The following is a 120,555-nucleotide window of genomic DNA, read 5'->3' on the forward strand; positions in this document are numbered from 1 at the left end:
AAGCATTTCCATATATAGTTTGTTGACTTTAAGTCAATAAAAGGTTTTAACTGTTTAAGCCTAAACCTTTCCTATTGAACTCATTTCTTCTTCTCTTTCTTTGTTTTTAATATTTAATATCAAACTCAAAAACTTAAAAAAATAAAAAATAAAAAATAAAAAGAAGAAAAGGGTAGAAACAAGCATCGGAATGTGAACTGAAGCTCAGTCAAAGGTCGCTGTCAACTTCCATTTACCAAAGTTGCACAATTTCTTGGACCCACCCATGGTGCAAGTCCTACTCATGTTCATTCTTTTCTTTTTCTTTTATTAAGATTAAATAATATTTCTATAAAGTTACGTAGATGTTAATAATGAAATTAAATTTTTTTAATATAATTGAAAATATTTTAGCCCAAAAGTATTTTTTTTGTTTAATTTATTAAATAAAGTGTACACTTTATTGTTAGTATAGTAACACCAAAAGGCCAAGGGAAGTGGACCGCACTCCGCGTGGTAGAGAAAACGCTGCTGCATTTTATTTTTATTTTTTTTATCGTTTATCGCCAAATTTAAGAAAAATAAAGATAAAGGAAAAGTCAGCAGGAAAAAAAAAAAAGGGCGAAGGAGCGGAAAAAGAAGCAGCACTACAAACAGACCGGGCACAATTCCCCATACGTGCCCTTGACTCTCTCTCTCTCTCTCTCTGTTTCACACCCTTTCTCTCTTCCTTGTTCCGTCGTGACCATCGCCTTCGCTTTCCCCTTCCCTGCCTCTCTAACCGCCGTCGAAAGTTTCGACGCCGTTCAAATCTCTGTTCTTCAGGTCCATGACTCCCTAAATATTGAATCTGTGAGTCTCTTCTTCTTCTTTCTTTTTTTTTTTTTTTTTAAATAAGAGTATTATTTTTGCTTGTGTTTTTTGTGTGGATGCTATTTTTAGGCTTTGGAAACTTGAAAATCAGTGCAGAGAGTGGGGTACGAAACGAAACCGTTTTGAGAGCTATTTGAAGCTCTCTCTCTCTCTTCTGATTTCGTTAACTTTTGAGCCATTTTTCGTACAAGTGTAAATCTTCCGAAACGGTGATTCTTTGTTTGTTATAAAAGTAAGATGAAATTATGCTCTCGAGTAGTTGAAGACTTTCACTTGTGGAAATATTCCTGACTTAAATGTTTTTTTTGCATTTAATTTTATTCTAAAGTTGGAGAAAGCCAGGTTTATGCTTAAATAATTGAGGAAGATGGTTTCTAGGTAGAATTTTTGCTATTATTGTTTTAATTTCAGCTTAACTCTGCTATTTTGCGGCTACCATGTTAATTTTTACTTTTATTTATTTATTTGTTGATAAATAAAGAATGCATAATACTCCCAAGGAATTTTCCTTAATTTTAATTGCATTTTTATTTTTTTAAAATCAATCTTCTTGGGCTTTCCTTTTTTGTTTAATTTTTTTCTTTAGCTGCAATATTTTCCCTGATTACTCTATTTAGCCTAGTTTGGATCTGGGGAATAATGAAGGAAATGAAATAAAATAATTGCTCTTAGAAGATGAAACTTAGCAAGTAAACTGTGGTTAGCTTAGTTTGAAGTGTCTGTCCTTTGGGTTTGTTTAGTTGGTTTCAGTTGTTTGTTCAATCCATTATCTTTGCAATTTTTAAGTGTGAATTCTAAAATTTGCGCTGTGTTTTTTTTTCCGGGAATTTCGCTGTTTATCCTCTATGCGGTACTTCGCCTTGAGGTTCGCATAGCTTGAATCAACGGTGCCAATTCGTTAAAAAATTTTTTTGGGGGGTATATGAGTGATCATGGGGTCCGCTTGTTGTGTTGCTGCAAAAGAGAGAACCCTTCCAAACAGAACTCGGAGTGAAACTTTGCATAGGAATGTGACGTGTTCACCATCATGGAGCTTCCGCTGGGATAACCGAAGGCGTGTGGCTGGTGAAACTGAAGATCCTTCTTATCAGGTGTCTAATGGAGCTAGCAGAAACATTAGCATGGAAATAAAAGGGACATTAGGCTCTGATAGAGGTAATCTTTCTGATCAAGGAAGTGTGCTTGAGATTGAGAACTATGGAACACCCACTTCTCAAAAATCACCAGTCCATGCCCCTTCAGGTAAATTCTTGCTATTTGAAATAACATATCTTCATACCTTTTCCCATCATCATCTTGGCAACACATAGGGGTTTTCAGGGAATTTTTGCCTGAATTAATGTTCTATTTTTATTCTTTGGAGATTATGTAATTTATATAAGTCTGTCCATGAATTTGTATGTGAAAGACCCTAACAGTCTTCTAATCCCAACTACTGCAAAAGGCTACGTACTAGGTGGCTCATAATACCTAACCTTTATTATGCAGGGTAGCGGGGTACTGACTGACTGAGTACTTGTACTCAATACCACATGTCTCATAAGAATGAACATATAACAGATGTGGTTTATGTAGTTACAAGTTACAAGCATGCATATTTCCAGTATTGTCTACTTTTATTCTTCTATTCTTCCCATGCAGTTTGAGTAATATCTACTCCATGTCCCCTTTTTTTGTCACTTGTTTGTATTGTGTTTGATTTTATTTAATGTTTTTGGTGCAGACGTATCAAGGGCAAGCAATTATTCCATTGAGGTAAGTTTGAATTACTTGAAATTGACTTTAGTTGAATAAGCTTTTTATTCAAATGTGTTTTTTCTTTTACTTTTCTTTATCTTTTGGTGATGCTGTAGCCTTTTCTATCCCTTTTGATGGGCTAACATGCCCTTCTGATCATCTTTCAGGTGAAGAATTTGGCAGAATCACCAGATATTGTGGATTCATCTGCACCAAAGCTTTCATTTTCTATCCCTTCATCCTTCTCACCACCAATTACAGATACTTTGTCTAGCCATGCTCATTTACTTCCTCCCAACTCAACCCCATCCAGACGGGCTCGTCGTTCACCTGGACATCGGCTATTAAGGCAGGTGTCTGATAGTCGAATCCTGGGATTGAAATCACCAAATAATTATTCAATGTCTGAAGGAAGGTCATCGTTTGTGCTCTCCACGTGTAGCAATGACTTAACAGCTGGATCTCATGGTGGCTCTTCTGATGGCTGGTCCATGCGCACTTTTTCTGAGCTTGTGGCCTCCTCTCAAAGAGAAAGGTGGTCTTTTGACAGTGAGCACTTAGGTTCTGGTTATGGCAAGATTAGTGGATGTAGCAGCAGGTTCTCTTCTTCTCCATCCATAGATTTGCAGACTTGTGGGGCTTGCTCAAAGCTTTTAGCTGAGAGATCTTTGTGGAGCAGCACTGAAATTTCAGTGGTTGCCATACTTGTCTGTGGGCATGTTTACCATGCTGAATGCTTGGAGATGATGACACCAGAGGCTGACAGATATGACCCAGCCTGCCCAATATGTATGGTTGGAGAAAAGCAGGTCTCAAAGATGTCCCAAAAAGCTTTGAAAGCAGAAGCAGAGTTGAAGGCAAAGCAGCTTAAGTTATTCAAGAATAGAGTTATAGATAGTTTTGTTGATGGTGGTTGTGATGATTTTGACCACCAACAAAATGCCAAATGGGAAGGAAAAGCTCCAAAATTGGAACCCAGTTCAAGCCGGAAAAGTTCCTCGGCTAAGCCTTTTTTGAAACGCCACTTCTCAATTGGGTCTAAGTGGGGCAGATCACTATCAGAGAATGATTCTGCCAGGAAGAAGGGGTTTTGGGCAAGATATCGAAAAGATTGAGTTCCTCCTCTACTGGCAGGAGGTGAGGAGCCTGCCCATTTCATCGTAAAAGATTATCATTGTCAGTAAATATGCTTTTGTTTCCCTTACTTAGAAGGGTTTAAGATAGAAGATAACTGTATGATCACCAAGTCAGGCTTCCAAGTTCCAATGCCATCGAATCTCAGCTTCTTGAGTTAGAGATTCTCCTGCCCTTAATCTTATACTATCAATAGGCATAGCCATAGAAGATTTCCCACATTGACCCACCTTATAACTTGAGCCCTTAGTGTTTTTTGTTGCCCATAGGCTTGGGCTGGGTAGGGCATGAGTGTGACCAACTTGGAATTGGATCAGATTATAAATGTGTAGTTTTGGAATTTTATAGGTAATAAGATATCTTACGGTGGTGGGGTTTTGAGAGTTTAAACTTCTAGGGAATGAAGTTATTTTCTTGATTCTAGATCGCAAGTAAGCATTTTCTTTGCAGGTTTCATGCTTAGATGTAATTGAATGTTGCCTACTCTCAATATCTACATGGCATTGTGGATGACTCTGATCTGAAAGGAACTTACATTTCAGCTGCTGACAGATCAACTCAATGAAAGCATTGAATTGATTGGGAAAGTGACTAGTAAGAATTTTACTATCCTTTGCCTTTTCAATTCTACTTTGCTGTATTTTATGACATAATGTCTTCTGTTAACGGCACAAAATCCCTGTGCTCTTGTTGTTTCTTGGTCCGGAGCTATGGACAATGGACAATGGACAATGTGTTAAAGCTCAATTTCCGCAGTCACTTAGCATAATCAGGAAAATAAACAAGCAAGATTCAGTCATACGTCCAATAAGGTTTGAAACCTTACATTAAAACAACAATATCAATACAGCTTTATACTTTGCATATATGCAAACTTTTGGTTTTGTTGAAAGCGTAAAAGAAAGCTGCATTTTCATGAAATGCCATTAATTTGGGGATAGGTGCCTAAATGTTGTTCGATCGTTAGTAAGAACCTAAAGCCATTCCCGCAACAAAAAAGCAGAAACAGTTTTTGGAGGATAGGTATTTGTGTGAAATCTGCCATCTATGGATGAAGTTCCTCAGAACCGAATGGTTTGCTTTGCCAAAATGGGTTTGCTGAAATGGTTTCTACATTTGGTCAATTATGCTCTGCAATCCAGATTCATAACTCGGATGAAGAAGCTTGATTGCTAGTTCCTTCTTCATACGTGCATTCGAAACTCGTTTCTCACCTCTCGAAGTTGCCTTATGAATGAATGGGTCGGCTCCCCAAGGAGGAGACGCAATATCCTTGATCAGGGCAGGCCACTTTTTCTCAACCAAATCCAATGCATACGCAAACACCTCTTTACGGGGTGCTGGGTCATCATCTACAACATTGTAAATTCTCCTGAAAAAGCAAAATTCAAAGGAGCTAATCAAAGTCATCATTTTTCTTCAGCTATGCTAGTAGCCGTCTGCCAGAATCGATTGTCCATTCTGGAAGCTAACTAAAAGCTTCGAGAATCTTGAATTTGCTTCTGTTGGATAGGGGCCTTTGAATTAGGAACTGGGATTCAGTCCCTTCTTCAATCGAGTGGAATCTGTCCGATGTCCTGATTAAATATCCTCCTTCTATTGATATAATGAAGATGATAACTATAGCATACCTCGAGGATGGCATATGAATACTGGCCTTAAGTGCTTGATAAATGTCTGCGACATGAACCCTGGATGTGAATTGTTTGGTCACTCTCAGTTTCTGAGATTCTGATAACGGTTCCTGCTTAATTATTGTGTCAACAGCACTGCAAAGGAAAGCAGCATATCAATTACTTACTCATAAGCCTCAACAAATTTGGATTGGACAGCAACAGCATAACAATAAGCTAAACTGAACACTTCTCAGGCCCAAAAGCTCAAAGAAAATGCACTAATGACTAATCAATCATGACATTAACCTCGTATTACATACAGCAACCTCGCTGAAAGCATTAACATTTGAAGGTTGAGCTAATTTCTATATTTTACTCTTCATAAATGAACTACAAAGGCCAAAATTTAGATTTAGGATAGTACTTCTACTAGTTCTCTCTCTCGCTCCTTCCTCAATCCCCCATCTCTAATTGGCCTTCACAAGGTAGGCCAATGGGCTGCAGCAGAGGAGAGAATTTGGAAGTGAATATCATTGGCTTCATATGAATATACTAGAATCTAACATGTGAATTCTTTACTACTAACTATGGATTCCATAACATCATTGCAAACAACTGGTTTATCAATCACAACCTTCTACCAGGGCCATAGATACCTCCAAGTCGAAATATGTGTGCTGCGATCCCAATATCGTGGGCTAGATTCAACCATCCTTGTTCAGCAGCTAACCTCAACTTTGCCAACTCATTTACAGGGTTTGTGGGGTAACTGTCATGAGATAATGCACGAAATTAGTGACTCTGACTAGCAGTAATTTACAATACATTGGTGCACAAAGAAATGTTCTTTACTCCTCATCCACACAAGCACCACCACAATCTCCATATACACCTGTCAGACCACAGCAGATTATCATGTCAGATATTAGTTCTTGGAAACAAAAGAGCTTGTTAGACACAGTATCAAAGGAGTAATGATGCAAGGATTTACTTCATTGTCACTCCTCCTTCACAGGCAAGAAGGACTTCCAAAATACACAAGGAAGCTCTTCCACAGACACTAGAATGCCCAACTATTGACAAGTTAAGTAGAAGAATAATGTATGCATAAGATAATTTCTAGATTTTCTTTCAAGGCTGAAACATTAAACAGACAAAGACTAACATAGATTTTCTTCAAGGCTGAAATAATGCATGGATGCATGCACAACCACCGATTCCTATATTCATACAAACAGGAGGTATAATGAAAGACATACTAGTTGAGGACAAATAACAGAGCCGCTGAAGATTGCCCTCCATCAGCACACTTCTTAGAATTTCTCCATGTTGAAGCATCTACAAAATCAACAAGGAAAAATGTGCCATATTAGAGAACCTCACAGAATTTGTACTGTAACCAGGAAAAACCAGGAAAGATTCTCAGCATACCGGATCACCAATCCCCACAACAGGAGGAATTGAGACAAGGAGATGGGTGTAGCATTTCAATGTGTTCATGGTGCTCATCCTACAGAACATAAAACAGGAAGTAAGCCCAAAATGGCCATTTAATTTCCAAGAACATTTTTTCAGCAATCCATAATCCATAAAACTAAAAATTACTGTGGCTGATTTGCGTCAAAAAGGTGGACATCAAGTCCTTTTTTCTCAAGTTCCGTTCTCTTCTTGATGCTTGTGCAAGTCCCAGAGACAATCCTACAAATAAGAGCATACAAACGATGATGGATGCTTAACAGTTCTATCTCAGAAACCATAGACAATTAGGCATTCTTACCAGCCTTCATTCAGGAGCTCCTGAGCAAAGAACTGTCCGACAAAACCCATGCCTAGAATGAACATCCGATTACGAGATTCTCGGTCTGGTTCATCCGTTTGGGAACAGCTAGACCCATTTGCATAGATTAAAAACTTCGGGGTTGTAGCTACTTTTCTAAAACGATGGTTAAATTGAAGGGGACTGGCCGAGAAAAATCGTCCCGACAGTTGACATACCTCCATCTCTTGGCAGTCTTGCTTCTGCAACGTTACTTGTTTTAGCCTTTTTCTTTTCTTTTCTTTTTTAAATGAACGAATTACTGCTTAGCTAGGAGAGACCATGGCAGTGAAAGCAGGAAGAACACTTGCAGAAAGGCCTAGTTTGGGCTTGGTAATGTGGGCTCAGCCCAAAATTTGCAAAAATTTTGTGCTGGAATCCAGAAATGGGCTCAACATCTCGATCATGTCCATGACTAGTTTGGGCCTACACCATTGGACGACAGCTCAAAAGGCACAGCTGATACAAACAATGGACCTCACAAATACTTACAGCATTAATTTATATGAATTTTGCTTCGCCAAGTTAACCCAAAATTCCTTACTTTTAATATTTAAAACCTCTATTTATTGTTGTTGTTATATAGTCATTTCATTAATACAAAAGATTAATATTTGATGCACTTACAGCGTATAAAATTAAAAATGTTAAGATTTGATGACTTGATAATGTATGAAAACTATATATTGTCAGTACCTCAAATATTTTCTCTAATACAAATATCTTTTTTCCATAATACTGTACAATTTAACGAGTACCATTGAAGTTTTCCTCTCTGCTTAACTGCCCACATTCATTATGTGTAGTTAGCAGCAGGAAGATAAAACGAAGCACAGCCCCCTCATTCATACTTTGTGGAGAAGTTTAGTTAGGATGTTTGTATTTGTTATTTATTAACATTTAGATAAATTTTATCTTGATTGCCATGGCCGTGATCCAAAAAAGGCATTCAATTCGAACAAGAAATTTTAGTATTTAGTCAATTCTATTAAATAGAATTGGGTTTGGAAAGTTTGGCCATCAACCTACCCTGGCCAATGAGGGCATGAACTATCTGAAACAGTAAATGGTCGATCATTTGGAAACTGCTTGGCAGATGAGTCCGATGACTTAGCTTTTGGTAAATTATTTCCATATATATTCTCAATTTATGGCTCACAATCTATTGGAAAATAAATCTGTATAAACCCAAGTTTCCTTTCAGCTTTCCTGTTTAGAAGACAGGAATAGGCCAAATTCTTTCCTTTTTTCTTTTGGTTTTAGCGGCATTTATCTGGATTTGTTTGGGGGTACTTTCACTGGGAGCTTGGAAGAAAGGAGAACAAACATGGAAGACGACATTGTGAATTTGATTGGGTTGGGAGTACTCTCATGGACGACAGCTTTTCTATTAATCAGAAAAACTTTCTCCAAACGCTCCTTTGATTTCTGCAACCGCATTGTTTCTACCATCCATGCAACTTTAGCTGTAATCTTAGCCTCCCGCTCTGTTGAAGATTGGGGTTGCCCAGTTTGTCCTTTGGCTTCAAAACCTTCTCTTAAGCAGGTATTTAACAGCCAGGCTCTTGCTATCTTGGAGTTTGGAGAGATCTTTTAGAAATTCTTAATCTATTTATGGTGGATTTCTGAATTCTGACTTTCGGGCAGAGGCAAACTTTGGCTGTGACAATTGCTTATCTTCTCTATGACCTGATATGCTGCCTCTTTGACGAGCGAGTCAGTCTTGACAATACAGTTCACCACTTGGTCAGCATCGTTGGTATTGGAGCAGGCCTTGCCTATCAAAAGGTCTTCACTTTACACTTGGCTGTTTGTTTTCTGTCAAAAAACTTTCTGGAAATTTTGATTCGGCTTAGAAGAGTCAATCCTTCATTTATTTAACTCTTTTTGTGGAACAATATTAGAGGTTTGGGTTCTGTTTGCTTCTTCATTTCATGAGTCAGTCCATGTATCCATGCTTTCTACGTACCCTCCAGCAAAACCCAAACTCATGCATTCGGATTTTTTTTTTTTTTTTTGTGCAGTGTGGATCAGAGCTGGTTGCCGCGTTATTCATATCAGAGATCTCAAGTCCTTTCCTCCATGCCAGGGAGCTGCTTAAAGAACTCCGTTACAGGGACACTGACCTCAATTTAGCAGCCGATGTCAGTTGTCAAACTCTTCAAACTCCCATTCCTTTGTTATCACTTTCTGGCTTTAGATCAACATTTCCATCTAACTTGAATGGCAACAATTTCGGTCATCTACTTTTTATTTGTTTAGATGGCCCCCTCTCTCAAGTTTTCAAGCAGTATTAAATTCCATGTGTGGTCTTTTTCATAGTCCTAAAAGCTCATGGCGGGTTGGTTTTGAACAGATCACATTTGCTGTAATATTCTCACTAGCAAGGATGGTGGGTGGTCCTTATGTCACTTTCGTGACTCTGTCTGTTAATAATCCTATACTTATCAAGGTAATTACTTGCACCATACCCACCTTTGGCTTGTTCATGATTCAATCAATGAATTAACATATGAAAATAACTGGCAAAACGCCCATCTCTTATGTTATTCAGGCAATGGCCCTGGGACTGCAGTTAGTCAGTGCTTTCTGGTTCTACAAGATTGTAAAGATGGTGAAATACAAGCTTACCAGAGGAAAGAAGAAGGTGGTTTCTAGTCCTCTGCATTCAGGAAAATTGAACTAAAGCCAGTGTTACAAGTTCACTAGGATTGACGACTGATTGTGTTGAAAGATGTTGCATGAAGGTGAGCACTTGATGTGCTAAATTTAGCTCATAAAATCCCATTATTTAAAATTTGTGGTGTTGTTTAGATGCTCAATTGACGTGGAATTCATGATTCTGCTTTAAAATTGTAATACTCGACATACATACTAACTAACATCGTGTAGGTGATCTGATCATCATCTACCGTTGAATTTACAAAAGTTCGTAAAATCATATCCATGTAATTGGACTTCAATCATCATTACCATTAAAAGGCTAAAATCCGTTCGGTACTCAGCAACCAATAAAACACAAGAAGGCTTTGATGTTACTTGTTGCCGTCCAAAGTGTTTTTCTTGTCAATTGCCAGCCAGACATAAGCACCTTACTGTGGCTGATTCGCATCAAAAAGGTGACCACCAAATCCTCTTTTCTCAAGCTCCGTTCTCTTCTTGCTGCTTGTGCAAGTCCCAGAGACAATCCTACAAATAGGAGCATTTAAACAATGATTGCATGCTTTATAATTCCATCTCAGAAGCCATAGACAATTAGGCATTCTTACCAGCCTTCATTCAGGAGCTCCTGAGCAAAGAACTGTCCGACATAACCCATGTCTAGAATGAGCATCCGATTCCCAGATTCTCAGTCTGGTTCATCCGTTTGGGAACAGCTAGCCCAAAATTTGAAAGGATCTTGGGCTGGAATCCAGAAATGGGCTCAGCATCTTGACCATTTTCATGAATATTTTGGGCTTTTGCTATTGCACTGGAACCCAAAAAGGACATCCTCTTTATAATCCAAGAAGTATCCATTAACATCCAAGTTATAAGCTCCACGGAGCAATCATTGGAGCATGTTTAAGTAGTAATGTTTTTTATTAATAAAAAAAGAGTATTTTAAAAAATAATTTTTATAGATAAGATATTTTTAAAAATAATTTCTTTTTAATTTTAATTATTTTTAATCAAATTAAACAAAATTACTCTTAATAAAATTATACGTCATGTACAAAAACATGTTATACGTCATGGTTAGGTTGTTACATGTTATGTACAAAAACATGTGACACGTCATGGTTAGGTTTTTACACGTTATGTGCAAAAATATGTGACACGCCATAATTAGATTATTGCATGTCATATTGAAAAAAAAGATATTGTTATTACATGCCATTTTGAAAAAATATTATTGTTACACTTTAATACTTAAAATGTTGTTGTTACTTATGAACAAAAACTTTAAATCTTCTCAACTCTCTTCATTTTTTTTTGACAATTTAACACCGATTAAAGTGTTTCTAACATGTTTTCATAAATCAAAATACAAATTTTTTTATCTAAAATACTTATTTCGACTAAAAATCGAAAAAAATTTATTTTGAAAACATAGATTTATAAATTTCAAAATTTTGAGTTTATTGGTGTCTAGGTCCTGAATTGATCCAATTAAAAGTTATTTCAAACATTTATGATCATTTTTACCATTTTAATTTTATCCAAAATACTTAAAAATCAAAATTTTCAAACAGTCATCCACCCAAACACATCAAAACCATCGTCTGGTGTCTTAAGAGCGTAAGAAAGAGAAATCTGAAACGCGGGAGAGAGAAATCGGAGCATAGCAAGTGAATGTCGAAGAGAGAAATGGATAAAATTAAAGAGAGTGGGATGGTGAGAGAGAGAAATCGAAAGCACAAATTGAGAGAAATTATGATGAAGGTTTAATTTATTTGAAATATTTTTAAGAGTTTTTTTGTCAAGTCATAGTTAAATATGACTAAAAATAACTAAATTTATTTTAATAATTATTTTTAAAATACCTTTATCAAGAAAGGTTATTTTTCATAATTGCCTCCTTTTTTATTTTGGGTGAAAGTAGGCAGTAGGCTTTTTACTTAGCTTCAAGGGACGTTGTATTTCGTTAAATGTGAACAAGACTAATAACTAGAGCATTAATTATATGAATTTTGCTTTTCCAAGCTAACCCAAAATTCATTCCTTGTAATATTTAAACCTCTTATTTATTGTTGTTGTTATATAGTCACTTTCATTAATATAAATACCCATTTTGGCATTACAATTTAATTTCCTTAATACAATGAGTGCAATTAAAGTTGTAACGTAATGTATTCTTCTCTAGCTGACTAGACCATGCCAACTACCCACATTCATTATATTTAGTTAGCAACAGAAAGATGAAAACGAAGTACACCCCCCTTCATTTATACTTTGTCGACAACTTCTAGCAGCCCCTTAAATTCTGTGCATTAAAAATTGGCTGAAAATAGGCAAAGAAATAAGTATTTAAATCTAGAGTTTTCCCTTTTGTCTTTAATGAAAGAACCCTCCGGTCAAAATGGGCTTTACCGTTAGTAATTATCAATACTTAGATTAATTTTATCTTGATATTCATGGCCATAATCGAACAACATTAAAATCTCAAAAGGGCACTCAGTTTGAACAAAAGTTACTGTGTTTGATCACTTTAGAAGCTATTAAATGGAATTGGGTTCGGAAGAAAGAGTTTGGCCACCAACCTACCCTGACCCTGACGGCATGAACTATCTGAAAAAGTAAATGGTCATCCGGAAACTGCTTGGCAGATGAGTTTGATGACTTAGCTTTTGGCAAATCAGTTCCATATACATATATATTCACAGTTTATGGCATTGAAGGAGAAAAAGGGTGGTCATTGTTTGTGTTCATATGCTTACAATCTGTAGGTAAAAATCTGTATAAACCCAAGTTTCCTTTCTGCTTTCCTGTTTAGAAGACAGGAATAGGCCGAATTCTTTCCTCTTTTTTTGTTTCCTTCTGGTTTTAGCGCTTTTGAAAGCTTTTATCTGGAATTGTTTGGGGGTACTTTCACTGGTAGCTTGGAAGGAAGGGAAACAAACATGGAAGACGACATTGCCAACTTGATTGTGTTGGGAGTACTCTCATGGACGACGGCTTTTCTATTAATCAGAAAAAATTTATCTAAACGCTCCTTTGATTTCTGCAACCGCATTGTTTCTACCATCCATGCAACCTTAGCTGTAATCTTAGCCTCCCGTTCTGTTGAAGATTGGAGTTGCCCAGTCTGTCCTTTGGCTTCAAAATCTTCTCTTAAGCAGGTATTTAACAACCAAGGCTCTTGCCATCTTGGACTTTGGGAGAGATGTTTTAGAAATTCTTAATCTATCTATGGTGGATTTCTGAATTCTGACTTTCGGGCAGAGGCAAACTTTGGCTGTGACCGTTGCTTATCTCATCTATGACCTGATATGCGGCCTCTTTGAAGAGCGAGTCAGTCTTGATAATACAGTTCACCACTTGGTCAGCATCGTTGGTATTGGAGCAGGTCTTGCCTATCAAAAGGTTTTCACCTTTATACTTGGGTGCTTGTTTTCTGCCTAAAAAACTTTTTGCAAATGTTGATTCAGCTTAGTTTTAACTCTTTTTTCCGAAGTTAATTTGATGAAATCAAAATCCCAAGTCTGTGGATCAATATTTAGAGGTTTGGGTTCTGTTTGCTTCTTCATTTCATGAGTTAGTCCATGTATCCATGCTTTCTACTTGACTCTCCAGCAAAACCCAAGCACATGCATTCGGTTTTCTTTTGCAGTGTGGATCAGAGCAGGTTGCTGCGTTATTCATAACAGAGATCTCAAGTCCTTTCCTCCATGCCAGGGAGCTGCTTAAAGAACTCGGTTATAGGGACACTGACCTCAATTTAGCAGCCGATGTGAGTTCCCAAACTCTTCAAACTCCCATTTCTTTGTTTTCACTTTTTGGCTTTAGATCAGCATATCCATTTACCTTGAATGGCAACAATTCCAGTCATTTTTTAATTGTTTAGAGGGCTGTCTCTCTCAAGTTCTCATGGCGGGTTGGTTTTGAACAGATCACATTTGCTGTAATATTCTCACTAGCAAGGATGGTGGGTGGTCCTTATCTCACTTTCGTGACTCTGTCTGCTAATAACCCAATACTTATCAAGGTAATTACTTGTACCATACCCACTTTTGACTTATTCATGATTCAAATCAAGGAATTAACATATGAAAATAACTGGCAAAACGCCCATCTCTTATGCTATTCAGGCAATGGGCCTGGGACTGCAGTTAGTCAGTACTTTCTGGTTCTACAAGATTGTAAAGATGGTGATATACAAGCTCACGAAAAAACAGAAGAAGGTGGTTTCTAGTCCTCTGCATTCAGGAAAATTGAACTAAAGCCAGTATTACAAGTTTACTAGGATTGATGAATGATTGTGTTGAAAGATGTTGCATGAATATCTGCATCTTCATGTGTTAAATTTAAACTTGTAAAATCCCCATTATATAAGAATTGTGATGTGGTTTAGTGATATTTTACCATCATACAAAAGATGCCTCACAGGTTATGATATGAACATTTAAATACCTTTTTAATGTGGAATTCACCATAATCTGATCATCATCTACCGTTGAATTTACAAAAGTTTGTAAAATCATATCCATATAATTGGACTTCAATCATCATTACCATTAAAAGGCAAAAATTGGTTATGTACTTATGCCTAGCAACCAATATAACACAAGGCGGCTTTGATGTTACTTGTTACCTCCCAAAATGTTTCTTCTCAATTGCCAGCCGACGTACCAGAGAAGGAAAAACCCCTGAAATGTGGAATAAAACAAGCAGAAAAAAACAGCCCAAGTACTCATAAATTGAACGAGGAGTAGTATTCAGTAGAGTTTGGTCAGCTCTTAATGTAAGCATAGTGTATCAATTTAGCCATCCATGGTGCTAACCTTGGTGCGCCACTGTCAGCTGATGGAGACAGGAAAGCCTCTGTTCAGATCTTACTAACTCGCCCTGTAACGTTATTTATGGGAAGGTACCCCAGCTATCAAAGTTAAAAGAGTCAAGTGCATAAGAAAATCATCACAGTTGAATGACAAGTGCATAAGCTACAACAATAAGTTCCAAATAAAGACCAGTTGACCAAAAGCGGTGGGTGAAAATTTGAAATGAATTAATAAAACAACCCAAACTAAAGCTAGAATCAATCCATAACCTGGTGAAATGATTCAATTTCCTATAACATGAAACGGGTTCGTGATACAATTGTCTCATGGGTTTAACCAGCTGTAATTATGCCAACATTGTGCCAACCCTTTTGTCATGAAAGCTGTAATATTTAAAATACATTCTGAATTTCTCGAACATGTTGATGAAGAAGCGAACAGCTGTGATTTAAGCAAATTAGCAACATCGGGAAATAAAATGCACTGCCCAATACTCCATGGCTTCAACGAGAACAGAAAAGCTCTATTCTTTCCCAAAATCGGCACTGTAGTGTGCACTAGATTCCAGTTTCTTGGCTTCGTTCAATTTTCTTACAGCCTGCAATTAGATCAGAAGTGAGCAAATCATCACACGTTCTCCAACTTTCTTTTTCCCAATAGTTATACCAAAACAAAAAAAAAAAAATCCTTCATTCGAAAAAGTTCTAATTCACATAAGCCAAATCCAAAAGACATTCTTTCAAGTTTCAAGGTCCTACCTTCATGAAATCTTCATGGATGACATAATCACGTTCTGCACGAATTGCTGACATTCCAGCCTCCGTACACACATTTCGTAGATCAGCACCGTTAAAGCCCTAAAGCAACAGTGACAAAGCCTATATTAGTAATGAGTGTTACAGGCATGAAACTGAAAAAAGCCACCTTTGACTAACCTCAGCAAGTTTAACAACAGCCTCATAGTCAATATCACCATGCTTGGCTATGCCGGCAGCATGAATTTTGAGGATTTCCATTCTTGATTGCTCATTTGGTAATGGAATCTCTATCTTTCTGTCTAACCGCCCAGGACGAAGAAGTGCAGGGTCAAGCACATCAGGTCTGTTTGTAGCCATGATCATTTTAACCTACACAAAACAATTTAAATGATAATAATTTTGCCACGCTTAGGAGAAAGTAAAAGAAAACCTGTGTCACGGGCAGCAGTGAAAGACGCATTGAGAGTAATTTAAGTACCAGACCATGGAAATGCAATAAATCTAAATACACATAATTAAGCCATGGGCCATGCACTTCAAGATATTAACAAATAGGCCTCTTTTCCAAGGACCATACCAAGAGGTGTTATGATGCTTCAATAGTCAAGTGAAATGGGCTCTAACTGGACAAAGTTTTGACTAAAGGTACTTAGAAGTTTACAATAGGTCAATAAGCTCCCAGAATTCCCCATTCTTCACCCGCTTTGCGAGAAAAACCATAAAAAAAAACATAAACCACAAAATGTGTAGCATGTAGGGATGTGTTTAAAAGTGCAAGGAATGCCTGCTTTAAATCAAAATCTTGAACTATGTTCATGACTAAAAATTGTACCTTTCCAAGCTGATCAAATCCATCAAGCTGATTAAGTAACTCCATCAGTGTTCTCTGTATTTCACGGTCAGCACTTGTTCCCTCACTGAAACGTCGTCCACCAATGGCATCAATCTCATCCATAAAGATGATACAAGGCTGAATAAAAAGAAACAAACATAAGAGTGATATTAATGGATATAAAGATGCACAACAGCAAACAATTCATAACTCTAGAGTCTCACTTGGTGATCACGTGCATATCCAAACATTTCTCGTATCAGCCTTGCACTTTCTCCAATGTATTTGTCAATTATTGCACTCGAAACAACCTGAACCCAGATGAGGGGAAGATAAAATGCATTCATTCAAGGGCAGGATAACATGCTATAGAAAACCACAAAGGCAATGCACATGGTACAAAAAAACCAACCTTTAAGAAGTTAGCATCAATATTACTAGCTATTGCTCTGGCTAACAATGTCTTGCCTGTACCAGGAGGGCCATAAAGAAGGACACCCTGCAATGAAAACAAGAAATTTCAGATGATTATCAAACAAACATCACTCAACCACAGTGTGCTTCACCCATCAACTATACACACAAGCACACCCTCTGAAACTCAGGAAGAGGAGGGGGGGGGGGAGGGACAGGAAGTGGTAATCACCTTTGGAGGTTTAATCCCAACTCTAAGGAAAAGCTCAGGATTCATGAGAGGGAGCTCAATAGATTCCCTCAGTTCTCGAATTTGATCAGATAAACCACCAACAGCCGAGTAGCTAACATTGCCAGGATCTTCATGCAACATGTTGTAAACAACTGGATCAACCTGTCATCCAAAGTTGTACCATGATATCAGACATTATGCAAAGAAAACATACTTTTATATCATAAATACAGTTGAACTAAATATGGATGCAAATTCTTACTTCACGTGGAAGTGCCCGCATGATTGTAAGTGTTGTCATATCAAGAACCACTCTGGTTCCTGAAGTCAGTTTCTCCTTATCAACTTTGCTGCGGCAACCAACCACATAGCGAGGGCCACTGCTTGCTTTAACAATCACTGAAACATCCAATTTTAAAAGTTATTATCCATTCTCAAGAATAAATAAATAAACAAGTAGCGTAAAATTCAAATGCAACTATTCAGACACAAAGTATGCAATTTTACTAAAAATAACACATAAATGAAGTGCATAAGTTTGAAATGCAGGTATGGAATTGGAAGATGCTTATCCACTAGGACTAACGTACAAGCATCAACATTAATAAAAGGGGAAGGAGGAGTAGTTACAGCGTTCATTATCAAGAGGCCTGAGAACTTCTCCAATTATCTGTCCAACACTCTGCAGAGACTTCAAATCATCTTCTGTTTTGTTGAACTCCTTCTTAGCAGCTCTCAGATTCTCCCTACCTGAACATTCATTAACATAAATATGTTAAAAACCATCTCACATGCACCATATTAATCAGAAAGATAAAGATTTGGTCTTCAAACAGCAACTTCACAAAGCGATAGGCATGGCTACAAGCATTCTTTTCTTTTGTTTCTTCTGCCTCGTTTGTTTTCTCAGACGTTGATACATTTAATTTCATCACGAACAACACCATAACTAAAAGCCAATTATAAGCCCAAGTCCAAGAAATCAAAGTGCATAATTTGAGTAGAAAACTAAGTTATTATCTATCGCACCAATCAAAGCTTAAAGGTTTTCTCTCCAAATTTTACCTACTCAAGCTATCTCTACAAAAAAGAAAAAAAGAAAAAAAATCATTTTCAAAAGGCAGCAAATTATAAATCACTTAAGCAAAACAAAGCAGCCGATAGAACGGACAGAGGAATCAAAATCGACCAAAGCAAAACCCTAATTCCTAAATCGGCAAACGACGAAACAGTAATTTGACTGTAAAATGAAAACGCGGATCCAGAAAAAAAAAAAAGAATAGAGAAATGCGCCCCCAGATTAGGGTTAGATAATAGGGTTTAGGGGATCAGATAGGAAGGAGACCTGCTCGAACCCTGGATTCGTACTCCTTGTGTTGAAGGAGTTTCTTCCGATACTCCGCCATCGCATTACGGCGTCGCACAGCGTCTTCTCCGTCGCTCATTGTCACAAATCTCTGATCAGATATCCAAATCGTTCAAGTTGAAAAATGCTTTTTCTTGGAAGTCCTTTTCTGAGGTTTCTTGAGTGAGGGGTTGTGCGAGTTGGAACTGCTCTATTTATGCATTTTTATTTTTGGAAGCCGCCTGTTCTAAAAACTCCCTTTTCCTTTTATTTAAATTTTTAAAAAATAAAAATATTGCCCTTTTCATTTCATTTCATATATATATATATATATACATTTCATATATATATATATATATGTATATATATATATGTATATATGTATATGTATATATGTATATTTAATGTACCGATTTAATTTTTTATCAATTTTTAACTTTAAAATGATAATTTATTAAAATTTTTTAATCATGTAACTTTCAAATGTAAATTTTTAAAAATTTAATTTGATAAAATATTTATAATATTTGAGTCAAAGTTAAAAAATTTATGATCAAAATCAGATATTAAATACGAGACCAAACTACTATTATATACCAAAAAGTGAAAGGAAAATTATTCTAATTAATTAATCATTCTTTAAACTAAAAAATAATATAATAAAATCCACAAATTACTAATTCATGAACTCTTTTTGTCCACGAGTAAAGAAAAGGCTTAGGCGACTGATGAATGCATTTAAACTAGATTTTAAATTTGGCTATGCTAACGTTAATTACAACTCTTAATTCCATCTAATTCTACCCATTTCAAAAGAAAAAAAAAGGGATTATGCATATCATACCATTAGAAATTTAGAATTACTAATAACATTTGATTTGAAATTTTGGACCGACGTAAAATTTACAAGATTATTTATTTTTTTTGGCTCGGAAAAAAATATAACGTGTGATAAATTCTTCACGCTATTTTAAATTACAAATTTAGTGCTAAAAAGAATGGAAAAATTCCACTATGACATGAATATATCTACGGTATTTTCTGCTACATGATATACAAATATAGATCTTTGAGATGGAGGTGATTCATCTTAATGACATTCGTGCTTAATCTAAGGTACTGCTGCGGATTTCGAACTTTTTTAAGAATGAGAGTGGCGCTTTGCCTTGTGCAGCACTTCCTTTAGAACCAAAGCGATTCTTTCGGACATGTGATGCTCTAAAAACCTCTCTTTCACCCTCTCATATCCTTTCTTTCCCATGGTCAGCCTCCTTTCTACGTTTCTAGCCAGTTGCACGATGTTGTTTGCAAGGGGCGACACGCCTTCCTTGCCGACAGGATGCAACAAGCCTGTCGTCCCGTTTACGACTATCTCCATGGTGCCACCAGCTGCAGTGCCCTGTATAAATAGTAGTCAATGATTGGAAGAATTGATCACATTGCTCGGTAAGAATGGAAAAAGTGAAAATTGATAGATTGAGGACAGTAATTTCTACTGAAAAACCACAGAGCTTACCAGTATAGGAAGCCGAAAGGCCATAGCTTCTATTGTTATTCTTCCAAAACACTCTCCCCGGGCCTAAATGTGACAACAACTTGTAAGCTTTGGCAGCAAGGCAAAAGCGGAAGAAAATGCACTTCTTTTTTGGTACATAAGAGTACAACAATAATTATTTCTTGCTACACAGATAAACAACATAGTAATTTAGAGAATACCTGAGAGTTTTGAACAAGAACATCAATAGAAGCCAGATACGGAGCTACAGTCAGGGTTTTATTAACAAAGTGCACACGATCCTGAATATTCTTCTCTGATACAAAGTTACGCAGTTCTGTTTCAAACTTTGTCTGAGCATTCATGTCACTTCCCACTATCACTGCGTGAATTGATGGCACCTGTAATTTTCTCTCCCGGATCAGTTGCAAACCTTCATTAAATGAACGAAGAAATAGATCCTGACCCTTCCCACGGGAAACACCTGCAACAGTACAGTGCTTGGTGATCAGAAGATGTTCAACAGTATTGAAGCATAACAGAGGAACATAAACTATAATAGAAACTGGCGGGTGGCAACATTCTGTAATAACTGAATTGTGAACACAAACAAAAACAACAGGTAATATGCTACCACAGAAAATGAAGTAGGAAGAGATTGGCAATTGATCAGAGGCTTTAAAACATAAACAGCAACCAATGGTGAGTTATCCTCTAATCCAATGAAGAATAGTCTTATTTATGCTAAAATGTCTGTAGAGATCCTCATCGTGAATTATAAAATTCCTAGACCTAGGATGCAAACTGAATGATGGAATGATTAATAGGCTATGGACTCACCATGGGAGAAAGTTGCTAGCAGTTTTAGTGGGGAGAAGATCATATGATACTAAAATCAAAATCCACAGAAACAATTCTCTGCTAGACAAGAATTACTACATTGAACAACAAAAACAAACTAGCATCTCAAATGGGATTGGGAGCAGGCTCATTCACTAGTTATCTACTACGGAATCACTATAGCATATCATTTATTCACTATGCATCCAAGGAGCACATACTGTTTATAAGAGCAAAGACTAGATCTTCATTGCGCACTCCAAGAGATTCACGAACATGCTCACGGAGAACCCTCTTGGCTACACGATTTTCAGCCACTTCCATTAGTTCCTCGCTATTTCCTAAGTGCACGACATATGTTTCAGGCATTTTAATCCTGTAAAGAAAAACATAAAATTAGGTAAACAACCAAAAGCAGCTGAAACTAAAGTGAAGCATAGATTTAGATTATACTAAACAGGTGTCAAAAAGTGTATGTAAATCCTACAATCCATATATGATATAACATCCACCGGCATTGTAACTTTAGCTAAGCCAATTAGCCAAGTAATGAATCTTCATATATATTAGCATCTGCATAAAAGTTATAGATATAAAAAGTATTACCCTAATCGTTCATGGGTCCTGTTTTTCCAGTAATTTGCTGTGGTATGTGAATCAATCATGGCACCTGCAACAAAAGGGAGGTGCTTAACATACTCTAGTTTGAAATAATGTCCTCGCATTTCATGAATCCACCAGAGAACCTTTGGAAGAACTTGAGCAACATTTTCCTTAAGAACAGCATCCAGCCACTTTCCAGCGACAGCAGTATTCAAAATTACCAAATCAGCCTTGAGAGCAGTATTCAGAGCTTCCTGACCTTTGGCAGAGTAAACCTGACACAGTAGGAAAATGAAAATCCAACAATTAGAACATCAATTGCATTTAAGAAAGAAGAAAAATTAAGAAAGCAAAATTAAAAAATAAAACCTGAACTCCTCGATCCAACATCTTATGTTCCAGACTGTGAATGACGTTATCAGCTTCGATTGGTTTCTGGTTAGTTACCCAGACAACCTCGGCGCCAACCCCTCTTAACAGAAACGCCAGTTCCATTAACAATAAAGGTCCACCGGAAAGGGTAAGTTCGTGAGAGACTAAGAGAACGAGTCTTGACTTCATGAAATCGAGAGGATTTGGACTCGGTGCTCGAGCGTTGCGGTTAAGTCGATCGTCGGTGCTCCCTCCTCCTCCTTCTCCGTCTTTCTTTTCTCGGGCGAAATGGCTGACATTGTTACTAGAACTAATGGTGCAAGAATCGAAGGTGGATCTAATGAGGAACGCCACGGCTGTTGATAGAGAGAGGAGTATCAGAATCATCAATGGCCATCTCCTTTTCTGCTTGATAGCAATCCACGCGCTCGATTGCTTTCCCATTCTTCCAAATGCCAGTCCTGCTATGGATTTCGATCTGTGATTGTCCGTCGTGAATTATCCGAACTCTTTGAGACTTTGCAGTGGTATTCGAATATCTTACTAGCTTATTTGGTTTGCTTCACTGGCTGATGGCGATGTTGACAGACGACGAGCGCCCGCTCTACGTGAAATGTGTGGGCTTTGAGCTTTTATAGCACGCAGTTTATTGGGTAATTAGACGAACCTCTTGGGCTTGTCTAGGTATCCACCTCCTGGTGGGCTGGACACTTCCCATCCAGTTGGGGGTCCATATAATAATTATATTAACGATAACAATAATAATAATAATAATAATTTAATTTTAAAATTGAATTTTATTTTAAAAATTAAATTATAAATAAATAAACCTTGGGAAATAGTATAATTGGTTTCATATTTATCTTAATTAATATAATATAAATCATTGTCAATATTTTAAAATTTATTACATTTAATGTGATTATGAACGTTTATTATTCTTATCATTTTTTATTTAATTATTTATTAACGATTAAATTAATTTCTTTTAATTTTATAGAAAGGAAAAGTTACCAAATATTGTTGAATGAGTGAATAATTCCTACTCCTATAATTAAACAGTGGAGATAATAAATAATAATAAAAAACTTTGATTAATTCTTTAAAACATTACAAAGCTTACAGCCTCACTGACTTAGAAATGAAGAAGAGCATAGTTAACTCACTCTCAAACATAAATAATCAGATACCATAATTCAACTTTCCTAATTAACAAAGCGACAATTCTTCCTAACTTCACCGTTAAATCCAGTTAGAGGACTAATGTTCCCCATCTTAATCATTGACTTAGCAAATTGTTCAAAGAAGAGATTCTCATCCTCTGCATAAGCCTTAACCAATTCCATGGTGTTGCCACCATTCCCTGTCAGAAGAACTTCATCCGAATTGAGCAGTCCTTTGCCCCACAGGATGAGCTTGAAGTAGAGGTTGTCAAATTTTACAGGGGACCCGAAATCCAAAGGTGAAATGTTGTTGTCACCGCCAGATTTGGGACAGACAGATTTCAAGCCATAGTAGTAGGTTTTTTCTAGTGTCTCGTCCGGCAGGTTGTTTCCGTTTTGGTTGTACAGCCTCTGCTTGAAAGTCACACACCTTGCCACCCCGATGGTATGTCCTCCTGAAACATTACATAGTCAAAAAGATGAAAAAAAGCCATTAAGGGTGAGACAGTTTTTGTGTCTGAAAATGTCGACAATGATTGACCTGAGAGCGCCACGAGGTCTACTTCATCGAGACCTTGACGCTGGAAAAGCGTAATCAGGTTCTGAAGAGTGGAATTTGGTGGTGGGATGTTGTTGTTTGAGGTGCTGAGACTAGCCGTCTTTGAGTCCCTCCTTCCAAGTGGGAGCTCCCAGGATGGTCCACCGCTCTGTTTTCGCCATGGCCAGTAATCCTAGTTAGCAACAGAATAGTAAAACAAGTAATGCTGAATCAATCTTACCAGTTACCGTTTACCCTGGAGCTTTTTTTTTTGCATGCTTACCAATACAGTGGAGCCACGAGCAGCCATGGCAAGAACGTCAGCGCAGGAAACAGTTTGAGGACATGCTTCTTCTAGCTTTGCCTTTATCTCATCAATCACTTCGAATCCTCTAATGGAGTTCTTGTTTGGTAATGAATTCTTTTCACTAACTATAGTCGCACTGTCGTCCAGCAATACTGATGCATCGCAGCCCTTTAAGACGAAAAGTAAAGAAAGATCATCTTCATTTGGGAAAAGAATATTAAATGTCCATTTCGAAAACATATACATAGATTTCTCTGTATATATATGATAGATTCTAAGCAAGTTACCTGCACAAAACAGTCGTGGAAATGAAGCCTTAGCAAGGAGGCAGCCATCCTAGGTTCTTCTGCAATGGCCTTCTCCAGCACCGACATGACAATATCATCAGCTTGAGGGCATGAAAACTGATAGAACTGTGGGAAAAGGCCGTATGAGGGTGCACCAAATTGGCCGCCCGGGACCCCACCGCCCCAGCCAAAACCCAAACCAGGGTTTGCCAGGGAGAGTGTGGCTGAGAGGAAAGCTGTCACTAGGAAACCGAAAGCAACTCTTGAGAATGCCATTGATGATTTGAACAATTCTTTAGCAATGCACAGTTATTGGTTGGCCATGGAATTTATATTGGTTGTAGTGATTAAAATCAACTGCTCTCCTCACCAAATCCTCTCGAAGAAACACCTAATGTAGACAGCCACGACCGCGTCAACTTGTCTTGACGCTTCTTTTTGGCACCTGAATTGTAAGCGACAGAAAGTGGAGTGGGGGCAGTGCTTCTGGCTTTTTTACCTGCTCCAAGAACAAACTATGATGGATCTGCCTTCACCTTCATAGCTTATAGTGAGGATTCAATCAATTCCCACTAGCAGCCCTTGAAAGTAACAAGGAGATAAAGATGACGTTGGAGTGGTTAACCTGCTACCATGAGACCGTTTCTCCATTGGATTACAATGATTAATTACGTTTCATAATCACTTTTCTACTTTGTAGCCTTTTAGATAAAATGATAATCTTCTTAGCTCGTTAGCCTTTTAGATTCATCTACTTCATCACATACCTTCTGAGACAACATCAATCATCGATGAATGCTAGCTCTTGGTTTCCTTCTACTAGACTTGCTGTTTCATTTAAAGGCTAGTAATCTGGCATCTCAAATTTACACATGAAGTTGAAATTGTATTCTGGAAGAGAATTAGAATTCCTTTCATTGCTGTCAAGATCTGTTACATCGTTTAAGGATACAATTGTACAAAGTTTGGTTTTCTATACACACTGGTCTCCTGAACAATCACTGTTCTGTCTCCCTATTCCCCTTTCTCTCTCCTTACTCTTTTTTTTTTCCCTCTCCTTACAAATCCATTGAGGGTAATTGCTTTTTGTCAACACATGATATATTTTATGATGACACGAAGTGTTAAAAGGTCACGACACATTCGAGAAAGTTGAAGTTATAATTTACACAGCTGCCTCACTGGGGTAAGCAGCCTGGCAAAACGAAGGGGGACAAAAGCCTTGACCAATGTACCATTCTCAGTATATTCCTGCAAAAATCAGGAATTACAGAACAACAGCAGAATTAGTTCTCCTTATGAATGAATGAAAATTAGATTCGCTTAATATTTAGGTAACACTTACAGTTTTCTCCACCATTCCAACCTGATGTATGGTATTGAGAAGCTCTCCTTTGTCAAACGGGACTAAGGCTTCCACTGGAACCATTGAATCCTATTCCAAAGAACATTTCCTCACTAAGTAAAACAGAGTTCAAATTCAGGATTGAACAGACTCAACTATCTTCAAGTTTCAAGGACATTTAACCATTGATATCAAATTAGTACCTTCAACTTTTCTTGCACCGCATTGCAGAATTCCTGTAAGCCATCACCAGTCAAAGCGGATGCACAAACAACATCTTCACTTCTCTCTGCTTCCAACTTGATTCTTTGTGGATCACTAACCCTATCAACCTGGCATAAGCAGCAGCATTTAGAGATTTTCAACCTTAAGTTCATGTTACAAAAAGGAAAACTTAAGAAAAATGCACAAACGAAAAAATATTATATCATCAACATCACAGATAAGCTCAATGCCTCCAATAATTAGGAATTCAAGCATAAATATATCAAGTCAGATTATACAGATCACAAGTACACAGAGGGAAATAGGTCAAATTGTTTCATTTTTCATGTTTTAATTCTTAATAACTCAGAGATAGAGAATATCTCCATTACCTTGTTCCAGACCATTAACCTTGGAATTGCAGAGACATCTAGTTCTGAAAGAACTTTTTCCACAGCATCTATCTGCTGCTCTGCTAGGGGATGGCTGAACTTCATAGAGAGCATTGTAAGTTGATAAATTTGAGAGAGAGAGAGGGAGGAATAAAAAAGAAAAAGCAAAACTAGAGATAGCCCACAGCTTGAAAATATTACCTGATGTCCACCACATGCACTAGAAGAGAAGACTCTGATATCTCCTCCAATGTTGCTCTGAAGGCAGCAACCTGTATGAAGCAATCATTAGACAGAAATGGCATGAGTTTTTGGGCTCCACTCAATTTAGAATTTGGTATTAAGTATACAATAGAAACATCTTTCACAGTGAATTAATTGCACATAAAGTACTTAAAATCAGCAGGCACTCTCCTCCATACATACCATGAAAGGAGCTCCTCCTAACATACTCATTTCCAAAAGTGAGGGGCCTTACCAGGGTAGTTGGCAACTTTTGGATGAAACCAACAGTGTCTGTAAGAAGAAATTCGCTTCCATTTTTCATCTGGACACCACACAACAGAAACAAGATTATCATGTTACTGATGATGATCGATAACAAAACTGCACATACTCAATTCAATGTCAGATATTTATAAACTGATTTCGTTCGGGAAGCATGTATTTGACACAGGTGTATAAAGCTAAAGTTGGTATACGTAAATCATGCTACATAACTTCTTCAATCTCTCAGTTCTTTTCTAGCAATACATAGTTGCCTTCTGCTCTAGATAGTGAAAAAAAAAATGCACATAGTAATGGTATGGATTTAGATAGAGAAAACTTCTAGCTATTGCCTGGACAACTTTATTTTATTTAAATCTCCTTCTCTAACTACTCAATTACATAAAAAGAACAGACTAGCTTGAAAGCAAGCTGTACAATAGGTTTTCCGAACATATTTGACTGACCTGAACCCTTCTTGTTGTTGGATCAAGGGTTGCAAAGAGCCGGTCTTCAGATAGAACATTAGCACCAGTCAATTGATTTAAAAGTGTACTCTTGCCAGCATTAGTGTATCCAACCTACAATGTTTTCAATCGGCTTATGAGTCCAGAAACAGAACAGCAACAAAAGAAACTGGCCTTGTATTAAAAATTAAAAAATCAAGCTATCTACTCACCAAAGATACTACAGGAACAGGTACAGAAAACCGGCGGTTTCTGTATTGTTTTCGATGTTTTCGAACAGATTCAAGCTCTTTTTTGAGAACCCCAATCTAGCAAAGCAAATAAGTTAAGTCATGGGAACAACAGCTTTGCAGTTAAAAAGTATTAGAGAAGGTCGCCAGTTTGCACTAGGTATCTATACAAGTTTGAGTTTCTAGAGCAGCAGATATTTATCTGTAAAAAATTGGAAAAACAATCGTTGCTTACTTGAGTACGTAAGATACGCTTGTCCACTTCAATTTGTTTCTCACCCATGCCCTTCACCTTTCCTCCCGCTTGACGCTCAAGGTGAGTCCACATTCTAGTAAGACGCGGCAATTGGTATTCCATTTGAGCCAATGCAACCTAGAAAGCCCCATAACTTGAGTAACAAATATAAAGATTATTTCTTCTTTTGCTTATTTTCATTTTCAGTACACAAAGATTTTACCAACTTCAATCTAATATCAGCTATGACCTCTCTCTTTTCATTTATAGAAGGAATAGAAGCACAATCTGAACTTGCCTGTAAAGCTGCTTCATGTGTTGCTGCTCTCTGGTTAAAGATATCCAGGATAAGAGCAGTTCGATCACAAACTCTGACATCCCCACCGAAAGCCTTTTCCAAATTGCGCAATTGCCTGAAATTTGATAACAGACTCAGATGAGAGATTGTATTAAATTATGAAGGTTTCATGTCAATTTCATAAGGTCCAAATAACTAACCTCCCAAATAATATTTTACCCCATTAGAACACTCTAAGCAAGAAACGATGAAAACTAAGAAAATTATTACAAACCTTACCCCGGTGAGAGCTCATCATCAAAAATTACAGTCTCAACCCCAAAAGCATGAGTTGCGCTCTTAATTTCTGCAACCTTTCCTGATCCTATGTATGTCCTCGGGCTGGGAGAAGATAATCTGCATGGTAAAATACCATAAATAAGACAACTTTAAGCTTAGAAAATAAAATGCAATTTGATTTTGTGACCAAACATTTGAAAAGAAACTCTTACTTCTGATAAGTTGAACCAACGACCATGAGCCCAGCAGTGTCGGCCAGCTGAGCCAGCTCCTTAAGCGACTCCTCGATGCCAAACGAATCCAAAGTCTCGCCTTTTCTCTCCACGCCCACTAAATAAGCTTTCTCTTCAAAAACCTTCAAAATAAATAATTTAAAAAATTTCCAAGTTTTTCCCCAAAATTTGAACTGATAAATCCAAAAAAAAAAAATTACCTCCTTCCCATTTCGTAGCTTGAATCTATCCTCAAAGCTCTCATCATCATTATCATCATCACCAGCTCTCTTCTTCCTAACTCTCACTGGTTTCGGTTCATGTTCCACCAATTCAGCGCCGGCGGCTCCAGTACCGAGTTCACGAATCACTTCCTTTTCTTCCTCGGCCTCGATTGTCGGACTCGGCAAAGAAATGTTATTGACTTCGAGTCCATGTTGAACAACTCGCGCAACGAGATTCCTGCTATTGCCGTGTACAGAAAAACTGATAGGGTAAGTTGAGCGGTTGAGATTCAAATTCCATGGAAAATTGGAGTCGTAAATCAAAGGCGAAGAACGAATCAGAGAACAGAAACATAAGCTCATGATAGAGTATTCTTTTGCCAGATTTCAGTGCTGGAATCTTCAATTTTCAAATACCGTTTATCCCTTTTTTTTTTTTTTTGTGTGGTTTATCCAGGTTTCACTTAACGCCCCCGATTTTTTGTTTTGCTTCGACGTCGTTTTATTTGAACTTAGCGGGCTCTATGGTTAGCCCAACCTGAACACTTCTTTAGGGGTCACGGGCTAGTCTTCATTGCAGGCCTGGGCTAATTTTATCAGGCCCATATCCAGCCCATTTTGGTTGGTATTATTCTGTTTTTCCTCCCATATTGCCAAATATTCCAATTTCCAAGCTTCCAAGTTGTAAGTATTTTTTTTATTTTATTCTTTTGCTAATTGCATCAAATAGAATCTTCAACCTAAGCAATAAGAAAAAATATGCTCTTTCTAAGGATTATATCCAATAATTGTGTGGAATTTTTCCGAATAATCCCATATCCTTTATTCCCCGAAATTGAAAAATAGTAAGTTTGGTCTTTGTCAGAAAACCATAGACTAAAAATATACATATCCCCATTTAAGTTAGAATCCAATGAAAAGAAAAAAAAAAGCAAAAGGGTACATGAAACATGAGCAACACATTGTATGTGCCTAATATTCTATTCCTTTTGTTAACCCAACCACATCCCCCCCCCCCCCCCCCCCCTTCCTTTTTGTAAAGCAATTGCATGAATTATATGGAATTTCAAGTTATATATATATATATTCAATACATTGTATAATCTTTATTGGTTATTTAATTTCACTTTGAAAAGTTTTGTTCATTGATTGTGAAGAGGAGAACATTTTCCCTTATTTTTTAAGCAAAATTTATTTATTTGTCATATAAAACATAAACAAAGGAGAAGAGTTTGGGTTTTCCTTTCTTTTTACTTTTAAAAGGCAACAAACATTTCATACACTAAATTATTTATAATTATTTAATACATCAAATATACACATATTCATATTTATATACTAATTGTTGGTAATTTACATATTTTTTTCCTTTTGAGAAGCAATAATTTTCAGCTTTTAAAAGGTGGGTCGAGAATTAGATAGAATCCCATGATTCATGTTGTTAAAGTGACACATAAACACTCAAATCACCCACCAAAAATTATATAAAACAAAGAAGAAAAATTGGTTTAGTTAGCCGTTAGCCGCTAGCGTATGGAAGCATACGCGTGGAAATAACGTGTAAGTTTGTCACTCTCACCAACTGCAAAGTACAGCTAACTCTCTTCCCTCTCCTCTTCCCCCTAAACATTAGTCTATCAATCACATTCTCAATTTCTTTTATTTTTTTTTATAATTTTGTTATTTTTTAGAAGAAAAACCCAACTATGAATCGACCAATGGGATAGCTTTAGATGCTTCCTACACCTTAGAAAAGCAAGAGAAAGAGAGAGAGAGAAGTGAGAAGGGAAAGACACCATTTTTATGCGTTAAAAGGAGGCTTAAGGGCGGGTAATAGGTCTACCAACTGGTAGTTAGCTTTTGAACTCTCTTAAGCAATGAATGAATGAATCAAACAACACCCACCATACAGCAGCTTCCCACTTTTTTTTTTCCTGGTTTTGTTTCCATTTTGCCTCCCTTGCCTTCAAACAACTTTCTAATTTTTTCCCAAAAAGAATAAAATAACATTAAAAAAGGCTACAGCACAGCTTTCCCCTTTTGTTTCTGTCTTGTTTTTTTTGTTACACGTGAGATCCCTGGAAGGATTGACGAGGGGAACTGTTTGTTCTTTAATATTCTTCTTCCTTATTATCATGATCGTTTGTTAGAATAAAATATCACAGTTGTTGTCGTCAATATATATATTTTTTATTTGTATTGAGTGGAGTAATTTAATATTATTTCTTGGGTTGGTGTCAATGTTCCAATGATAAGGAGGTTGGTTGCGTTTGGGATTGTATCTCTTGGGATTGGTTTTTGTCTTGCTGCTTTCAAGTTTCTTTCTTTCTGCTCCCCGCAAGAGGCGCAGCTTCTCTTTGGGGGGCTTTCAGGTAATTCACTTTCACCTTTTTTTTTTTAATTTATTTTTTGTCATTCTCTTCATCCTTTTGCTTTGTTTTCTGAGAGCTGTAATGATTGATTGATTGAAGACTGTCATAAGTTAAAAAGAAATTGTTTTTAGCTTTTGGGGTTGAGTTTTAGTACCCAGAGTGCATGATGGTGCTGAAAAGAAGACAGTTTCAAAGCTTCTGCTTTAGGGGTATGTGGGATTAAATGGGGTTTTGAGCTTCTTCTGGGTATTGGTAATTTGTTTTTTTTTTTTGTTTATTCTGTTTTCTTTTAGTTGGTTTATAATAGAAAAGAAGGGGATGAGGGGGTTTGGCAATGAAAATGTTTCTCTGAGTTTGACTGTGATGGTTCTGTTTTCAGGACCAGTGGGTATTTCATGATGATGGTGATAGACTGATAGTGATGATGATAGGAAGAAATGGGATAGAGTGAAAAGCCAAAAAGAAAAGTCGTACTTCTTGTTTTTTTTTTTTTTTCTCTCTTTTTCCTTTAAACCTGTGAATTTCCTCCCTTAAATGATTATGGCTTACCTTTTTATATCTATGGTTACCTGATTCCTTTACCCTCGGAAGAATATCTGAATTTAAGCTCGGATAGGATTTTGCTGTTTCTCTAATTGAATTGATGCAAGATAGTAGAATCTAAACATGAACTAAGGGATGGTCTTCATAAAAAGATAAAAAGGAAGCTTAAAATAGAAGAAAAAGAAATATTCCCAGAAAAAATAAAGAATTTTCGGTTTTACTGAATTTACATGTTTGGTGTACCTTGTGGAGCTATTGAAAAACTATTTTGGTTAATCTTGGGTTGTGGTTTAATGCAGTTTTAGGCAATTATTCTTTTGCTTTTTTGTTAGTATTAAACTATTCTCAGCTTTTCCATTTTCTCTTTTGAGGGAGAAGTGTTTAGATGCAAAACAAGTCAGTTGGTAGAAATTTGGATTTTGTTTTGTTGGGAATTTCTCACGGCTGATTCTGCTTAAAGTGCTTTAAAACTTAAGCAACTGACCTTGTTACTGCACTTTCATGCCATGGGGCAACATGTCATTTTCACATGGCTGTTGTGGTGCTTCTGCTCTTTTGATTCTAAATTCTTTGGCAGATATTACATGAGCTAAGAACAATGATGCAATGATCTAGCTTTGGATTTGTTGATATATTTGGGACTTTGAAAGATCTCTCATATATGTTATTATGTTTTTGTTTTATCAGGATCTATTAGCTGATCACTGTTTTATTGGGAGGTACCCCTTTTTTAGCAATCATTTGATTTGTGGAGACTGGTAATGCTTTATCATTTCTTTCCTGCCAAACATAAGGAAGCAAATTATGGCTACATATTATCCAACTTTAAGCTACCAAAGAGACAATTTATCAACTACATATCTGGGGGACCAAAAGCCTGACTCTTATCTTGGATCATCTTCCCTTCCTGGTAACTCAATATATCTGAACCAAGCTTCGTCTGCTGGGGCATTCTCAGAAATCTTGTCTGGGAGTTCTTTGTCTCTACAGAACTGTGTTCAAATTCCATCTATTGGTGGTAGAAATGAAATGTCATTCATTCCACCCTCAAGTGACACTGTGAGTTTGCAAGCTGTTGATGGGCAGTTAAACATTACAACAAGCAATTCATTATGCAACCCTGTAGCAGGAGATCCCCCTGTACTACCAAGGAGTGTTCTAGATGGTGAACAGAGTTCTCAATCTCAGGGACTATCTCTAAGTCTTGGCTCACATATATCTTCTGGAGTTTCAATACCTCCATTTCAGTATCAATACCAGGGTTATTCTTCGTTCTTTAGTGGGCATCTTCCATTTTCAGGAAAGGGGACAATTCTTTGTACTGGTGATGAGAGCAAAAGAAGTAAGGAGTTGAAAATTTCTGATGGCGTGCAATTTGGCTTTCCTGGAGGCAACAATGATGCATTTGAAACAGATGCTTTGTCTAACCCTCAGGGCTCAATAAGTAACAAACAGATGCATTCTGATATATATCAATTTGAGTCAGGTTTTGCAAATACTATTTCAAACTCCAAATATCTCAGGGTGGCTCAAGAGTTGCTTGATGAAGTGATGAATATACGAAAAGCTTTGAAACAGCCTGATTTGGATAAAAATATAAGCTCTCAACCGAAATCATCCAATGGGATGTCATCAGAACCTAGTGAGTCAGTTAACAACTCCTCTTCTGAGATATCACCTGCAGAGCGGCAAGATTTGCAGAACAAGAAGACAAAACTCTTGTCCATGCTGGATGAGGTGAGCACCCCCTTCCATTGTGCTATACATTTCCTTTTTCTACTTATATTTGGTTTGAATAATTTCTTTTGCTGGCATGCCTGCCTTTGTAGTGTTTCTTGTTTGATTTAGCTTTCACTTTTCTTGGTGACTGCTTTTCTTTGGTTGAATTATTCTGTTCTTTATCACATCTTGGAAACTATCTTATATGTGTTTTAGTTGAGCTTTACCTGTTTTGGAAGATTACTAATGGTCATGCTTTTGTTATAGGTTGATAGAAGATACAGGCAATATTACCATCAAATGAAAATTGTGGTGTCTTCTTTTGACTTCGTAGCTGGTTCTGGTGCAGCCAAACCATACACTGCACTAGCCCTACAGACAATTTCCCGCCACTTCCGCTGTTTGCATGATGCAATCAGTGGCCAAATTCAACTGATTCAGAGAAGCCTTGGAGAGCAAGAAAATTCATCAAACAATCAAGGAGGAGCAATACCTCGTCTCCGCTATGTGGATCATCAACTCAGACAACAAAGAGCTCTTCAGCAACTTGGTGTGATGCGAAATGCTTGGAGGCCTCAAAGAGGGCTTCCAGAAAGCTCTGTTTCAATCCTTCGTGCTTGGCTTTTTGAGCATTTTCTCCACCCGTATGTGCTTTGATCCTTATTGTACCTATTTTACTTGCAAAATACCAAGAACTTTGGTTCACTAACCCTTCCTGAATTTGGTTTTGACCAGCTACCCAAAGGATTCGGAGAAAATCATGCTCGCAAAACAGACAGGCCTGACCAGAAACCAGGTAAAGAGATGGAAACCCAGTTATCTGACCTGTAAATCATGTGTATCCTAGTTTTCTTGTTGTATCATTAACATCCACGGTTAATTTTGGTATCCACCTATTGACTAACCAGCCAATCTAAACCTTAGTTTATTACTCCTACCAAAAAAAAGTGTGCATCATTAATTAGCAACACATTTAGTAGAGGAATTAATCTATCAGTTTCTTCTCTGATGTGGGGACTCCTCTGCACATGTCTTGCTCACTTGTCAAGATGAATAATTCGTTCATCTATTTTAACGTGCTTTTGTTTCCGCTCATATGTACAGTTACTAATGGTTTGACTGGAGCAGGTTGCAAACTGGTTCATTAATGCGAGGGTGCGTCTTTGGAAGCCCATGATTGAGGAGATGTACAAAGAAGAGTTTGGTGAAATGGACTCAAACTTCAAATCTTCCTTAGAAAATGCAGCCAAAGCAACTAGAGAAAATTCTTCTGCATCTGAGGATAGGGGAGAAGAATTGCAGGAGAGTATGACATCCAAAGTTGCTGATGCCGATAATGTCCAACCAGGACAAATTCAACACCAGAAACCTGATCATATCCCAGATGTAGAACTGAACAGGCCTATTGCAAGATCAATGTTTCAAAATAATGCTATTGGAGATACTGGCTCACCTGCTGGGATGAAATTACAGGTTGACAATAGGAGTAACATGGAGAGCCATAGCCCTTATCCAGATACAGTCATCCCATCCAGCCAGCATGGTCGTGGTACCTTTGTGGCTGGTGATACCATGTATGATTTAACAAAGTTGAGTGGTTTTACAGTTGGTGGCCAAGTGTCACTTGCACTTGGTTTACAGCATCATGAAAATAATAATGTCTTTCCCATATCTGGAGAGACCAATATGAGAGGTAACAGCAAGGTGGCTTCTTCTGTGGGGCCAGAGACAGTGGACTTTCATTGCATGGATCCAGGAAATCAACAAGACAGGTTTGGAAATCCCCATATATTACATGATTTCGTAGTCTGAAGAATGTCCACATCAAGCTTTATGGACGGGGATACCTAATTGTTAGGAAATGGATCACGTGATATGATGACAAACCAAAACAGAAAAAGCAAGCCTTTGATGTGTTACTTTGGGTTCCATGTTTTAGCAGAGATGAGAAAGACGCAGCATTATCATGATAGAATATAGATATTGGGTATATGATACCCATTTGTAACATACAAATAGATTGGTGTAGTAGGTGTATACATCTGTAAAGATATGGTAAGATTGGTATAGCCTTCTGTGTTCTGCTGAATAAGGATTCTTTGTACAAGTAATCTCAAGTGTGATACTGATGTATGCTATTTTGGAAATAAATGTGGTTAGAAATAACTAGTACACAAGCTAATGAGAATGCATGGCAATTATCTCAAGATCCAGGGTGAAAAATGTGAACTTTGGAAACCTAATATCTATACATATGTGTTCGTTACAGATAAGGTATGCATGTGTTTTTGTCATATCTTGTGCAGAAATATAGAATTGAGATACACATGGCACAATAACCAAATGCCATTAATGTGTAAATTTCATCTCTTTGCTGCTTGTTCCATCCGTTTTTCCTTGAGTCGTCACAGGTACTAATGTTGCAATATCTGGGCAATGGTCTGAGGATATTAGCCTGACCATGGTGGGTGCATGTATATGTTCTATCCTCGGATTGCAATGGTGGTCCTTTTGAATTAATGGCTCTGTTCGTGGACCGTGTGGCCTTGCTAATCAACTCAATACCCTGTATTCCTTCCTCTTTTCCTCGTCCATTACTCCATTTGGCCTTTCCCTTTTCCTTACCTGCAATCTGACCTTGAGCTTGAAACATGTTCTGATTTTTGCATCTTTCTTTGTATCCCTCCCCCATTGGCTGAAGTACCTTCATCCTTCATTCTAATCTATTATCATTGATATCTACTTTTGAAGTGCTCATTTTGGATACAAGTTTGCACTTTGCACTAGGTACAACTGAATTTTATGCAAGAGTTTCTAAAACAGTGATACACATTCTTTTGCCTTTTTTTCCCCCGACACTTGATATGGTAGGCTTATTAGAGTTTTCAGCTAAAATGCACAATTTCTGGACCAAATTCCCCATTCAAGTTTCAATGTACATGGGTTAAACTATGGAAGTACAGATAGCTGGGCAACCTAGCGAAGTTTGCACAGGACGTGGGACTGTGAATGACAATAATGCTCGGTTAGTGCATCTTTCTTCTTCAAGAGGCCTGTTCCTTGGTTGAGAGGGCCATGTTCTTTTCTTTTTCAGTCTAAAAATGGCAACTGATTGCCAGTTACCTCCCAAGTTAAGATGACTGGAGTAACATCTGGGTGATGTTAATAAACTCTAGTGGAAAACGAGGGGTTAATGGAGTTTAACATGGGCGATAATGCTTGCAGCAGTATTGTTTTACGTTAGCAGTATGGCGAAATGTTTCAGATATTGCACGCTTTTAACCTATGAAGAGAGTGGGGGCCTTTCAGGTCCCGAAAAACAACAGGGTTACGGAACCAGAGGGCGACAACTGAAGGAGGCCAAAGGAACAAAGTTGCAATCATTACTTAAAACATCCAAACAGACCAGCCCAAAAGATCACACCACACCCAGAATCAATCTAATCAGCTCACTTCTTTTCAAACCGAATTCAATTGCCAGCCTTTTTGGTCTCTCTCTCTCTCTCTCTCCCTTTCTATGACAGCACAAGAACCCATTTTTCATTTTCCCTGCACGTCCTCGAAAGATAGTGATTTTCATTGTCCTTTCAACATCTCTATGCATGACTACAACAGCTAACAGGAAAAAGTTATATATTCCCATATGGTTTACAGACTCACAAGCAAACAATCTTAAAACTGGGAGTGTGCAAAAGATAGCCCACTTTTTCTCCTCCTTTTGCAGATTACAGCAACGCAGTCCACAGAAGAATTTAACATATTGAGAGCTCTCCTTGTGTGACAAGCGAGAGACAGAGTTTACACTGTTTTTGAGCTGAAAGTACTTTTGAGTCTCCCAAAGAAATGTAACTGCAGGCAATAAAGCTGAAGGATTGATGCTTTTGCTTGTTGTTTTATGGTCAGGGAAGAAGTTGGGGACCATCTTTCCCTGTCATCTTATTCATTTCTTCTTGGCCAATTACATTTGCCTTTTTGAAGAACTAGCAGAGGTCTATGTATCTAGGTCTTCTAGCTTTTGGCTGATTAGATTTAGACCTAATCCCTTTCTTTTTTCTCTGAGGGAGAGATAAAAGTCATTCTTTTTCCTCTATGCATTATTAGTATTTGTTACTGCCATCAACAAAGGTATTTGCAGTTTTCCACCTACTGACAGATGCTTTGTTGCTTGCTTTCCCATTCATTTTTCCTGCTTATTAAAGACAAGTGAGTTCCACTATCTTTTCAACTTTATCATTAGTTCCTTAATTCTCCCAATCAGGGCTTCAGTTAGTTACAAATGGCTCATTAGTTTATTTCTTTGTCTTGTTTTCAGTAATACCGTTCCTGTACTTCAACCCCTTCCCTACTTTTCCCTTCTCCATGCTTTGCCACACTGAAACTCCTTGTTTCCTTTCCCTCCCTTTCCCCCGGTTCCCATTTCAATTTGTGAATCCTCAACAAGGTTTGCTTCCAGCTTAGTTTTAAAACGGTTTTGCTTACCAAGGAAAAGCAACTGAGCTGATTGTATTCTTACTTGTGGCTACTGATTCTGGGATCTCTTTGTGGCTCTAGATCTTACTTGCTTTGGGTGCAAAAGGCAGTACAGATTTCCATTTCAGACCTGTCAGCCATTACTTCAGGTGGACCTGTGTTTAATGCCCAGCAACTTACGGCTTTGTACTTGTTATCGATTGCTGAATATATTCACCTTGCTTCAATCTGAGTCTTACCCATTACCCGCTTTTAATGCTTGTCACGTGGAATGGTAATTTGTCTTTGCTTTGCTTACCATATCTATGGCTCAATAATTTTAGTTGACTCGGTGACTCACTGGTCTTAAAATGGTACTTCCAGATTCTGCATCTCTTTCATTCCTTAATCAAGGCTCATAGTTTCTTTTGCCTCTCGTATTTGAAGGCCACTTGCCCTGGCTTTTTAGCAACTCTTGAAAACCTTTAACTTCCATTTCTGTTACTATGGTTTCCCGAGATTCACCTCCAAATCCAGCTTCTAGTATCCTACACCATTTTATTATCTCAGATTCTATTAATAGCCAAAACCAATTCGAAGGCCAACATTTTGGTGCTTATGGCTCTGCTTTGAGAGGCAACCACCACAACACATTTCCCCAGTCCCTTGGCTTGTTGCCTAGCATTCAGTCTCTTGGGGAAAGAATGTCTAGATCAATGGACCTTCTTCCAGCTCCCATTGTCGCAGAAGAATCTGAGATTAGCCAGACTAGACACTTGATGGACCTTCTTGGAGCAGCTAACGAGACGAGCCACCAGACTCAGAGGCTCTCACTGTCTCTGGGTTCTCACATGCTTGGTCCTTCCTTAAATTCTAATATTGCAAGTTCCAGTTACTTGCTTTCCGGGGCAGAAGACAGAGAAGTTTGTAATCCAGGAGTCGAACACATAAGTGATGATTACTCTTTCACAGCTAGCACATTTGCTTCAGCTTCCACCTCATTACACCGATCTTGTTCGACTGCGTACGGAGCAGAATCTTTCGGTACTGCTATTGGGAATTCGAGGTATCTAAGGCCAGCTCAGTCCCTTCTAGATGAAGTTGTCAATGTTGGCAGCAAAAATTTTGAGGATCATGTTTTTGGGAAGTTATATCTAGGTGACAGAGGGGTAGGTTCAAGACTTTCCTCTGAATTAAAAGCAGAATTCTGCAGTAACGAGATATCATTGCCCGAAAAACACGACCTTCAGATTAGACTTGCAAAGCTCATTGGATTGCTGGAGGAGGTTAGCAAGACCCTGTTGGACATCTTGTCGTGTCAGTTACTATTTTTTAACTTGATTTCTTACTTCATAACGTCATTATTGTTATATTTTCAGGTTGAGATCAGATACGAGAAATACTACCAGCAAATGGAAGAAGTGGTTTCATCATTTGAAGCGCTAGCCGGTGTAGGATCAGCAAAGACTTATACTGCTTTGGCACTCCAAGCAATGTCCAGGCATTTTGGCAGTCTAAGAGATGCCATAATATCTCAAATAAATGTCATCAGGAAAAGGTTTTCACAGGATTTACCGAAAATCAACAGGGGGTTATCTCAACTTAGCCTGTTTGATAGAGATTCTAGACACAACCGACTGTCCCTTCAACAGCTTGGAATGATCCCAAGCCAAAGGCAAGCTTGGAGGCCTATTAGAGGATTGCCAGAGACCTCTGTAGCAATCCTTCGGTCTTGGCTTTTCGAACACTTCCTTCACCCGTAAGTGCATCTAAGTATAATCACGTCCTGCATTGATTCTTTAAAGCACAACTCTTAACATTTGTTTCATGGTTCTTATCAGTTATCCAACAGACTCCGAGAAGCTGATGTTGGCATCACAGACAGGCCTGACCAAGAATCAAGTAATTCCTTTTAACAAGATTCAACTTACCCACGAATCATCTATTTGTGTACGCTTAGTTGATGCTTTTGTTTATGTCAAACTGGGTCTAATTACTGTTAATTCAGGTATCAAACTGGTTTATAAATGCTCGAGTTCGACTTTGGAAGCCTATGATAGAAGAAATGTACAAAGAAGAGTTTGCAGACTCTCCTCAAGACTCTGGTCCATCATTAGCTAGCAGTTCCATGGGCAGGGAAGGTATTGCAGCAGATCAAGCTGAGGATTGAAAGAGTAGCAAAGATCACTTTAGACAGATAGTAATCTATGCTCCTTACACCTTTCGTTTTTGTACCCAAGGTTATTAGACTAATCAGATTGTACAATGCTCTTCCAGGATTTGATTGAAAACTAATTAGGCTCAAAAATTCAAGTCTCCAATCCATTTTTGAAGCTTAATAGTGGAAGCTAGCTCTCATAACTTCCTCATGGCACGACATGGAAATCAGTTTTGGCAGTTGAATTTGCTGTGTTTAAGCCATTTTTGTTGTAAAAGAGAAAGAAATTTTTTTTTTACTGAAGGAAAGTTTGATTGAAATAAACAGACAGACAACTCACATTCTTGTATGATATTGTTTAGTCCTATTCACTAGAGTCCAGCCTGCCACCCACCCCCCCCTGGCCCCTGTGAAAATCCATAAGAAAAATTAAATGACTTTGTGAACTTCAATTTTGATGGCGACCCTCATCCATCTACTTGTTCAATGTCCATATTCCTCAAGATTTTGTTTCCCAATTAATAAAAAGAAATAGACTTAATCAATAAAAAAACTCTTTAAATTATAATTAATTATCGAAATAAATTCTTAAAATTTTAAATCAGATAAATTTTTTAAATTAATGCAAATATAACTGTGTCTCAATGATGGGTGAGATTATCCGGTGACGGGTGACATGTCTTGTTGGTGAATCCGATGTCGGTAGTCGGTCGGATTCGAAATCATAAGAAGAGAATTAAATATGGTTTAGGCAACAAATATTCTCTTTCTTTTTTTTATTAATAATTGTTTTTTATTATTATTAGTACATTCGAACAAAGTTACAAATTGCAATGAAAGGAACCTTACCGAATCCTATTCTCCCCCCCGACCAAAAATGAAAAAAGTCAACATGATTGGAACAACTCCAAAAGCAAATTGTCCCATGCCACGTGGAAAAATCAGAGTGTTCCAATATCTCGAATCTCCGTTATCTCGCTACGGTAGCGAAAGATTTTCTCGATCGTCCGATTTAGTTAACATTGTTTCTCTCTCTCCCAAATTCTCGACCAATCATAATTCGCATTTCTCTTCAAAGAAGAAAGTAGTGTAATCGTACAGATCTTTGCCCTTCCCCAAGTTTGCTGTTAGTATAAAAAAGAAAGAGACCAGACGGTACAGTCTCTCTCTCGCTCTCTCGTGCGGAAGCCATGACAAGCTCTTCCGCTCATTCACGCAAGGTTTCGATATTTTTGTTATTTCTATATTTATTTAAGTTATTTATTATCCCTAGTTTCGGTTGCGTCTGGCAGATTTTCTTTTCTTTGTTGTTTTTCTATTTGTTTGATGTTTTTGACTTTTTATTATTTGGGGGGGATATGTTTTTGCGTAGGCTTTAAGCAAGATCGCATGTAATAGACTCCAGAAGGAGCTTGTGGAGTGGCAGGTTAATCCACCAGCTGGGTTCAAGCACAAAGTTACTGATAATCTCCAAAGGTTCATTTTTTCTTCTACTCTTTTAATCAATTTCTTTCAATTTTTCGGGAAAGTTAAACTTTTAATCGGGGGATTAATTTGGGTTTTCGGTCTTTAATTTGTTTTATTTTTTTGTCAAAAGATGGATAATCGAAGTCAACGGAGCCCCTGGAACGCTTTATGCCAATGAAACTTATCAACTACAGGTTGATTTTCCCGAGCATTACCCTATGGAGGCACCCCAGGTACTCCTTCTCTTTCCTTTTTGTCATTTTAGATTGTTTTCTTACTGAGTAATTAGTGAAAGTGAAAAGATAAATAACAATTGAATGAAGATTATGGTATTCTTTTGTTGATTGAGCAGGTGATTTTTGTCCCTCCGGCTCCGCTGCATCCTCACATTTATAGCAATGGACATATTTGTTTAGGTATTGGCTAGTGTTAATTCTTTTGTTAATCAGCACGATTTGTTAACTTGTTGTTTCCCTTGTTGCTAACTATAGTTGTTTTAAACATCTAGTTTTGTAATCATATTGCTTGAAGTTTGTATGATGTTTACGGTTGATAGAGAATGATGATTTGTGAAGTCCGATGGCCATGATATTGATTATTTGTAATCATAAATGTAGTGGTTCTTTTTGACATATCTCTTTTGAGTTTCCTCTCATCTTTCTTGAGAGAGTGTAGTCATGTAATTCTGTTAAAGATAATTCTGATTCTGGTGATAGATTTTAAGAAATGGCATACTGCATAAGTGGAAGGTCCTCTAATTTGTCAATGATGTATGTTAATGCTTTTGTTGGATGTAAATCGTGGTATGCTATATGATGGGTATAGCAACTTTTATATATTGTTGAAAGTAGTTCTTGAGCCAATTATTTATGCTTTGGAACTATACACTTTTCCTGTGTTGTTGTCATTTTCGTCATTCCTCCTACTCAAGCTGTGAGTATATAAAGATTCACTAAAAACCATCAATTTGATTGTGGTGCTGAATACTTTTTAAGTGATAATTCTCCCTTGTTCTACTTTCAGAGGTGAGTGGAGAGGTACTGAAATTTTCTGTTGCTGTCCTATTCTTGGAGTTTCTCTAGTCTAAGTACATTACCGGTTATCAAAGGGAATTTGTTTTTCTTAAATCATATAATGGAACTATTTGTAGAAAAATATGTAAAGGAAGATGTCTAAGAGAGGTTGGTCATAGTTATACGTTCCGAGTGTCAAATTGTTGGTAAAATTTGTAAAGTGCTTGTTTGGAGCTCTTTACTTATTTCAGTCATGAGTGAGTCTTGACTCTCAAGAATGTTGGGTGCATCACACAAGCAAGTAAAATTTGGTTTGCCCTGAAAGTTTGTCTTCTGTGTTTGTGGACTCTAGATATGATCCTCGAGGTGTTGATGATTAGGTCAGTTTCATGTAGACGTTGGATATGGCATTTTGTTTCCAACTATTCTTTCTTAGATGTTTGCTTTAATTGTAAGCCTCCCTGGCCTTCAAGAAATCTGTTATGGCTTGTTTTATGCATCAATTATTATTTTATTTGAAAATGTGTTCTTGCTGTTTGTGCTTCATATGCATGTGAGTATTCATTTAGTCAAGTTTCTGATGCTTCCAGGATATCATGATCCATTACACTTTAATGCTGATCCGTTTGATAATAATATGTCATTCTGCTATTTTTCTGGTATGCATCTGAGACAAATATAGAGACTTAATGTAAAACAGTTAGGCGTACCAAGTTCTTGAATAATGTAGAAAAACAAGAAAGACTGCTTGGCCATTAATATCGATTTTGCACCTTTCCTTGTCATATGCATGTGGCAATTATCTAAGAAACCAACATACAACATTTTGTTCATATTTTGCAGATATTCTGTATGATTCCTGGTCCCCAGCCATGACTGTCAGTTCCATCTGTATCAGCATTCTCTCCATGTTATCAAGCTCAACCGTGAAGGTCTGTTGGAACTGTTACACGTTTTGACCATTTGTTTATGTTATCCGAGGTCTGGTCTTTATCCAGTCAAAGCTGGAATACTGAATTTACTTTTGTCATTATGCAGCAACGGCCAGCTGATAATGATCGATACGTTAAGAACTGTCGGAATGGCAGGTCTCCCAAGGAGACGAGATGGTGGTTCCATGACGATAAAGTGTAATGATATAAACCTGTTATCTATAATCTGCGTATAAAACCGAGGGTTTTATCAGGGAAAATGGGAAAGGGAGGATGGACCCTCCCTAATTGCCATGGTAACCTTATACATTTCTCTTGCTGTGTATGAAATTATGAATTAAACTTAGATTTAATTTGAATGTGGTTGCCTCCTCCAAGCAGCAGTGGAGATAATGTTAACCTGTTCCTCTTTTAATCATGTTATACACCCACTCATTGACTGTAGTAGGACAGCGTGGGAGGACAATACACCTCGTTGCAGGTTGGTCGTTTACCTATATATAAGGCTAAATTATGCCAACTGGAGAGTGAATCTTCTGACTCGATGGCGCTGCGAAGTGTTAAGTTGGGATGGAATTTGGATAAGGTTAAGGCGATAGCCGCATGAAGTTCTTCCTCTTGGCTTATTCTTAACTGTTGAGAATTTGGCAGTTCTGAAAGTTCTATCTAATGAAAATGTTTGTTCCTAATATCTTGGTTGCCCTTTTTCTTAATCCTCCATTAGATGGTTGAGAAGAGGATTTTCTTTTTTTTTTAGGTTTTAATTAACAAAATTTGAGGGCAAATTAGTAATAAATCAGAAAATTTAAGGAATGGTCGAAAAGGAAGAAAAGAAGACGATTTTGGGTAAAAAAGACTAATTATCATATAATTTAAGGGATAATGGCAATGGTCTAATGGAGAGTGAGGGACAGGGACACCGGTTCAAGGGCTAAGTTGGGCTTGGATTTAGTTCTAAAAGTCCAGGCCCGAGTCCTCGCGGGCCTGGTCCATGGACACTGGGCATGCCCTTTTATTTTTTATATTAACTAATTCCAAAACGGCGCCGTTTCAGAACAGGATCGAGTTAAAGTCTGCAACCTTACACAATTGGCCTTCTCCTGTTCTCACTGCAAACCGAAAAGCTGAAAGTGAAAATGCTGCTGCGACGACTGCCTTCAACCGCCGTTTCCGTCACAACGACCGCTCTGTCCCGCCGTCGTACGTCTCCTTACTTCTTCTCTACTCAACCCGGCCTCAAATTCCTCAATTCTCTCTCCTTTTACCCCAAACTTTTCCTCCTTTCCTTTAGCTCGACCTCCCAAAGTTCATCAGAATTCACCGACTTCATCACCGAACAAGCGTCCAAACGCGTAAAACCTCCATTCTTTTCCCTTTTTCTACTCTTTTGAACTTTATGAGGAAACTAATGTAACGCAGTTTTTTGGTTATTGCGGTGGCAGGGACCTCTGAAACCTGGACTCTATCTCGTTGGAACACCAATTGGAAACCTTGAAGATATCACTTTACGGTAATTAGTCCTCTTCTTTCATTTATTTCTTTATTTTTTAAGCAAAAAAATTATTGGTAATTTCTTCAATGCAGAGCTCTTCGGGTCTTGAAATCAGCTGACGTCATACTCTCGGAGGACACGCGGCATTCCGGCAAGTTACTTCACTATTACAGCATCAAAACTCCTCTCGTAAGTGAGTTTGAGCCATTTTCTGTGGTCGCTTTGATGCCTTTCATTGTTTTTATTTTTCAATTTCTGATTGTGCGGTTTTTAGACTCCAGCTAAGTTATCACAAATTTAATGAATCTCAAAGAGAACAAACGGTTCTAAAGAGGTTAAAGCGAGGTGAGATCATAGCATTGATCAGCGATGCGGGAATGCCAGGCATTAGCGATCCTGGTACCGAACTGGTGAGTATTTGCATCCTGCTTGGCTGAATTCCGTAGAATGTTTGCTGATACAAGTTTTAGATGGATTATTTGTTTATCTTTGGTCTTTGATGAAGAATGTACCGGCTGATGGTTGGATTCTCGGTGTAGGCGAAGTTATGTGTGGATGAAAACATTCTTGTCATTCCAATTCCAGGACCCTCTGCCTTCTTAACTGCTCTTTCTGCCTCAGGGTTGTCCACTGATGAGTTTACATTTGGTAATTTTTTTGTGAAACATTGTTGTAGAGCATGCTTCTGTGAATGTGTGGAAATTATTACTGATATCACGTACAATGTTGCAGTTGGATTTCTTCCGAGACATGCTGGTTCACGGAAGGAGAGGCTGATGGCTTCTGCAAGTGAGACAACAACGCAAATCTTCTATGTTCCTCCTCACAAGCTTTGTCAGTTTCTTGAAGAAAGTTCCCCAATTTTTGGTGACTCAAGGTGAACAATATATCTGCATATCTTCCATTAGCTGTGATTAATTTACTATTAAATGGTAGGAGTCAGAGGAAGGCTTGAAAGAGCTATTCATTTTTTGTGAAGGGACTTGGTATGACAAGATGGATTGTATGGTTTATTATTTTACTATGAGGAGGAGAAATACGCTTGAGCCAGAAGTATCCTCTTTTTAATTTTATGGCAGATACTCATGTTTGAATGTATTTGCATTGCTGAAAAACATATAGGTGGTGTATAAGGTGAAAAATAAATTAAGGGTTCCCTAATTATGTAAAGCTTGTTACTTAACTTGCTGTAGTTTTATACTAATCCATTATCAAATTAATATCAGGAATCCCCATTAGCAGTTCCCTAGGCATTCTAGTTAGAGTGGTGAAAAATTCTGGTTCACTACAATTGGTTGGGCAAGTTTCTGTCATCTTTAAGTGCATGAGCCTTGCTTGCTTGTTTGACATTATGTGCTTTGTCCTTGCTTCAGTTAGTTATCTTTCATGCTTTTATAATACTTTCTCAGTTGCATTCATTGGAATCTTTAAAGTCAGTGTTCAGTAGAAATAACAGATGACTCTTTAGGGGTTATTATGACGGTTTTTTTATTTTCATTGCAGACGGTGTGTTATAGCTCGGGAACTTACAAAAATACATGAAGAGGTAGGTTTATATTGTGTTTCTGGTTATCTTTTTATGCTGCTTCGTCAAGAATTTGCGAGATTTGATTTTATTGTTGCTAGCATATATGTGTATGTAAACTTAATGGCCTCAATGGTTCAAATAGAAACATAGCCTCTTCTTCTTTCATGTCTTTCAGTAACTAAATTATTAATGTTTATAGCTTCAATCAATGAGCATGTTCTGCCTTTTATCACTTTCTTGTAGACCTCATCACCCAAAACCAGAAGATGACCATTGCCTAAATGCTTTAGGTGAACCTGCTTTACGCGAAAATTTTAAGAATAGGGCTTACTCTTAGGAGGCTTACCTTCTTCTGTTTGGACCTTTTTTTTCTTGATCAGAATTTGAACCGTATTTATGTGGGCTTTGTTGGGCTAGCATCATTTTATTTGGACCTTATGTTATAGGGCTTTATAAAGCCCATATACGCAGGTCTTTGGACTATTGAAGTACTTTCTGATGATTGAATGTTGAGTATGAGTTTAAGAATTGAAAAAATTTTGGTTTATGAGAATAGAGTTTTTCCTTCAATGTTGTTCTTTCCGTTAAGTTCAAGCTTTTATTCTGTTGTGTTCTTCACCCCACATTGGGATTGCTCTTGTTTGCAATATTTGTCTGATACTTTACAACTAGGCTTGCATGGAAGGCGAAAGGAAAAAACATAAAGGGTCATTGGTGTGTCTTTACTGTTTGTAGTCTACAGAACTCTATCTAAGGTAGAAAGGAAATGCAACTGTTCTTGCTCCTAAATGAGTTGAAGCATAACTTCCTAGTTTCAAAACTTCTTATATATGGTTATGATTGAACTTGTCTGCATACATATTTCCAGGTGACTTTTGTTTATGGAAATAAATTGGAAGAATTTTGTGAGTATCCAGCTGTTTGGCGTCTGTCTGTTTGTACCTCAACTTTGTAATTCGGTGCTTCATGGTCCTACGGGCTTGGGACTGTCCAATTTTGTTGTAGATTAATGGGGTTGTAACTATCTGTTTTGACCTCTGCTTTTATGTGTGCAACATTTAGAAAGAAGAGAAGAAAACATTTTATTTATGATATTATGAGCAAGGATGCTAATGGCAAAAAACAGAAGAAGCTAGCTAGCTAGAGAATGGCTTTGTATGGACTGTAGAAAACATCCTCATTGCAAGATCATTTCTTTGATATATGAAGTGCCGCTTTTGCAGACCCTGTTTAGTTTAACAGCTAAGCATTCATTCTGTTATTGGCTTCCTACCCAGCCGTACTTTTGGTGGTTTGACCCAGAAGTCTAGCACTTGAACCCTATTGGTTGGGATTGGTCCATTACCTCACCACTCATTGCCACTTGATGTAATATTTATGTCATTTCACCATCATGCAGCTGCAATGATTTGAAGATCTTATTTTAAGGAAATACAATGAAAGCACTTAGGTAGTAGTTCAATAGACATGCCAATTTTTTTTAAGCTAACTCTTTTGGATGAAAGGAAATTTTATTTGTGCTAAATCCATTAACCAGTTTGACCTTGATTTACTTTGTGGATTTTTCTTTATATAATCCTTGATTTAGTAATGAAGATGATTAATTCTTGCAGTTTTGGCGGGGCACTTTGGGGAAAGCAAAAGAAGTTTTTTCAACTCATCAGCCAAAGGGAGAAATTACACTCTTGATTGAAGGCAATGCAAATTGCACTGTAGAAACTCCATCAGAGTGTCAGTTAGAAAATGAACTGAGAGAATTGATCTCCAGTGGTCATAGTCTTTCTTCGGTAATGATTTTTCACTGCATTTATAATTTATCAAATTTAAGTTTATTACTGTACAAATTTATATCTTGCAGAGGCCTGATCTGAAATTCTCAGGAAGTTAATCTTTAACAATTGAATATGATGTGTATCGCAGGCAGTCAAATTGGTGGCTCAAGGAACATCAATGAAAAAGAAAATGATATATTCACTTGCCTTGAGAAAGTTTGGAAAGAAAAGTGAGGCAGAGGATTCAAATTAATGCCATGCTGTGAGTGACATTAAGTGCTAGCATCTTATAACTCTGTGCTAGTAAGAAGGTTTCGAATTTGATACCTTGAAAAGGCATAAGTTAAAGAACACCGGTTAACCCTTTTAACCTTTATAACTACTTTTGCTTGAACAGGGAAATTTATGCTAGGCTATTTTTCCTTTTTACCCCATTTTTTGATGTCCAGGGGGTGCTATGGTTAGAGCAAAAGTTGAATAAAGTACTTTTGAGTCAGACATTTGATAGGGAGAACAGGCCATATCGGAGTTATGGAGCAGTAATTTTAGATGCAGTACTATCAATTTGCCCAAGTTCTTAACCTTGACAAATCACTAAATATATCAGATCTGAACTACAATTTTACTTGTGATTTTTCTGTTGTTAATAGTTGGACCTCCATTTTGTTCACCAACTGCTTAAGTTGTATGTAACCAGGACAAACGGGTTTCGACGGCAGATTCTTTTTCATCCTTTAAATTTATCAGTAAGTCTGTTTCCTTCCACTTTCCTGTTCATATTTCCATTCTATTTCCTTGCTTTCTTAGGGGGAAAATGGAAGAGGGAGGAGGGAAAAATAACTATGGCAATGTCACTTCAGAAGTCAACAGCCAACTAGTTATCCTAGGGGAAGGATTCAGGGCACGTTTCTATCATGTCATGTCTTACGCCTTACTGTATAAATGTTTTCTTGTTTTGTTTCCTTTTTTTATCTTTTTTTTCCTGATATGATGTTGCCAATCCTGTCTTATTTGCGAGTGCCCCTGGAAAGGCGACAAAGACTTCGTAATCAAAGTGAATCCTGCAAGTAGAGGAAAAACATGGAATATCCCAAAACAAAGATGCTTGCAGATCTTCTGCTCTGTAGTCGATGTCATCTGAAACTAATCAACGTGCATTTTTTTTTACAAAATACTACTTCTGATAATTACATGTCCAAAAAAAAGGGGTAAAAGCAGCAAATCGCCGATCCACGCTGGATGGAACTGGTACCAGCTGTGCCAGGAAACTGCAGACAAGATCCACAAGGCAATCAGTTGGGACGGTCGGGATCCCGAGCACTGCAATTACTATAACATCACATGTGCACTGCAAGATCATAGGCCCCCCCACCACCTTCTCCCAAATCAATCCTCCTCTTTCCACCGTCTGGTATCAGTTACTCCCCACAGAAAACAACTCCTAAAATTGCGCCACAGCGGGAAAAAACACCCTCCCTTCCTAATCACGATAATACCTAAGCCTCCCCTGTCCAATCCAACCCTCTTTCCGGTATGGGTTAACCGAGAATCATCAATTATCCTTCTTGTCCCTTAGCCCATATGCCCATTTCTATGTACAACAAGAACAAGAATATTCCTAAGTCAGTAGTACGTTAATGTCGTTACTAGCTTTTGTTTTGTATCAGTTGTCATCACCATGAAGCCATATTCGAAGAAGAGGAAGGGAAGGAGGGTCTGAAAATCTGTTGGCCAGTGGCCAAAATGTGCCTTGGGTCAAATTCCATTTTCATTTGATGGAACCGATCCCACTTATCGCCAAAGTGGTCCATCCACTCCTCTTGCGTAGTGTAATGAGGTAGATACTGCTTCACCTTGATACCGGCGTCATCACAGAATCTAAGAATCCGACGGTTCTGATCGGTAACGCACTCCAAGCTCCGGGTCTCCTCCCCATTATCCAAGGCTGACCTTAGCAATGCCACCAGGTAAAACACATCCTCATCGGGCGTCACCACAGAGCTCCTAGGGTCCCATCTGCACCATATTACAAAAACACGCGTCAGCGGAGCGCAAATGCAGCAATTTGGCTTTGCAAAAAACATGTTATGCATTTGTGTGTGGAAACGGTAGTTGAGATTTGATGGTTCTGAACGAATCAAAGGGACCCAGGCTTAGCGGGGGTGATGGGTCGTTAACCTGTACTAACGGCTCTGTTCCTGGAACTAATTTGTAACAAGACATGGATACTTCCCATCAGTGGGGCCCTGGGAGAAGATCTCCTGACACGAGAATCCTCCCACTTGGAGGATCATTACCGTCGATTTGTTGGGTTCCGGTCAACAAAAGAGCTAAAGTGTTTATCAATCGTAGCTGGCCTCGATCGCTAAAAACATTCATCTGTTGGTGTTGGGAGCATCTGCATGTTGCTCCACGTGTTCTCCTTTCTGATCCACTGCTATGTGTCTTGATCTTGTGTCAGGACCACCATTAGTGGATTAACTCATGGTACTAGGTACTACCTGATTTTTTTACCACCGCTCACCCCCCCCCCCCCCTCTCTTGTTTTCCATCTTCTTCTACCCAACGAAGTAGAGAACTCTCCTTTTCAGAACCGATTCTGAATATGATCAATCAAACTCGAGGCCACTGTAAATTAATCTGCAGTTGCCGACAATCTTTTCTTGTCCTTTTCATTAATGCACGGGTAATTCCTTTACATGGTCTTGAGGCTCTAAAATAACTGTTTGCAAGTGATCAAGGAAAACTCTTTGGAAAGCTATAAACCTCTCTCAAAATTCTACTGCCGACACTCTCATCATCTCCATGTCAAAGGCTTTGATTATTTACCCAATCAAACCCTTAAGCTAAGAGATTGCTCGTGCGTTCATATATGCATGGATACAGCAAGTCAGCATGCATATGTGACATGCACTAGTTACTCATGGTATTGATTTTACATGTCAAAAACATGTTAGAAAATGGAAGGGTGGCTATGGTGGAAGGGATGGGGTCATACATGAGAAGATAACATTTTGCATGTTTCATGCATGCAAATGCAATGCTAGGTGTAAAAAACACAAAAGGACATGAGCAGAGCAATGATAACAATGCATGACATACTTGTTTTTGTTCATTGGGTAGATGAGAATTGGCCCACTGGTTTTATTACCCAAAATGCCCTTGAAGACTCCCTTATCGAAGTCAGCAATCTTTGATTTGGGGACAAAAAGGTTCAGCCATGGGTGTGGAACCTCCCACAAACCCTTGGACCGGAGCTTCAACTCGGCCTTGTGGACCCGGTCCAAGAAATCCACATACAGCAGATCAGTTGTAAAGACTGATGTCGGTATAAAATTTAATTTCTTCAACAGAGACTCTACTTCCTGCACAAAAACAGACCAACCGCAAGCTTCAGAACTAAAATAAAAAACTTTTGCTGTCAATAATTTAAAAAACATCAGAATATGCAATCAAAGTCCACAAAAAAAGAAAGCTGCTGCCAAACCAAAACAGTTGCTTTTGTCAGGATAAGTTCGATTCCAATCAATTCTTTTAATGGGCAAAAAGAGATTAATTAGAGGGGAATAATTTGGTGAGTGGACCATGGACGGCTTAGATTTAGTGATTGTTTAATGTAATATACTATTATAAAGTAGTGTTCATTCTTAGAATTAGATGGGGATGCTAGATCACACAAGATCTTCCATGTTTTCTTGCTTATGTTTCCATTACATTTTTAAGTAGGTTATACTTCATTAAATATTTACTTGACAGAGTAATAATCTCCATCATATAATCTAGGACAAGGGAGGGGCAATCCCCCCTCGGGTGATGATATAAGGCTTTAAACAAAAAATTAAAGAAACCCCAAACGACTTTGGATGTGCACCAATAATGCAAAGAAGGACAGGGATTTTGGTAGAAGGTTCTAACTATTCCAACTAGGAGAGGGGTTCAAGTCTTCAACTTGTTAGTGTATTTTTCAAAAAAATAAACAAAGATGAATTGATAAGGAATATGCTCGCTGTTCAAACACACAGCTTGCATACGTGTCATAGAAGAAAACAAAGAGAGTAGTCATAGATTACTTAGAACTGGTAATCGGTAATAATTAATATTGCACTAATAAGTATCATTGATGATGGATTGAGGGGATGAGGCTTGTAGTAAAAGGTATACCTGATCGATGGTATCAGCGGTAGATTCATGGTAGTTCTTGGTGATTTCCAGGCAATAGAGCACGCCTCCATTAGCCCCGAGAGAGGAAATTTTGACGGGGTTACGGGGGGAAAAGAAGGAAGACCTCCAATTGTTGATGAGGCCTTCATCTACAATGACGAAACCTTCAATATAGTCGAATTTTTGGCTGGTTGGTTTTCCCTGCAGAGAAATGAGGTATTCTTGGTCCGTGGTAAAAGCCGAGAAATTGGAATACAACACCCTGATCCACCTCACCTACAGAGAACAAACAAGGAAACCCACAAGAAATGAGAGAGAGAGAAAGAGAGAGAGAGACCACGTTAGAGGCAAAAACGACACGTCAACAACATTGCCAGCTTTAGAACAGCCGTTTGAATGGGGTTAAAAAGGCTGCAATGGACCCAAACCCCTACCCCCTTTAACTCTTTAGGTCATGATACTTTTCTTTTTAGGTTTTGACAATAACTAATACTAGGAAATTGTAAAAGGTTTCCTGTCCCACTCTGGAAACCCAACCAAAAAACATTTTAAACCAGTAATGATCAAAGGAAAAAGAGAGATACCCTTTGTGGAGCAGGCTCGAGAGAAATTCTAGCTCTGGTGATGATTCCAAATTGTCCTAAACCGCCAAGAACAGCCTGAAACAGCTCTGGGTTTTGTTCTTCTGAGCATGTCAAGAGCTCACCTTTCCCTGTTCACCAAACCCATGATGCAAAATGCAGATAAGCACCTCGATGATGAACTTGAAAAAACTTGTAGTAGTAAAACATTAAAAGAAACAGAGAAGCATGCCGTACCAAACACTCCTGTACATGATGGTCAAGACAAAATTATCTTAATAGTAGTCATGTCCAAAAATGATAAAAAAAAAGTTTTGAAGTCGACAATTAAGACAAAACCCACATCAGAAAAACGTTAACAGAAAATCTTTTGACCAAGGAAAATCTGAACTCTTTGGAGTTATATATAATTCTTTTTTTTTAAAAAAAAGGGAACAATGCAAGAGAAAACGAGCATGCAAAGTTAAAAAAAGAACGAACCTGTAACAACGTCAAGCTCGTAGACATTGCTAATTTGTGGACCATGATTGAAAGCTTGGCCACTAATTCCAGCGTTAGACAAAGTGCCACCAACAGAAAGGTACAAGTAATCGGTCCATGACTTGGGTGCGAGTCCATACTCTAGGGTACTCCTCAACACATCTATCCAAAGCTCCCCACCCCACACGTCCACGTAACTCTCTCGAGCCCAAACTCGAGGCTGAGGTGGCTTCCCTGACGCCATCCGCCCACTCCCTCTCGACCCACTCATCTGAATCACCACCCCGTTCGTGGTCTGAGCCTGTCCGTTTATGGAGTGCCCATGTCCCCTCGCCGACACGGTGAACCCGTGATTTGACCCGTAGGCGGCTTTGACAAGCTTCGCTACGTCCCGGGCCGAAGCTGGGTGCAAGACGGCGAGCGGCTCAGTTCGGATGAGTAAGCCGAAATCGAGGGAAGCCGTTTCCACGTCGGAGGGGTCAACGCTGAGTTGACCGTCAACTCCAAGGCGGAGAAGCTCTGCGGGGTCCAAGGTCAACCCCACAGTAACAATTAATCTACAAATAGCAAACGTTAAAAGAAGCTTAGTTGCCATATCAAAGAAGAATGCCCGTTTTTTCTTTTACAAGGCCCCTTCTTTTGCTGCGCAAGAAATGGTTTCTTTGAATATCGTCTTTTCGCTTGGAGTGTGTGTGGAGCAACGACAATGAATATATAGAGAGAAAAGAAAGGTGGTAAAAAGGGGTGAGGGACACCGTCGGAGAGCGTTGAAAAAGGAACAAAATCTTTGGTGGCAGCGTTAACGTAAGCCCGGATAGCACTTTAAAGATTTACTACGTCAACAATCAACATGCACCGATTCCTCTCTATTCTCTTTCACGTTGTGTATAGAGATAAAAATGGTGGGTAAACTAAAGACTAAACATAAGAGAAGTGAACGAAGGCAACGAGGAACTTCAAGAGAAGAGAAAGAAAAAAAAAAGGGTTTCTGCGTGTATGGAGAAACAGGAGTCTGAGTCTGACCAGTATGCCGCTGATCCTTTTTCTTGTGTCTAGGATATAAGATACAGGTTCTCTTAATTTATAAGACAAAAGCAGAGCGGGAGACACGTGGCCATTCACGTGCGAAGGTCTGGGGAGACACGTGTGGGGAGAGAGAGTTGGGGCCCCTACTTACATGCCCTTCAGGAGGGGAATGGGCGTGGGGTCCATTTTGGATACGGAGGATCTCCGTGGGGTCCCCTGCTGTGGAAGCTTCACGTGGGTGCTGCGCGACTGCGCCCTTCCCCTTCCTCACTGTTCATTTTCAATTTTATCTTCCCTGACTGAAACTTGTACAGGTTTCCAAAGCCTCTTCTGCCCCGATGATGATCCCTCTTTTCAGATTTGAACCAAAACCCAATCTTGATTCTGTCATAACCTGTGAATTACTTCAACTAATCTAACCCAAATTTCCACTAGCTTTATTCCTTTTCCCATAAATAGTATATATAACAAAGCATAAAAACAAGAAGTTGGGTGGTGTTTTTGGTCAAATGTAAGATAGATTTTTCTGTCTTGAGAGAGCCGGGGGCCGGGGGGGTGGGGGGGGGGGGGGGGGGGGGGGGGGGGGGGGGGGGGGGGGGGGGGGTTTACTATGAATTAATTTTCTCATTAATATGGACCACTAAACAAAATAATGTACTACCTTGGGGAAAAAAAATTAAATTCGAAGTTGACCTGCATGGCCCATGCTAGATTTAATAATTTAATCACGCAGACTTTGCATGCCTCACCAAAATATTCAAATAAAACCCTTTGGCTTAGTTTTTGGACCGTTGCTGCTAATATTAAACTAAGATTTTAATTTAATCTTTAGTAGTTTAGAACATTCATGGTTTTCACAAAGGTGCACAAATTTCCATGCTAGCTACCTACGTTTTCCTTGTTGTTTCTGCATCGAATGGTGGGGTTGGTTCCAATGAACCTAATAATAATAATAATCTGTTCATCAAAAGATTGGAAGAACAGGAGTATACGCCTTAAAATTGACGACGAATTTTACCCATATCTTCCACGAGGACTTGGAAACATGTGGGGATTACCATGTCGTAAGTGATTGACAGTGAAACGCGTTTACTTTGATGATCATCACCATCTGTTTAAGTGTGTGAACAGCTTGAACTATGGGGAATGAATTGTTATTTTCCCTCCCATGATCGATTTGGGGGGTCCAACGTTTTGGATTGGAGCATGCTTCCCCTCCCCCCCGCCCCCCCCCCTCCTTAAGACGTGTTGTTTGGTCAAATCAATGTTTTAAATGAGGGGAGAAAGATGGTATTTCCAATTTGTCTTTCATCAATCTTTTCTTTTAATCTACTCCTTTTTCACCCTGCGAGGATGACATGAATTTTCACAGCTTTCATCTCTAACGGCAGGGGTATTATCTTTGTCACTTGCACAAATCAAATGTAAACCAAAAACCCATGACAGATTGATTTATTATGAGGAGAAAGATGAGCAATCTCTCTTCCTTTTTTTGACATGAGTTGATATTTCACAGTGGATGATGTCCTTAAGAGTTGAACAAGCAGCATGAATCTTGCCTGCCATGACCCATGTCTCATATCCTTGCTTCAAACCTAACTGTATTCTTTTGAACTTTTCATGGCATGAGCGACACAACTGAAACAAAAAGGAATCATGTGGACAAATTGCACATGTTTTTTTGTGGACTACGCTAGGAGTTAATTATAAATATTAGGATGGAATTTTCAAACCTCCCTTTTTTTTTTTGTTTTGTTTTTTAATAATGTCACTTGCATGGACCAAACTGTTAGTACTACAAATGAGTAAAAAGGTTAATATTATTACCCTTTGAAATTAGCCACCACATGGAAATTGGAAGGGAAAAAGTTAGAAGTGTGTGAAGGTTTCAAAATCTTTCATAAAAGATTTGATCATTCTTTTAGAAGGATTCAATCTTTCAGTCACCTCTGAAAGAAGAGATTCTATGTTGTCTTAAGGGACAAAAAAAGTTGCTGTCAAGTCCATTTTTTATCAAGTGGGCAGTGGGCAGTGGGCAGCAGTCTCAATTCAACTTTGGTTTCTATTCTTTTCCTTAAAAGAGGAGACTCTAGCTATTCCACACATCTCTATGTTGCTCCACATCCTCCTCAATGCTATACACAAAAACGATACTCTCTCCTATTACAGAAAACCCAAAACACTCTCAACCAAGTTGTTGCCTTCCAGGGAAAGTTAAAGAAAGAAGGAAGAACAAAAAATTACAATAAAAGAAACCAGCTCTGGGTTTCTGGTGATACATTCTAGTTTTGGCAAAGACCCTAGCATCCTAATTAAGGAGAGAGGTCTTCCAGTGAATCAAATGTACTGCAAAAGGCAACCATCAATTCATATCAAAAGATTAACTAAACATTAAATGTCAATTTTTGTAAGTTAATCCGCTAAATCATTAGCATCTCGAGAAATATATTAGATTTGTAATCGTGTTATTTAAGATTTAGGTAATGATAATATTTTGTAATCTTGTTAATAATTAATTAAGATTGACCAGTCACAGTACTTGCCTGTTATTCAAGTAATTTTACTGTTACTAGGGAGGAGTAGTACTTCTTCCAAACTTACAATTATTTATTGCTTGAGACTGGCATGCAAAGTTCACAACCACACCCACAAAAAGTCATCCAGCAATGGGATTAGACCTAACGATGACACGTCACGATCTATGCAATATTCATTGTAACGAGCTGATAGTTATGGATGCCACCAAAGATTTACCTGCTTCCGCTCTTTTGGTTTCTTGTGGCCTCACATCTTCATCTGTCAACTTTCCAATGTGAAATTCTGCTCGATCCATCATTTTTTTCGTTGTTGTTTATTGTATTTTCAATTCCATTATTGAATTCTAACATTCAAACCCAGAAAAGAGAAGGGAAGAAACGATCAAACTTGTTAGCTGTTAGGCTCTGCCAAACTCAATTAGGTTTTACTTGACTAGGAGTACTCTTTGGCTTTTTGGGAACCCCAGGGTTCACTAGATTTGGCTTGTATTATAATATTAATGATATCTTTATATATATATAAATTATTTATTAGGGTTTGAAAGACAACAATAATGCTAGCTAGTACATGTACCAGTTAATCAATTAGAACATTGTTTTGGCCCTTAGATTTCATGAGTTCATACAAGAACCAAGGCTATCTATCTCTCTAGATTTATATTTATATGGTAACCATTTTTACATAGATGTGCTGAGGAAAATCCAAAGCTAACACCATTTATTTATCTGTGTCGGTTGAATAACTACAAAACCTGATTGGGCAGGGAATGCTCGGTGGGTTTGAGAGTGTTATGCCAATAATTTTTAATATCATGGGGCAAAATTTTTAATTGAAATTTCTATTTCTCTATTAGTATATCAATCTTGACCATGACCAAAATTTGACTGTGTTTCAATCAACAAACCAAAATGGATAGACTTAATTAATTAAGAAAGAGTTTGGCAGCGTACTTGTGTGGGAAAAATTTTTCTCAAAGGTGAGCCGAAATCATATGGAAAATTGCTGCATTGTTTTGGTACATGAAATGGCCCACAGATGAACTGGAAATGGGGGATGCTTGCTGCATTAACAGTTTGTTTTGTTAATTAGTTCTGCTAGCAGCCAGCACGTGCAATGAATGCATTTTGTATGGTTTATAAACCATTTTATTTGTTTTATTTATTTTAAAAGTATATATGTGGGAAAAGCATGTCAATCTATGTAATAACGTCGAGAGAGAAAACTCAAATATGCCAGAAAAATGAATCTCTCAGGTATATAATCTAGAGGTAATGATCAAATGGGTGTGGTTGTAATTCCCTCTTGATGGCCATAACCCCCCTTTTTTTTTATCCTTCTAGATTTCTCCTTTTTTATATATTTTAATTTTGATTTAAACAAAAGAATCAAAATTTATAATGGAAGTTCAATCATTTTCAAGTTACAATCTAGTCCCACAAATTGCTATAAGCGCATGCAAGTGCACAGCTATACCACTTGCAGGAAGCATGAGGTGTGCCAAATGCTTTTGATTCCATGGCAACGGCACTGACCAATGATTAAGGCGAGGTTAGGGCATTTTCCATTCTGTCTCTTTGGCAATAATATGACTTTGCTTTTGTCACTTTTTGGTTTATGTTTCTCCTAGTGATGAAACTCTAAACACACCGGGAATTTTGGCCTCTGGTCGGTTTCTTTTTTCTTGTTTCCACTCGAGAGCCTTTCTCCCAAGGTTTTATTCCAAGGCCTTTTTGCCCCTTTGGAGAACATCTTTTCACTTAGTAAACAGCTGATTAAACCAGAAAGATAATCTTTTAGGATAACATCATCATCATCATCATCCTCTTGTCTTGCTTTTAAGTTAATTCCCACATCTTTCCACAAATCATAAAGAGAAAAGCCCTTCTCTCTCTTTGGAAACGCAATGCAGTGGGCGATGGAAAATGGACCTACACAACTGTCACTTTGCAGACAAAGCTATGGAATTAAGAAGAAAACAAACCCACTTTTCTTTTTGCTGTTTGAATGGTATGCGTGTGTGTGTGTGTGTGTGTGAGAGAGAGAGAGAGAGAGAGAGAGAGAATCATCCCTCTTTTTCGATACCTGCCACCAATTATTCCTTAGATTAGATTCTTTCATCTTTTTTTCTCCCCCGGTTTATAAGGTAGGCTTAGTCTCGACCATAATTTTGAGTACTAAACCAAAGTCACGACCCTCCCTCCATACATAGAAGATCACTTAAGGGGATTAGGGATCCATTGGTAGCCTTTAGAAAAAGGAGAAAAGTGCATGGGAATATTATGAGAGAAGTGAGAAATCTTGCTTTTCTTCTATTTACAGCTCAAACCCCAATTGTTTTCATTATCATTACTATAAAATCTATATTATATAAGCATCATGCATATGCTACTATGCTTTCTTTAGAAAGCAGCTTGGTTTAAATAATAGTATTGAAGAATATCAATTACTAAACCTGCCATTATTTTAACACTATATGTAGTAAATATGCTGGTGGAAAGAGGGAGAATTAGGGCTAGCTAGGTGAAAACTTTCTAATTATTTTGTACTCAGAAATACTTGAAAAATTACTATTTTTCCAATGGAATGAGCTGGAGGATTGAAGCCAGCTCATTTGTTTTCTTCTTCATTTTTCCCCCATTTCCATTTAAAGGAGGTTACTCTTATTTTTAGCAAGCAATTGCAGCACAAGAATGATATTTTTGTAGTGTTACAATTCCTAATGCACATCACGGGCTTGTGAAAAAAAAAAAAAAAAACCAAACAGAAAACAGAAGGTGCAGTACATATATAAAATCATGTCAAATCCAACCATATGATTTTGTTGCTTGTCTTAAAATGGTTATATATCCCTTGGTAAATGCAGTTAGATACCATATACTATGACTGCAGCATTGCAACTGTGTATCTGTACATATGGACAAAATTCACTACTGGAGCTGATAGCAATGTCCATATGGAAGAGAGTTAGATAGCACAAGCAAACCTAACCATGGAATTGGCAAAGCTTCTGGCATATCAAGCACCTTAGAGGGGCCACAATTTGATCCAAATCCACCATGGTTCCATGGTCGTACAGCATGCGTGATTTGCAACAGCGACCCCATATGTGACCATATTTAGTAAAACTTGCAGCTGGACGTGATAAGGATCGATAATGGATTTGATAAATATATATATATATATACACACATACAGTTGGAAATATGCTTATGTATCCTATTCAAATTTGACATGATCATTTGCTTTGAAACTCTCCTTTCTTTCAGCAAAGTATAGCAGGTGAATGAATGCGTATGGCAGAGCTTCTTTGCTGGCAAAAGAAAACTGAGATGACAAAAGCTCTTTATAAATTTCCTTCTTTGGAAAACCAACAAGAAAGGATTGAGAAGATGCATGTACTCCAAGGGGAGTGAAAATTCATGTACATGCATTGTAACTTGACCATGGATTTGCTAGCTAGTAGGTGAAAATGGGGAAAATGCCTGCTTAACTTCTTTGAATAACTCACCACATCGAAGGCATTCAATGGCGGTCCTGTTTGAACGTATGATTGTGATCTGGTGTGAACACCTAATTTCATTACCCTACCATGAAATCTAATTAATGTGGTTCCGGTGTTAAGAGTGCTAGCTTGCAAAAACCATAAATGTCTAAAAACACAGCCAAGCAAGTTGAAGATGTAACCTAGCTAGTGCATTAATCACACCCTCATCATCCCTAATAAATGACTCAGACAAGCAAGGCTTTGCTTGTAGAAAATTCAAATTGGGGGCAACTTTAAAGGGATGATACTAACAATCTATGATTTTGCCTTTCTCTATACCAAACCCATTTATATAGTTGGCATTAATTGTTTCTTTCTAAAACCCTTAGAGATTCATGCATACCCCAATATTGTAATGACAGTACCCCTTTATTTTAGTTTTTAATGCAAAACTGTGAGAAGTAGCTACATGGCTGCAAATTGTTCATTGTTATGACATTAACGTACAGATTTGTAGCTTATTGGACACGTCCATAACATGTCTATGCATAGCAACGAATAAAAACCCTAACTCAAAATGTGAAATCTGAATGTGGTGTGCTGCCTCGTGCATGAAAAAAATGGGTAGGCCAACAGGAATAAAATCTAACACAAAATCTTGGTCCATTATTAAGGGGGATAATAGTACGAGAACCGATGATATTGTTGCCACATCATTGTCTAGAGAAGATGGGTCCCCCCCTCCACCCCTTCATCGTTTTCATGGTTCTTGATCCCTAGTTTTCCTTAGGAACACCATGGAATCTGCCACCCACTTTAATTATTCACTTAGGTCTACCCAATCGCAATTATATTTTTGTAGTGAGTTTTCCATTTTCCATTGTCCGCTTCGTTCTTGTTAAATATGCTTTTGGCGACTTGCAATCTATGTCAGAAGTTCCATTTCTTTACTTAATTATTTTTGCCAGATTTCTAGATTTTGTGGCAAATTTTTGCACTCAAAGAAGGAAAAAAGAAAAGGGTGTAGACCCTAAGCATTGCTTTTCTCTATATACGCCTTCCATGCAACTACCACTGATCATCAAGGCCCTTAATTATTCACTTGGAAGCCTCTTTAATTTATTATCCTTCTTTATAAAACGGGACCCTCTGTTTCTTTAATTTGGCAAAGGAATTTTGAAAGCATTTTAGAAATTAATAGACCCAAAATTTATGTATTCAATGCTGATTGATGCACGATGAATATAGTGCCTTTCAATGGAAAATTATATTAATACTAGTGGAAAGATATCTGTTGGTGGCTCCCCCCTTTGGGAAATCTTACATGGGTTCCACCTTCAACGTAGCTGTGTATTATCGATTGTGTTCACTAACAATATTCTTTGGGTTCATATCAAACCTCAATTAGTCCTTAATTATTGATTTGAAATGTTATGTATAGATGTCTCGGCTTTATATGGACCAGATAACATAATTTGCATATGGTCGAAACAATGACAAACTAGAGTAAATCTTTTTAAATTATTTGTTATTGGATGATAGAGGCAAACGCAGCGAATGATGTAATTAATCTCTGTGATATGATTACGAGTATTTAGTCTAAAAATGGTTTTGTAGTTGAGTAATAATTAACTTTGCTCTTTAATCTGCATAACACAGTTCCTGCAGGGCTTGTTAATCATGGATGATTAAAGACTATTCATTGTAATTAAGATGGTGATGTAACAAAAGCAAAGATTGCGGAAGATTATGTCTGTCTGTTTCTGTGTTTTTTTCTTTTGGAAAACAGCTAGAGCAAGCTGTAGATATGGACAGGAATTTTATACATACTAATTAATAGTATCTTTCAAGGTCCATTTTGAGTAGTCTCATTGGTCCTCACTCCTCAGTCCTCACAGACATCTCTAGCTGATTACAGGCTTTGTTTGAACTTTGAAGCCATGAAATCATGCCTTAAGGCATCAGTGACGAGGTCATGATTGGAGCCCAACAGGCCCATAGCCGCTATGTACTAGAAACTGGCAGCTCCCTTCTCTTCCCTGAGTGTTATCATTTCCTTGGGTCTGTCTTAGTGTTTATGCATATGTTAGATCAAATTACCACTAGTAATAATTTTGGAAAATTCTAGTTATTTAACAAACATTTAGCATATCTTATCATATATCTGATCAACTCAGACTAGAGGGTACAAGCAATGCCTCAAACAAATAGGACCAGAATGAGCCTGGAACTGGATTGAGCAAGTTATTCCTAGAGCCAATGTGAATCAAAATAGCGATTGATGTACCAATTTTATCTTCATTACTATACCAGAAAAACACCAATCAACTGAAAATTTTGAAGAGAGACATCCTTGAGGTTCTTTGATTTCCTAGCCAATGCTGCATGTGGACCCCGATAGCATCCAAGTAAGAGCTGTTCCTGCCATGGAATCCCACCACCTTCCCTTCTGTTGTGGTTGAAGTGAAATATGTGCCTATCTCTTCACCAAATGGACCATACTTGCCTCTGCTGCTATAAAATGTTAATGACCTGACAACTTTGGACTTCTCTTCATTGTTTATGGGGCCATAATAGCCAGATATGCAAATGAGTACCTCGTGCGGGTGATCCAATTTCACCTGCGAAATCAAGATCATGGTCAGTAATTAAAAGCCTAGGTTTAAATATGGTTATTAGTAATATGTTACGTACCCGATGTGTGGTGGTTCCTCCATGACCTCCATGTTTTACAGACCAAACAGATTGTCCATTTCGATCATACTCGATCTGTATTGAGCAAATAGCTTCAGATTTGGTGACAAATATTTGCTTAATCCCTGAAAATACTCCATCGTCCCATGGTCTCCCTCCCTCCCCTCCCCAGGGACCAGGTCCGCATGGTGCTGGTTCTTTTACCACACCACAAGCAACCTGAGCCAATTAATCCAAATAAAACATATTTAATTCTCGAGCTTTGTGGAATATAATGATGCATAATTAGGATGAAACATAAGAATTACCTCTTCAACTGGTCCTCTCCTTGCTAGTACCAGTTTGTTAGACCATGGAGAATTGTCTATCTCAGCTATAGACCTTTCACTTTGGATGATTGCTTGGGAAATAGATGGCCTCGGAGGTGGTACTTTCCCTTCCATTACGTATACACCAACAGCATCCAGGAATAAACCCTCTCTGCCATGGAATCCAATGATCCTGCCTTCATTCATTTTGTTCGTGAAAGAGGGTCCTTGTTCATCTCCATATGGCCCATGCTTTCCTTTGTTGGTGTGGAATGTAAGTGACTTGATCACATTAGGCCCCATGTACATTAAAGGCCCGAAGGTTCCTGTGATGTGTGTCAAAATTTCTGATGGATAATCAAAGATTATCTGCGGATAATGCAACAGAAGTCCATAAGAAACAGTAAGTGAAATTGCGTCTCGATTTGGCTAACAGATATTGACATGAATTCTATGAGAGAAGGCTAGACTTACCCTGTCAGTTTTGAATCCTCCAGTCCCTCCATGTTTGCTTCCCCATACTGCTTGCCCATCACGATCATAGCAAGCCTTTATCCACACAATTCCAACGTTGCGTGATAAAGTAATTTGCCTTATACCGGTGTAGGTTCCATCATCAAACTTGGCTCCACCATTGCCACCCCAGGGTCCATAAGATAGCACACCTTCTGGTAGTTTTGAAGGCACTTTCTCAGGAGTCCGAAATGAAACCTCAAACAATGCAACAAACATGAAGAAATTAATATCGCGCATATAGAAGGGAAAACAAGGAGTAGATTTCTTTCTTACCTTGCTTCTGGTTTCTACATCACTTGAATCATCAGAGCTACTAGAAGATTGCCTTGAGAGCTGCCTTGGCAGGGGATTCCCATATGCATCCCTCTGTCTTACAGCAAGAACTATATCGTACTTCTCTCCAACACTTCCTTGAATCAATGAATAGCCAACTTTCTCAGCCCCATCCGCAACAAAACTTTGGGCATGAACGATAGTCTTTGAGGGGTTCAGTTTTGAGAAAGGCTTTGAATGGGTTCCGATTGCATCCAAAAAGCATCCACACCTGCCATGAAATCCAACAATCTTGCCCCTGGTCATTGAAAAACTAGTTCCTTGTTCAATACCATAGGGTCCATATGCTTTCCTGTTGCTAAAGAAAGTGAGAGATCGAACAAGAATTGGTCCTCGTTCATGTAGGATACCATAGTATCCATGAACTGAAGTAAGAAACTCATCTGGGTAATCAAGTTTGACCTAAAAGAATTTAGATTACACAAGGAATATCAGTTAAGTGAATTTTGTTGTCAACGCTAGATATAACAAATTACAAGAAGATCTACCATTCAATCCTTGACTTCAGAACAGAATTTAATAAAGGAAACGCTAAAAGAATTATAGCATACTGCAATCAGCCTAATTTTGCACTGTGTCATTTTGAAACTAACCTTATCTGTCATAGATCCTCCACCTCCCCCATGCTTCTTTGACCAAATAGAGTTCCCTTTATTATCATACTCAATCTGGATAGAGTCAATGCCCGATCCATGAGCTATCACCAGTTGCCTTACTGTGAAGTATACTCCATCATCCCAAGAAGACCCGCCTTGGCCTCCCCATGGCCCAACTGATATCGGTTTGTTATCGTCCTCAAGACTCTGGCAACATCATCAAGGAGAATTAACCAACCAGAATATCAATAAACTGAAAAACAAATAGTAAAGCCGAATCAACAGTTACCATTTCTCAACCAAGGAGCAAAGTGTTGCCAAATTAAGGTGACCAGCGCAGGCGTAAGAAGTTGGTTTTAGAACCGCAATGAGTAACTGAGATGAGATTTGAATTTATGAGCACAAAAAAGGGTCAGTTGAATATTAAAATGAAGTTTTTAAACTGTGCAGAAGAAGCTTATTCCGTTTTCCACTTTGAAGGGAAACAATTTAAAGGAAAGGAATCGGATCCACCCAAAACACAGAGTCCGGAATAGAGCTCTTATCTTCTGCTAACAAATGTTCCACCGTTTTTGATTGTGAAATTTCTGAGAAATTGTACGTGGAGAATCATAAATTTTCCCAGTAAAGGGCATTGAAGATCAGCTATTCCCCACTGTCTACTAGCCAAAAAGTTGAACTTTTCATAACTAACCCTTTCAGGGTAAACAGAATCTTCTTAAATGCAATTCTTTTGAAGTCATTCGTGATGCATATCTTCATGTACCGAATCGATTTACCTCATCTATGGACGTCTGTATGTGCTTTTCAATGGTTCAGCTGTGGGTTTCTGCTGCATAAATGATCAAGCCATTGCATTCAATTCATGGCTGATTCTTTTTCAGAAGATGGTATACTATGCTTATCCTTGGGAGCTTTCAACTTTTGCGAAGGTGATTCGATCAAATTGGAAGCAATTCTGATGGCATCTTATCATTGGCTCAAGTAGCTGGCTGTCACCAACTCTCTTCCAGATTCCGATTCTATCAGGGGATACTTTCTCATCTCTGCAGAAAAGAAAAAAAAAAAAAAGGCAGCAAAATATTCCTGGAATGTTTTGTCTGGGATGGGGGAAAACTTTTCATGATTATATAATCTAAAAGCATGCCTAGGAAGGCCATCGAGAGAACACCTTTTGATGTGGTGAGATGTGGTGGGATTGGGAACAAGCAAACCTTCAAGCTAAGCTCATCCTTCAAGATCATCGTCGAAATTTTAGTAAAAATTACACTATGTTTTATCTGACTATTGTGAACATGCAGCATTGCAGAGATATTTAGGATTTACACATTCAGAAGGTTTGGAATTATTGTCCAATTCCAATATGTTTAGGGCCTTAAAAAAATTCCACGCAGGCAGGTTAGCTGCAGTTCAACTGAAAACCCCCACGTCCATTTCTGCAACAGCAGTGGTAGAACTAGCAAGGCTGTAAATCTCAGGACTGGATTGATTATTTAAAGTTTAAACTCCCTTCAAGGTTAACAGTTGGCGGTCAAATATGTAGAACCAGAGGAAACAGCAAAATGACTAGGTAGACGTAGAAAAACAAAACTGACCGAAACCATTATCTAGACATTTTTCATGTGTCTTCTCGGTGGTGAATCCTTTGTAGTTATCTAATTAAAATCTCAGAGGTGCATCCACACAAATTAAGGTATTCTAAGGTAGGAAATTTATTAACAATTCAGACCCTGTAAAAGATTATTTTCAGGAAATTACAGTTGTAAATTTATTCTTGATTGTGGACAAGATAAGTGAATGTCCATACAAAATTCAATTGAGCTGAAGTTCAAAACCGAAATGCAGGTAGCACAACCTTGTCCATATTTCATTGGAATTTTCAGGCTTACATTGAATCTCGCAAAGATCCATCATCTTGACAAGTACCTTCATTGAGCTTGCTCAAGAAAAGATATAATTCCTTGTTAATATAAGCACTGGTAGAAAACCTGATGTGCTTTGTGACAGATGCTAAAATTGGCAAGGCCTAATGCAAGGGACAATCAGAAGTTTCCTGTTCAAACAACAATAAGGTGTCATTTAACCCAACACAGAAAGCATTCTCTCTGTTAATTAAAGCAGACAAGTGCACACTGAGCAGTACCAGTAAAGATGTAAACAGTGGGCAAGAGCCAGCATACAAAGATATGCTTCAGTGTTGAAATCAAACTGGAGCAAACTATGCGGCTAGTAACTCAGTTTAAGTTCCAAGTTCTTGCACGACTTTCTGAAGCTTCTGCCAAAGTAATACTATAGATTTTAAGTAAATGTGGTTGGCTTTAAGGACTTCCAAGTAAGAAGAACAAGAAAAGGATTTCAACATAGAGATACACCAATAGCATGCAAAAAGAATATCTATTCTGGAAATGAATTACACAAAAGTTGCTATGTATACTGGCAAAAACTGTAAATGCTTTATGTCATTACCTGCCAACAGGACTCGGATGGTGTGAAGAATAGCTCATCTTTAGCTACTCTTGAGTGTAATAAATTGAACTCCAGCAGCCAGCATCCCACTAAATCAGCAGCATACAGCTTCTTGGAATAGCTGAACAAATTATTTATATATACTTAAAGATATACAATTTTTTTATACATGGTAAGATAAAGTCAAGTAATCTAAAGAGCCATACTGAGTGCAACTTTTTTACCTGTGTGCTCTAGCACAGAGAAGAAAGGTTGTTGTAGTTTCCAAGAGAGTTTTTGTGCTTTCTTAGAAGATGATCTATGCAAATAATTCCTATATCCAGCATGAGTACTCTACCAATAGTCTCCACAAGAACATTGTCCATTCTTAAAATGGTGGAAGCACTTTCGGTCACTCAGATATATCTCACACCCAAATTTCAAGGAGATATACTTAGCAGTTAAGTGACAGTTACTACACATCCTAGTGTTTTTAACAATCCTTATACTTCGAGGGGAATAAGGTAAGCCAATTAAGGCAAAAGCTAAAGTAAGTTTTTCACTATGGACACCACCAGTTTCCTCTTTCTCTTCTTCCTCTAAGAAAAACCGACCATGATGATCATGTATGTTCACTTCTCTTGCTATGCTTTTCACCCATGAATACAAAAGGTCTGCACATGGCTTAGACTGATCACCAGTAACAAATTTGTGCACTGTATTTCTAACTTCAATCCAGCTGTGCCCAAGAGATCTTCTTAATATGTTCTCTTTTTCAAGCTTTCTCACTTTTAAAGGGTCATCCAATTTCCCAGACAACACATATATCTGAAACATTACTCGGTTAATCAAAATATTTGCTGGTTCCAAGTCAAGTAACCTTTCCCCTGCAAGGACAGCCAAAGCAATATCCCTATGAATCCTAGAGGCAGTTAGCAAGGAAGTCCAAACAGAGGAGTCGGGTTCTATAGGCATATCTTCAATAAACTCCACTGCTTCTCCAAGCCGACCAGAGCGGCCATAGACATCTATCATAGCTGCATAATGTTCTACGGCGGGTATAATCTCATAGTTGTCACTGATGCTAGAGAAAATTTGCTTTCCCTCATCTACCATTCCAGCAATACCATGTGCAAGGATAATACTTAGAAAGGTACCTCTATTAGGTTTAAGTCCCAACTTTCTCATCTGATTGAAAAGATCGAGGGCAGCATCAGAACAACCATGTAAAACATAACCTCCTATTATTGAGTTCCAGGAAATTATATCTCGAGTTGACATTCCATCAAATATGATTCTAGAATATAATATATTACCTGATTTGGCATAAGTGTCAATTAGAGAATTTGAAATAGAGAGTACAAACTCTAAATTCCGGCGCAAAACACAACCATGGATCTCTTTTACCTTTTTCGCAGCAACTAAATTTGCACAACCAGGCAAGATACTCAATATAGTCACTGAATTTGAACTGACAGAGCAAGACTGCATTTGTCGAAAAACTCCAAATGCCTTGTCTATTTCCCCAAGTTGCACATAACCAGCAATAAAAGCATTCCAGGATGCTGTATTTCTCCTAATCTTCCCATCCTGTTCCATCCGTTGAAAAAGATCCATGGCACGATCCTCATCTCCATTTTGTATGTATCCTGAGATCATTGTATTCCATGTAATGACATTAGGTTTCAGATCTGATTCTCGCATTTTCATAAAGAGTTCATAAGCCTTCCCACAGTACCCAGCTTGGCAATATCCTGCAACCATTGAGTTCCAAGTATAAACATCTCTCTCTTCAATCTTATCAAAGACTTGCCTTGCAGCTTCCAGTTCCCCACACTTAGCATACATGTCAATAAGGGAGTTACCAACAAGTACATTATCAATTATACCCTTCTTAAGAGCGATAGAATGAATTTCCCGCCCCATATTTAATACTCTCAAGGATGCACAAGCAGAAACTGCACTTGTGATAGTAACACCGTTAGGCTTGATCCCAGCCAGTAGCATCTCCTTGAACAAACACAACGCCTGCCACCTCCTACCATTTTGAGCAAGCCCCGAGATCATAGAAGTCCAAGTAAACACATCAGGAATTATCCTAGAAATCTCCATCTCCTTCATCAACCCCATTGCCACATCACATTGCCCTAACTGATTATAACTATTAATCAATATATTCCATGTAACTAAACACGGTTGAATCCCATCTTTCCACATCCCATAAAACAATCCATAAGCTTCATCATTCTCACCCTTCTGACAATACGCCAATATCATTGAATTCCAAGTCACTATATCCCTCTCATTCATGTTCTCGAAAAACCTCCTCGCTGAACTCAATTTCCCACACTTTGCATATACAGCTAAAACCGAATTACTAACACGCGCAAAACAAACCATCCCCAATCTAATTACTAAAGAATGCAACAATCTCCCCGTCCTAACATCCCCACAGTTAGCACAAGCTTGCAAAAATTTCGGAAACAAAATTTCGTCAGGCAAAACACCATCTTCCATCATCAAAAAGAAAAGTTCTACAACTTCCTTCCACCTCAACTCTCTGGAGCACGCACCAATCATAGCAGACCACGCGTACAAGTTCCTTTCCTTCATCTTATCAAACACTTTACGTGCATCGACAAAAGACCCGCATTTCGCATACATGCTAACAAGCTTCGTTTCAACGAAGGGGTCACTCTCTTTAACTAGATGGACTCGGGCATGGAGTTTTCGACCAAGTTCAAGAGAACCGAAATCAATGCAAGCTTGGAGTAAATTAATGAAGGTGTTGGCTCTTACCTGGGACCCACTTTGGGCAATGGAATCAAGAGCGGTTATAGCTTCAGTTAGGCGGCCGTTTCTGGACAGGTAATTTAAATGGGAATCGCTGATTTTTGGGTTGTTGGTCTTTTTGGTGTTAGAAAATGCGAGTTTCGTTGGGGTTTGAGAAAATTCAGACAAGTTTTCATGTTTTGTTGGGATTATTACAGGAGGTTTCGAAGTACAAGGAATCATCAGATTCTCCATTTTTTTAACTAATTTCTGAATAATCTCTGCCTCTCTCTCCCTCTGCCTTTTTTTTTTTCTCTCTTTCTCTTAATTATTTTTCATTTTTTGGGAGTGACGACAGATAATGGATGGATTGAAAGATTGCAATTTGCAGAGGGGTGTGTGGAAGGGGAAGGCCATGTCCGGCTGGGGTAATCCTCTGCAAACCGGCTCCTCTATGATTGATGTCATGTTCCAATGGGACAGAGCCACGTTGGAATACTGAGTCTGGTGCAACAAATGCTGCCACGTCTGACTACAAAAGGGTTAAATGCCGGCCCCAAAATCCCCAATCTAATGGATATCACTGGGCTTGGAAAAACCCGGAGGGCCTTATTTAGTGACCCTTATTGAGGCCCAACGAGATCTTAACCCAGGCCCAATTCATAACATTTTCCTCTGTTGTCGGCCTCATGTTTCCATCACTGCAACCAAGTGCTCACGTAAGCATGATATGTGCACTGGGTGTGCTCACCATGAACAGGAAAATCCACACAATTAAAAGCCAACTCAGCAGCTTTTAAGGCAAATGACTCAGATGCAACTCGAGCCAGGCTGGTAGCGAATTAAAGAGCAACAACCTATGTGAACCTATGGTGAGCATCATAGCACGTGACACATGTAAAACCTGTCAAATGACTACTAAAAAGGATAAGCTTTGAAATGCTTTAAACCCAAAAAAGTTCAAAAAACCATTACTGAGTTTTAAGAATATTAATAATTTAAAAGAAAACGATTTATTTAAATTTAATTAGTCAAACATTTATTAAAATTTTTTAAATATATTTATATATAAATATTATTAATAATTAAAAATAACAAAATAAGCTGATTTTGATTATTATTGATTTCGACAATTAAAATATCAAAATAAGTAAAATTTTAAAATCCAACGAATTAATTGGTCACTTTATTAAATATTAAATTTGAATATGTTTCACATGAGTACCCTATATGTCAACAAAAGGTCCCCTCGCAACTGTATTTGAGACTCATTAAGAAGAGAGACAACCAATTGGCCAAAGCGGGTAACCCTTTGGAAGGGCATGATGCCTAAAACGTACTTCACGTGATCCAAGAATCGCGGTAAGCTGTAAGCAAATTACTTGGAAAGGCTGTGCTGTGATGATTTGCGATTGTCTATAGACAAATATTTCAAATGACAAATATAGTTTCTTGGATACGTTGCCTGCACCGACGTAAACGGAACGGAGATCTAGCGGCACGAAACCTGATGCCTTGAGAATGGAGAGAAAACAAACGGTGCCCCATTGATTAACGGACCCCACACCCTATCTCCAAATTCTCCCATATCATCACCATCTCATTGAATGATTGATTGATTGATTAAATACAAAATTAAGACTTTGATTAACGTCGTCAACTTCCCCATATCTTCCACTCATCCTTTGTTGCCTTTACCTTTTTCAATAATGAAGATGATGGTTCAAACATCAATCTCTCTCTCTCAATCAAATCTTAGTCTCTTTCCCACACTTGGAATACACAAAATAGAGATGGAAATGTTTGGTTAAAAGGGAAAAAAAAACCCAAAATCAGTAAGTAATTAAGGAAAAAAATGATTAAGAGAAATTGACCGTTTCAGTGTAAATGCATGATTTTTTTTTGAAAAGCAGTGTAAATGCATGATGAGTTGGATATAATTAATTGTTCATTGCCTTGATATTTTAAATTCGTTTAGGTGAAGAATCATGTAACAACCATACACCAAAATACAAAATTAGGTGACATTAAATACTATACTATATTATACTTAACAATACTTTATGATGCTAAATAGTTGCCAAAACCCACTAACTTAAAAATTTAAGAGTTAATTTTTAAGAATTTTTACTTGTATTTTTTAATAAAATTATAATATTTAGTTTATTAATAATATATTGAATCTGTACATCAACATGCACCCGATATTTGCTGTGTATGTAATGGCGTTTGAACACGTTCAGACAAGGACCCGATGTCTTAGGGTTGTGCTACGCCTACATGGCCAACGTTTCTTCCTTTCCCTTTGAAATATGGTAGACGACAGAAGTAAAATGTTTTTACATTTTTTAAGAAATTGCACGAGAGACGGTGCACGTGGGAAGGAAGGTGGTCATGAATCAACCAATCCACATTGCTTTAACTAAACCTGTCTTAACCTAAAACATTGGTCCTTCATATTTTTCTTATGCTTTAAGCTAACTGTGTTGGGTCAAGATTCTTCTTTAATAAGGGGAGGAATAAGGGAAAAAAGAAAGCAGAGAAGATGGAGAAGAAGTAAAGAAGACGACAAGGTGTTTGTTTGTTTTTTTTTTTTTTTTTTTTTCAATTTATTTACTTTTTAAAAGTAAAAGTAAAGCTAAGAGCATGTTTGGTTTGTTTTTTTTTTAATTTAAAAACTATTATAAAGCTCTTACGAAAAATAATAACTTTTAAAATTAAGTTAAAACTGTTTGATAAATTTACTTTTTATAAACTTTTTTTTATAGACAAGTTATTTGACAAAACAATTTATATAAACTCTAATTTTTGTTAAAATTACCATAAATGATATTTAATAAATAAATTTCTAAAAAGAAAAAAAATTACCTTGAATCCTTAACAAATTGTAATTTTTTTATGAAATATTAAAACTTGGTTTAAAACTAAAACAAAAAAGAATAAATATAAAATAATTTGAAAGAGATTAGAGATTTGGATCAAGCTATATGATCATGTCTAATAGTATCAACTTTGTGACAAAAAGGACTAAAAAAAATATCATTCAGGGTTTGAAAGTCAATTTTCATCTAATTTATTTCAACAACTGTTGACTTACTTGACTTCAATCATAATCAATAAATATTATATACACAACAAAAAGTTAAGAACAAATAAATATCACATAATTGTCATATCAAATAATAAAGAGAGTTTCCAAAACCCAAGCAAAAAGAATGATAAAAAAATGAAAAACAAAACAAAAAAAAAATACTTGGATGCAGTTATGATTTTTTTAATTTTTGTAAACAAAAAAAGGGAGAGATGAGAGGGAGATCAATAGGGAGAGAGGGAAAGAGTATTTTTTGAGAGAGGATTTTTTTTGAAAAAAAATAACTTTCCTGATAAGCTGACGTGTTTTTTTTTTTTTAAAAGAAAGCTCCTAATTGGAGCTTTTTTTTAACTTTTTTTTTTAAGATTTTATTCTTTAAAAAAAGTTATTTTTTAAGAGCTTTTCACAAAATTCTATTTGGCTCAGCTTTTACTTTTAAGCAGTAGATAAGTTAAAAATAAATTAGGTCAAACGGGCACTAAATATAAATTTTGAGAAGCTATTAAAAAAAGATAACTTTTTTAAAGAATAAAATTAAAAAAAAAACCTTCACGAAAAGCTCGTATGAAGAACTTTTTCTTCTCTTCTTTTAAAAATACAAGAGAATTTTTATTTTTATTTCAAAAATATCCTCATTTGTTAAAAATAATTACAATATTACCTTCTAAAAAAAATACTTTCTATGATAATTTTAATAAAAATTTTAACTTATAAAAAGAACAATTTTAACTTAATTTTAAAAGTTATTATTTTTCATAAAAATTTCATAATTATTTTTAAATTTAAAAAAGTCATACCAAACAAGCTTAAGGTTATATTTATTATGCAGTTCCAGCAGTACAGCTCAAAATGCAATAGATCGGAACATTTTCCCCTTTCTTTGATCTTGAATTGTTCCAAAAGAATGGACAACATATCATGGGCAAAGATATAAATGTCTATCTTTTCACCGAAATAAAAATTATCATAACTTGTCTTTGATCCGTGTTCGGAACATGATAATTCGTAAATGAGTAGTCTGTAATACTAAAAGAAAATCAAGTTATTTTAATCGATTTTTTATCCTCAAATATCCTCTTGACAATATGGTTTAATTAAGATTAGATTCTTAATCCGAATTAGATAACTGGACGAGACACATCACATGGCAAATGGGGTTGTCACAAAACCCTACTGGGCAATGACGAGCCTGCTCTGCTGCACATTTTAGACAAAAACAATATAATATTTTCCAATGGTCACGATCATATTTAATTTAAAAGTATGGTAGAGATATTGCATTATCCAAAAGGGAGCCTGAAAAGGAAAATAAGACAGAAAATGATTTGCACATGCATACGCGAGACATTGGCCCAAGGCAAACGGGGTATTATGATATATCACACTGGGTAGGAAATTTTCTTTTTTCAGAGTATGGGCCAAAGTGGGATCAGGGGAATGCATTACATTAGAAGGATTACATTGCTAAGTAATTAATTTGCAGTTCTCATACTCTTTTAACTTCACTTGGAATTCAAGTTTCATTCATCACAATCAATGATAGCAGCTCTCCAGTATATATGGAAGAAAGGGTTTTTGTCTTTTGTTTACTTAGCAGCAGTGGTAAACATCAAAAGGGTGAATTCTCGTGAATCTTCACTGCAATCAATGAACAGAACAATAGCTATCTCGTGAACAGTAAGCACATTTACTAGTTCCAAAATTCTGAATTTCAAAACCTGAGGATTGAAGCATAAATTGTACAGAGTTTAGGGTCCAGCATGCAACTGAGTTAGCACCCATATCCGTACAGCCACTGTTTGTTTTATTTTATTTTTCTTCTCCTTCTCCTTCTCCTTCTCCTTGTCCTTGTTGTCTCTTTGCCGTGTCAAAGTTTAATAATGGTTTTGGACTGCTTTTACTTCCATTAAAGCTCCAACTTTTTCTTTTTTAGTTGTACTACAAATTTCCTTTCTCCAATATTTTAATGCCTGAAAAATGAATAGAACTCTTCCAAGGCTTCTTAAATGGAAGTAACAAGCATGTAACCAAGGACATATAAAAACAGCAAAGCCTCTGAACTGTTATTGTGACGTTGTGAACTGTGAAGCAGTATCTAAAAGAGAACAATGCTAGTTCCAGAGTAGCAGATCAGTGTCTTACCAAACCAACTTCTCTCTCACTTCACCATTTCGACTTCTTTTCTTTGTTTTTTTATTTTTTTATTTTTCAAAATTTCCCTCCAAGTTAAGCAGTAAGGTAAAATGGAAACTAGCTCGATTTCCAAGCTGTTGATTTGGTTCATCACAGGTTTGTTAGTGTGTTCTAAACTGATCCAGTGTAGCATTACCTATGATAAGAAAGCTATTGTCATCAATGGACAAAGGAGAATCCTCATCTCCGGCTCCATTCATTATCCCAGAAGCACCCCTGAGGTGATTGCCTTTCACTCTTTTTCTCTTATTTTCCCCTTGAAAAAGAAAAAGGCTAATTCTTTGGGTTGTTTTTTTTTTTTTTGGATGTAGATGTGGGAGGATCTTATAAAGAAGGCTAAAGATGGAGGCTTGGATGTCATAGACACCTATGTCTTCTGGAATGGTCATGAACTTTCTCCTGGCAATGTACTTTCTTAGATCTCAACTGGGTCATCTTTGAATTCTGTGTTTTTTTTTTTTTTTTTTCTCTTTACTTCTGGTTATGCATTCTTTATTCAATTATTCGGATGGTGCAGTATAATTTCGAAGGGAGATACGACCTGGTACGGTTCATTAAGACAGTACAAAAGTTGGGACTATATGTTCATCTTCGCATTGGACCGTATGTTTGTGCAGAGTGGAATTTTGGGTAGTTACTATCTTTATTCTCTTTGCCTTTTTCAGTTAAAAATGAAAATTGTTTAACCTTCTTAACATGTTCCAGAGTAAATATTTTGATATGAGATGTATTTTAATTTAATTTAATTAATTTTTTTGAAAGAATTTTATTTCCTGCTTCCTGGATTTGAGTGGTTTACATTTTCTTTCTGCTACAGAGGCTTTCCTGTTTGGCTAAAGTATGTTCCTGGTATCAGCTTCAGAACAGATAATGAGCCCTTCAAGGTGTTTCTAAACATATTAGTTCATTTTTATCAGTTCTGTCGGTGCTTTGAATTTCTTTACAAAAATGGAAAAATCCAAAGGAAAGCTAGAAAGGGGGCCCTTTCAATTTGAAGAAGAAAGAGGAAGAAAAAAGAGTGCAGAAAGTCATAAAGCCAATAGGCTTTTTAAGAAAATTTCTAATTTTTTTCTTTTGTTTTGTTTCCTACAGAGGGCAATGCAAGGATTTACCCAGAAAATTGTCCAAATGATGAAGAATGAAAAGCTCTTTGCATCACAGGGTGGCCCCATCATCCTCTCTCAGGTATGAGATTCTCCATATTTGGCCTTTATGATTTCTAGTTTTGGGAATTCTGATTTGCTCAAATTGGCTAAGATTTGGTTTTCGAAAAGAGAAGAGCTGGAAGGATGGCTAAGAGCCTAAGACGCCAATAACAGGTGAAAGCTTTGGTCTCAACTTGTACACCATCTCATTTGTGCAGATTGAGAATGAGTATGGACCTGAGAGTAAGGCACTTGGAGCGGCTGGTCATGCATACATTAATTGGGCTGCAAAAATGGCTGTTGGACTGGATACAGGAGTCCCATGGGTGATGTGCAAGGAAGATGACGCCCCAGACCCTGTGGTAAACTGTCTCACTCTCTTTCCTTCCCTTAGTTTTCATCTTTGTTGAATTTCATGTTGTCTCAGAAGACCCTGACTCTGTTTTCCTTCACATCTTGGATGCAGATAAATGCATGTAATGGCTTTTACTGTGATGCATTCTCTCCCAACAAACCTTACAAGCCTAAAATGTGGACTGAGGCTTGGAGCGGCTGGTGAGTACTTTCTTCGCCAATCCTTGAGAATTTGATATAAGGAATGTGAAGTTCATATGCTTATTTGTATATCTGATAATTGCTTCCCCAATACGGAGAAGGTTTACAGAATTTGGTGGCACAATTCACCAGCGCCCAGTTCAAGACTTGGCATTTGCAGTTGCTCGTTTCATACAAAACGGTGGCTCATATATTAATTACTATATGGTTAGTTACCTTGTTTATTGTGGTTTATAATTGAAACGACTCATGGTACCAGCCACAAGTTTAAGCCTACAGCTTATGCTCCATTTGCTTTTGATAGTACCATGGAGGAACCAACTTTGGACGGACTGCTGGAGGACCATTTATTACAACCAGTTATGACTATGATGCTCCAATTGATGAATATGGTGAGAAAACTGAGTTCATTCTCGTTATAATGAAAATCATGAACTTGTGAAATTCTTTGAATGCTTTCACAATCTAAAGCACGCCTTATCAGAATTTGACAGGAGTAATTGATTAACCCACGGATCTTTCCTGCTCTCAATCTTCTCATTTCCATTTCTTCCTCGCTATGTTCTCATAGATATTAACTTTGTAAATGTAGCAATACAATGCAAGGGTTTAGTCTTTGAAGTCTGAGTTGCAACTAATAAGTTCACCTTGCTTAGGTTTAATCCGGCAGCCTAAATATGGTCATCTGCAGGAGCTTCATCGGGCTATTAAGCTATGTGAACATGCTTTAGTTTCCTCAGATCCTACTGTTACTTCCTTGGGAACCTATCAGCAAGTATGCTTTTTCTTTCTATCATTATTCTTATTATCCATTGGCAGTAGGATAGTTTTGCTTTTAAACAACACTTTCCACTGATGATGTTAATAATAATCATCTTTTCAGGCCCATGTATTCTCTTCAAGGCAAGGAAGCTGTGCAGCTTTTCTATCTAATTTCCATACAAAATCTGCTGCTAGGGTACTGTTTAATAACAGGCACTACAACTTGCCCCCTTGGTCTATTAGCATCCTTCCTGATTGCAGAAACGCGGTGTTTAACACTGCAATAGTAAGTAAACCCAGAGGCCCTATTTTATTGTAGTTAAGGCCTTTTTCATTAAATCATTTGATATTCCTATGAAAATACTTATATAATTGTTCAATGTACATCAAGGTTGGAACTAAAACTTCACATATCCAAATGTTGCCAACGAACTCCATGATGTTCTCATGGGAGACTTATGATGAAGACATTTCTTCTCTAGGGGAAAGTTCAAGAATCACAGCTCCCGGACTCTTGGAGCAGATGAATGTTACCAGAGATACTAGTGACTATCTGTGGTACACAACCAGGTTAGGCACTGCATTTTAATACCCTTTAAATTCCTTTTACCAAATTGTTGAATAGCAACTTGACATTCATCAAGAAACCTCATACTTTCTTTAACTATCCGTGAAGTTCAGTACTAGCACTAAAAAAGATTTGAAGGTATCATGACAGAACATCATTAGTATAGATGGACTTACTCAGAAAGGTCTGCAAATTTCGTGAAAAAGCTCAATCTGGACAATGCAATTTGCAGCAATGTAATTGATGCATTTCACTACCCTCATATCTCTGTTCCAATGAATTTTCTGGGGATCTTGACACTGAACTGGACAGAGAGAGGAGGAAACCATAGATAATCCATAGCCAACCGCCACTAGATATTTGGTATCTTCATTTTAAATCATATTACATGTATGAGACCGAACCGGACAGAGAGAGGAGGAAACTAGAGATAATCCATAGCCAACCGCCACTTGATATTTGGTATATACAGTTTAATTCATTTTACATGTAGAAGTTGTCAGACACAAATACTTCTGCTGCTTGTATCTATATCTCTTCACATAGTCTATAGTGCACAAGGCAGTAACCATAGAAATATGTAAATTAAAGTGGTCGAAGCAATAACCTAATAATTTCTTCTTGTCTTAATTTCATTCCAGTGTTGACATTAGTCCATCAGAATCATTTCTGCGAGGAGGACAAAAGCCCACTCTCAATGTGGATTCAGCTGGCCATGCTCTTCATGTCTTCATCAACGGCCAGTTCTCAGGTATGTTATGGATTTACTCATAATTGAAGTGTGCATTACATATTGATAACAATGAATTTTGATATTTGCATTGTTTAGTCATACTAAGTGATATGATAAAATCACAGGGTCAGCCTTTGGAACTAGGGAAGACAGGAGTTTCACATTCACAGGTCCAGTGAACCTACGTGCTGGGACAAATCGCATTGCACTTGTCAGCGTAGCCGTTGGATTACCGGTTAGTTGCTTTTGACCATGCTTATTTGGATGCAACTGTTATCTACCACATTTACAATTTCCTCATGCATTTCCTTTACCCTATGGGTCTATTAGGATGGGACAGAAGCAAGTGAACTGAACTTGTCCCAACCAAAACTTTAATTACTGATACAAATTTATGGTGGTGTTGCAGAACGTTGGACTGCATTACGAGACATGGAAAACAGGGATTCTAGGTGTTTTCTTGCATGGCCTTGACCAAGGAAAGAAAGACTTGACGTGGCAGAAATGGTCATACCAGGTTTGGCAAACTTGCATTCATCTGCAAAAACTATTCGATGATGCATTACAAAATGCCAGAAGAAGTTAGTTAGGCTCACAGAACTACTCCTAAACAGGTTGGCTTACAAGGAGAAGCGATGAATTTGGTCTCTCCAGATCGAGCCTCATCGGCTGAATGGATTCGAGGTTCACTAGCTACACGCAGTCGGCAGTCTATGGCATGGTACAAGGTAGAAAAGCTGAAGGGGCAGGGAAATGCAAATGGGATGAATAAGCGGATTTTCGATTTTTTGTCCCTTTCTTTTAGATGGTGTCTAAATTTTGGCTTGGATATTGCAGGCATATTTCAATGCCCCAGGAGGTGATGAACCACTGGCTTTGGATATGCGGAGTATGGGAAAGGGTCAAGTATGGATCAATGGACAGAGCTTAGGAAGATATTGGATGGCTTATGCAAAGGGTGACTGCGGTGCTTGTGGTTACTCAGGGACATTCCGACCTACAAAGTGCCAGAGTGGTTGTGGCCAGCCAACTCAAAGATGGTATCACTCTCGCAGAACTCCATAAATGACTAGGCTTTCAATGGACTGAAACTCTTAATCTCAATTCTTTATATCTTTAAATTTTCAGGTATCACGTTCCAAGATCATGGCTAAAGCCAACAAGAAATTTGTTGGTAGTCTTTGAAGAACTTGGTGGGGATGCATCGAAAGTATCTCTTGTGAGGAGATCAGTTTTATAAACATAGCTGAGAAGGAGAAAATTAACAAAGAGCAAAGATATGGGTGGAGAAGCTATTTCAGTTTCAATTGTCTAAATGTTATTTCACTATTGTTTTAAATTGTAAAGGTTTCAGAATTAGGCAGTCATCTGGATGAATGCTCTGTGAAGTAAATGGGTGATAAGTGATGACAGGCCAGCCAGTTGATATCTAGGTATGAAATCCCATTTTTTTCTCCTTTCCTGCTTTCAAGAAATGAATCATCATTTGCTTAGTGATGCAAAGGTTTGCTACTGACACCCGGCTGTCCAATTGTGCAAGTGCAATTGCCATTCTTGGTTTTACTAATATGATACTAACTAGAACTTAGGCTGGAAGCATATCATGTGCAAAGTGTCACAGCACAACCCACGAGTTGCCGACCAACCCCCGAACCTGCCGAAGGTGCTGGACAAGGCACAAAAGCTGCCGGACCAGTCCGGCTTACTTAAGCTCTTATTTTCAAAATTTAAAGTCGCACGAGGTTCAACAAAAGTTAAGCAGTTGACACAAAGCACATCCTTATTTAGCCACCCCAGAATAATCCAGATAAGAACATAAAAGAAGAGAGTGAAAAACAGAGAACCCAATTAACTTTTAGGCTATCAGCTTTCTCAACTAAACAATCCAAGGATGTATCAGAAAACATGAGACTAATTTGAACATAAGATTATATTCATATAGAAACAAGGGGCAGCAGCCGGAAGTAGCCAAATACAACTAAAATCACACATTATTAAGTATCTATCCAAGAGACAGATATTTTATGAGATCCATAAGTAAAATTCCAGTTTCAGAAATCAGACTTCAAGGAGTACAACTAAACCTTGATTCATGCTTCTCTGCATCAAGCAGGCATGCTAGAATGCGAGGTTATTTTCTGTTGCAATTCATCTTTCCTTGCACCCACAACCTTGTCAATTATTGTGCCTACTTTGAGAAAGATAAAAGTTGGCATTGCCTCGATAGCCCAATCCTGAGCCACAGTCTGCGGAAAAACAAGAGAATTATTGTCAAAGAAAAATTATTTAGTCATCACAATCCTCTCTTTCCAGTCAAGTTAATACAAACCGAACGTTAATTGAGGTGTAGTAAGCAAAGGTTTAAGGGATGCTACCTTCAATTCATCCACATCCACCTTCAAGAATGTAACTTGGGGCATCTTCTTAGCAAGCTCTACCAGGACTGGTGTAATAAAACGGCATGGCGCGCACCATGAAGCTGTGAAATCCACCACCACCTATCCAAGATAACCTCTTCTTAAGTATGATACAGCTTTTAATTAAAGTTCTGCTAACGAATTTAAGATTAGTTAAAAGATATGCACTACAAAAAGATATTTACTTAATATGATAACTTTTAACTCGTTAGTAAAATCCTTTTAATTATCATAAAATCAGGATAACAAAGCATAAGAATTTGGTGAAAAGGAAACTCCCAAAGACTACTCATGCATATAATAAACCTTAATAAACATATCCAAGTAATCTCATTGCGATAATTAAGGATGGGGATCTAATTTCAAGCCATGTAAGATCGAATCCAGTAAACAAGAAGCCAAAAATCTAAATCTTGCACGGAAATCAAACCAAGTTTACTGTCAATTTCACTAATTATCCAAAATCTGTTCGCTTAATTCATAGATGGAGAATCAGAAAAAACACGTACCCATTTCAAATATACAAACGTTGCAAACAGACACCCAGACAAGCAAACAACAGCCATTTTCCAGAACAGTCTAAGAAAAAGAAATTTTCAGTTAATCGAAAAGAAAAGAGTACATATTTTACCAGCTTCTTGGACGTGTTAGCTATCTGCAGCTGCTCGTTCCATGAATCAACAGTGTGGCAGCTGATCACTTGTCCCTCTTCCGCCATTGTTGTCCGTTTGATTCCTTCCTCTCAAAGTTGATAATCGGCAAAAGCAGATTCCTTCTCTTTTAGCTATTAAGCCTTTTTGTTTTTCTTGGGCGGTGATGCTCAGAAATGGCTTGTCCACGGTTGCCTTATATAGGCTAATTTTGAGGCTTATTACGAGAATGCCATCGGGACAAATTCTGGGACACTTGACGTAACCTCGTACGTGTGACGCAAAATTTTTGTGGTCAGCAGTGAAAACAATTCCGTGTTTCCGATTCCGAGTCCTAGTAAAAGGAAACCGGCGGCCCTCTGGAATTTGCATAAGGACTTGACATGACACGTGCATACCGCGTACGATGATGTTATGAACGGCACCAAAAATATCGTCTCGGTGCAATAAACTGAAGGCAGAGCCCACGTGCTTCATTTTTTCGCTTTCGCATGGAAAATAATAAAAAGAAAAAAAGAAAAAGCGTCATGCTTTACGAAATGCCCAAACCAAAGCTCAAAACTTGTTAAAGCCTATGATTTTTTGATATTGGATTGGACACATGAGCCTAAAAAAATAGTAATTAAATTGGGCCGTTAATGATATCAATTTTTATTTTTTAGCTATTGGGCTTGGTTAGTGTAAGTCCATTTAAATCTTATCGGACTAGGTTACTGCCAGATGTTTTTTAATGCAAAGTACATGTTTATTACATATGGGAACACCGTTGCTTATAAGTTAAGTCTTTTACTGATGTAACATTTGTATCTTATTTTGATTTTAATATCGCTCGTAAAAGTCTTTTATTGACATGAGATTCGTATCTTACTTTGATTTGGACTAATCTCGATTTTGATATCTCTCATTGATATTTTTTATTAATATGAGATTTGTACCTTACATCGATCTTGATATTTTTTGTAGAGGTTTCAATTCAGTGAATAATTGGTAAATTTTAATATTATTTATCACGAATTTACATTTTTAATTTAAAAAATATATTTATTAAAAAAAAAACCCTTAATTAAGAGTAAGATTCATTTATCGATTTTATTAAAAAATAATTTATTTATGAAAATCTTAAAACCAACATAGTTGAAAATTTTTTCCCCTCTGAATTAGATGAAATCATTGGTCGAATTTTGCAAAGAATCTCAAAGATCCCATTTTTGTGTCAAAGATAAATCCAAGCTGGTCCAAGATTTTTTTTGCATTTGCAAAAACTGAAAATGATCCATCAAACAGCAGTCACCACCACCCTCGTCGAAGCAAATTCACGTCCAAGTTCTGAGACACGTGCCACTTAAATATCCAGTACCAAACTCCCACGTGGGAGTCCTCCAATCCACATTTCACCCCCAAATTCCCTCTACCCCACAATATTATCCACTCCTTAAACCACTAGAATTTCTTTCCCAAGCTTTTATAAAAACATAATTTCATTAAACCAAGAAAAATAAAATTGAATTTCCTTTTTTTTACAATTTGTTTTTACAATTTATTTTTTTTTTCCAGTGGCGCAAAGACTCAAACAGGTTCTGGTCTTTCGTCAATGGCTCTCCCTCAGCTAATCCCTTCCCATGCTGCTTCTTCTTCGCTCACTCACCAACCTTCGATAAACACCAACGCCCTTAATCCCTCTCTTTTAAACCCTAATTTCAAGCCCTTTTCGAAGTCGTCTTCGCTCTCTCAATCGCGCAGATTTCACAGACTCAGCTCTCTCCGGTGCTCGGCTTCCTCTTTCCCCGAGAAACACCACACCAATCCTCCGAAATCAGACGACGTCGTGGAGCTCCCTCTGTTTCCTCTCCCCTTAGTTCTCTTCCCCGGTGCCATCCTCCCACTCCAGATCTTCGAGTTCCGTTACCGCATTATGATGCACACGCTCCTCCACACCGACCTTCGGTTTGGCGTCATTTACTCCGACGCCGTATCCGGTACCGCCGACGTCGGATGCGTCGGCGAGATCGTCAAACACGAACGACTCGTCGACGACCGCTTCTTCCTCATATGTAAAGGCCAAGAACGGTTCCGTGTCACCAATATCGTCCGCACGAAACCGTATCTCGTCGCCGAAGTCAACTGGCTCGAAGACCGACCCTCCGGCGACGAAGATTTTGAAGGATTAGCCAATGAAGTGGAGATTTACATGAAAGACGTGATTCGGCTATCGAATCGGCTTAACGGGAAACCGGAAAAGGAAGCGCAGGACTTGAGGAGGAATCTTTTTCCGACGCCGTTTTCGTTTTTCGTGGGGAGTACATTTGAAGGGGCGCCGAGAGAGCAACAGGCTTTGCTGGAGTTGGAAGACACGGCGGCCAGGTTAAAAAGAGAGAAGGAAACTTTAAGGAACACTCTTAATTACTTGTCCGCCGCATCCGCTGTGAAAGACGTGTTTCCCTCCTCATGATGAGGGGCTTTGATAAAAACTTAAGCAAAACTTGGGTTAGAGTTTGGTGAATATATAGATATTTTGATGCCTAATTTGTTATACACGAAGCTGTAAATTTTTGATATGGAATCTCTCTGCTTGTTTTCCACTACTAGTTGTTAGAATCTTGAATGAATTGTTGATGTTAACATGGTTAATTTGCACACAAGCTTGTCTTCTGAAGATGTTTCAAGCTTACTCTTTCATGTTACTGCAACTTTGATTGGATTCTTATGCTTGGAATGGATTGATGGTGGATGTGGTTCAGTTTCCTTGAAGTAGCTACTAGCAAAGGGCCCTTTGTTAATCATTCTCAAGCAGGGCAGAGCTGGAGAAATGGCCTTTTAGTATCAGGACAGCCGGAGCTTGCTCTGCCTGCCCCCTGCAGCCAGTCTTACCTGATTCAGCAAAAGCACAATCCTTTCATGATATCAGGATGCTATTATGTGTTAAAAACATGTAGAGAAATCACGTTTGAGATGAATTCATACTGCGACTTTCAGTAAAACTTCCAAACCAAGGCCAAATAAGCCATGCAGTTGCAGGCAGATACTTCACAGGGTCTATCATTACAATGAACTAGTTAAGCAAGGTGGCCGATATTGCCAGACTAGGCGCACTAACATGGTACTGGATAACAGCTACAGATGATCCTCAATTTGTTGTCTTTTTTTTTTGGAAAAACTTCCCCCCGCAACTTAAAGATTGTACTCGTAATTAATAATCTCAACTCACTGATTATGTCTCGAGTTGAATAACCATGTCGGGGGGGGGGGGGGGGGGGGGGCGGGCAGGGCGGGGGGGCTTAACCAGGTCAGATGTCCCTGCACATTTTAAGCACCATAAGACATTGGTTAGTGCCTGGGAACTTTGAAATACAGTCCGCCTTCGTACATCTTCTAAGTTGTCCTGGACTTTGCCGTGCTTCCATAAAAAGTTTCCAATCCATTCCTTCAAGTTATAGTTCACCTTTTTACTTCCATTTATTTAAAGAAACAATGGTTACTACATGATACCACCAACCAGCCAACCAATTTGAAGGCTTCAAAATGTACAACAATTTGAATACATAGATACAATCTCTTCCCTGTGTGGTGAAAAAATGGAACTTCTACAGTAGCATATGAAAAATGTCTTACAGGTACAACTTGGAATTTGATTCTACAGAACCCAATTCTCGACAAAGGGCCGCCAACTGCTGAACTTCCGAGTAGAGTGTCTCTTCTCAAATGCTTCCATTCTTGTAGCATTTCCAACACGCTGTGAGCATAAGATGTTCATTAGTCTAGAGTTGGTAAAACACTGACAGCAAACCAAGATCACTTTTCAAGTAGCATGTTTTTTCACAATGCAGTATGCCCCAATGGCTAATATTCTACTTTGGATTTCCCATTTGAATCTGCCCTAAGGTTTTAAGCTGGTATCCCTGTCCCATACCTTCAATTAACCAAATGTATTCTTCACTTTCCAGAGAAGAAAAAGGTTAGAGCAGCTACAAGTAGACATCATTTTTACGATGCAGTCTTGAGAAAATGGTTGAGGGCACAGCAATCGTACAAGCTTTATATCTTTACAATGAAAAAATAAAGAAAACTCTCGATTCACTAAAATGTGATAGCGAGCATTCTTATTCGAAATGACAGGTAAAACTCATGTGCAGCCATTCAACTTTCACTAAACATCAGACATCCTATGACTCAGTTATCCCATGCTTTGATTACTCAAGATATATGAAGCTGAGTATCTAATGGGAAAAAAGTTGATACTAACCTTAAGGCACTGACTCTTCTTTGTATCACAAACTGGATAATCATTGGGGCAGCAATGACGGTTGTCCTTACAACACACAGCAGAATCCAACTCACAACATTTCCAAGAAAAGCATATTCCAAATATGCGATGAGTACAACAGCAGGTTTCCCCAGCTGAACAGTAAGTAAAAAGATCACACTTAGTTGGTCCTGGGGGAGGTGGAGAAGGTGGATTTGGGCTAGTCTTCATTGGATACGAAGCCAGCATGTTAATGCCACAAAGCCCTTTAGAATCCCCACTGTTACGTAGCAAATGAATATAGCCATTCATTCCCCACCGTGTACCCCATGAGTTCTTGACAATCCAATAATCCACCCCATTTTCTGAACCATAACCTACAATCAACACAGCATGATCCAAGGAACTTGAACATGGACCAGTAAATATCCCCTGTCACATAAATAACTGTTAATCATAATGATAGTAGATCAACAAAAGGATACTTTCTTAGAGGATTATTAGGACCAACCTTGGAGTACAACTGAAATGCTCTCTCGCTCCCACATATACCTACACTCACAGGCTGCTTTGCCACTGCTTGTAATAGTAGGTCCTCGTTATTTGCTGGGACACCAGCGTAACCATCAATTGTTACCACACGCCTTTTCCGCTGCAATAAATTAGAAAAGTAGATATCAAAACTACATTTACTTTTTAGTACAAAACTAAACTTCTTGACATGTGTAAATACTGAGGAACTGAAACCATTACCTTTTCCTTGTTGCAGGTCTTTTCCCGACCTAGGTATGGGTAATCTTCCTCATTGTCTATTCCATGGTTATCAATGACAAACTGATATGCATAGTCCATGAGCCCACCCTCACAGCCACTATTGTAAGATCTGTCACAATCAACCAACTCTTGCTCAGAGAGGCTGACAAGAGTTCCGGTAACAATTTTATTTATACCTTCTATGGCTCCAGTAGCTGAGAATGACCAACAAGCACCTAGACAAGAAGAATAATTAGACTTGTCTCTATCTTAATTACATGAAACAAGTTCAATCTGCAACTTGTAACTCAAAATATAGCCCGTAATGTTGCCATGTATGACTTATGGTGTTGGAATAACCTACTCATAATGATATTAAGCATTTAAATCCAAAACTCTAGGAAGCATTTAAGGTGATGATCAGGAAAGAACCTCGAATCATTCAAATCCAGAGGGATTGTGTTTTACACCAAAGTCCTCCAATATGATAGTAATGGAGTTTTCTAGTATCAGTAAGTCCTGCAAATGCACAGGCTAAGTGGTAGAGAGCACTCTATTCAAACAAATTCACTGGTAAATGTTCAGTTTTCTCAGAATTATAAAATTAGGGATTTGGGAAATTAAGCAAGTCTCTTCTTAAGTTTCATGATAACTAGAAAAATATAAGCTATGTGATCTAGATCAAGCTGAAATCAGTGCTTGTTCTATACAAAACTGAAACACAAGAAAGATTACAAAAAAAATCCTAATCAAGTTAAAGTAAAAGACTTCATAACAAACATTTGCATACCACAACTCCCTTGATCTTTGACCTTTGTTACAGCCCCTTTCGTCCTCCAGTCCATCGAAGCAGGAATATCTCGAACAAGGCCCGGCAATTGAAGGTTTGGTCGGCTACCGTCAATGGCAGCAGCAGAGAGACCCAAGCGGGAGGCTTTGAACTCGTGGTGAGTGAGATCAGCAAAGGCATTGAGAGCCAAAGAGTAAGAAGAATTGCCCACACCATTGTGCTGAGTAACAAAGGCATAATTTTCTTCAAACACTTTAAGCCTGTACGATTTTTCCTCTTCTGATGAGTACCTTTTACCATGTTGATCACACCAAGTTTCAAAGAGGTGGGAGATGTGGGAAGGAGAAGCAAAAGAAGGGTCAAAGAAAAGGAGGAAAGATAACAAAAAGGAAGCACAAAGAGGTTCCATTGTCGATAAAAAAGAAAGGGTGATTTGGGTCTTTCTTCAACGGTGTATATTCGTTGGCTGACTGGAGCTGCCTAGAAATGTGGGCATCCAAGTAGGAAATGAAGACATGGCCTTTTGTTCACGGTGAAAGTGGGTGGGAAACTGTCCAAAGCGACCAGGGACCTAAATCCTTGCAATGTCTGACCAGTTAAAAGAAAGTAAAATTACTATTATACACCGCTAGAAGTCGGAAGGAGACGTTATCCGGATGGGTAAAAAAGTAAATTTGTCAATTTGTTTCATCAGAACCACATGTCGATTTGTGTTTGTCGGTTTGTGTATTATTTCATTGTCTTTTTGAGTATGCAATTACAAATAATTATAAAGCAAGTTTTACTTATTGAATAAATCCCTTGTTTTTTGTTTTTTTATGAATCAATTATAAATTTATTACTCATTTTAAATTATAAACTATAGATTAAAAAATAAATAAACTCTTAAATTATCTAAATTTCTAAAAAAATTCATATCTTTTTATTATATTTAAATAAAATTTTATTTTATAATTTTTATTCATATAAATTTTATATTGACGAAAAAAAATCACATAACACGTGATCTCAACGGAGGTTAAATTAGTGATTAATTGGCATATTTTCACATTTATGATAGATAATGTGATTTTTTTAATGTAATAAAATTAATCAATTGAAATGATTATGTTTTTGGGAGAAAAATTTCTCATTCAGTCAATTTCATTATGTAAAAAAAAAAAAATGACCTCAGCATGAATTTATATATGCATAAATCATAAGATAAGGGTTTATGTAGATATAATTTAAAAAATAGAGGTATATTTAGATAAATTGAAAAATGTTAAAACTACTGGCAGCAGTTAAAGTTCATTTTTTACAGTTAACCAGATTGATAAGGAGACAGGCAGAGGCAGGGGAGAGTCCCCTTTAACTATGGAAACACCGGAACTCTAGAAAAGGCACGTGTACTCAAAAGCAATGGCAATTCTATCGGATTTATGATTTTTACATTTCCTATTTTAAAAGTAATGAAAGCACAAAAAGAGAGAGAGAGGGTTACAGAGTGCGACGATCACCTTCTACGTGTGGACTGAGATAACGCCACGAAAACACCCATCCCACTCTCCTCCCCGTTTATTTGTGTTTTTTTTTTTTTTTCAAACACCAAAACCCAAAGCTTCAGTTCCCCGTAATCTGCCCAATCATGGACATTGATCCTCGTCAGTTCGAACACGTTGTAAGTTTTTGACCTTTCACCCTGCCCCTTTTATATCAGTTGTGAAGTGTTGAAATTTGAATTATATTTGCAAGTATAGTTTTATGTTTTGAATGTGTTTGGTTTATAGCATTGTTGCTGGAAATTTTGTTTTTTTTTCTCGAATTCCAAAGCCTAATCTCTTTCTTTTTATTTGTATGGTATGAAATTAGGGTATTGTGCAATTATGCAGTTTAATTAGTTTTTGATAGTTTATTAGGTTCATACGGATTTATCATAATCATGGATTTTGGTAGTTATTGCGGTTATGGGGTTTGAGTTCTTTGTTTTTATGTTTTGGGTCACATTGATTCCAAGTACATTTCTGTATTTGTGGATTCTGGAATAAGTATTGGTTATATTATATACGCATGCTTGGTTTTGCAATAAATCATGAAAGCAAGTAAAACCTTGACTCTAGGGGTCAACTTTTTGTTTGGAAGGTTAGTGCTCTTCCATGGGTTCATTGAACCTTCATTTGAAAAGTTAGTTGCATGTAAGTGTAGCTCTTGGTTGAAGGTTGTTTTGGGGAAATGTAGCTTTTGGGTTGTTTGATCTAGTTTGCATCTAAGTCTTTACCTCGTTTCATGATTTAGGGTACTATTGTGGAATTAGGCAAGTTACCATTGTTTCAGCTGCTTCTAGTAGCAATAATTTATAGGGTGATGTAACTCTAATGCTGTTGCGTATGGTGTTACAACTTAAAATATCATTCCCCATCTTCAATCGTTATGGTTTGTTTAGTCATGTTTTGATGAATTATCTAATTTCTTGTGGACTCCTTCTCTTCCTCCTCTTTTGGACAATGGAGCACCGGAATGATAATATTGATTCATCTATGTTATAGCTATGTCCCTCCAGTGGCCTTATCTTCTTACATTTTGGGGCTTCCATCTCCATATGTCTTTTACAGGCAGTCAATGACAATGACATCCACAACATTGTTATGTCATATCTTGTGCACAATTGCTTTAAAGAAACTGTGGAATCTTTTATTGCTTGTACTGGGATGAAGCAGCCTTCTGATTATCTTGAGGACATGGAAAAGAGAAAAAGTAGGTGAAGTTTTTGTTTTGATATCTTTTTCTGCATGAGATATAGATAACCTAAGATTACTATGCTGAAGCACATTTATGCAACCAAGGCATGTGTGAATTATCAAAGATGCAAAGTTTTCTAATTATAGCGTCTTTCTTGGACATTCTTTACTGAGAGTTTGAAAGGTGAACTCACTTGCATGTCGTATGTGGCAAGAAAACTCAAAGGGATTTGGAGTATTTGACATCCAAGCTGAAATATGGCAAAGAGATGGTTTTCTTAGCTTACTCAATTTCTGCAAAAGCTAAGAATCGACTTCTACATACTTGACTGCTAAGCTGTATCAGCTACTACAAAATTTTTGAAATATTATAATGCAACCACAGAAGAAACAAGTATTAATCTTGCCAGCCATATTGGTTACTTAGTAGTGATATTTCTACCATGAACTATATCTTCTCTGTAGTAGTTTGCTCTCACCTCTCTTATATGATAGCGGAAATGCTGACAAATTTTTTGGCATTTTGTGCAGAAATTTTTCAATTTGCTTTAGAGGGGAATGCACTTATGGCAATTGAACTGACTGAACAGCTGGCAACTAACTTACTAGAGAAAAATAAGGACTTGCATTTTGATCTTCTAAGTCTTCATTTCGTGGAGCTTGTATGCTCTAGGAAATGGTGAGAAATAGAACAGGGTATCTCCTCAATTTTTGAATAACAGGTATTTTATATATTTATTTTAAACAAATTCCTTTCTGTCGCAGCACAGAAGCTCTGGAATTTGCACAGACGAAGTTGGCCCCTTTTGATAAGGAGCAAAAATATGTTGAAAAGCTTGAAGTATGTTCCAAACTTAGCGAATTTTCTTCATGCATCTAATCTATGTGTCAGATGGTGAAAGCCATTGCTGTTTCTGCAGGATTTTATGGCTTTGCTTGCATATGAGGAACCAGAGAAATCTCCAATGTTTCACCTGCTTAGCTTGGAGTACCGGCAGCATGTTGCAGAGAGTTTAAATCGAGCAATTCTTGGTTTGTTAATTCTTATAGCTACTTCTTGCACCAGATTACCTTTTAGAATGCTGTGCCGATTCTTCCTATGGTTATCTGCTGTTTATTGTTACTCTATTTGATTACGCTTTTCTTTTACATGTACCATTACATTTGTTTGATCTATCTGTTCTCATGTTGGGTCATGAATGATGTCAGCTCATGCAAACCATCCAAGCTATACAGCAATGGAAAGGCTGATACAACAAACAACGGTAGTTAGACAATGCTTAAACCAGGAGCACGTGAAGGTAATACATAGAGATACCATAACTTATGAATGTTCAGTCATTTACTGACATATTTGTTGGTGTGGAAATTCTGTCTTGAATACCTAGTCCCAATGTAACACTAAACCTGGGTTTGTAGGATGGGCCTCCGCCATTTTCTTTGAAGGACTTCCTGAAAAGCTGAACAGGGGAAAATTTGAAAGAATTTCGGGGCAAGAAACAAGTTAAGGCTGCTTTGTGCGGATGTGGTTTTGCTGTAAGGTTTGGTCGTGGTCGTAGATGACAATATAAAGATTTATCTGCATATCTGTAAAGGTTGTGACGCTGGGATACATGCTGAATGTTGATGCACTTGGTTGAAGTTTGCCTCTTTTCGTGAATGGCCTTTTAAAGCAGTGGATTTACAATGGGGGCAACGCGGGGTAGGCTGCCTCTGCCGAAATCCTCAAAAACTTTTTTTATAGTATCATGTAACTACCACTATCATGTAACTATCACTAGATGAAGAAAAAATTTTACTAATTTTGGTTTTGACTGGAATTCAATTTGTATCTTAAATTTGATTAGTGTTAATATTATATAACTTGCCATTTTTTGGATTATAAAAATAAATAATATTTAGTCGATTGGTAAAGATAAAATAAAAACCAATAGGATTGTTGAGAGTGGGATTTGAACCCACGCCCTTTCGGACCAGAACCTTAATCTGGCGCCTTAGACCAACTCGGCCATCTCAACTGGTTTGACAGCGGGACGCAGTGTTTACTAGAACACGGTTCGACATAGTGGAGATGGACATTTAACGATACAAAAGGAAAATATCTCCAGTCGACTCCGCTGCCGATCCCGCCCAGAAAATCCATGCCTTTCACTCTGCTTGGATAATGTCATCTCTGGTTTCTCTACGGCTACCATCCTCCTCCTCCTGCCTCACCCCACGCCTTCCCAACGACAAACTCTTCTTCGGTCCTCTTCTCCCTGTAACCACAAGCCCAAGGTGCGTCTTTCCAATTTCACTTCTCCGCTTCCTTTTCTATGAAACTTTTAGCATCGGAGCCGAAAGAGAAGCTACTTCGTTAATATATTTTCACCTCGTCTCAAGTTGAACTCAAATCAGTAATTATAAAAATTGTGGTTACACCTTGTGACCATTTCCCTTTGTTTTATCGTAAAAGAATTTTTGTAATTACTTCTGTTCGCCTTTCGTTTGCAGGCATAATTGGGAGTTAACCAGCCCTGGGAACTTGAGATACTGTGCTATTAAGTCCAGACTCACAAAACCCAAAGAGTCTCCTGCCACGAACCCCACTACATTACTTAGAGAACCTCATAAGTATTTTGATCAAGTAATCATCACCGTCCGTTCTGGTGATGGCGGCCACGGTGCAATCCTTAGCATGCCTGACCAACAAACAGCTGCCAAGTCACAAGGAAGACATGAGAATAAAGAGAAGGCAAAGAAGAAACCCTCATACAAAAGGGATTTTGATGGTTCACTTATCCTTCCAATGGGTGGTCATGGTGGAGATGTGGTGATTTATGCCGATGAAGGAAAAGACACATTATTGGAATTTCATACGAAGAGCCGGTATAATGCAAAACGTGGTGGCAATGTTGATGCCATGGGCGTTTTGACTTCTCAATTGCGTGATGGTCTTGCTGCCCCGACTTTGCGTGTTCCTGTGCCTGTAGGTTTGTAAACATTTAGCTTTTCATATGGGGAAATTGAATATCAATTGTAAAACGTATCTAAGAGTAGATAAGGGCATACCATGAAGATGCACCCCTTCTTTTATGTTGTTTGCATGCCATGGTTACTACTTCAAAGGTATAAGCAAAATTTAGATCCTTTTAACTGCATGTTTTCCTATTGTGTGTATTAATATGGCAGGCACAGTTGTGAAACGCAAACGAGGGAAGTTATTGGCTGACCTGGCGCAGCCTGGTGATGAAGTACTTGTTGCAAGGGGTGGTCAAGGAGGGGTAAGAACTAAGGAGTTAATACTTTAAAGCAAATGAAAGATTCAGATTAATTTGAAACTTAATGAATGGAGGTTAAGAGAATGGCGTTTTGCGTTTTATCATCTGAGGCATGCAAGTCACGCTTTTGGTACTTTGATGCCTCTTTCCTCTTTTCCACATTGACCTGTAAGGAAAATTCATAGTACTCTGAATATGATAGGCTTTCAGATTATTCACAATTCAAACAACTGCAATAATTTATAGATAATAACTAGGATTCCAATCTTGTTCTGTTTGATAGACCTCCTTTCTTTTGGCTGTTCTGTTCCTAAGCATGCTGTATAACTTGAATTCTCAATATCTGTCAGTAATTGACAATTTAATGTTCTTGCTTTTGTGGCAGATTAGCTTGTTAGAAATGTCGGCACACAGAAGGAAAAGGTTGATGTCTTTAACCACAAACGTGATGAGAGATGATAGTGATAAGGTGCCCAAGAAGAAATCTTATCCCTTACTATAGCAATATTAAACCCAATTGCTTGCTTAGATATTATATATATACACGGTTTATTATTGTTTACAATGTGATACTTCTTTCTGTTGTTGTGTTAAAATTCATTTAAAATCTTTTTTTTTTTGCAGGTTTTAGTTCTTGGTCAGCCTGGAGAGGAGGTTAGTTTGGAGTTGATTCTTCGAGTTGTTGCTGATGTTGGGTTAGTTGTACGTATTGCATCCGATTATTTTCTTTTCATTCATGCATCTGAACATGATTCAATTTGTGTTTTCTTCGAAACTTGTGTTTGTGGCCAGGGAAGGAAGTTCATTGAAATTCTTTGTTATAGTTTATGAATTTTCGTTGAACTAAAATTTCATAGTTCTGTTGAATAGCGCATCAGATTCTCTATAAAAGTTCAATACTAATTTGCCTTGCAGGGGCTTCCTAATGCTGGCAAATCAACACTTCTGGCTGCCATTACACTTGCAAAACCAGATATTGCTGATTATCCTTTCACAACATTGATGCCAAACCTTGGGCGGCTTGATGGTGACCCTGCTTTAGGGGCAGGTAGATATTCATCTGAAGCAACGTTGGCAGATTTGCCTGGCCTTATAGAAGGTGCTCATCTTGGCAAGGTAATATATTTATGAGTCTTTTGCATCTTGTTATACAGCTTATTCTGATTGCACTATTTCTAATTGAGACCTTTTCATTGTTCAGGGTCTAGGTCGCAATTTTTTGAGGCACTTGAGGAGGACACGTCTGTTGGTCCATGTTGTTGATGCATCAGCTGAGGACCCTTTGAATGACTACAGAACTGTCAGAGAGGTATCTCTTCCCTAGTTCATGTTTTATCTTTTCTTATTTTATATTTACTTTATTAAACATTGTTTTGTAGGCTTATTGATATCTTTGTTATTGATGGAATGATCTGTAGTTTCACTTGCATTAAATCATCACTGGGTACCTGCCAAATGCAAAAACATACAATGGGGACCTTTTATGGTATAAAGAGATCTGTTTCACTGATAAGTTGTAACTTTTATGGCATTCAGCGGTTCTAAAACATATAGGAGGGCTAAAGTTTGTGTTTGGACATCACTTTTGGCTGTTTAAAACATTTAATTGTCCTTTAAGTTATACAAACGCTATCAGAGATAAGTCTTGTCTCAGCCACTATCAATGTCAAAAGATATCATGTCTCAAACTGAATTAATTACACCTCATTTTCAGCTGCCCTTACTATAGTCATTGTGATGTTGCAGGAATTACGGATGTATAATCCTAATTACCTAGAACGACCGTTTGTTGTGGTGCTCAACAAGATTGACCTTCCTGAGGTAGGTGGCTTAGTGATATGGCTCCTCTCTGCTCTTGAAAGTTTGTGTCTTAAGTGCCTTTAAGATTTATGTACGTAAAATGTCTGATCTTATCATTTCTTTTTTAATGAACTTTCATATCTGGTTATTATCTTAGGCAAGGGAAAAGCTTCCATTTTTAACTGAAGAAATCTTAAAGATTGGAAGTGATATAGTAAATTCTGAGTTGGGAATGAGTTCTGAAGATTTAGTTCAATCATCACCCGCTGAAGGTGGTGAAGCAGATATAATATATTCAGTGATTTCTGATGAAGATAAAATTGATAGAGGAATTGAGGACTATCCGCGGCCTACTGCTGTTGTTGGTGCTAGTGTTTTGTAAGTTATTTTTTTTCTTCTTGAACATTGTATTGCATCTCTAATGTCTTGGCTCATCAAAAGTCCCATCTTAATACTGCATTCTGGGGTCCAAAGTTGATCAAGCCCAACCACTCGAGCTTTGTTTTGCTTTCACTCTTTTGAGGACTTAAGCAGCCTAACTGGAAGTTGTTTTAATATTGAGCAGGAAAGGCATCAGAGTAAATGAGATGTTAAAGGAGATAAGGGCAGCTCTAAGGAAGTGTAGAGATTCAAATGAAGCATTGGAATTAAGTGCGAGATCATGAGAGCGATACTGTTGTGAATGTAACTAATCCTATCCAATCAGGACTTGAATTACCTGTGTGAAGCTTACCACAGATTTTCTCCTTGGCCAATGAATCCTGAAACAGTTTAGTTCTACACACTATAAAGCTACAAGATCGGCTCTCAAAAGCTCAGGACTGCTAGATTTTAGCGCTGCAACTTCTGTGCAAAAGTTTTGGCTGTCTAGGATATGTATATGTCTATTCAAGTGCTTACTATCATCTTCTCTCCGACGGGATTTCTAAACTACAGATTAGGCCAAATGATTGCTCTAGCTTAATGTGAGAACTAAGGGCTTAGATGAATGAGAAGGCTAGACTATTGTATTTTATACTATTATCTTTGAATTAGTATAATCATGAAGTTGCGGCCTTTTGTCTTATATATCTTTGGTTTTTGTATTCTTTCTTTTCTCCTTACACTTGATATCTATGGAGTTTTGGGTTCAGCTTTCAGCCCCATTGTGTTCAAGCCCGTTTTGGAGGGTGCTTCCATCACACTTCACCTCTTAAACGGCAGCACACCTGGATAAGACAGCTGGAAGCTACTTGTGCGAAATCTAGGGCCATGCAACAATGGATTTAGACATGATCTTCATTTAAAATGTAGGTCTGCATTCCAAGTTGGCCGTGATGGGCTGCTCTTCTTCCATTGAAAATGGTCCAAGAATTCAACTCTTCTATTTTTCTTAAATAATCCGGATCAAGAGTGCAACTATTCATGAATCTTGTCAAAAAAAAAAAAAAGCCTCGAATTAACTTGCTATGATCTGTAACGCATGGTTTTTAATTCTGTTGGCTTTTGCAGGCGCAGCAAAGTGAGACAAAGAAGGTTATCACGATCCTGGGAATTCATGATAAGACACGAAAAAGAGGGTGGGGGAGACTAGAATCTGGACAGAATAGAGTTAGAATGGAGACAACCGAGTTGAAATCTGAGCCCGTGTCATAGTTTTGACTCGGGAAGATTCAGTGTACGAAGGGATCTTTATTGGCAAAGTTTTCGCAGCATGGGCCCCATTGGTGCATGAATGCAAGGCCACTCTTACCTGGATTCACACTGACTTCCAAGCCCCACCACCTCATCGTACTTGGGAACCCCCACGTATCAAAACCTGCTTTTCTAATCGTCATTTGTCATGTTTTCCTTTGAGGAACCCTCACATGTTCTTATCTCCAACCGATCGCTCCGACACGCCGTTCCCAACAGTAATTTGACCATTATCCATCCATTTCCTCCCCACCAGAATTTACAACATCAAAGTACATTCCCCCTCTCCCCCCCCTCTTTTTTTTTTTTTTCCCTATTTCCTGTTTGCCACCTGAGCTTGTGTACAGACAAGAGGCTAGGCCAAGTGTGTCTATGAGAAATGAGAGAGAGCTTTGCTGTCGACACGAGCGAACAAGGTCCCCATGCCAAGTATCATCCCAAACCCATCTTAAGACACGTTTCAGGGAAGCTTAATTACCCCCATTTGAGCTCTTATCCCCCTGTTCTGTCATATAAATACCATTACCCCCTTTCAAACAATGTGCTTATCAATCACTTTCCTCAATTTTTAACTCCCTCCCCCCTGGTTCTCTGTCTGGAACAATGTCGACATCACTCATGGGTGGCTTTGGGGAGAGAAAACAAATCAAGAAGCCTGCACAAGCAAGCTCGAGAAAAGGATGCATGAGAGGGAAGGGAGGTCCAGAGAATGCTCTCTGCACTTACAAAGGTGTTAGGCAGAGAACTTGGGGCAAATGGGTCGCTGAAATTCGTGAACCCAACCGTGGTGCTCGTCTTTGGCTTGGAACTTTTGACACCTCCCATGAAGCTGCAACGGCTTACGATGCTGCCGCCCGTAAACTGTACGGCTTGGATGCCAAGCTCAACTTGCCAGAATTATGTGTCAACCCTCAGTATCCACCTTCTTCAGCCAATACTCCAATTGCTCCAATAGGGAACCAAACTCAAAACGTGAATAATTCAGGTACGAGTTCATCAAATAGCCAAATTATAATGGCCAATGATGTAAAGCCAGTTTACAACAATGACTCAGTCATGTCTTTCCCCAACGAGAACATTGGTTCTCAAGGGAACCTGGCGGAGAACAATGCGAAATTTGGCCAGAATGAAGACGGAATTGATGGGTTCTGGGAGAACATGAGCGTCAACTTGCCTGTTCTAGACGACTCCATTTGGGCAGAAGCTGCCATGTCATTAGATTTCCCAGTGATGGATAATCCAGGCAGTTTTACCGGCACCCTCGTGGATGCAACTGGCTGGGACGCCTTGCAGTCCCCGTGGTGCATGTAAAGCTAAGCTCTTAGCTACGTGGAACCGATAAGTCACACATAGTCTTTTGTGCATTAATGTGTAAATTGAATTATGCAGTGTCCTACTACTGTCTACACAATACAGTAATAGCCACGAAAACCACATGGGTTTTTCTGGGCTTTCTGTAAATATCAGTCACGTGCTCTTCTAGCCAGCGTCCATGTCCAAGTGTATAATGTCTGTATAAATCAACATGTGCAACACATGTTTCGTCGTCGAATAATATTTTAGACTATCTTAGGACGTGGAAAATAGAAATTGTTTCATTGTCCACCAATAGCATTAAGTATATATACATGTCTTTCTCGTTTCTTGGTTTCTGTCAGCAATGGAAGGACAATCTAATATAATCAACTTCAAAGTTTGTATCATCACTATCTGCAGGTGTAACAAATTTATCTTTATTTTGCAAAGGAGTCTTCGGTTTCAGTAAAAAATGACGAAAAAAAGAAGAGAAAGAAGCCATGTTTGGCTAGAAACGTCTGTGGTCTTCTTGTGTCTATCTGCTGCCAGCATGCGCAGTTTTTTCGCTTACTTCTGTAGTTCTGTTCCGTTTTTTGTTCCCTCAGAAGAGACATTGGTTCGGTTTTTCTGTTTTTTCAACAAAAGACAAAACTTCTGTGCACACACTAGTATTATTAATAAATTACAACTATATTGCTAGAGAATAGTGAAGTAGAGCAAGCTAAAGAAGTGGTTTGTCCAATCCAGCAGGCACCTAGGAAAATTTGACAGGAGAAACATAAAAGGCCAAAAAGGAATCAGCTATTGACTGATTAATATGAAGCTACAAAAGATTTTCCCAAGGGATTCCAGTATCTGTTGTGAAACCATAAAGAATCAGCTTCGGTAGCACGTCCATCTTGATTTCGATGCCAGCTGAAGCAGGCATGTGTCCTGTTCTTGACATCGAATATACCATGACCAAAACTGGCCTCCCGATAGGCTGAGAAGCTTGGCTGTGGTTCCACCATGCTGCTTAATCAGAGAGAGAATGATCAGTTAAGTTACTAGGATGTAATCCAGAGTGAAGAAATTTTAAGGAGTAATCTACTGGCATAAGCATACCCTATAGCAGGTCCATCGTGATTTCCCCCATCTCCAATGGTTATGTAGACTGGTGCAGACTGGTCATTAACAGGAGTACACATTCCATTCACAATGTTGTAGGCAATGTTGGATACACGCTTCTGCAATGTGAAATATCAGGTCGTTAATTAACATGATAAAGTTCGCTTTTCGAGGTACTAAGCTAAGCAGCTGCAGGGGAATTTAGTAGGGGGATTGCTGCTTCTGTAAAATAGCAGAAGCACTACACAGCTCTGTGAACATGGCCGGGCAATGCTTAAGAACAATTTTTTAAAACAGATGGCACTTACGGATCGCTCATAGGCATGAACATGACCGGCGAATACAACATCTACTTTGTACTTGACAAACCATGACTCGTACACCACTCTCATGGATTCTCCTTCCATGTAATGATGCGAATTACTATTATAAATTGGGCAATGCATGAGAAGAATCAGCCATGGGGTCTCACTTCTATCCACTTTAGGTAGCTCATCACTTAGCCATTTGAATTGAGGAGTGGATTTTCCTGTTAGAAGCAAAATTGGAAACCAGCAGGATAAGATGATATCTCTTCACTCTGCACACATTTACATTAGCTGTATAATTTGCAAGCCCCTCTGACTGATCCGAATTATCTAGTTCAATATGATCATTTCTCTTGCTTGACGTTTAATCCATGTAATCATGTTTTTGAAACGTTTAATTCCAGCATTTCATAATATATCAGCTAGGTGAAGTTGTATACTTACCATATGCTGAATAAGAAGACAAAACAATGATGTAAGCTGAAGCTCTCTTGATCGAATACCATAAAGGAGATGTACTATGTGAAGACTCGTATGGTACATAATATCGGTGTGTATATGGCTTAAAGGGTGTCGTTTCTCCCTGCAAAAGAACCAGAATTGTTAAGACTATTACAACCTTCTATGCCACAGAAAAGCAACATCTTTGTGCGACATGATATGGTGACACTCTGTCTTTAAGCCTAGCAAACAACATTGAGAAGCAGATTACGGTCAAATGGTTAGAGCAGCTAGTTGCATTAAGTTTAAGTTTTCAATCATTTTTTTTTTTTGGGTTTTTCCTTTCAAAGTGAATAAGAGTTAAACCACATACAAGTTCCGGAGCAAAATCAAGTTCATGATTCCCTGCAGTCCAAATCCAAGGCTGATAAGCAGCATTCCTCTCTATAAATCTTCCCCATGTATCCCACCGGACATTATCATGGTATGGATAGTCATTTGAGTATGAGAGATCCCCCAAAAACAAGACTGTTTGCCCTTTCTTTGGATTTGATTCATAATGGGTGAGTGTAACATTTGAATCATGTGTTTGACCAAGATCCCCTGTTCAAAGTGCTTGAGAATTAAGATCAAAAACAAAAGTACGCAAAACTCTATGATGAAAACATGGATAAAATGAATGAAATGGGAAGGATTCTAAGTGAAAATTTGATAAGCCAAAAATTTCTTATGGAAATTTTCGGTTATGAATTGGATTTACCTATCAGGCCAAAAGTGTAAGGAACATCGGGGCCAGCTCTTGGAGGAGTGATAAACCAGAATTGTCTGGTAGTATTTCCTATTCCAACCTCATAGAAGTATTTGGTGTTATACTGCAAAAGAAAAATAAGCTCTAGTTACTAAATATCATCCATTTTCCAAGTAACAGATCCACATATTTCTCTCAAATTTGAGCTACAATGATATCAAATCAACTATATTAAACTCGTTTAAGGTGGAAAACCTGATTAATAAAAGAAAAGAGGAAAAAGAATACCTCCAACTTATTGATGGTGCAATGATGAATGTAACCCGAAGTGTAATTGAAGAACTTATATCTGACAAAAGTTCCATCAGCACGATTCTTACCTCCAACTTATTGATGGTGCAATGATGAATGTAACCCGAAGTGTAATTGAAGAACTTGTATCTGACAAAAGTTCCATCAGCACGATTCTTATGCTTGCTATTTTCAGACCAGTAGAGAACTGTATTGGAGCCAGGTTCATCAGGAGTTATCCAGGAGATGATCACGCCCCTCCCATCAGCATCTCCTTGTGTTATATGAACCTATAAATCCCACACCGTATATCAGAAACTATATATTTGAAGTTTGAACATCCATTAAAATGTTAGAAGATGCAAAAACAAAAACAAAACTTAAATTTCAGGAACATATCTAGCAGCTAGCAGAGCACTGCTATAGAATTCGAAGAAGAAACAAACATGCCTGCTGAGGTTCATTATAACCAGGAGGAACTTGGAAAACATCACTGTCAAGGGGCATATCAGGAGAATACTCTTTCCTCACAAAGCTACTAGTTATTCCTCCATTGCAGAAGTCCGATGCACTCAATATCAAACAAAGAAGACAAATAACAAAAGGGTCAAAGGCTTTCAGGAGGGCCATCTGAGCTGACTCTCTTCAAGTCTTAGACATTGAATTGTAAATAGAGGTATAAAGAGCTGAAGCCTGATAACGAGATGAAGGACTGAAATTATTGAAGTCTAGATACGGGAGCTGATGAAGATTGAAAGGGAAAGGGGGTCACAGGGTGACTCAATTTTTTATTTATGGTAAAGTTTAATCTTTTACTGAGTTAGTGTTACTACAACAACAGTAATTAATTCAATTAGTTTTGTAATTACTCAGTTAGTAGGTTGTTCTACACATCAGTTTATCATTTGGTCGACTTTTCAACATCTTTAACTTCCAACTTACCTATTGGAACAGATCCCTGTTCTCTGGTTCATATCTTGTGCCCTCTACATAATTCTTTACAATTATGGAATCTGGTGTTTGATTGAGACAGAAGTGCTTATTGATGGTGGTAGGCATACTGTCTTTCCACAAAATGGATAAATTGTATAATAATTCAATAGATACGATAAGATAAACTGAGGAGATTTGTAAGTGGGCCAACCACCATTCAACTTTTACCTTGAAAATTTTGAACTAAATACAGATAACTCATTTTTTTCTTTATGATAACAGGGTCTGCTCTCCCAGTCCTAAGGACAAGATGCAGGACATGGAAGTGAATTCATTGAGACCCGGGGTTCGTTTAGTTTAGTACTAAAACATGATAATCATAACGATAAGCACAAGAAAACCAATAAAATATCTCATGGACGGTCGAATCTTCTGGAGTGCTGCCAATGACTCCATGTATATGATAAGACAGAAGTCTTGTCCACTCACTTTTTCTTTAATCTTTCGTCTTAATGTAATGTCTTATTTCTACTCATTTAACAATATTAAACTTTAAAATTTTGATACAAATTATGCAAAAATTTATTAATTTAAAAAATAATTTTTTTAAAAAAATTTTAACATGATTAATAAATAAATAAAAATATTTTTTATTTACTTTTTAAAAAATAACTTAACTTTTCAAATAAGATCCGATCAGATTTGATTCATTGCGCTACCTTAAGAAGGAGCACAGATCAGGAGAGCCTGACAACAACGATCCGATTTATATAGTATTATAATTTTTGTCATATTCAAAAATAAATTATTTAAAAATTTTTACCACATCAGTAAATTAATAAAAACCTTAACAATTGAATTTATAAATCTAACAACAGACATTCTTTTAAAACAAAATATTTATTTCTTAAATCAATAAATTTTTATGTAATTTTAATTAAAATTTAAAAATTTTTAGATATTTTACTCAAAAGAGAAACAAAACCATCAAGCATCAACCCTGTCAAGATTCGCCATTACTCCAGATTTGGGCGGCTGATTTCCAGTGGCGTAAGGAATGATGAGCAAGAACCCAAGTGTCGCATTCAATGAGCAAATCCTAAAACCCAAATATGTGTTGTCAAAGTTCTCCAAGTGGAGATTGGCATTCCATACATCTGGCTAAAAAGTGAGGCCTTGGGTCTAGTCTCGACATCCGAACGAGGCCAAGGACAGCAAGTGTCCATGTCTGCTCATCCTCTAAACCTTTCTTTTAACTGGTTCATCTTTCCAGAAAAAGCATTCCCTGATCTGGAAAGGCCCCTGTCATATTCCCAAGTCCACTAACTTTTAAATATTAAGATGGTGGGACTATAATTCACCCACAAAACAAAGTTAGGTAGCATAGGGATTCCGCAATGTTTGGCTGTGTGCAGATTTATTACAATCACTTCAATGGAATGGAATTCCTGGGGTTCTTTCCTTATCTCGCAACCTGCCAGGTTTTATGCGATTTTCAGCCATTTATTCCCAGCATTTTACGTTTATTGGCAGTGAAAACTTTCAAAATACCTTGAATGCTATAATTAGGCTAACAAGCTAAAGCAACGCAGGGTAAATCTTGAATAGTTGCATTTCCCATGTCTATCGATGTAGTTCTAATCATAGTTTGGCTAAATGTAGTCTTCTGAAACGCTCCAATATCTGTTATGAAACCAAAGGGAATCAGCTTCCACAGCATAACCGTCTTGGTTCCTGTGCCAGCTGAAGTGAGCATGAGTTCTGTTCTTTATATCAAATATTCCATGACCAAAACTGGCTTCTCGAAAAGCTGAGTAACTTGGCTGTGGCTCCGTCATCCTGTTCAATCAGACCAACAGTTTTACAATGATAATCACCAAGAAAATGCTGATTAAAGGAGACAAAAACTGAAGCCAGGTTGCATACTCTGTCACCAATCCTTCCAGATTTCCTCCATCTCCAATGGTTATGTAAACTGGAGCAGATAGATCACTTATGGGAGTGCACAATCCATTAACAACATTATACGCGATATTTGATATGCGATCCTGAAGTGTAAAAGTATTTGAGTGTTATAAAATGTTCAAATTAAAGACATGTGACTGTCAGATTATGAATGGAACCATGGAAAGACAAAATATAATGTGTTTAAAGGCAAAAACACCTTGACCACAATAACTTTCTAAGTTATTTGTACAAGTGGCATTACTGAATGAGGACGTGAACTTACAGATCTTTCATAGGCATGAACATGTCCAGCAAATACAACATCAACCTTGTGCTGCACGAACCATGGCTCATAAATTACTCTCATGGATTCCCCTTCCATGTAATGATGTACATAACTGCTGTAAAAAGGACAATGCATAAGAACAATGAGCCATGGTGTCTCTGTCCTGTTCACTTTTTGAAACTCCTTTTGGAGCCATTTGTACTGAGGTGTATATATAGCTGCAATGAACATTTTAAGTAGATCATTGAGAAAATTCCAGATGTCTTCATCTGCTACATAACATACAAACAGTTCTAACTAGATGCTAAACCTTATCTTCAACATGTTAAGGTGTCTTTTACTATGACTTCTAGGTTGTTTTAATAGGAATCAGGGGGCACTGGGCAGACAACCATGGCACTGACCTTCTCTCATGAAGTGTAATTGGCTATGGAAATTAGGTGACTGACCATATAATTTAGTGAAAAATCTACTAAAATGAAAGTGAAGTACCAGACAAATGGCATGTCATTTTTTAATCATATTGTCAAATGATCTAGGTCTGTGATTAACAATGCGGATTCACAATGTGCCCCAGACAGACATTGTGGCAAACAAGACCTTAATCATTGTCATTAGTCATAAATCATCAGGACTGTTGGTCAACCCATAAGATAATCTAACAGTAAAATTAATACCATAAGCTGAGTACGAAGACATGACAATGATATGTGCTGAAGCTCTCTTGATGGAGTACCAGAGAGGAGATGTACTCCCTGATGCTTTATAGGGGACATGATAACGGTGTAAATAGGACTTGAAAGGTATACGTTCACCCTGAAACAAAATCGCCAGTACTTCATTAATTGACTACTGATATCACGGGTTTGATGTAAGTTAAGTCAAGCATTAATTGAAAAGGGAGAATGCAGGAAGTTGCTTACAATTTCAGGAAGAATATCAATTTCGTGATTTCCTGCAGTCCATATCCAAGGTTGATACGCAGCATTTCTCTCTATAAACCTTCCCCAGGTATCCCATCTCGAGTTGTCATAAAATGGATAGGCATCTGCATAGGAAAGGTCTCCCACAAACAACAGTGTCTGTCCTTTTGCTGGGTTTAACTCATAATGGGTAAGTGTTCTATTTGAATCATGGGTTTGCCCAAGGTCCCCTGTTTAAATGCTTGAGAGAGTAAGGCCAGGATAGCATCCCTCATGAGAAAAGTTGAAGCGCAAAAATCACTTCAACGAGTTACTTTATGGCTTAAATCCTTCCTATCAAGCACATTTTGGACCGATTTAGCAATTTCTAGAAAAAGTTTCCATCTAAAAATGTGGAATAAGGGAAAACAATGAGCATATTAAACTTCAAGAAGAAAAGAGATTTGAATTGTCTGGCTATGAAGTGTTAAAGCTTTGCAAATTACAACTTATTCAACCAGATATTTTAACAATAGGTTCTGAAAACAAATAATTAAAATACCTATGAGGCCAAAAGTGTATGGTACATCAGGGCCAACTTCAGGGGGAGTTCTAAACCAGAATTCTCTTGACGTGTTCCCAATCCCGACTTCATAGTAATACTTGGTATCAGACTGCAAAGGTAATGAAATTAGCTTGAGAAGTAGAATCTAAACTATAGATTTTAAGGTTTAAACTATGTATTATGAAAAGAAAGACTGTCAAAATTAAGCTGGCTAGCACCCTCTGAAAACAAATCACAAGGGCTACAAACCTCCAAATTGGTTATGGTGCAATGGTGGATGTAACCAGATGTGTAATTGAAGTATTTGTAAGTCAGAACAATGCCTTCTGCTTGATGTTTGAGTTCACTGTTTTCAGCCCAGTAAAGGACTAAATTTGAACCAGGTTCATCTGGTGTAACCCAGGAGACGATCACACCCTTCCCCAGATGGTCCCCTTGTGTTACATGAACCTTCAATTGTATCATCAAATAAAATATCAGAAGACAACATCTGATCCAAATTGATTAACCACCTACCTTAGCATTATACAATGATTTAACACAATTAACACCCATAAAAGCCAGAGACCTGGAGCTAAGTAGCTGCTACATAATTGGGTTCATTCCTAATCTATCAATTTCCCATAACTTCAGCTTTACAATTTTGCAATAGAAACAATATAAAGACATGGGATTAATGCTATGTTTACTCTTTCCTTGAAAAATTCAATTCTATTTGGAGATAAACAGAGCAATTAATCGTTCCTAGAGTTGACCAACCTACTACACCCTACAAAGATTATATAGTAAAGGACAAGGTTCTCAATGAAAATCACCTGTTGCGGAGCATTGTAACCTGGAGGAATTCGGAACACATCACTGTCCAGTGGCATATCATGAGACAACTGATCATTCCTGACGAAACTGCTGGTTTTTCCACCATTACAAACCTCAGCTACACTAAAAATCAAGCCCACCGCAATCACCAAGGCAAAACTGGCACAATCCCACCTCGCAACCATCTCTAATTCCAATCCAGTGTCTCAGAAGAAGAAGATGACACGCGAAGTCTAAGAAGAAAATGAAGATGGGAATATTCACAGTTGGATACGAATCTAAAGTCTACTTCTTCATTGCCACGTTTCAGATATCAAAGTCTTCCCCAAGTACGAAACAACGAATGAGAAACAGCGTACGTTCGGAGCTAATCCCAGCAATGAGAAACTGATGGCGAAACGATAGACTGATAGTAGATTAAAAGAAGTAAAAACAACGACTCAGAACGGGATATGGTTGGTGAGCGGAGAGCAGGCAATGTGCGATTATTGACCCTGTGCTCTCTTGAGAAAGCAAGTGTCACCTGTCACTCTCGCTGACACGAAAACCTATAGGCCCATTTCGCCATGCAATTAAATTTCTATTTAAAGAGAGACGGAATATCCATCTTTGGGTGCGAATATAGTCAAAAATTAACCATTGGGAAGAAAAGAAAAACTTCAAATTCATTTAGTAATTAACGAATTTACTAAGCACACCCAGACGTTTTAATTAGTACATGAACAGAAACAGAAGCTTGAAGTTTCGATAACAGCTAGTTTTCTTCTGCCGAGGTACGTATGCGGAATGACAGGAACAACAATGAAAGCTAAGCAACAAGGGCTTAGGGCTTAGGCTCAGTTAAGTATCCTAACTTACGGCCTGATCTCATGTTCTAATCGTGTGAGTTTATATGCAGCAGGCCCAAACAGGCTAATCCATGTCCTGTAAGAACAACAAAAAAGACCAAAAAAAAAAAAAAGGGAAGCAGAGAACTTATTTTAGGACCGAGTTTGACCTGATCAGACCAAGAGACTCTTGTCGGCAACGAATCGTACCAGAAAATGGTCGGCGGCAGCTTGAATGATTCATACAAGATTTCAAGGTTTGCTCATATAAACAATACCGCCATCGTGAGTATGTAAGCCTTGCCTCAGCGTGTTGTACTTTGGTTCAACCACACGTGGAAGTTGCAGAAATCCAGGAAATGAAATGACCCAAGTTAAAGTATTACTACACTATCTTTTCTATTGCCGGCGACACACCATTATCCCATAAGTTAAAGCACGAATTTCATTGGAAACGTCAAAAGCAAACCATTCAAACATTACGTCAGGACAAGTACACACTTTCTTTTTGCAGGCAAATTGGTCTCTTATTTATACCAGAACTCATATTAAGATATCCTTACCAGAATTGATGTTATAGCCTTTACCTGAGAGCAGAAGTTATAGAACAGTCTGATTTTTTGGATGGAAATAATGGAACCTGGGGGCGACCCGTTTGAGAAGTCCATTATTCAGCCTTCTATGGAGAAATTTGTTGAGGAGACGAAGCAGAATCATGAGAAGGTAATTATTTGTTGGTTTGAAATTGAACAGAATCTTTTGCGCAATCTTTACACCTAGCTGAAATCACTTCGGGTAATGTCTTGCAGGAAGAAATTGTATCATCAACCACATTAGTGGGCAATGGATGCGTGGATATCAGAGGGAAAGTTGCAGATAAGCAAACAACTGGAGGATGGAAGGCAGCTCCATTTATAATAGGTATTGACCAGAAACTAGCCACGAACATCCTGGTACTTCACAATATTATGTGGAAATTTATTTATGAACAGGATGTTGGTCATGGGTGATTGTTTTCATTGGTTGTAGTGAATGAGGTTGCGGAGAGATTAGCATTTTTTGCAATAGCAGTGAACATGGTGGCTTATCTGGTTTTCGAATACCACCAGTCGCTCCCATCTGCTGCCACTCATGTGACCGATTGGATTGGAGCTGCCTATGTTCTAACTCTACTTGGAGCATTTCTCGCTGATACTTATTTGGGTCGATTCTTGACGATTATCATCTTTTCTTGTATATATGCAGTGGTAAGTAGTATTTTTGTATTGACGTATACCATTCTATTTGCACTCCAAATCCCAGTTTATGTACATATATAGATTCCACCTAACCTCAGAAAGAATTGAAAGCAACACAGTGAAAGGTACCTAGATTCTGAAGTCCGAGAAGAAGTTGAATGGATATTGAACCGGATGACGGGTTTCCTTACCTCTGTTTTGTCCTTGGAAACGCTTAGATTATCTGTTGGGCTAGATCACCCAGTCAGAAGTCTTACACATAGGCCTAGATGGGCTAAAGCCCATAGTTGAGAGACCCAAGATAATTGGCCTAAAGCCCAAATTAGCAGCAGTAAGTCCATCATGGATCTGCTCCGTGTTGGACCATATGATCTAAAACCCTGTGTCCTTCTTTTTCTCAGGGTATGGTCTTGTTGACGCTCTCAGCCTCCATAGACAGCCTACGTCCGCCTCCATGCACGGCCAGACCATGCACAAAAGCAGCCGACAACCAATCAGCTTTTCTCTTCGTTGCACTAGCTCTTATAGCCCTTGGAACTGGCGGTATCAAGCCATGCGTTTCGTCCTTTGGAGCAGACCAATTCGACGAAGCTGATGAAAAAGAAGTCCAGAAGAAATATTCGTTCTTCAACTGGTTCTTCTTCGCCATTAACATAGGCGCCCTCTTGGGTATCACACTTTTGGTTTATATACAAGACAAGAAAGGATGGGGCTGGGGTTTTGGAGTTCCCACTGTGGCTATGGTTTGCTCTACTGTCATCCTAGGTGCCGGAATACCTTACTATCGTTACCAAAAGCCCATGGGAAGCCCTTTTACAAGGTTTCTTCAGGTTATCGTGGCTTCTGTGAGGAACCATTTTAAAGGGGTTCGATTAGGACGTGAAGCTGTCCTATATGAGGTCAATACACTAGAGTCTGATATTTTTGGTGCTCGAAAACTTGCTCAAACCAAACAGTACAGGTAATTAATACTCCTTCCGTCTCATATATTAATTTGAGATAACTTAAAATTAATATATATGCAAACAAGACTCTAGAGACCATCCTGATAATCTGTTGTTGAAAATTACTTTAAGATTTTACTTAAATTATTAGTAAATTGGCCTTTGCAGGTTCTTGGACATGGCAGCAGTGGTTACAGATCCTGAGGGTAACATTAAAAATCGCTGGAGACTCTGCACAGTAACTCAAGTAGAAGAATTCAAGTCCTTCGTCAGAATACTCCCTGTATGGGCATCAACAATAGCTCTTTCCATCTCATTTGCCCAACTCTCAACCTTCTTTATCAGCCAAGCCACCATCATGGACCGAAAGCTAGGTCCCAACTTCACGATTCCAGCAGGTTCAGTCCCTGTCTTCAGCGCCATCAACGCGCTCCTACTCGTCCCTATCTACGAGAAATGGATGGTCCCAATCCTACGCAAACGCACCGGTCATCACCGTGGCATTACATCCTTACAACGAATGGGTGTTGGCCTATTTGTATCAATCTTCGCTTTGGCCTCAGCAGCTTTGGTAGAAAAGAAACGCCGTGACCATCCTAAACCATCGTCCATGAGCGTGTTTTGGCTGCTCCCGCAGTTTTTCTTAATAGGCAGTGCGGAGGTCTTCACTTATGTGGGACAACTGGAATTCTTTTACGATGAAGCGACTGATGGGACGAGAAGCATAAGCAGCGCAATGTTTCTCAGTGAGATTGGAATAGGGAGTTGGCTAAGCACTGCATTTGTGAAAATCATTGAGCGTGCAACTGGTGGGGATCAGAAAGGATGGCTGAGAAATGATCTTAACAAAAGCAGGCTGGATTATTTCTACTGGATATTGACTGCAATCAATGCTGTTAATTTCTTGGATTACTTGTGGGTGGCTTGGCGATACAAGGGAAAAAATGGCCTCGAGGGGAGTGCCAGGGTCAAGGCCATGGCCGAGCCCGCTGGTTATGACAAAGGGGAGTTTCAAAGCGTGGTGTTGTGAAATCCAAGCAAGAAAAATCACTTCCATTCATCTATGGTTTTTACTTAATTATACAAAAATTTATGACGTGTGACTAATTTCACTATGCAGATGAACCCCATTAATTTATTTTTCTGACATAATACTATTTCCCTGTAGTGCTAAAGATTTACATTTTTCATAATGAAAAGCTAATAAACAGTTTGAGTCGATGGAAGTTAAAATCTTGGTATGACCATAACCTGTTTTGGGGGGTCAAGACATACTTAATTATACAAGTAAATGATGAAAATACAGAGGAGCAGGCATCTCCCCAATGCAAGCAAACGACTTTTTTTCACTTTATATTCATTAGACTGGCAAGAAAAGGTCAGAACAAATTTGCAATTAGGACAATTCCGTTGAGACAAAAATCTTGTTTGGACGAGAAAGACTGAATACTTAAAAGACACAAAGGTGAGGAAAACATAAAACAGAATGAAAGAAAATGATGCCATATGCCATTCACATCATTAAAGGCTAAAGCAACTGATTAATAAAAGAAAACAATTCGCTTTTGCAAAAGTTTAAGTGTGATAATTGGATATTCTAATGATGCCAATCTTCTTTAATGAAGCATTAATCTTGGGATCCGTTCTTCTAGCATAAATTCTGACGTCAAGCACAGGACTCTAGCAGGTGATGAATGATTGAACCAAGACTCTTCTAGCTAGCTAGGACTGACATTCACGGAGTCAATCTCTTTTAACTTTTAAGGGCTTTTAAAGAAATGGGTAAACACCAAAATAGCAAATTGAGGCGTAAGACTTGCTTGTTTCAAGCTAATTTTGCTTTTTCCTTATGTTTTTTTTCTTTCTTATAAACCTTTTGTTAGTCATATCAATTTCCTCTATCTTCATTAGATGCTAGTATATGTTTGTCACTTCTCTTGCATGCATGTCATTTTCCCCCACTGCCTTCCAAACAAGACATAAAATCTAGCTAGTTACCGTCCAAATGCGGGCTGTGGTCATACCCTGTCGGTGTCTTCCTTAAGCTTCGATAATGTTTTTGCAATCAACTTGTTATGAACTTTCATGATGAGAGATCAAACAAAAAGGGAAGATTGAGAAATCTCATATGTGATTATTTCTTTGCTGCTGATTGGAAAAATTGTTTAATATGAGAGTGGTTATGGCATGTCTCCCTTGCCATCTTTGGTCCAAAACAGAAATAGTATATTGAAATGAGCATTGTTGCAAATGTGGGTCCATTCACACCATACATCATAATGAACTTGAGCATTACCTTCATAAAATTTGCATATATCAAACCATAACATTGACATATAAAAAGCATATGTGATTTCAGGCCCCCCATAGGCCACACAGGGGTGACAGTGATAATCATCATCATGTTCATCATCATTCCCCTTTCAAAAACGCTTCTTTTTAACTCTCTCTGCTACTTAAAGAAAGCCATTGACTAAAAAAAAAGAGGAAAAGAAATTGAAATTAAAATAAAAAAAAAAAATCCATGCACACACAAACTTTCTGATATAGGTAGTGCTTCCCATTTGTTTCTCCTTTTCTCTGTTTTTTTCTCCAGCCAGCACTGTGGTTAAAAGTTAGGGGTTTCCTAGTCAAACGTTTTCTGTTGAGGGAGGGAGGAGTGGCTGAGTGAGGGATGTCTTGATATGGCTTGGTGTTCTGTTGTTGCTGTGCTCTGGAGTTGATTGAATGGCTGCCTTTTCTTGAGCTGCAAACTTTCTCTCTTCGCTTTTCCCATAAAGCACTAGGTACAATCCCGCTATGATCAACACTGCCCCAATGATCCTGTTAAACAAAGAAAATAGCGTTAAATTCATGTACAGTGAAAAAAAATTAAGGTGTCAAAACCAAGTTGCCAAGCGTAATGTACGTAAGGCAGATATTTTGATCCTACGGCTAGGGATGTACATATGGAGGGTGGGGGGGCAACTTTATCAGATGATTGATGAGTTTTCAACTAAGGGGTGCAGAGATAATGGTTGAGAAAGAGGGAAGAAAAGGACCCACTTACCCTCCCAAGTAGAACTCTTCCCCTAAAGCAATGGAAGCCATAATGGCGACAACAAGAGTCTGAACAGGTTGATAAACAGCAACGAAGACAGGGCCACCTCTGTCGATGCACCATATCTGTACAGCGAATGCAATCCCTGATGCCACCACACCCTGCATTTTCCACACAAATTTTAGCTTTTGGTCTCATTTCATTTTCACTCGCCCACCACGTACACCACTCGCATATTATTGCATAAACCACTTTATTCCTAATGTACTGCAGCTTAACAACTATGGAAGAAATCTTTTAGAACAAAAGGGTTAACATATTCCCTGAACTTGGACTGAAAATATTGCCTTATCACCAACAATTTAGCACCGGTTCAAACGGTACAAATTTAGGCTTTTGTTTCTGATGTTAGACTTGACGGACATTGGACTTTGCCCCAGGGAGTACATGGGGCTCCCTCCCCTCTGGGTCTTGATAAGGCATATTCATGAAGTAAAGAGACAGCACACTAACTTTCCCAGGACAGTTCAGAAAGATTTATCATAGACCATGAAACATTGCTTTTGACATGGATGCACAGTACGAGAAAAGTTGCAGAAGGATTCACCTTATTGCTTATGGTTGAGCGAACCCCGTTTCACACTATGTGAAAAGAAGAAAAAAAGCAGATGTGTTGCCAAGAATTTCAAGAAAGAATAACTCCCCCATGTGCCAAGATAACTTTTCTCTCTGGTTATCTTGAAGGACTCTACTTTCCAACTATTTTTAGTAAAAAATGGAAAGAAAATTCTTTGAATGGGTTGACTAATGAAAGAACTGATGAGATACTTACCGCGTAGAGAATTGTGAAGAGTTCTCCGCCAGAGTGGAACATCCAAGCTTGAGGGTCTCTCTCAAGAAATGCGGCAATGATCAGGAACTGAATAAGACCAAAGAAACAAGTGTAGGAGGTCACAGAGAGTCTAGCTGGGTACTTCTTCAGAACTGGTGCCTGCAACACCAGCCAACCGGACCAGGACAAGCAATGGCCAATTAGATACACACAACCAAGGGTCCAGTTCTTTCCCTTTGCATCTCCCAATGAAACAAACATCGGTGTGGGTCTATTCAGTGAGGGAGCTGGGCTGTATATGGTTGGACCTTTGTATAGAGTGATCACTGATGCTCCAGCCACACATAACGCTGTTCCTATAACCTTCGATATCCCATCTTTTCGATTTAGCCGCACTTTCTCTATCCTGAAAAACAAGAACATGCAAATGAAAATAATCAGACACGTTTCATGTCATGTCCCCAGTCCCTGTATAAGTTTATACCAAAGGGATTGTGGGCTTACCTTAGTATGGCTGCCATGAGAAAGGTAATGGCTGGGACAGAGTTTTGGATTGCTGATGCAAAGGTTGGTGATGTGTTATCTAAGCCCAGCAAGTAGAAACCTTGATTTGCTGTGATTCTGTCACGTAAAAGAAAATGAAACAGGACCACAGTTAGTTTTGCTTTTGTCCTCACCACATTGTGATGAATTAACTTGTAAATTGTCTCCTAGTTTCTTTCTTTTTTTTTTCTTTATACTTAGAGGTTTAGAGCATGATCATGCGTACCCAACAAGAGCGAGGAGGAAGAACTGAAGAAGAAAATTTAGAGTAATAGCTGGTCTCTCCTTCCTGGAAAAAGAAGAACATATGAAAAACAAGTTAGGGTTTAGTACATCAAGGGTGGAGTAATGAGGTTTATGCTTGTATATAGGAGTGTCAGTAAGGATTTACTTTTCAAGAAAATATGCAAAGGGAAGTAGCAGAAGCAACGCAATGATGTTCCTATAAACTGGGAAAACAAGTTTGCTAATTCCCATGTTAAGGGCAGCTCGGGAGACCACATGGAACCCTGCATAACCAAACTGCAAGGCCAACATGGCCATGTGCAGCTGGAGCCTTTCAGGAATCGAACACCACATCCTACCAGAGGCTGAACCACCAGCATCAGCCATTGAAGCAAACACTTGAGATTAAAACAGAAACTAAAATTAAAAAAAAAAACAAGTGATATTACAAGAGATTAAGGAGAGTTGAGGATGGTGAGCTAGGGAATGAGGTGGTGGTATAAATATAGTTGTAGGTAGGGCGGGAGGAAGGGATTGTAATGTTGAACGTATGGCCCACAAGGGCCCTAAAAAGACGTTATGTCAACTGTTCTTAGCCCCTTCAAATGTTTTTTGTTGTCTCCCACATTCTTCCCTGTTCCACCCTCCTTAGATGACAAGACAACCCCCAATTGCACTACTGCTTACAACAGGAATGGGAAGTGAGAGAAAAATTGAATAGGAAAAGGGCGTGAAGATAAAAGAAAAGAAAACGAGATGATTATTTACTACAGTATTATCTAACAGGTTCTGTTTTGGCACCATGCCATTAATGATGATAATTGAAGGTGATAGAGTGAGCCGCCATTGATAGATAGCGCGCACGAGGGGGGAAAGGTAGCTACCCCATGCGTTCTCATGCCCCATGAAAGCCTTCAACCCCATTATCACCCCCCCCACCTCTGACATTCTACTAAGCTTTGCATCTCTTGTATTTTCCTATCTTCTTCATTATTTTAATACATAGTAGTAAAAGATTTCTACACTTTATGATCACCAGTATATACGATTATATACTCTAGAGGAGAGTTATACCTTTTTTCTTCTTCTTAGTTGTTAGCATTTGAATTGAATAAATTAATTCCTTCTATCACTCCCTACCATTCCAATAAATTAACAAATTCTTGTCGGGGAAGATCCCACCCGATTATCCTTTAGAACAGGCCTGATCATTTGCCAACTAAGCTTGTCAATGGAGAATTAATTGTTGAGCAAATGCTGCAAATAATTAAGATCAATCTATTTGTTTTTTTTCTTATATTTTTCGAACAAAGGAAAGAGAAATCATGTAGCAATCAAAATGATCTAATTTCATTTGAAAATTAAATAATTAAGTAATCGAGCCACACGATATCAGCAGTGGAAGATCATTAGCTTCAAACAAACTAAAGGGTCCACTCTAGCGGTGCTTGCAAAAAGAGAAAGAAATATGGACTACATTTTTTCTTCTTTTTACCTAGAGCAAGGACCATGGTGTATTAAAAGGTAGGAGCCAACAGGAGGAATCCATAGCTTTTCTTTCTTCTTTCTTTTGTTTTTTATTCCCCCTCTCTGTACTAAAAACGAAAAGATGTCTTTAATATTGTACTAGCTTACCTTAATCAAATGAGATAAAGGGTCTTTATCTTTTGTTATTAAAGGTGTTGATCATCCTCTCTAGGAACCTAATGAAGTGTTTCCACTAAAGTTCCCACTCCCAAAGTTTGCTCGATTGTGGGCTGCGTTTCTGATCTCAACTCCCTTGCTTTAAGAGACATGTTGCCCCCCCTCAATTGAGACCATCATCATTCTAAATTTCAAAAAAAGAGGCCTGCCCCTCGAAAGAATATGTTAGCCTTTTTCCATCTTTAAGCCAAACAAAAAAAATGCTTGCATCTGACAGCAAATGCTTTACTAATGAGTGAGTCTAGAGGGGAAGAAGTGAAGGTTGAAAGAAAGAACTGGGTCTGACCACGGCCTGCATGAACCGGTCGGACACCTCCCTGACCAATCCAGTTGTGATCTTAATTGCATTTGGCACAGCTTCATTCTCTTTTTTGGTCGCATAAGTACATAACTGACAGCTAAAATAGATTTCGTTTGCACGGGAGAATCTTCAAAGCCAGACCTCTGGTCGAGGCCTGAGTCGACTCGTTTCACTCATCTCCCACCTCCTTTTGAAAAAAAAAAAAAAAAGCATACTAGTAGTACTAGTTTCTTGATGGCAATTGGCCATGTTTATTATTAGTTTAATTCCCAAAGGAAAGTCCAAAGAAACAAGGGATCTCTTTTCCGCCTACAGAGCAGAAAGATGGATATCCCAATATTCCAAATTAATGGTAGGGCATGGAGGAAATGTATGTAGTGGACTTCTATTCAATCTATGATTCTACCCATAAATAGAAAATAGAATATAAAGTCTACCTATGTATGGGAGGAATTCTTTATCCCTTGAGGTTATTCTAATAAATATACACAAATTAATATATTTGCGATATAGTGACACCAACATTACACGTGCAGAAAAGACCCGTGATGTAAGTATATGTATGTGTACGTGTATATATAAAAAAAATTAATCCAAAGCTAGGCTTAAGCATATTTTTGCAATTCAAATCTAGTTGATGAAATGTTATGCACTAAAAAGTTTGTAAAACTTCATTTAATTGTCAAAAAATTCTTTGCTAATCATGGATCAAAGGCAAAGCATGCAGAACTTGATTAATGCATATAATTATCAATAATAATGTTTGCTAGGCACTTATGGTACAATATTCTGTGAGACTCTTTGAGAAAAGTTCATAGTGATATAACCCTTTTTTTTTTTTTTTTGCTTTTTCAGAATTAGTTGAGATTTGCAGGTGACAGAGTTACTAAAACTCCACTAAAAATTCATGATTAGTAACTTGAGAGGTTGGAATAGTCGTGGGGAATCGATAAGTCGAATGTCGTTGAAATCATTCTTCTCACGCCATGTAACATGATGTTGAGCACTTTGCAGACAACGTGAACCTTGTTTGTTTTCCATGGTCATGTCGACTCACCAATCTGCATGGACAGTTCTGCTTTGAATCGCATTGGTTCCTGATGTTAAAAAGTCATATTCAATTCGGTTTCGCTACAGGAATCTAGCTATTGCACTTTGGTTACATTCAAAAGGTTTAAGACCCTTTTTTTTTTCTTTAAGACTGAGCTAGCAGAGTAGCTGAACTGATCCCTTTGGATCTCCTTTTATTGTTAAGTCGCATTCAGCAGTTTATTAAATGAACCTAACTATTTCATTTTGGTTACATTCGCAAAGTCTAAAGTTGAATTTCTAGATTGATTAAGTTGTAACTGAGAGTTTCCTGCTTTAGTTTTGCTGACCTGTTTCTGGGTGAACGTGCAGCAGCAAGTGAACCAGGGCCGCTCATTGACCAGGGAGTGGGTCATTGCTTGAATGCAACATTACATAGGATATCACTCAGCACTCAGCAGACCTATTGATTGAACAAGAACGATGTAGCAAAGAGGAGAAAAAGTAGGAAAACTTATCTCCTGGCAAACAAAGACCATACTCATTGGCCTGGAGCCTTGCATCCTGTCCAGGGTGGACTAGGAAAAGCATAGCTCGAGTTGTGCTGCTTTATGGCCAATTGGTCGGCTACCCTTAGTTCAAATAAATCATGAATCATGACTCAAGAGGCTTGACATGTTTACAAGTTTTGTTGCTTGAGAATATTTACCATTGATTCGAAAACAAACATCCAAGACATAATAAGTCAAGAGGCGTTCAGTAGGTGTATAGCTAGGGATCATCAAAGCTTGGAAGTTTGCATTAAGCCTTACTTCCAAAAGGACCAAAACACTAGCATCTCTTTCTTTCTGATCCTGTTACTTTTGGAGATAGAAAACAACAACAACCCAATGAATCCCAATGATCTCCAGCTTTGATGATGAAATTTGAGATTAGAGATTTTAGAACCAAAACCCCTGGCTCCTACCTTTGGAAAGATCCCCCTAGCTTTACGTGGGTTGGCCTCTTCCTCGGTTTTCACTCTTTAGCAGATAAACCACTAGTGATTTTTCTTTATTGCTTTTTGCTTGGCGCTTTTGGCACATAAAGTGATTCCACCCACCACCACCCACACTGTGGACGAGCTGAGACAGAGATATTTGGTGAAACAATGGCTAAGTTATTCACATGCTTTCGTTAACACAACCCCAACATGATTAGATTGGTTCACGTAATTTTGCAAATTCCGTGTGCTGTAGTCTAATTAATAAAGGGCTTTGAAAGCTTGGATCAAATCCATCACACCATGGATGCAAATTGCTTTCCTGCTTTTTGACTGATAAAAAATAATAAATAAAGGAATCTTTCTTGATGATTACGCATCAAGTCATCAAAATTGACTAACTTGTTAATAGGCAAGGCTTTCCCCCCCTTTTCTGCTTGGCTTTACCATTTGGAAGGTAGTTAAGATTTAGAAATAAATCTTTCAAAAAGGATAAGTTATTATACATTATATATATATATATATATATATATATATATATATGTCAACATCACTTTCATTACAATAACTAACTTTCAAAACATATACTTAAAATAATAATAAATACAGTAAGAGTTACTCCTAATTGGAGCTTAACATTTATGACCATTAATGATAGGCTTAATTGTCAAGTTATTAATAAGTCTATATATATGGTGTGGTAGGCTAATAATGTTACATATGTGTGCAATAATTTTCCATGATTCATATGAACCAAACATTTGTGATCATTGATGGTGTTTACATTATAAGTACTATGTGATTAATTTGTATATTAATCGATGTGGATTCAACTGTTTGTTTGTCTCAAAGACCGATTCCCTATATTCCTTAGGTGTTACTTAATTTTAATTAAAATTAATTATATATTATATGAAAATATATTCGTATTAGTTGATAAAAAAACAATTTAATTAATTTAATATATAAATCCTTGTAATATATATATATATATATATATATATATATATATATATGTATATGTCAATTCATCTTATCTATTTTCATTCGAGCACATCTAAACAAAAAATAACGAAAGTTTTAATTATCGTAATTATATGAATAATTTCTAAGATCCGTCAAGATCTGTTCGATGGCAAGCAATATCTCTAATTCTGTGCCACATGTTAACAACTTGTCCAAGATTTTCCTGGAAAAATCAATCGGTCCCTCTCAAATGGCCAAAACTGTTCCCATTACTGCAACCATCTTATTAGCGATCGCTCTCATCCAACAAGCCCATGTCGTTCCTTGAATGGAACCAAGTTCGGCACGCACCCAGCTCATACCTCCCCTGGTGTATGTATAAGATCTAAGGCTCAGAACTTTTCAAAGCTGTTATGAATGTTTCTCTGAAGAGCCATATCTACAACTCTACTTGTCCCCCTGTTTTAATGCAATAATACAGCCCTTTCATGATTACGAATATGAGAAAGAAAAAGGAAAACTTAACTCGATTGGTAAAGCTGGATCCCGCGGCCAAAGCAACAGACATCAAAAATGCCTGGGCATGTGAATGTTGTTGCTCATTGCTCAGAAAGCACAAGTTTGATGTCTACGATTCAACTAATTATGCATATAGCAACGTGAGGCACACTTTTTATATGGCAAGAGTGAATTTTTGCATGAAAAATTACGGTATTGTTGGAACTCTTACATACGTTTAGGAATATTCAAAATTTTTGAAATAAATTGAAAAATTGTAATTCGTTATTCAATATATATAATGTACAGATTAATAATTTAATCTATATATATATATATGATCATAGTTTCATCGGTCTTACAAACTTAATTTAAACACACAATAGACATTATCTTAATGTTAAGAGTGATTCTACAAACACATACTACAAGCTACAAATCAGTCTCTTGTTTCTTGAAATTGATCCATATCGTAAAATTGTATTGAAGCATTTAAAAGCAGTTGTAGAAGTCTATCCCTTGTGCATAATCCATAAGAGATGAATCACTCAGTAGATGGGCTAGCAAAGTCAAGTATATCGCGTGAAAGTATCTTATGTGCTACGTTATAATGCCCCTAAAGAAGCTGAGATTCATCTGGGTGAACAATTTTCGTTATAAATTCTTAACAAAATTCGTTGACATTCAAAGGAAAAAGCACACAATGGATAGAAGATGAGCCGAAATCCGAAAGCATAAGAAGACAGAAGAAGAAATAGACAATTCGTTATAATTTGTATGTATGGATAGACATGAATCATATATTTATACAAAGGTGATTTTGATCCATGAAGATATGGTGGCGATACCAAGGTGATTTTGATCC

At 37.9% G+C, this 120,555-nt stretch overlaps 25 protein-coding genes and 1 non-coding gene across 38 annotated transcripts; 12 read left to right on the top strand and 14 right to left on the bottom strand.

Moving 5' to 3' along the window:
• The first annotated feature begins 585 nt into the window (after window positions 1-585).
• On the top strand, window positions 586-4,363 carry LOC18591445 (uncharacterized). Of its 4 annotated transcripts, none has more exons than XM_088808980.1 (5): window positions 586-831; window positions 1,728-2,094; window positions 2,576-2,607; window positions 2,757-3,726; window positions 4,174-4,363. In XM_088808980.1, exons 2-4 carry the CDS (start codon window positions 1,785-1,787, stop codon window positions 3,702-3,704), a joined length of 1,290 nt encoding a protein of 429 aa, XP_088665106.1. In that variant the 5' UTR covers window positions 586-831; window positions 1,728-1,784; the 3' UTR covers window positions 3,705-3,726; window positions 4,174-4,363. The 4 variants fall into 4 exon arrangements, with proteins under 4 accessions (XP_088665106.1, XP_007017626.3, XP_017981458.2 ...); XM_007017564.3 differs by having other exon boundaries at window positions 4,266-4,363; XM_018125969.2 differs by having other exon boundaries at window positions 1,718-2,094; window positions 2,757-4,363.
• A 159-nt stretch (window positions 4,364-4,522) lies between these two features.
• LOC18591446 (NAD(P)-binding Rossmann-fold superfamily protein) lies at window positions 4,523-7,410 on the bottom strand. Its single transcript, XM_007017565.3, has 8 exons — window positions 7,117-7,410; window positions 6,945-7,037; window positions 6,771-6,849; window positions 6,599-6,677; window positions 6,192-6,231; window positions 5,974-6,108; window positions 5,355-5,492; window positions 4,523-5,095 (listed from the first exon to the last, which is right to left on the bottom strand). Exons 1-8 carry the CDS (start codon window positions 7,338-7,340, stop codon window positions 4,834-4,836), a joined length of 1,050 nt encoding a protein of 349 aa, XP_007017627.2. The 5' UTR covers window positions 7,341-7,410; the 3' UTR covers window positions 4,523-4,833.
• A 931-nt stretch (window positions 7,411-8,341) lies between these two features.
• LOC18591447 (uncharacterized) lies at window positions 8,342-10,027 on the top strand. Its single transcript, XM_007017566.3, has 5 exons — window positions 8,342-8,701; window positions 8,803-8,943; window positions 9,180-9,299; window positions 9,512-9,607; window positions 9,710-10,027. The coding sequence occupies exons 1-5, from the start codon at window positions 8,483-8,485 to the stop codon at window positions 9,839-9,841; spliced, it is 708 nt and encodes a 235-aa protein (XP_007017628.2). The 5' UTR covers window positions 8,342-8,482; the 3' UTR covers window positions 9,842-10,027.
• Window positions 10,028-12,349: 2,322 nt separating this feature from the next.
• LOC18591449 (uncharacterized) lies at window positions 12,350-14,232 on the top strand. Its single transcript, XM_088809174.1, has 5 exons — window positions 12,350-12,977; window positions 13,081-13,221; window positions 13,469-13,588; window positions 13,748-13,843; window positions 13,947-14,232. The coding sequence occupies exons 1-5, from the start codon at window positions 12,759-12,761 to the stop codon at window positions 14,076-14,078; spliced, it is 708 nt and encodes a 235-aa protein (XP_088665300.1). The 5' UTR covers window positions 12,350-12,758; the 3' UTR covers window positions 14,079-14,232.
• A 669-nt stretch (window positions 14,233-14,901) lies between these two features.
• On the bottom strand, window positions 14,902-18,445 carry LOC18591450 (AAA-type ATPase family protein). Its single transcript, XM_007017569.3, has 10 exons — window positions 18,218-18,445; window positions 17,503-17,622; window positions 17,135-17,271; window positions 16,873-17,034; window positions 16,639-16,725; window positions 16,451-16,537; window positions 16,227-16,364; window positions 15,572-15,763; window positions 15,395-15,493; window positions 14,902-15,234 (listed from the first exon to the last, which is right to left on the bottom strand). Exons 1-10 carry the CDS (start codon window positions 18,315-18,317, stop codon window positions 15,160-15,162), a joined length of 1,197 nt encoding a protein of 398 aa, XP_007017631.1. The 5' UTR covers window positions 18,318-18,445; the 3' UTR covers window positions 14,902-15,159.
• A 625-nt stretch (window positions 18,446-19,070) lies between these two features.
• LOC18591451 (uncharacterized) lies at window positions 19,071-22,125 on the bottom strand. The gene is made up of 6 exons (XM_007017570.3): window positions 21,525-22,125; window positions 21,159-21,430; window positions 20,774-20,928; window positions 19,934-20,196; window positions 19,734-19,796; window positions 19,071-19,616 (listed from the first exon to the last, which is right to left on the bottom strand). Exons 1-6 carry the CDS (start codon window positions 21,969-21,971, stop codon window positions 19,359-19,361), a joined length of 1,458 nt encoding a protein of 485 aa, XP_007017632.2. The 5' UTR covers window positions 21,972-22,125; the 3' UTR covers window positions 19,071-19,358.
• A 470-nt stretch (window positions 22,126-22,595) lies between these two features.
• On the bottom strand, window positions 22,596-24,310 carry LOC18591452 (Peroxidase superfamily protein). Its single transcript, XM_007017571.3, has 4 exons — window positions 23,823-24,310; window positions 23,512-23,703; window positions 23,232-23,397; window positions 22,596-23,145 (listed from the first exon to the last, which is right to left on the bottom strand). Exons 1-4 carry the CDS (start codon window positions 24,096-24,098, stop codon window positions 22,733-22,735), a joined length of 1,047 nt encoding a protein of 348 aa, XP_007017633.1. The 5' UTR covers window positions 24,099-24,310; the 3' UTR covers window positions 22,596-22,732.
• Window positions 24,311-24,706: 396 nt separating this feature from the next.
• LOC18591453 (GTP-binding protein, HflX) lies at window positions 24,707-28,630 on the bottom strand. 2 transcript variants are annotated; one of them, XM_007017572.3, is made up of 13 exons: window positions 28,192-28,629; window positions 27,971-28,113; window positions 27,759-27,875; window positions 27,480-27,594; window positions 27,182-27,319; window positions 26,929-27,024; window positions 26,717-26,830; window positions 26,242-26,310; window positions 25,965-26,035; window positions 25,764-25,857; window positions 25,371-25,499; window positions 25,168-25,257; window positions 24,707-25,073 (listed from the first exon to the last, which is right to left on the bottom strand). In XM_007017572.3, the coding sequence occupies exons 1-13, from the start codon at window positions 28,555-28,557 to the stop codon at window positions 24,981-24,983; spliced, it is 1,635 nt and encodes a 544-aa protein (XP_007017634.3). In that variant the 5' UTR covers window positions 28,558-28,629; the 3' UTR covers window positions 24,707-24,980. The 2 variants fall into 2 exon arrangements, with proteins under 2 accessions (XP_007017634.3, XP_017981265.2); XM_018125776.2 differs by lacking the exon at window positions 24,707-25,073 and having other exon boundaries at window positions 25,168-25,280; window positions 28,192-28,630.
• A 1,278-nt stretch (window positions 28,631-29,908) lies between these two features.
• On the top strand, window positions 29,909-34,994 carry LOC18591454 (BEL1-like homeodomain protein 7). The gene is made up of 5 exons (XM_018126233.2): window positions 29,909-30,566; window positions 31,797-32,846; window positions 33,096-33,472; window positions 33,564-33,624; window positions 33,957-34,994. The coding sequence occupies exons 2-5, from the start codon at window positions 31,914-31,916 to the stop codon at window positions 34,638-34,640; spliced, it is 2,055 nt and encodes a 684-aa protein (XP_017981722.1). The 5' UTR covers window positions 29,909-30,566; window positions 31,797-31,913; the 3' UTR covers window positions 34,641-34,994.
• A 1,501-nt stretch (window positions 34,995-36,495) lies between these two features.
• On the top strand, window positions 36,496-39,759 carry LOC18591455 (BEL1-like homeodomain protein 11). Its single transcript, XM_018125326.2, has 4 exons — window positions 36,496-38,563; window positions 38,657-39,036; window positions 39,119-39,179; window positions 39,286-39,759. The coding sequence occupies exons 1-4, from the start codon at window positions 37,784-37,786 to the stop codon at window positions 39,445-39,447; spliced, it is 1,383 nt and encodes a 460-aa protein (XP_017980815.1). The 5' UTR covers window positions 36,496-37,783; the 3' UTR covers window positions 39,448-39,759.
• Window positions 39,760-40,452: 693 nt separating this feature from the next.
• Window positions 40,453-43,246, top strand: LOC18591456 (putative ubiquitin-conjugating enzyme E2 18). The gene is made up of 6 exons (XM_007017579.3): window positions 40,453-40,655; window positions 40,808-40,911; window positions 41,033-41,135; window positions 41,255-41,318; window positions 42,759-42,847; window positions 42,954-43,246. The coding sequence occupies exons 1-6, from the start codon at window positions 40,626-40,628 to the stop codon at window positions 43,047-43,049; spliced, it is 486 nt and encodes a 161-aa protein (XP_007017641.1). The 5' UTR covers window positions 40,453-40,625; the 3' UTR covers window positions 43,050-43,246.
• Window positions 43,247-43,929: 683 nt separating this feature from the next.
• LOC18591457 (Tetrapyrrole (Corrin/Porphyrin) Methylase) lies at window positions 43,930-48,404 on the top strand. Its single transcript, XM_018125810.2, has 9 exons — window positions 43,930-44,199; window positions 44,290-44,357; window positions 44,432-44,528; window positions 44,621-44,749; window positions 44,879-44,987; window positions 45,072-45,216; window positions 45,843-45,885; window positions 47,481-47,654; window positions 47,788-48,404. The coding sequence occupies exons 1-9, from the start codon at window positions 43,984-43,986 to the stop codon at window positions 47,890-47,892; spliced, it is 1,086 nt and encodes a 361-aa protein (XP_017981299.2). The 5' UTR covers window positions 43,930-43,983; the 3' UTR covers window positions 47,893-48,404.
• Window positions 48,405-48,727: 323 nt separating this feature from the next.
• CKX5 (cytokinin oxidase 5) lies at window positions 48,728-53,909 on the bottom strand. The gene is made up of 5 exons (XM_007017583.3): window positions 52,862-53,909; window positions 52,385-52,512; window positions 51,801-52,076; window positions 50,742-51,004; window positions 48,728-49,655 (listed from the first exon to the last, which is right to left on the bottom strand). The coding sequence occupies exons 1-5, from the start codon at window positions 53,454-53,456 to the stop codon at window positions 49,313-49,315; spliced, it is 1,605 nt and encodes a 534-aa protein (XP_007017645.2). The 5' UTR covers window positions 53,457-53,909; the 3' UTR covers window positions 48,728-49,312.
• An 8,128-nt stretch (window positions 53,910-62,037) lies between these two features.
• Window positions 62,038-64,786, bottom strand: LOC18591459 (Mannose-binding lectin superfamily protein). Its single transcript, XM_007017585.3, has 7 exons — window positions 64,646-64,786; window positions 64,354-64,563; window positions 63,701-64,162; window positions 63,386-63,622; window positions 62,912-63,280; window positions 62,604-62,822; window positions 62,038-62,530 (listed from the first exon to the last, which is right to left on the bottom strand). Exons 1-7 carry the CDS (start codon window positions 64,646-64,648, stop codon window positions 62,234-62,236), a joined length of 1,797 nt encoding a protein of 598 aa, XP_007017647.2. The 5' UTR covers window positions 64,649-64,786; the 3' UTR covers window positions 62,038-62,233.
• LOC148761094 (Pentatricopeptide repeat (PPR-like) superfamily protein) lies at window positions 64,510-70,021 on the bottom strand. 8 transcript variants are annotated; one of them, XM_088808939.1, is made up of 9 exons: window positions 67,047-70,021; window positions 66,823-66,943; window positions 66,500-66,631; window positions 66,246-66,409; window positions 65,683-65,792; window positions 65,528-65,588; window positions 65,136-65,402; window positions 64,646-64,731; window positions 64,510-64,563 (listed from the first exon to the last, which is right to left on the bottom strand). In XM_088808939.1, the coding sequence occupies exon 1, from the start codon at window positions 69,826-69,828 to the stop codon at window positions 67,156-67,158; it is 2,673 nt and encodes an 890-aa protein (XP_088665065.1). In that variant the 5' UTR covers window positions 69,829-70,021; the 3' UTR covers window positions 64,510-64,563; window positions 64,646-64,731; window positions 65,136-65,402; window positions 65,528-65,588; window positions 65,683-65,792; window positions 66,246-66,409; window positions 66,500-66,631; window positions 66,823-66,943; window positions 67,047-67,155. The 8 variants fall into 8 exon arrangements, with proteins under 8 accessions (XP_088665065.1, XP_088665063.1, XP_088665064.1 ...); XM_088808937.1 differs by having other exon boundaries at window positions 65,136-65,588; XM_088808938.1 differs by having other exon boundaries at window positions 65,528-65,792.
• Window positions 70,022-74,534: 4,513 nt separating this feature from the next.
• On the top strand, window positions 74,535-80,136 carry BGAL5 (beta-galactosidase 5). The gene is made up of 18 exons (XM_018125757.2): window positions 74,535-75,078; window positions 75,169-75,264; window positions 75,375-75,487; window positions 75,675-75,741; window positions 75,950-76,042; window positions 76,221-76,364; window positions 76,469-76,557; window positions 76,659-76,764; window positions 76,862-76,949; window positions 77,214-77,332; window positions 77,441-77,605; window positions 77,711-77,889; window positions 78,529-78,638; window positions 78,746-78,855; window positions 79,030-79,137; window positions 79,235-79,348; window positions 79,458-79,660; window positions 79,749-80,136. Exons 1-18 carry the CDS (start codon window positions 74,908-74,910, stop codon window positions 79,858-79,860), a joined length of 2,187 nt encoding a protein of 728 aa, XP_017981246.1. The 5' UTR covers window positions 74,535-74,907; the 3' UTR covers window positions 79,861-80,136.
• A 396-nt stretch (window positions 80,137-80,532) lies between these two features.
• LOC18591462 (thioredoxin H-type) lies at window positions 80,533-82,145 on the bottom strand. Its single transcript, XM_007017592.3, has 3 exons — window positions 81,669-82,145; window positions 80,996-81,118; window positions 80,533-80,866 (listed from the first exon to the last, which is right to left on the bottom strand). The coding sequence occupies exons 1-3, from the start codon at window positions 81,753-81,755 to the stop codon at window positions 80,726-80,728; spliced, it is 351 nt and encodes a 116-aa protein (XP_007017654.2). The 5' UTR covers window positions 81,756-82,145; the 3' UTR covers window positions 80,533-80,725.
• Window positions 82,146-85,115: 2,970 nt separating this feature from the next.
• On the bottom strand, window positions 85,116-88,027 carry XBCP3 (xylem bark cysteine peptidase 3). The gene is made up of 5 exons (XM_007017594.3): window positions 87,471-88,027; window positions 86,681-86,916; window positions 86,439-86,579; window positions 85,928-86,359; window positions 85,116-85,417 (listed from the first exon to the last, which is right to left on the bottom strand). The coding sequence occupies exons 1-5, from the start codon at window positions 87,877-87,879 to the stop codon at window positions 85,319-85,321; spliced, it is 1,317 nt and encodes a 438-aa protein (XP_007017656.2). The 5' UTR covers window positions 87,880-88,027; the 3' UTR covers window positions 85,116-85,318.
• An 800-nt stretch (window positions 88,028-88,827) lies between these two features.
• LOC18591465 (LisH and RanBPM domains containing protein) lies at window positions 88,828-92,007 on the top strand. Its single transcript, XM_018125761.2, has 7 exons — window positions 88,828-89,130; window positions 90,062-90,203; window positions 90,719-90,866; window positions 90,953-91,028; window positions 91,108-91,219; window positions 91,397-91,488; window positions 91,607-92,007. Exons 1-7 carry the CDS (start codon window positions 89,098-89,100, stop codon window positions 91,649-91,651), a joined length of 648 nt encoding a protein of 215 aa, XP_017981250.1. The 5' UTR covers window positions 88,828-89,097; the 3' UTR covers window positions 91,652-92,007.
• Window positions 92,008-92,124: 117 nt separating this feature from the next.
• TRNAL-AAG (transfer RNA leucine (anticodon AAG)) lies at window positions 92,125-92,205 on the bottom strand. The gene has a single exon. It is a non-coding gene; the product is annotated as a tRNA-Leu (tRNA).
• A 69-nt stretch (window positions 92,206-92,274) lies between these two features.
• Window positions 92,275-96,315, top strand: LOC18591466 (putative GTP-binding protein OBGC2). 2 transcript variants are annotated; one of them, XM_007017597.3, is made up of 10 exons: window positions 92,275-92,464; window positions 92,681-93,159; window positions 93,359-93,450; window positions 93,833-93,916; window positions 94,072-94,149; window positions 94,363-94,563; window positions 94,649-94,756; window positions 95,194-95,268; window positions 95,405-95,625; window positions 95,813-96,315. In XM_007017597.3, the coding sequence occupies exons 1-10, from the start codon at window positions 92,352-92,354 to the stop codon at window positions 95,910-95,912; spliced, it is 1,551 nt and encodes a 516-aa protein (XP_007017659.2). In that variant the 5' UTR covers window positions 92,275-92,351; the 3' UTR covers window positions 95,913-96,315. The 2 variants fall into 2 exon arrangements, with proteins under 2 accessions (XP_007017659.2, XP_088665086.1); XM_088808960.1 differs by having other exon boundaries at window positions 92,462-92,601.
• A 1,055-nt stretch (window positions 96,316-97,370) lies between these two features.
• Window positions 97,371-98,627, top strand: LOC18591467 (dehydration-responsive element-binding protein 2D-like). The gene has a single exon (XM_018125762.2). The coding sequence runs from the start codon at window positions 97,525-97,527 to the stop codon at window positions 98,230-98,232; it is 708 nt and encodes a 235-aa protein (XP_017981251.1). The 5' UTR covers window positions 97,371-97,524; the 3' UTR covers window positions 98,233-98,627.
• A 261-nt stretch (window positions 98,628-98,888) lies between these two features.
• LOC18591468 (purple acid phosphatase-like) lies at window positions 98,889-101,843 on the bottom strand. The gene is made up of 8 exons (XM_007017600.3): window positions 101,563-101,843; window positions 101,202-101,402; window positions 100,834-100,945; window positions 100,447-100,676; window positions 100,077-100,215; window positions 99,633-99,853; window positions 99,322-99,443; window positions 98,889-99,228 (listed from the first exon to the last, which is right to left on the bottom strand). Exons 1-8 carry the CDS (start codon window positions 101,740-101,742, stop codon window positions 99,030-99,032), a joined length of 1,404 nt encoding a protein of 467 aa, XP_007017662.2. The 5' UTR covers window positions 101,743-101,843; the 3' UTR covers window positions 98,889-99,029.
• A 1,592-nt stretch (window positions 101,844-103,435) lies between these two features.
• Window positions 103,436-107,115, bottom strand: LOC18591469 (purple acid phosphatase-like). The gene is made up of 8 exons (XM_007017602.3): window positions 106,561-107,115; window positions 105,995-106,195; window positions 105,743-105,854; window positions 105,202-105,431; window positions 104,956-105,094; window positions 104,276-104,496; window positions 103,972-104,093; window positions 103,436-103,884 (listed from the first exon to the last, which is right to left on the bottom strand). Exons 1-8 carry the CDS (start codon window positions 106,744-106,746, stop codon window positions 103,698-103,700), a joined length of 1,398 nt encoding a protein of 465 aa, XP_007017664.2. The 5' UTR covers window positions 106,747-107,115; the 3' UTR covers window positions 103,436-103,697.
• A 143-nt stretch (window positions 107,116-107,258) lies between these two features.
• On the top strand, window positions 107,259-110,788 carry LOC18591470 (protein NRT1/ PTR FAMILY 8.2-like). Its single transcript, XM_018125763.2, has 5 exons — window positions 107,259-108,111; window positions 108,198-108,309; window positions 108,418-108,635; window positions 109,028-109,587; window positions 109,739-110,788. The coding sequence occupies exons 1-5, from the start codon at window positions 108,013-108,015 to the stop codon at window positions 110,598-110,600; spliced, it is 1,851 nt and encodes a 616-aa protein (XP_017981252.1). The 5' UTR covers window positions 107,259-108,012; the 3' UTR covers window positions 110,601-110,788.
• Window positions 110,789-111,844: 1,056 nt separating this feature from the next.
• WAT1 (Walls Are Thin 1) lies at window positions 111,845-114,692 on the bottom strand. Its single transcript, XM_018126280.2, has 6 exons — window positions 114,377-114,692; window positions 114,212-114,274; window positions 113,947-114,063; window positions 113,443-113,848; window positions 112,620-112,771; window positions 111,845-112,393 (listed from the first exon to the last, which is right to left on the bottom strand). The coding sequence occupies exons 1-6, from the start codon at window positions 114,595-114,597 to the stop codon at window positions 112,201-112,203; spliced, it is 1,152 nt and encodes a 383-aa protein (XP_017981769.1). The 5' UTR covers window positions 114,598-114,692; the 3' UTR covers window positions 111,845-112,200.
• Window positions 114,693-120,555: the final 5,863 nt, after the last annotated feature.

This window comes from Theobroma cacao, chromosome 8 (assembly GCF_053813885.1).
Source record: "Theobroma cacao isolate CCN51 chromosome 8, ASM5381388v1, whole genome shotgun sequence".
Taxonomy (NCBI): Eukaryota; Viridiplantae; Streptophyta; class Magnoliopsida; order Malvales; family Malvaceae; genus Theobroma; species Theobroma cacao.

Excerpts from the sequence above, each read along its gene's own strand:
- LOC18591457 (XM_018125810.2), top strand. The coding sequence starts at position 43,984 with ATGCTGCTGCGACGACTGCCTTCAACCGCCGTTTCCGTCACAACGACC. Across the intron at positions 44,200-44,289 it reads CCGAACAAGCGTCCAAACGC|GGACCTCTGAAACCTGGACT; the intron begins GTAAAACCTCCA and ends TTGCGGTGGCAG. Across the intron at positions 44,529-44,620 it reads ACAGCATCAAAACTCCTCTC|CTAAGTTATCACAAATTTAA; the intron begins GTAAGTGAGTTT and ends TTTAGACTCCAG.
- CKX5 (XM_007017583.3), bottom strand. The coding sequence starts at position 53,456 with ATGGCAACTAAGCTTCTTTTAACGTTTGCTATTTGTAGATTAATTGTT. Across the intron at positions 52,513-52,861 it reads CGAGCTTGACGTTGTTACAG|GGAAAGGTGAGCTCTTGACA; the intron begins GTTCGTTCTTTT and ends TTTGGTGAACAG. Across the intron at positions 51,005-51,800 it reads CCGCTGATACCATCGATCAG|GAAGTAGAGTCTCTGTTGAA; the intron begins GTATACCTTTTA and ends GTTTTTGTGCAG.
- LOC18591462 (XM_007017592.3), bottom strand. The coding sequence starts at position 81,755 with ATGGCGGAAGAGGGACAAGTGATCAGCTGCCACACTGTTGATTCATGG. Across the intron at positions 81,119-81,668 it reads CTAACACGTCCAAGAAGCTG|GTGGTGGTGGATTTCACAGC; the intron begins GTAAAATATGTA and ends TATCTTGGATAG. Across the intron at positions 80,867-80,995 it reads TGGATGTGGATGAATTGAAG|ACTGTGGCTCAGGATTGGGC; the intron begins GTAGCATCCCTT and ends GTTTTTCCGCAG.
- LOC18591450 (XM_007017569.3), bottom strand. The coding sequence starts at position 18,317 with ATGAGCGACGGAGAAGACGCTGTGCGACGCCGTAATGCGATGGCGGAG. Across the intron at positions 17,623-18,217 it reads CGAATCCAGGGTTCGAGCAG|GTAGGGAGAATCTGAGAGCT; the intron begins GTCTCCTTCCTA and ends ATGAATGTTCAG. Across the intron at positions 15,764-16,226 it reads GATTTGATCAGCTTGGAAAG|GTTAAAATGATCATGGCTAC; the intron begins GTACAATTTTTA and ends TGTTTTGTGTAG.
- XBCP3 (XM_007017594.3), bottom strand. The coding sequence starts at position 87,879 with ATGGAACCTCTTTGTGCTTCCTTTTTGTTATCTTTCCTCCTTTTCTTT. Across the intron at positions 86,917-87,470 it reads CAAAGATCAAGGGAGTTGTG|GTGCTTGTTGGTCATTCTCA; the intron begins GTATGCAAATGT and ends CTTCTTGTCTAG. Across the intron at positions 86,360-86,438 it reads CATTTCAGTTGTACTCCAAG|GGGATATTTACTGGTCCATG; the intron begins GTTGGTCCTAAT and ends TTTATGTGACAG.
- LOC18591454 (XM_018126233.2), top strand. The coding sequence starts at position 31,914 with ATGGCTACATATTATCCAACTTTAAGCTACCAAAGAGACAATTTATCA. Across the intron at positions 32,847-33,095 it reads TCTTGTCCATGCTGGATGAG|GTTGATAGAAGATACAGGCA; the intron begins GTGAGCACCCCC and ends CTTTTGTTATAG. Across the intron at positions 33,473-33,563 it reads TTTGAGCATTTTCTCCACCC|CTACCCAAAGGATTCGGAGA; the intron begins GTATGTGCTTTG and ends GGTTTTGACCAG.
- WAT1 (XM_018126280.2), bottom strand. The coding sequence starts at position 114,597 with ATGGCTGATGCTGGTGGTTCAGCCTCTGGTAGGATGTGGTGTTCGATT. Across the intron at positions 113,849-113,946 it reads CTCATGGCAGCCATACTAAG|GATAGAGAAAGTGCGGCTAA; the intron begins GTAAGCCCACAA and ends CTTGTTTTTCAG. Across the intron at positions 112,772-113,442 it reads TCTTCACAATTCTCTACGCG|GGTGTGGTGGCATCAGGGAT; the intron begins GTAAGTATCTCA and ends TGGAAAATGCAG.
- LOC18591451 (XM_007017570.3), bottom strand. The coding sequence starts at position 21,971 with ATGGGAAAGCAATCGAGCGCGTGGATTGCTATCAAGCAGAAAAGGAGA. Across the intron at positions 20,197-20,773 it reads AGTCTTTGCTCTTATAAACA|GTGTTTCCCGTGGGAAGGGT; the intron begins GTATGTGCTCCT and ends GTACTGTTGCAG. Across the intron at positions 19,797-19,933 it reads TTCTTGTTCAAAACTCTCAG|GCCCGGGGAGAGTGTTTTGG; the intron begins GTATTCTCTAAA and ends TGTCACATTTAG.
- BGAL5 (XM_018125757.2), top strand. The coding sequence starts at position 74,908 with ATGGAAACTAGCTCGATTTCCAAGCTGTTGATTTGGTTCATCACAGGT. Across the intron at positions 77,333-77,440 it reads CCTTGGGAACCTATCAGCAA|GCCCATGTATTCTCTTCAAG; the intron begins GTATGCTTTTTC and ends TCATCTTTTCAG. Across the intron at positions 79,661-79,748 it reads GGCCAGCCAACTCAAAGATG|GTATCACGTTCCAAGATCAT; the intron begins GTATCACTCTCG and ends TTAAATTTTCAG.
- LOC18591470 (XM_018125763.2), top strand. The coding sequence starts at position 108,013 with ATGGAAATAATGGAACCTGGGGGCGACCCGTTTGAGAAGTCCATTATT. Across the intron at positions 108,310-108,417 it reads GGCAGCTCCATTTATAATAG|TGAATGAGGTTGCGGAGAGA; the intron begins GTATTGACCAGA and ends CATTGGTTGTAG. Across the intron at positions 109,588-109,738 it reads GCTCAAACCAAACAGTACAG|GTTCTTGGACATGGCAGCAG; the intron begins GTAATTAATACT and ends TGGCCTTTGCAG.
- LOC18591468 (XM_007017600.3), bottom strand. The coding sequence starts at position 101,742 with ATGGCCCTCCTGAAAGCCTTTGACCCTTTTGTTATTTGTCTTCTTTGT. Across the intron at positions 101,403-101,562 it reads GTTATAATGAACCTCAGCAG|GTTCATATAACACAAGGAGA; the intron begins GCATGTTTGTTT and ends TGGGATTTATAG. Across the intron at positions 99,444-99,632 it reads TTCATGCCTATGAGCGATCC|AAGCGTGTATCCAACATTGC; the intron begins GTAAGTGCCATC and ends TTCACATTGCAG.
- LOC18591456 (XM_007017579.3), top strand. The coding sequence starts at position 40,626 with ATGACAAGCTCTTCCGCTCATTCACGCAAG. Across the intron at positions 41,319-42,758 it reads CAATGGACATATTTGTTTAG|ATATTCTGTATGATTCCTGG; the intron begins GTATTGGCTAGT and ends CATATTTTGCAG. Across the intron at positions 42,848-42,953 it reads TATCAAGCTCAACCGTGAAG|CAACGGCCAGCTGATAATGA; the intron begins GTCTGTTGGAAC and ends GTCATTATGCAG.
- LOC18591449 (XM_088809174.1), top strand. The coding sequence starts at position 12,759 with ATGGAAGACGACATTGCCAACTTGATTGTGTTGGGAGTACTCTCATGG. Across the intron at positions 12,978-13,080 it reads CAAAATCTTCTCTTAAGCAG|AGGCAAACTTTGGCTGTGAC; the intron begins GTATTTAACAAC and ends ACTTTCGGGCAG. Across the intron at positions 13,844-13,946 it reads ATAACCCAATACTTATCAAG|GCAATGGGCCTGGGACTGCA; the intron begins GTAATTACTTGT and ends TATGCTATTCAG.
- LOC18591447 (XM_007017566.3), top strand. The coding sequence starts at position 8,483 with ATGGAAGACGACATTGTGAATTTGATTGGGTTGGGAGTACTCTCATGG. Across the intron at positions 8,702-8,802 it reads CAAAACCTTCTCTTAAGCAG|AGGCAAACTTTGGCTGTGAC; the intron begins GTATTTAACAGC and ends ACTTTCGGGCAG. Across the intron at positions 9,300-9,511 it reads ACCTCAATTTAGCAGCCGAT|ATCACATTTGCTGTAATATT; the intron begins GTCAGTTGTCAA and ends GGTTTTGAACAG.
- LOC18591452 (XM_007017571.3), bottom strand. The coding sequence starts at position 24,098 with ATGGCATTCTCAAGAGTTGCTTTCGGTTTCCTAGTGACAGCTTTCCTC. Across the intron at positions 23,704-23,822 it reads TCCACGACTGTTTTGTGCAG|GGCTGCGATGCATCAGTATT; the intron begins GTAACTTGCTTA and ends TTCGTCTTAAAG. Across the intron at positions 23,398-23,511 it reads CTCGTGGCTCCACTGTATTG|AGCGGTGGACCATCCTGGGA; the intron begins GTAAGCATGCAA and ends TGGCGAAAACAG.
- LOC18591465 (XM_018125761.2), top strand. The coding sequence starts at position 89,098 with ATGGACATTGATCCTCGTCAGTTCGAACACGTT. Across the intron at positions 89,131-90,061 it reads CTCGTCAGTTCGAACACGTT|GCAGTCAATGACAATGACAT; the intron begins GTAAGTTTTTGA and ends TGTCTTTTACAG. Across the intron at positions 91,029-91,107 it reads AATATGTTGAAAAGCTTGAA|GATTTTATGGCTTTGCTTGC; the intron begins GTATGTTCCAAA and ends CTGTTTCTGCAG.
- LOC18591466 (XM_007017597.3), top strand. The coding sequence starts at position 92,352 with ATGTCATCTCTGGTTTCTCTACGGCTACCATCCTCCTCCTCCTGCCTC. Across the intron at positions 93,160-93,358 it reads GCGTGTTCCTGTGCCTGTAG|GCACAGTTGTGAAACGCAAA; the intron begins GTTTGTAAACAT and ends TTAATATGGCAG. Across the intron at positions 95,269-95,404 it reads ACAAGATTGACCTTCCTGAG|GCAAGGGAAAAGCTTCCATT; the intron begins GTAGGTGGCTTA and ends TTATTATCTTAG.
- LOC18591467 (XM_018125762.2), top strand. The coding sequence starts at position 97,525 with ATGTCGACATCACTCATGGGTGGCTTTGGGGAGAGAAAACAAATCAAG.
- LOC148761094 (XM_088808939.1), bottom strand. The coding sequence starts at position 69,828 with ATGGAGAATCTGATGATTCCTTGTACTTCGAAACCTCCTGTAATAATC.
- LOC18591459 (XM_007017585.3), bottom strand. Across the intron at positions 64,163-64,353 it reads GAGGATCTATGACAGATAAG|GTCAAACTTGATTACCCAGA; the intron begins GTTAGTTTCAAA and ends AAATTCTTTTAG. Across the intron at positions 63,623-63,700 it reads ATGTAGAAACCAGAAGCAAG|GTTTCATTTCGGACTCCTGA; the intron begins GTAAGAAAGAAA and ends GCATTGTTTGAG.
- LOC18591445 (XM_018125969.2), top strand. The coding sequence starts at position 1,785 with ATGGGGTCCGCTTGTTGTGTTGCTGCAAAAGAGAGAACCCTTCCAAAC. Across the intron at positions 2,095-2,575 it reads ACCAGTCCATGCCCCTTCAG|ACGTATCAAGGGCAAGCAAT; the intron begins GTAAATTCTTGC and ends TTTTTGGTGCAG. Across the intron at positions 2,608-2,756 it reads CAAGCAATTATTCCATTGAG|GTGAAGAATTTGGCAGAATC; the intron begins GTAAGTTTGAAT and ends ATCATCTTTCAG.
- LOC18591446 (XM_007017565.3), bottom strand. The coding sequence starts at position 7,340 with ATGGAGGTATGTCAACTGTCGGGACGATTTTTCTCGGCCAGTCCCCTT. Across the intron at positions 6,109-6,191 it reads GGTGCTTGTGTGGATGAGGA|TTACCCCACAAACCCTGTAA; the intron begins GTAAAGAACATT and ends ATCTCATGACAG. Across the intron at positions 5,493-5,973 it reads ATCTATGGCCCTGGTAGAAG|TGCTGTTGACACAATAATTA; the intron begins GTTGTGATTGAT and ends TTTCCTTTGCAG.
- LOC18591469 (XM_007017602.3), bottom strand. The coding sequence starts at position 106,746 with ATGGTTGCGAGGTGGGATTGTGCCAGTTTTGCCTTGGTGATTGCGGTG. Across the intron at positions 106,196-106,560 it reads GTTACAATGCTCCGCAACAG|GTTCATGTAACACAAGGGGA; the intron begins GTGATTTTCATT and ends ATACAATTGAAG. Across the intron at positions 105,095-105,201 it reads TTGATATTCTTCCTGAAATT|GGTGAACGTATACCTTTCAA; the intron begins GTAAGCAACTTC and ends ATTTTGTTTCAG.
- LOC18591455 (XM_018125326.2), top strand. The coding sequence starts at position 37,784 with ATGGTTTCCCGAGATTCACCTCCAAATCCAGCTTCTAGTATCCTACAC. Across the intron at positions 38,564-38,656 it reads TCATTGGATTGCTGGAGGAG|GTTGAGATCAGATACGAGAA; the intron begins GTTAGCAAGACC and ends TTATATTTTCAG. Across the intron at positions 39,037-39,118 it reads TTCGAACACTTCCTTCACCC|TTATCCAACAGACTCCGAGA; the intron begins GTAAGTGCATCT and ends GGTTCTTATCAG.
- LOC18591453 (XM_007017572.3), bottom strand. The coding sequence starts at position 28,557 with ATGAGCTTATGTTTCTGTTCTCTGATTCGTTCTTCGCCTTTGATTTAC. Across the intron at positions 26,311-26,716 it reads CAACAACAAGAAGGGTTCAG|ATGAAAAATGGAAGCGAATT; the intron begins GTCAGTCAAATA and ends TGTGGTGTCCAG. Across the intron at positions 25,074-25,167 it reads TTGGAATGGTGGAGAAAACT|GAATATACTGAGAATGGTAC; the intron begins GTAAGTGTTACC and ends TGATTTTTGCAG.